Genomic DNA, 133,958 nt, shown 5'->3' with positions numbered 1-133,958 from the left:
GGACGAAAAACCTTGCTATCTATGCCTGAGACCGACTAACTCAGCCACGTTGTGAAAAATACCCATAAAAATTCCTGCAGTCATTAACGAGATTCGAACTCAGGTCTTTTCCACCCAATGAGGGCAGAACGGCAATCCTACGAACTGTGCTACCTACGAGGGTGTCGCCAGAGGGCTATGTCAACCAGAATAGGCCATTATCTGCCTCTAACAGCAAGACGAAACCCTACGATGTCCTGTCATCAACTATCTCTTGATGCTGCTGTGGCCACAGGTGAAAACATTTTCAACTGGACTGTGTTGTAAATGGGTATATAGAAGAAATTCTAGGTGATTCTAATAAAATAATTTGAATCCCCAAACAATCGAAGAGCTTGTCAAAACTGGTGCCATGAATATGTGATTGGAGCCCTGAAAAATGGGATACAGTTGTTCTCTGAGTCCTGTTTTTGCTTACAAATAGATTCTAGACATCTATTCTTCATCTGGAGACAACGAGGATCATCAAAGGGACACGTATGGTGGAAGCACTGTTCTCATGTGCGGTGGAATAATGATCAACTGCTGCACCTCCCTTCATGTTTTTGATGGGGTACTGTAACTGCACAGAGATACCGAGAATTGATCCTTAAACCTTATGAGTGACTTTTAGGGGAGGTTGCCCCAGATTTTCTTTTCATGCACGACACTACCACTGCACATACACCGATGAGACAAAACATTATGACTACCTACCTAATATGTTGGTCCTCCACGTGCAACCAAAACAGCTCATACCCTGTGAGGCATGAACACTATAAAAACAAACGAACTATTATTTTAAGGCCACCCGAATAATGAAATTCACCTGCCATGCTGTGTATCTTACGTCTGTTAATTGCGTGTGTTCTATGCTCGATTTGTCTGTTTTGCTGGAAGAAAAACCCCAGTTTCTGGGGGGGGGGAACCTTGCTATCTACACCTGAAGCGAACTAACTCAGCCACAGAGTGAAAAAAGCCCATTAAAGTTCCTCTCGTCATCGACGGGATTCGAACCCGGGCCTTTTCCACCCGGTGTGGGGAGGACGGTGACGATACCACTGTGCTACCCACACAGACAGGCATTAACACTACAAGATTTCTAAATGTCTTGTGGTATCTAGTACCAACACATAACCAGCAGATCCTTTAACTCCTGTAAGGGCTGTTCGGAGTTGCTGTTCCAACACAAACTACAGATGTACGATGGGATTGATGTCTGCCGAATTTGGAGGCCAGGGCAATACCTGGAAATCTTCCTCATGTTCCACGAGCCAGTCTCGAACAATCCAGGCAGTGTGGTATGGTGCATTAACTGCTGAAAGGCAGCACTGCAGGGGAAGACCATTGCCGTGAAAGGGTGTACCTGGTCAGCAATGGTTTAGGTAGGTGGTAGACAGAGTGCCCAGAACATGGATGACTGGACCAAGGGTATCCCAGCAGAACACCCAAAGCATGACACCACTGTCATCGGTGTTTTCATCCCATGGTGCATACAGGTGCCATCACTTCCCCAGGTAAATGACACAAGCATACCTGGCCATCCACATGGAGCAGTCTGAGCAGCCTGTGGCTACGCAGCCCCATTTTCAGCAGGGTTTGGTGTACTGTGTTGTGATACATTACTCCCATTACCAGCATTCCAATTACTGGCGAGTTACACAGTCACACTTCTGTTGCCGTATAATATCCGGAAGAACCTTCGCTCACCTTGAGCTGTGGTCGTCCAACACCTCCCCTGCAGTTCATGGGTTTTACCTCCTCGGACCACTTTCAGTAGGTACTAAACACGACTGATCATGAGCACCTCACCAGCCGTGCCGTTTCGGATATGCTCTGACCCAGTCATCCGGCCATTACAATTTGGCCTTTGTCAAACTCGCTATGTCCGCTGCCTTTCCCATCTGAACAAGAGTAACACAGACTAACAGGGCTCAGTATCAGGTGTTTTTTATACTATGTCTCAACCCACACCGTAGTTCACTTGCAGTTACTTTGATTTGCATGGCTCGCTGGTTGTAATGTTTTGGCTCATCAGTGTATCTACGGAAGCTCAAATGGCAGAAGAATATCTTTAAACTGAAGAAACCTACTGCCATGACCAGCATGATCACAGAGTTAAACGCGAACATGTGTGGGACATCACATTGTATGCTGACAGCCAACTCACTTGGTGAACTAAGGTCTGCAGTGGTGGATGACTGGGGTTTGTTGCCACAGCATCTTATAGACATTACCTTTTATTATAATCTTACAGACAGTACTGCTACTGAATTTTATTTTATTTTTTTTTAAATACAATATTTGGGTGAAAGCTCTTTGAGCTGATATAATCATTGCTTTCTATACAGGGGTGGAAAAGACGTGAGCTGAAATCCCGACAATGACAGAAGCAACTTTTGGCTTTTTCACGTGGCTTAGTCAGTCGCAGGTGAGGGTAGCATAGTGTTTTCTCCCAGAAACTTGCAGTTTTCGTCTAGCAATCAGCAACTCACCCGCAGAATACATGTAATTTATATACAGCACAATATGGCCTAAGTTGCTGATGCACCTTAAACCCTACAACCAACCAGCCAAATGGAAAGATGGTACTAGTCAGGAAACGTTTTCCAATAGATTGCTGGTTGGTTGTTGTAGGGTTTTAAGAAAATCAGCAACTTAGGCTTTATTGTGCTGTATTTATTACATCCGTAAAATGCATGTTCTGTGGTGGTGATTTGCTAGCATTTCCGGTAATAAAAACCATGATGCGCCAGAGACCGACTAACTCAACTACATTGCTAAAAAGGCCAATAAAAATTCCTCGCATCATTGATGGGATTCGAACTGTCTTTTCCACCTGGTGTGGGGAGATGTTAATTATACCTTGTGCTACCATCAGGGTCCAGTAGACTACAGAAATTCACAGACAGGATGGGAAGTGGATTCCATCAGTTTTCATAGAATACTATCAACATAGAATACTCCATATTTATGGAGTGCGCATAAACTTAGTACAAGGACAATATGTAGGGACCTCCATAGCATGGGATTTTACAGAGCAGCACCAACAAATTAAATTACATAGCATGCAATGTAGTGATGATTGGTGAATAGATAATTGGTCCCAGAAACATTGCTATGAAGTGACAATCATGGTATGTTTTACTGATCCAATGGCCATTCTTACAGATGCCAGGACAATATCTACCAGGGCAGGTTGTCTGAAATATGAAGTTTGGCAGAGGCACTGTCACAGTTAATGGTTCTTGTTTTAGATAGAATAACAAATATCTTTCTGTACACTGATATTCTGGACAATTCTGCTCTTCCTACTCTGGCATTATGGGATGTATATAGCACTGTTTATAGTCCACCTCAACCAGTGACAGTTTGAAAAGATGCATGCAAAATGCTTCATTGGCCTGTCCAGATTCCCAAATGTTAACCATTACTGAACACCTTTGGGATGACTGGAAATATTGCCCAGTCAAAACGCCTATAATCAGTAATTAAATTGGCTGTTGCAATGAAACAGAGAGAGCAAAATTCTGCTTACTTCTCAAAAATTGCTTTGGAGCATACAGACAAGGACAAAATAAGTCTGCATTATTAAATATTGTATCAATAAAAGGTTCTTTGAAACATGTAGGTGTCATATTACTTTTGGGAAGTGTTTATATATATATATGCATGCACAATAAAATCTTTGTGAAGACATTTTTAAATGTCTCCATGGGCAATACACATCACCTCATAGGAGCCATACTGTATATAGTCCACTTCACCTCATACTGTATGTAGCACCGTTTATAGTCCACCTCAACTTTGTGACAAGAAAAAATAGGTCGACGGAGAATATTCCCACGGGATTATTGCTGAAAGTAGTTTTAAGACCTCCATCAAAGAGAATTTCCTATATAAAAAATAGTACAGTAGTTGGATTTCTTATTACATTATAAAGAACTACAATGTTCACATGGTTTAGGTTGAGATGATTCTTGTACTGTTAACCTACCTAACCTTTAAGAACCATTAATATATCTGTGATCATCAGTCTATGCTTCAAAAGGTAGGCAATTGGGTTTGGTTGTTTAAGATTTGTTTGCTGGGTCCTCACGAATAGCAGTTGGTAGAATCGTTGTCCTTTCCACACTGGATGGAATCCGGTCAATGATGCAAGGAATTTTTAAGAGCCTTTTTCACAAAGTGGCTGAGTTAGTCTGTCTCGGGTGAGGGCAGCATGGTTTTTCCAGGAAACTCAGGTTTTTTGTCCAACAAAACAGCAAATCAACCAGATCACAGTTTACAGACGTTACATACAGTGCAAAATGGTCTAAGTTGCTGATGCACCTAAAACCTTACAACTAACCGTTTTCAGACAACAAAGGCTATGATATGATATATGGGTGTATTATCTGTAAATTGTCTTGTGGTTGGTTTGCCTCTTCTAAATGATCAAAAACACATTGCTAGGAGGAAACGAAGGCAACCAACTAGATTACAGTGAGAAAAAAAGCACGAAACTTCCTCTTCCTAAAAGGAAGTATTGTTCAACTTTAGTTTGGGGCAGGAATTGAATCCTTTTAAAAACAGAGTGAGAGGAGTGGGTAGGGGGCAGTACTGTTCTGGCTTGACAGTATGGAGTAGATTTTTATTTGCATCAATAACTTCTTGTTTGGTGTGGAAGCAATGGCTTCATAAATGTTTGTTTTGTTAAAATAAAAAAAATCTGGCAGGGGGAGGAGTCATGAATAAAGGGGGATATGCTGTGGAGGTAATACAATGGTGTTGCACTTACCAATAATGTTGTTACCGCCAAGAATCATTTCCATTTCTTGTTGTATAAGAAATGTGTTTGAAAGCATCGTCATACAACCTCCAATCTTTTGCTGTTCACCCCTGGATGCTTTTGCCATATTGCCTCTCCCAACTGGCACAACATTTGTATATTTTCTTATTCAGGTACACCTTGAGGAATAAATTATTAAAGTAAAATACCATAATGATAAAGAAAAAAAAAAAACTTCTAACACTATCCTCTTTGACCTGTCTTGCCAAAGATTTGATTGTGCAAAATGTGATTTCCAAGTTGATCATGTTTTGTTTGTGGGTCATAAAAAAAAAAAAAAAAAAAACCCATTTTACCCCTGGCAGCAGACTCCAAAAACAATTGTGTTGTACAATCTATTATATTAACATAATACTATTTGAACCTCGTCTTAAAGACATTGTTATTAAATGAACAGGGATGATCAGCAAGGTCTTCATATATATGCATTGGATGTAGAAAACGTTGTGGCAACATGGTAGCTACAGGAAAGAATTTTATTTGCACACCTTCGATAATTATCACGCAAAATGAGACGGTTATCTGAAAACGATTATCAATATAATCCCCTAGGATCTGTATGTGTTCCTCCACATCACCAATACATCAATCATTGTCAGCACCTGACCTTCAAATCGCTCACAAGATGTCATGAGTATCTGCCTCAGAGAAAGTCCTGTCACCTTGGGGAAGGGGCAAGAATTGGATATTTTCTCAGATTTTTTCATCCCATTGTAATTCCTTTCCATTTCAGAGAAAGATGGATACTGGAGTGGTCTCCAATTTCACCAATCCAGAAGATTTCTATCACTTTTGACAATAAGGTAATTACTGGTCATGCTTGTTTGTTATTTGTTATTTGGTTTTAAGGAGCATTAGCAACTAAGGCCATATTGCTCCAGGATATGCGGTGGTCGTTCCCTGACCTTTCTGCATCCTCCGTATTTGGTTGTCACGGGCTCGAAACCCCGGTCTAATCAAGAAGCGTGTGCTATGCACTGCTGCTCCTGCCCACCCGGCTACGAAGGTGCCGACTGGTCATGCAACACAACTGCCAGTCAAAAAAGTACCTTCCAAGTTCATAAAGGTGCCATTCTGTACATCAATATCAAATGAAAAAATCTAAGTACATCCATAGATGTCCTTTAATATGTACATTTCTGGGTCCACGTCAATTGGTGCACAATCCACAGCCACCAAAATGCCAACTGCTTTCTACTTGCAATACTGTATCTGTACAAGGCACTTTGCCTTTATACACAAAGCAATGTTGCCAATACTTTTTCCACTCCCCATTCAAGGTGTCATGTGATGATAAAAATTCATTTATTCAAAATCAATTCTCACGAAAAATCTGAAAAATATTTATTATAATTCATAGTAAAAATACCATAAAAGCCTATAACAAAAAAGTGTTTTGTAGAAAACATGGATGGAAGCTTAGTACAAAACTATCTCGTGAAGATATGATATCCTCCTTTTCAATTTAATAATCATTAAGGGTTGTGAGATATAAAGAAAATTATAAAAATATAACTTAACTGGACATGGAAAAAATAATTTCTGAAAATCTCACCATAAAAGAAGCAGGTGATTAAAAAAATTATATTTTCAAACATATGAACACTTTGTTCCAGCTAAATTTACTTCTCGAAAAAAATTACACATACACTAGAGTTAACATATATTAAAAAACAAAATTCAATGGCACCAATTTAACATTTCAGTAGGGACCTCACCTTACTTTGAAATGTATCAAAAATGTTTAGTAATCTAAATTTACTAATTCTCTCCCAGATAAAACCAATTTTCCATATTTATATCAAAATTAATATTCACACAAGGATGTTAATGGTGACTTTTATATATTTTAATTGACACTTTTACTTATTTCATTTCTACACAGTTTAAATGATTCAGAATACTCAAAATACAAAGTCGAATGAAAGCTGCATACCAAATTCTTCAGGGAACAAATAAATTCCTCAAAAACTAATTGTGGAAACAGGAACAAAAACAGTGGAATGCTAACTGAAGACGAGACGTCTCGGTGTAGAATTCTTAAAATTAGTAAGTATATACAAATACCTATCCACAAAATAGTCCGGAACTGAAAAAGTGGGGGTGGGGGAAATATTTTTGGTTTGGCTAATTTAAAACTACTTTAAGAGCTCTAAATAAATCAATTTTGTGCAACTTACAGCCTACAAATAAAAGTTCCATCATATTTTATTTTACAAGTATCATCCAATTTTCTAGAAAATCAACTAGGTTGCCCAGCAACCAGAACAAAACTACTGAATGGAAAGCTGTTGAGTCAAGGCACTTTAAAAATTATAAAAAAAAAATAAAAAATTAATAGTCACCATACTATTAACTACATATCATTGCAAAATTGTTATTACAAAAGCATATTTTACAGAAATGATTAACTAACTACACAGGAGCCGCATAACGCAGTGGCATCTTTGTCAATTTTATGACACCAATACTCTTGTTGATGAATAAACTGTAGGCCAAAAGAAGGAAACTCAATTCTTTTAATACATTTACACAAAAGCGAATAAAATTTTATCACTGAAAGTTTTGCATTGAATTGTTTTAATTAAAATTAATTAAAATAATGCAATGATTGTACCACATTGCAGGACATGCCACTTACTCTAATGTGGACAATTACAATTATAATTTAATTGCACTCTTTTCGTAGTGTATTCCACCATTTTTTCCTTCTACTATTCAGTTGTAGAATTATAATAATACTGTAAAAATTCATCAAAACAAATTAAAAATCAATTGACTTATCACCTACACTTAATAGGATTTTTTTTAATACAGGTTCCTGTTTTAATGGCATATGGAAGGACTAATTTAGAACTATATACGAGGGGCGATCATTTAATTTGAGGACTGGTGCAAGATTATGTTTACCGCACAAACTTTCCATAACTGCCACTAACTGTTTACCTGTTAAAAACAGTTAATGAAGTGTATGGTAATGAGTGTCTTGGGAGGACACAGCCATATTCCAGTGTGACTAAACTTTCTGGTGCAACGTGGTTTCTCTGTCAAGACAATTCCAGGCCCGATATGGCTAATATTGTGCAGCCAGTGATCACTGCCACATCCCCACATCTTCCTGTTCCATGTCTGAAGAAAGCTCTGAAAGGCTAGCGTTTCATGTCCGACAACAATGCTCACAGAGCCACAATGGAAGAACTTCAGTCTTTCAAAAAATAGCTTGCAAGAAGCATTTAATGCATGGGTACAACTGTGGCAAAAGCGTGTAAAGTTTAAGGAGAGTATTTCAAGAAGGAGAAATCCACAGAAGATTCATATGATGACAATTAAGATAAGATCTTGCACCAGTCCCTGAATTAAATGATCACCCCTCATATATCTATACATACAAAATTCAAATAATTTCAATGGCTGTACTGAAATATAATCCTGTAATCCTTACTTCTGACAAAAGTAAAGGTTGTGGAGGATACATGCATCGAGGCAACTAAGGTCATGAGGTGGTGTATTCTATGCCAATTTGCAGGTTGATAATACCGAGTTTAAAAGAAAGCACCATATAACCCCACATAATGCAGAGTTCTCATCACAGAGAGGAAAAAAGCCAAAAAAAAAAAAAAGTTTTCTTCCCAGATGAGAAATATTTGACAATTTTTGCCAGTGGTGGGAATCAAATCTAAAGTAATACTATGTGAGACAGCAGCTACACTTTAAATCTAATAAGCAGGCACTGCTGTACTTCAACTGTGTGTATCTCTTTCCATTTGAATTACACATTTTAGGAATTAATAAATAATTCTTAAAATCCATTTAAGTTTTATGAGGGATTATAAAAATGGCAAAGGTTGAAAACGAAAAAAAATTTATATAATATAAACTCCTTGCTTCAACTGTTTGACCTTAAGTCCTCTTTGAATGTAACAGATGAATAATACATTGTTACACTGTATTTTTTTATTTCTAAAAATTTATCTACAAGATTAACTCCTAAAAACTTGATAATTTTATAAATATAGAATCATTTCTAACACTAATACTGAATTACAGCATAAATAGATAACAGCACACAAAAATACTGATCGGTGAAAATTCACTCGAATCACCACTTTGACAATGTAGAGGTTCCCAAACACTTTCTTGGGAAATAAATATGCATCCACGTGGTCTACTATATAATGATTGTCATTATTGGCTTGGTTTATCTAAAATATATATATTTCCCCCCCCTAATATTGTAACATCCCTTTAAAATGCTAGTGGAACCTACACTGGAAATTTGCTCTAATGCATCACACGGCTGCACAGCTTTGGACAGCTTGACATGAGGTGGTTTAACACATTCACTGCCACCTTTTTCTTTGGATATAAATATGCATTTGCATGGTCCACTACATAATGGCTTGGTTCACTTTATCTAAAACTGAGAGAACTCATTCAAAGTGCTGTAATTTTGGAAAGTTAAAAAAAATCAACATTTCGACATCCCCGGCATTCTGAATATTAGTACATAATGGTTGAAAATTAAAAGTTTGGAATTCATTGCTAAAAGAGAACACTTATTTCTGTGCTGGGCTGTAAATCAGAATAAATCTTAAAATTTTATAGAGTTTATTCATGTACATAAACTAACATCTAAACAAGCAAAAAACAAAAAAAACTGTGTGGCAAGTCTATAAAAAAAAAGCCAAGCATTACTGCAAAGCATCCAGTCAGTGTGCCAATACTAAGTAGTAGTTAATTTCATGTGCCTTTACGTTTATGGCACTCGCTGGTTGACCGCCAAAGGATGACCATTCACATGCATTACAGCACAGCACTTGGTTGCATTTTGAACTCTGGCAGCACATCATTCCTCTTGCCATTTTATGCTTATATGTATAAAGGCAGTGAATGTGTTAAAAACAATATTAGAAATCATGAGATTAATTGCTGGTGGTAGCACTGAAAAAGCCAATATGACTATAACTTATACGAAGTTTTAAGATTAGTTCAAATTCAAGGCTAATTCAATTCCTTGTTGAGAGATGGTGGTAAAGATATCAACTATTTTTCGGTACATCTACTGGTTTGCAAAAATAATTTATTTTGAGTTATAATCTTGATGTTGTTCATTTTTCTGCAATTATCTTTTAAGTAAATATAAATAAATAAAAATCAACTCTTATTTTCTAATTCCTAAATATTTATTGAAAACAAGTTCTGTGGTGAAATACTGCCAAAAACAATTGCAACTGCTTTTGTAAAAGATAAAAATGAACAGAATTAATAAAAAGTTTATTTTTTGTAAAATGTTCCATATTTTATTTTTTTTAATGCATTTTAAATTGATGACCTCATTAATATAACCATAAAAATAAAAGAGCACTGAGCTGAATTACATAAAAATATAAGCAATAACTATTAAACATAAAATCATTTTTGGAAGTAGGGCAAGGCCACTTGAGTGTTTCAATAATGATCAAAACAGAAATATTCTTTTAATCTAATTTGCTTACTTGGGATGAAAATCGCTTTAGTCTAATGATCACTTAGGAAACTGTTCTAAGCTGCCTATCACCAGTTCAAAGTGAAAATGTTTATGAAATAGGAATAAATATAAATGGAAAAAATCAATGAACACTATATCGATTCGTGCAAATTACCCAAAGTGTGTATGCACATAGCCACAGTGATCCTTTCCAAACAGGTAGTGAGTGATTTTCGTTACCATCCCACCACTGTAACATTGCAAAAGAAGGAAAGAATGATCACAGCGTATTCATGAATAAATAATATTTATGAATATGTGTAGTTCACAAACACTTTGGATTAAAATTAGAAATGGAACAAAAATTTAAAAAAATAAATAAATAAAATAATTATAATTCACGACTCCTTGACAATTAAGACCAGCTAAAGTAAGCACATTAAAGGTATCCTTTCATTTACATTAATACAAAAAAAATAGGTATTATCGGACGGTAAAGCAAGAAAGGCAGTGTTGATAGCTGTCAACTAGGCTCATCATACAATAAAATAAAGTTCCACTTTTGTGTTTCATTATTGCAGAAATAGCGAAGGACTGAGAAAGTCATGTAAATAATTTTTAATTTTCTCAGGAACCTAACAACTTTTTTTTTTGTAAAAATAAAAAAAAGTTGACAATACTTCTAAAAGACTTAATCCATGTAAAAATAGTGATATAAACCAAGATATAATACTTATCAAGGAAAGGAATAAATACAATTATATTTGTGAGTGAATTTGAAATTATTATATATTATTATTATTATATTCATTTGTTTCTTTATGTCACAGTAATAAAAAAACTATATGCACGAATTTTGTTCATCTGTTACTTCAGAGCTTTTTTCTATATATTAATTACACTAATTACACTAATTACGCAAATTAGTTATATTAAACTGATCATTACAAATAGCTTATTTAATAAGCTATTTGCAATCAGCAGTTTAATTTGTTTACGATGACAGAAATCTCTAAGATCCATCTTCTATGTCGTTTAGTACTAAATAAAAATTTCTAAAATAAAATAATGAAGAAATATATATGTAAACTAAATTTCAAGAATTTAAAATGTTTATAATTATTATAGCAAATACTCGAAATGAAAAGTAAATAGCAAGAAAAAATATTACATTCTTGTTTACCTAAGAAACCATTACCAATTATTATATTTGCAAATAAGCTTTTTCTGGATTTTTTTAACAGATGGACAAAAATTTCTCTTAAAATATTTTATCTTTGACCAAACCATCAAAGTACAGCAGGTCCAGACAGACATAATTTTTGGACAGGAATATTAAAAAAAAAAAAAAAAAAGTAAAAATTAATAATTTACAAAATATACTCTAAAAATGTCATTTTTAATACCTCTAAGTCATGGACTGATGGCATACTATTACTGCTGAAATCTTTTCAAAAATCATTATACTCAATAAGAGGGTGCCTCAAAGTTCTAAAACAGGGGTGTCAAATTCACAATATTGTAGGGGAAAAAAATCTTCAAGCTCAGTGATACTGTCAATTAAACGTCCCAAAGCATACCAGAAATTAGAAATATTTAAATTTCCTTTCAATCAATGTCAGTTTATAAAATCCCACTGAGTTATATATATGACTTATATATAGATATAGTGACTGTGTTAAATCCTGGGCAATTTTAATAATAAAAAACTTGTAGTGATATTAAATTTCCATTTCATCTTACATCTTATTTAAATTTCTGTTCAATAAGGCCAAAGTCACTCTGTGCACCAGATTCAGCTTACATTTTGACACCCCTGATCTAAGGTGTCATCTCTAATGATGAACACCTGAAATATCAACAGTACAGATTTATATAAAAACTTCCAAAATTCAACAATATTATAGCTCTAACAGCAGAAATATAAAAGTTACAAGGTATTAAATTAAAAATATCTTACTTTGTAACTAATTCACATATTAATGATTTCGTGAGATTAGCTTTGGCGCTTTTCTGGCATGATTATGTGAAGTTATGTACATATGTAATATATGAAGGCACAACAAAATGTCATGGCACGCACTTCCAATATTTACAAACATCAACCACACGTAATGGCAAGATGTCACTTAAAGCAAGGTGGCAGTTTTTAGATTTTCTCTAATAATAGTGTCCATCACAACTTGAAAGACAACTTGAACATTGCTTGTATCTGTGGCAGTGGTAAAATGGGGGTAGATCACTTTTCCGGGATTTCTGTTTTGTGCCTGGAACTTATGCTGCACAAAGAGAGCACCACTGTCAACATCATAATCAGGACCTAGAAGTAAAGATATAAATAAATTTAATTACTATATACAAAATAAAAAAATGTTAAATCAACTTCTTTCCCTCATGGACAGAGAATTCCCGAAATTAATTAGCCTGGAGACTACATTTTAGTCCTACAATTGTATTTTTATACTATACTTATTAATAATAATAATAATAATAATAATACAAACCCCAAGCCATGCTAGAGACTACTACTCACAAACTATACTGGGACCATGCCATAATAATGGACAACACAATCCCACACAACAGACCAGCCATGACTATCATCGACAGAAGGGAAATGGCTACCTACCTGACTGACATAGGTGTCCAACACCAGTAACCTCCACAAAACTTACAAAGAAAAGGTCAGGAAGTACACAGGATTAAGACAGGAAGTCAACCAAAAGTGGCATAGGGAACAAGTAATGACCAACCTGAACACTGTCAACCAATGGCATGGTGCCAAACAGCCTCCATAAGAACCTAACAGAAAAAAGGCCTTCCAGAGAACTTACATGGAACTCCAGAAAGCTGCAATGCTGACCACCAGTCTGACAGCCAGAGAGTTCTTCAACTACCAGTAATGATAATAATAGCAGTAACCAGATACAACCACCCTCCCCATGCATTTGATACCAGTGCCTGCCAATGGGATGGAAAAATTCCATAAAGGAAAAAAATCATGATAATAATAACAACAGTATTGTTGTTATTTGTTATTAAAATTCAGAAAATGACAATAGAAAAAAAAATAGCTTTTGAAAGTTATTTCAGTGTTAGACCTATGTAGACCTAAACTGCAATGCACTTTTCCCAATGATGCACAGAGAGAAAAAAGTCATTGTCCATTTGGGCATTAGTAATAATAATAGTATTTGCTATATAGTGCAAGGAAGCCACAGGCTTTTGCTGTACTGGCAAAAAAACAAACAAGTAGATAAGAAATTGCAAATTATTTTCTTCCATTGCTGATTTTCATAGCATGTTGGTACATACAACACATGGAAACCTTTCTTGACTTCAATTATTAATCAATATATTACAGTCGAATCTCGTTAATACACAGTTCAAGGGACCTAAATTTTCGCGTTTTGTAATAACAAGGTCACCCCCAAAAGTGTCAAAATTGTACTGTTTTTTTTTTTTTTTTTTTGGGTACATATTGTATATCTAATAATAATAATAAATAATAATAACAAAAATAAATTAATTTAAATTAATAAAATAAAATAAAAACAAAAGCCTAGTCTATAACAATACAATAATAGGAATAACATATTTTTTAAAGATTTTATTTTATTTGTAAGATAAACTAAAAAAAAGCAATTAACGGAAATGAAAATATTGTACAGTATAAATTTTGATATATACAATATTTTAGTATAACAGTAAAAAGAATTACAATCTTAATATAAAAGAAGACATACAAACCAATAACTTTTTAATAAATTAATCTAATTTAAAGAAAGAATCCAATATTTGCACAGTTTTTGTCTATATGCATATTTAACTACATTATCAATTATTATAAATTGATAATGTAGTAATTGATCAATATCAATTATTACAAATCAATACATTTTGGGCATCTTTTTTAGATGGCAGTATGTGTGCTTCTTCACTTCTGCTGGTAACAAAAACATCATTTTGTTTGTTGCTCAGCAGCTCTTCTGGTGGTAGCAGTGGTAGCAATTTCATCATCCATCTTCACAAACTCTTCAAATTCGCCAATAAAATCCATATGCTCCTTCAAATTCCTCCATTCCTCAATGTTGCTATCACATTCATCTGCTGGAACCATGTTTTTCAATGATATTCTCTCCAAAGCCATTCTTTCTGAAGCAGTTGATTATTACACTCGATGCAATACTGTCCCAAGCAATAACAAGATTACAGATAGCATCCAAGACATTCCAATTTGGCTGCAAATTGTTCCCTCCTCCTATGTTGCGGATCAAGTACCTTATCAGACAGGATCTGTATGCTCGGCAGAATGTGCTGTACAATGATCTAGCATCATCAAAATATTCCTTTTTTCTGAAGCCATTCTTCTGTCCACTTTTGATAACCAAGACAAAAATTTTGAGTGTAAGCCAAGCACTTCTATTGGCCTCATAATTACAGGGAAGTTGGTTAACTGCTTTAAAACATCTTGGCTTGAAAAACTTACCAATCACAAGTGGGTGTAGTTTTGTACTGCCATCTGAATTGTAGCATAACAGAATAGTGAGTCCTTTTTACTAAATTTTCTACCATGACAAGACTCTCCTCGAACAGCAAATTATAAAATAAACCTGTCTCATCAAGATTAAAAATATCCTTTGCCTCATATTTTTCAAGAATAGACCATACAGAACACAACTAGTCTGCAGCCTTTTCTTTGTCGACTAATCCAGCCTCACCACAAACATTTCGCAAAACCAAGTTATTCCTGTCTTTAAATTTTTGGAGCCAGCCACTGCTGCATTTGAAGTCACTAATTCCTTGTTGTTGAGCTAGATAATTTGCCCTTTCTTGCAAAATCAGACCTGATATTGGCAAATTAGATGCACGCATTTGTTGGTACCGCTCGAAAAGTTTTGTTTCAAGCTCCTCATGTTTTGCACCACAAATTTGTTTCCTGTTTTTCATCGCTGCGCCAGTGTTATGCACTTCTTCAAGTCTTTTTCAGTATCGTTAATAAAGTAGGTAAAGGGATGTTGTATTCCTTTGCAATGTCCGTTTTGCTTCTTTCCATCCTATTAGTCTCTTGTATAATTTTTAGTTTAAATCTGTCCGTTTACATTTTGTCACCATAAATAACACTGCGAGATAAGATTTAATATAAACAAATTTTAAATTAATTTAAAGACACAAAAAAAGACATCAGCTCAGATAAAATGACACAAAAATTAGATTGCTGTATATGGTAGCAAAAGACTTTGAACTGGGGTAACGATTGTAACTGACCTTATTCCCTTGGAGAGCGAGGGAGTGCATGTAAACAACTTAGAAAAACTTTTTATTCATTTTTTAATTTAACAACTCATCCTTCAGAAAGATGTTTTTCAGAGTGCACTTGATGTTGTAGCTACCATAAACTGCTTTTGTTTACACAAAACTAATTTCTAACAAGTCAGTGCCATCCTTTGGAAAGTAGGGAGCCGGGTGGCCAGAGGCAATATTTGTTTCTCACAGGGTGAAAAAGAACTTTGTAATACATATTAACCGAATTTTGTAATAAACAAATATATTTACATAGAAAAGCCTATCCTTTCACAGGGGAATGGTATGTGCTTCATATAAATGAGTTTGTATTAATGAGATTTTACTGTATATGCACTGCCTTTAGATGTGATAACAGACTCAGTAATATATTTAATTGGTAATCATTCGGCAATCTTCAACTGCCATTTCTTCCACTATTGCTACTATTTCTGAACTAATAGCTATTGGAAAGTGACTTCAATGGCATTCATCTTCTTATGATTCCTCTCTTCCGTGAGTAAAATTTGTATGCTAGTTGACAACGATATCTTGGAAACACATCGGTATACACCACTGTTGCAGAGATGCCTTTTAAATGCATATACCTGAAAAAAATGCGAAGCTTGGATTTCTCCACCTCAGTATTTCTGACAGACATGGCTATGAAAATATCTGGAAGGAAGGGAAGGAAAAAATATTGAAGTATAGTGAAACCATACTGACCTTATTCCCTTGTACAGTGCAATCAGGACTTACAGAATTCAGATACAGATATGAACAGAAGACCAATAACAAAAAAGGTACTTGAACTTTTGCAGATAATAATTTTCAGAAGAAAATATGTACAAAGTCCATTCCAACAAAAATAATAATAATTTTTCTGTTTATACTCTGGGATGACCTCATAAGGTTAGAGGAGTTAACAAGACAGAGAAAATACAAGAACATCACTAGCTGAGCATTTGTTTGGAAGAAAGAGTTAAAATTACAGCTGCTAAGCACCCATGAAAATATCTATAGAAAACACATGCAGCAGGAACTGAATGTTTGTGACAGAGAATGGAGTGAGTTACCATTAATTAATCTTGTTGTCCTCTTTTGAACAGAGTCCAGGAGTTTTTAAGAGAGGTTTTTGGGGTACCACCTATGTGCAAAAATAGCAACATTCCATAGTAGGGCAAATTTGTGTTTTGAATAGAGTCAGTGACTATTTAGAAGAAAAGTGAAGCCAAAAGAAAAGGAGAAACAGTTTTGTCAATGCACAGGAAGAAATATTTGTAATATGCAATTTTGTCTAGTAATAGAAATAGGGCATAAGAACAGCAGACTGTTCTTTATGAGAAATAAAACAGTACTGTGTTTGAGATGGATTGAAGTTAACTGTTATTTGGTTTTTTTTAGGAGCATTAGCAACTAAGGCCATATTGCTCTGGGATATGCAGTGGTCATTCCCTGACCTTCCCACATCCTCCGTATTTGGTGGTGACGGGCTCGAACCCCGGTTTAATCAAGAAGCGTGTGATACGCACTGCTGCTCCTTCCCACCTGGCTACGGAGGCACCTTGAAGTTAACTAAATTTTCTTTTCTCCCACTGGAGAATTACCTTAAGATCAGTATTTAGGGAATTGATGTTATATTTCTGAGTTGTAGCCTGTTGTAGTGCATAGTGGAGTTTACCAAACTGGTAGGTGGAATGTACCATCCTATCAACAGAATCACAAGTCAATAGAAGAAGGCTATAGCATATGAATGTGTAAAACATAGATTGACTAGGCACATACTGTTGATTCTGAGAAACCAAATTAATCTGCTTACCAACTATGGACACACTGAAAGCAGGCTAACCACTGTGAACCTTCGCTGACAGTGGTCAGTTGGTCAACACTGGGAAACTCATGTTTACTAAAAGCATATTACCATTGTAAAAAATGAGTCTTTATGTGTGAATTGGGGAGAAGGTATACAACCTATAAATTAAAGAAGACAAAAATTTGATGAATATTATCACTTATTCAGTGAACTGAAAGATTGTGAAGAGAAAGTTTTTTAATATATTAGAATGGATTGAGAAACTCTTAATGTAACAAAATTAAAACACTATTATACCATACTGGAATTTTTGAGAGAGAGAGAGAGAGAGAGAGAGTACAGATAACCTGGCAACAACACTTTAAGCAAAAATCTGCATTTTCTGGGGTATTATTTTTCTTTTCTGCAAAATGATATATTTATGTGAAACTTAACATAAAAATATACTGCCACTGTTTATTATTTTTATTAAAGAAACAATAAAATGACAAAAACAACGTTTTATACATTGTATGTATTTTTTTTTAAATATGTACATACGTACTTTTTAAATTATAATCTTAGAAATATATATAACACTTATGGAGCTCTACAGATACCTGTATTAAAAAGCAAATCCAGACAGTTTCTTTTTTTTGCTTATTAATCAAAATTTACCTACAAAAAATTATCTAAAAAAATTCAGACATGGAGGTGCAACTTCGATTCACAGAGCTAACTTGTGAAAAGTCATATTCATGCTCCTCCAACAAATCCATGTACTGATTGTACAGTGAAAGTTCCTCCTCAGTGGCTTAAATCTCTAGATTGTAATTAGGAAATACACGTGAAGAAAAGTTGCTCCAGAGGGCAGAAATATAAGAGTTAAATGAGGCAGAAGAAAAAATTAGTTCTGCCTGCATGTTTAGAGTTGAATATTGAATGGATGTTGATTAGTTTGGGCAAGTGCTTAGGCTGGTTCAGGAGAGGGAGGGAGGGGGGAGAGAGAGAGAGATGGAATTACAGATGTCAGCTAAGAGAACAGTGTCACTGGAAGTATCCACAAAAAAGGTATGCAGCACAAAGTGAATGTTTACGAGACTGAGATATCTACGCGCGAACAAAGTTGTGAGACAAGTCATTAATTAATTTGATTGCCCTTTTTGGAATAGAGTCTAGGAGCTTGAGAGAGGTTTTAGGTAAGGCAGATTTGAAATTTGCACAGCATCAGTAGCTATTTGGAAAAAAATGAATGCTGAGAGAAAGAAAACCTTGGATCACATATTCTAGGTAATTCTAATAAAGATGTGTGACCTTTAGAAACTGAGTATCATTGAAGATAAGCATGGGAGCAGTAGACACTTTTTAGAGAGAAATAAGAAAGGACCGAGTTTTAGTAGGATTGCCCTCCCTTAACTAAGTTTTATTTGCTCAATTTAAGAACCTAAATATCAGCATTTAAGGAATTGGTAGTGAATACTCAAAAACTTGGAGCTGTTTATGAAGAGTAAAGTTTCTCAAATCAGAATGTAGTGCACTATCATTGGCAAAACTGTGGAAAGGAAAGAATTTTTAGTTTTAGAATTTTAATTTTTAGAATTTTTAATGTAGGAGAGTAAAACAGTGGAAGAAGGGACTGAACCTTGTAGAACACCAACATTATATGAAAAATTAGAAGAGAGTGCCATCTACCACACCTGCAGTGAGAAGTCAGAAAGAAAACTGGCTGCCAAACACAGAAGACAAACCATGAGATAGAAGTTTGCTCAGAAAACCTTTATGACAAATATGATGAAGGATTGGAAATGCTGAGCAACTTCTTGACCTTCACCAAACTTTTCCGTAAAATTCAAAAAATATGAGTAACATAAGCCTAGTATTACTAATAGATCAAAATTTATGAAACCCATACAGGTGATCACTGATCAGATGGAATGTTTTAAGATCGTGTAAGATAGTCTACTAAAGATGGTGTAAGAGTTGATGAATTTAACTATTACTCTGAAAAGATCAGAGTTACATCCAAAGATAAAAAGGATATTATTCTGCACTATGACAATGCACCTTACCAAGCCCAAAGTATGAGAGTTTACATATGGATAACAAATACTGAACTAACTGCTACATACTCCCCATTCTACAATTTAGCTTCTTAAAATATTATGAAGCTAAAAAAAGTAATTTTCTAGAAAATGAAACATTTTTCTAATGATAGCTATTCAGATATGTACAAAACGTAGATTTATTGTTGGGACTTTGTATGCTGCATCACAGTACCTGTAATTTCAATAATTAACCAGGTATGGGGGGGGGAGCTCACCTAACTATGAAACAAATAAACCAAATTTCTACATCTTATTACTTAAGACTTCAAAACAATCACACAGTCATTAATAAGTGATACAAGCATACATAAATATAGCAAGCCATAAGATAAATTTTAATTTAGATCAGCCAACCATAATCACTAAAAAACAGAAATAATATAAAAACAAAATATACAATTTAAATGAAAAAATGTAAATATTATGACTCACCATCATAATCTGTTAAATAATAGCGAAGGTGGCGACCAGAGTATAAAATTTTTTCTCTAAACAAATCCAGCTTGTTTAAAAAGAGAATCTAAAAAATCAGTAAAAGGGAAAAAAAAAAAAAAAACTGAATAATTCTAATGGTGTGATACTCCACAAAAATATCAATATTTAGTTAACAATGACACAGCTGCCACTTTTGACTTCCAAAATGCCGGCAATTGGTAAATTGCAAGCATGAGGAAAAAAATAGCTTTTATGAAATTTATTTTTTTATTAAATTATATTAAATTTCACTTACAATGTACACAATTTATATTAAACTACAGCCACAGTATGCTTTCAAACAGTTTACCTAGGATGTTTTTGTCTGTAGATTTCTGTTTGAATTGTCTGTTAGACATCAACTGATTCTTTTGCTTCAAAAAATATACTTTTGCATACTTTGCCCTATTCAGAAAAGCGAGTCAATGTTTTGTTTAAAGCAACAGCACTGCTGTTCAGACTTGGCCATCAGAAAATGAAGATCTAAATTTGATTTTTAATTCACCAGTGAATATTCTCTCACGCTTCCTTGTGTACTTATCTGTTCCCTGACTAAGGGCCACTATACATCAGTTCTCTCTTCTTCCATAATAACAGCTGGTAAGTTCTCATAATGGAATTTACAAAACTAATGCTGCAAAATAATTATTTCTTTACCTTCAATGATACCAAGAAGTACTGCAATTCTTCTTTTGTGTGCCAATTCATTTAAATTTGTTAAAAAACTTGTTCTCTGAATGGATGACAAATGGAAATACAAATTTACAAATAGGAAAATACTTAAGTTATTATTAAATAATATTTAACTTAACACTTCCAAAAACTCTGCATTTGCCTCTCATTGGTCTTTTATAATTGTAACTGACAAGGAAAAGGCTGCCTTTACTAATTTACTTATGGGGACAGGTAGTGTTTTGGCTTGTATTTGTACGCTCTATTGGCAACATGAGTTATATGAGTTGAAAACCTGTAATTTATTTTCTTTGAAAATAAATCTTTAATGCCTTCTAAATTGAGAGCGTTATCATCCTTGGGACATAATGTATGTTTTTAATTCACCAGTGAATATTCTCTCACGCTTCCTTGTGTACTTATCTGTTCCCTGACTAAGGGCCACTATACATCAGTTCTCTCTTCTTCCATAATAACAGCTGGTAAGTTCTCATAATGGAATTTACAAAACTAATGCTGCAAAATAATTATTTCTTTACCTTCAATGATACCAAGAAGTTTTCTTTTTTTCTTCTTTTTTTTTATGGCTAACTGAGCAATTATGACAAACTATCCTCAGGTATTTATCAGGGATATATTCAAACGAAAATAAGAATAAATTCACAGAATTTTTTAGAAGTTCCAATTTTTTATAGTTTTATTATTTTTTGTGAAAAGGAAATCACAAAGCTTTTATGGGACCAATTATATATTATGAGATGAAAGGTTAAATCAAGTCAAAAAGATGGCTTCTCCAACAAAAAGTTGGAAAGATGGCACTATGCATTGAACTTTAATATTATTTTGGTTGAAGCATTTTAATATATTCTGTAACTGGGAAATGCAGCCTAAACAGTGGTTAGGATGTACACTAGGGGCCATTGATACCAATAAAAAAATCCCAAACAGCAATGCATCGTAAATGGACTCTCACAACTGGTGCAAATGATTTCACATTTTATACATGCTGAGGGATTCAGCTCATAATTACAGTTAATTTAGTTCTTTAACTGAAGACATTGGAATGAATGTCTATTTATTACTTGGTATAAACAGTGGAAATACTAAAGATAGAATTCTTTATAACTATAATCTTTTTAATCAAGGTTACCTATAGAATTTTTATCCATTTGGAATTTAGATCATAATCTTTTCTTTCACTTCCAATCTACCCAATTAATTGTTGCATTATAGATCATGTAATCTATTTATTACTCCATATAAACTCCTTATCTTCTGGCTTCTATTGTTTTAACACATTGTGTTTATTTATTTTAATTTGAGCCTATGCATAAGTGTACACTTTCTCAAAATAGGGAATGATTTTAGTTCATTAAATTTTGAATTGTCACACAACTTAAACACACACACACACACTGCTACTTTTATTAAAAATTTACTATTTTTTCACAAAACTCGAGACTTCTGTTAACAGCGATGTCAACTGCCCTGTCAACATTAATGTGCCAGCATATAAAATATTCAATGGTAATAATAAAAAATAAATACATAAAAAAATACAAACAAACCATAATCTGTCATAATATCTCTTTCTCTCTCTGCACGTGCTAAAAAAAACAAAAAAAAACTTACCATGGATGTTTCTCGGAAAAATCTATTATTGCATATAGACGAAAACAGATGCAAGCTTTCCTGAAGTCGATTCTATTAAAAAAAAAAAAAAATGCAAAAACCAATTTACAATACAAATAATAATTGTAAAATTAAAATCAAAGTAAAAAAACTACAGTAAACCTTTGATCTTACTGATTAATAAGAGAAAAGAGACATTGTGTCCATTAGTGCTGAACTGCTGTTAAATCAAAAGCTATTTTTTGAGACTATTTGTACCTTACATAATTGAAAATTTAAACAATTACTCTGTATATATAATGAATTAGAAATACAAATAAACTTAAACAACAAAAAACATGCACTTTTTATCTTGATTTTGATTTTATTTGTTGGTACATAGTAAATAATTAGTAGAAGAAAATTTACTGTTACCATACAGTGGTACTCTGTTGCAAGTTGAATTTTTTTTTGTCCATTAAAACTGAGTCTGTTAAAATCAAGATCTGTAAAATAGAGGATTTATTGCACCACAAAAAAATTACTTTAGTTTTCTGGCCATAAATAATTTTATACCCACCTTATTTGATTCCCCCATTGCTAATGACAGCTGATGTAAGAAATTTACCAACACACCACAACTTATTTAATAATACTGTAATACTCAAATTTTGACTGCATTCAATTTAAAGAAAATTGGTATTCAAAATAACATTTAATAATGATATATAAATTTTATTTGAAAACTTCACAAGCTTAAACATGGCGCATATACCTAAACTGGATTTTTTTACACTACTGTAAGCAATCTTACAGAATTGTCACAGGCATTGACAGATCAATAACAATTTTACAACTGGATTATTATTGTGAACAATCTATATATTAATTTATACTCCAGTAATAGATATGTATGAAAGGTATGAAATGTTAAAAATAATCTACCCACTTCCAGAAATGTAAAAGGTTCAATTTTAAGAGCCAATAAGTTTAGCTGGATTGAATGACACCAATAAAACAAAACAAAATAACATGTGAGGTGTAACAATAAAGTTCCTAGACCAGTGTTGTTGCAGTCATGTTCAATGAGTTTGAAAATAAACAGAAGAGGCAGTTTGTAGTTCAAACTTCCTCCAACAAATGGTGATACAGAGATTTTCCAGTAAGCTGACAGGTTGCAAATAATGACAAGTTTCATTGGTGTGTTAACATTCTATGTCACAATTTTGCAATAGTGCAACCAAAAAATTTCAGATTTTGCTTTAAACTAGAAAAATCTGTAACAGAAAGTTATGAAATGTTAAAAACTGTTTATGGTGATGATACATAAAGTCATACCAGTGTGTTTGAATGGTATAAGTGGTTCAGATATGGACATGTGGATGTTCTCAATGACCCAAGTAAAGTAAAAACAAAATAAAAGAAGTGGACATCCAACAACCTGTCAAAATGAGGACAGAGTTACAAAAGTTAAGGAAATTGTAGCAACATATCATCATTTAACCCTCAGAATGATGGCTGATGAGTAGCTATGAATAAGATGATTTGTCAAATTCTGCATGAAGATTTCCATTTCTCCTCCAATTGTGACAGTCAAATTTTTTATAGTACACTTTATTTTATAATACAGGCTGCTGTATGTAAATGATCCATATGATTTTAATCTTTTATTCCTCAGAAAATGTTTAAAGGTGCAATAAGAAATACAAACCATCCTAAAGAGTACAGATATTATGAAAACTTAATAAAATTCAGGAGAAAGGAATAGAGTTATGCCTCTCAAGTACCACTATGGTATTTGATAATACTATGTATAAACAGGTTAATGGTGCAGCCATGGACTCCCCCATCAGCGCAATTATAGCTAATTTAGCTATGGAGGAGCTCGAGGCCAGAATATTTAATGCTAGTGTTCTCCCTATGCGCCCCTGGAAAAGGTATGTGGATGATACGTTTTCAATCATTCGGAAGGGGAGTGAGGATCAAGTGTTGAACAGCTTAAATGGCTTCTCCCCATTCATACAATTTACATCGGAGGTGGAAGAAGGAGGAGTTTTGCCGTTCCTAGATGTGTTGGTCTGTAGAGAAGGTCGACAGCTGAGGACTAGGGTGTTTAGGAAGTCCATGTGTAAAGGGCAGTATACGCATTACAGCTCAGCCCAAACCAACCATCATAGGAACAGTGTGGTAAGAGCTTTAGTTGAAAGAGCAAAATCACATTGCAGTGCCTCCGATGATAGAAAATTAGAGTATGAACGGGTCGCGACGGATCTTGCAAAATGTGGTTACCCCCGGAGGATTATAGAGAAATATGTTAAAGGAAATCAGAGGAGAGGCGAGCCATTTACACCGATAGCCACTGCATACATTCCCTACTACCCGGGTTTGACTGATCATATTGCTAGAATACTAAGAAAGTACCAGACGCGTTGTGTGCAGCTTCCAGGACGGAGGCTGCGCACAATCGTGTCTCAGGTTAAAGACCCCATTAAAAAAGAGAACACTAGTGGGGTCGTATATAGCATTAGATGCCCGGATTGTGGGGAGTGTTATGTAGGGGAAACAAAACGCCGTCTTAAAGATCGTTTGGGGGAACACACTAAGGCAATAAGAAATGCGGAATATGGCAAGTCCGCCGTGGCCGAGCATTTTTGGGAGAAACAACACCAGATCTCCCCGGACGATGCTATCATCACCGATCGGGCGCATAAGTTCTGGGACCGTAAGTGGCTCGAGAGTTTGCGGATTTGTTCTACCATTAACATAAATAGGGATAGAGGCACGCGGATTCATCCCATCTTTGAGACCACTATCCTCAAAAGGGATGAACGATTCCGTGTGGCTTCCACTCGAGCCACTTCCAGTTCCACAACGCGAGAGAACGAAGCACACGAGAATGGAAACACGTGAGGAGTACCGTTAGCCTGCTGATATTTAAAGTTGTACTGCATAGCAAGGTTTACCGCTGAAGAAGAAGGCTGAGCCTTTGAAAGCTACGGTTTTTATCGTTTTAATCAGTATATTTTATGCATTTTATTGATTGTAATGTAGCAGATTTTAATAATTTATATGTAGAGTTTATTATAAAGTTAAATTTGTTGTAGATGCGAGTATTTTGACTTATTATAAATCAGTTATCAAAAGTTTAGTTTCCCTGGTGTTTTAATTCTACGCAAGGTTGGTGAAAAAAGACTCAAAAAAACAGTATGGATATACCCAACCGCAGAGGCCTGTTTGGAGAATTAATAAAATTCGATGTAAGCACCACTATCAGCTTATCAGCTTTATAAATGTCAAACCAACATTCAACCTCCTGGAACACATTTTGGAGAACATCTGGAGACTAGAGCAGAGTGGTCAATTTTTGCATAAACCTCTGCAATTTATCCCATTAGCTCTATTATCAGGAATGAAGGGATGTACACATTGCCTTTAATAAACCTCCAGAAATAAAAATCTATGGGATTTTTTTTTCTTGAAGTTTGATCTGGAGGTGAGAGCTGGTGATTGTGGGCAGATGCTCCTTTCCACATCTATGCCCAATCCATTAGTTAGGAAGTTCATCCAAGTATGGACAACTTCATTGCTGTCTTTGAAGCAATACCAAAAGAGAATATTAATGCATTAACCTTGAAACTGTCCCTTTTATCTTCAATTAATAAATGGAGGACTTTCACTCTCCTATATTCAAATTGTGTTGACTCACTCTTTCTGACAAGTGAAATGTCATGACAACAATGAAGGCAAACTAGTGTTGAAGAACTCTGGAAAAAATAAATAATAAATAATACTTTTTATTTCCTCTTTGGGTGGTTTCAGTGCTACACAGTTTATAACTGACATGTACAAAGATGAAGATACTTTCAAACAACTTGGAAAAAAGTTGTTTCAAGTACACTGAGTTATCTATTAAAGCTGCACTAATTTTTGCAGACTATGCAAATAAATGACTGTTGTAATGTTTTCAATATGTTCTTCTCTTAAACACAGTCTGCTGGTGCTTTCACTTTTACAGATACAAACATTATACACAAAACGCCTGTCCCAACCAAGAATCAGTGGCTATGTAGTAGGTCCCGCACTCACTTATGCCAAAACTGTTTTTGCACTCTCATAACAGATTTCTTTTTATAGAAAGCTAAGATAAAATTCTTTCACCTGGCCCAAATGCCATTTCACAATACTGTGAGTAATGTAGATCTATCCAGCAACAGGAATGTGCAGCAGGGTGCAACCCCAGGTGCCAAATTGAAACATTTTAAGTTGATCTTTCCAATTGGTATATATTTCAAACTGTACTTTACTCTGAGAAATAAAAGACAAAAATTGCAAAGGGAATTCAGACACTTTATAATACACTATTTACACACCACAAAAGTAAAATGAGCAGATATGTTCTATACATCTGAAAATAAATATTGCACTGCAAACCAGACGTGAAAATTGAAAACTATTTTAGGTTATAAAAAAACATTAATTTCTAATATGATGAAAAGTGATGTTATACATGGTATTTTCTACCTGGTTTGAAATGCAGATTACAAGGAAGAGAGTGTACATTTAAAAATTATGGCATCCATGCAGATAATCATAACCAGTGTCGGCCTGATATTTCCACAAGAATCTCACCAGTTGAATTTTAAATGTGTACATAACAGACAAGTCTTGCAGATGACTTCAGCATTAATAACAGTATTAAAATGTCAGAATTATTCAAGAAAATAAAACTTACATAGCATCTACTGTCAAGAATACACAATGCATATTGCCAAGAATATACAGAAACCCCTTGAATTTGCAAAAGTGAACAATATTCATCTATGCGTCAAAATAGATATAAAAGCAACTGCATTCATCCTAGAAGTAAGCAGATCAACAAAACACAGTACATGGGTTGAGCATTGAGCCTAGAAACTTCCAACAGGGAATTTCGTTTGTGATTTTTGCAGTAAAACTGCAACAGTCTAGATCAGTGGTGGGCAACCTTTGCAAACAGCAGGCCAAATAAAATGTTTGAAGTCCACGTGGGCCAAATTTTTTTTTTAGCTTTCCACGACTTTTAGGATTATTAAAATGGTGATACAAATACAATTCGAGTATCAAAAATTGCAATATTTTATTTTTATAAAATCAAATGGGAGATTTGGAACTGTTTATTTTCATCAGTGAATCAATATTTGTCGTAGCAATGCAGTGTTTTCTAAATTTACATCAGAAATTCCATTAATTCAAAAATATATATAATAAATGGCAGGCCGTTTATTACATATTGATGAAGGTATATCAGGCTTAGTCGTATATCGAAGTTTGCAGATGATACAAAGGTTGGCAGAGTTGTTAATGACAGTAATGGCAGTGTGCTACTGCAACAGGATCTAGAAAATTTGGACAGATGGGCTGAGAAGTGGCAACTGAAGTTTAACCTTGACAAATTCAAAGTACTGCATATGGGTGGAAGTAACCCCAGAGAAACGTACCAACTGGGTGGTACTACACTTAAGGTGGTAGAAAATGAAAAAGACCTGGGACTAATTGTGCAGTCAGATATGAAGTTTTCTGAGCAATGCAGACAGGCTGCCAGGGCAGGTCATGGGGTTTTGTCAATGATATATAAGAATTTTGTTAGCAGGGAAAAGGAGGTGATTATCCCTCTGTATAAGGCAATGGTCAGGCCATGCCTTGAGTACTGCGTACAGGTCTGGAAGCCTCATTTTAGGAAGGATGTAGATTTGCTTGAGCGTGTACAGAGAAGGACAAGATTGGTGAGGGGAATGAAGGGATCCTCTTACCAAGAGAGGCTTAAGTTCTGCAAATTGCAGTGGCTGGAGACTAGGCACCTGGAAGGTGATCTGATTGAGGTGTATAAGGCCTTGAATGGGTTGAGCACGCTGAATTCTGATGGGATTCTTCCACTTGTTCAGATTACAAACCTAAGGGAGCATAAATTCAAATTAAGGAAAGACAGATGTAGAATAGATGTGCGGAAATTTGCCTTTAGCCAGCGTGTGGTTAATTGCTGAAACAAACTTCCATCTGTCGTTGTGGAAGTTGATAGGTTAAATAAATTTAAGGAGGAACTGGACAAACATTTAGAGGGATTTGTTTTGTACATTTTTTTTTTTTTTTTTTTTTGGCTGATGCTGCATAAGCTCATAAACTTGCTTTCTTGCCTCACATGCCACTACTACTACTACTATATTTTGAAAACAACCATGGGCCGGAGGTTGCCCACCCCTGCTCTAGTTCAATGCTGGCTGATGTAATCGCCAAATGGACACATCATAATGCTACTGCAGCTAGGCAGACTGCAGAAATTGACAGAGATGGAAGGCAGTCAGAAGAGTGGAAGGTAGACTCATCAAGTCCTCATCAAATATTGCCAACTAAAGGCCAGAGAAACTGATTGATATTAATACAAGGTCAATATGCAGGGAGCTGCAGCACAATCCACCATAATTGGTCTGTGGAATGTTGGAAAGTTGTGTTATGGAGTGACAAATCATGTTACACAGTTTTCCAATCTGATGGCCATGTTTGTGTCAGTCTGGCTGATGCCTATAAAATGTTATTTATCAAGGTGCATCATCCCAACTATGAAGTCTGGTGAAGGTGAAGTTGGGAACTGTCCTTCATGATTTGCACTTGGACCATTGGTTACCATTCGTTGAACAATGAATACCACATAGTAAACTGACATTCTGGATAATTCTGTTTCCTTGTACTGTGAAAGCAGTACAGGTAGATCCCTTTTCTGTTTCAGTGTGGCTGCATCAGTGACTTTACCTGCAACATGGGCATGCAAAAGCATCACTGGCTCTGCTCAGAGTCTAAACCTTAACCTTACTGAATACCTCTGAGATGAATGGGAACATTGGCTTCAGGCTACACCAATAAATAGCTGAATTGACCACATTGAAGGAGGAATGGACCAAAATGCCATCTTCCTGTTATCAAAAATTGGTCTGGAACTTACTGGTGAGTATACAGAGTGTAATTAAGACCAAAGGTGGGCTGACATTTCAATAATATTGTATCAATAAAAGAGTCTTTGAAACATGCAGGTGCCTGTTAATTTTGGCAATACAGCATGGAAAGTTAAAAAAAAAACATAGCAAGGGGGAGGATACAGAGGTGGATGAACAAGGAATTGGCTAGTTTAACAAAGTAAAACATAATAGCATGGGTGATTTATAGAACAATGAAAACCACTGAAGTACATAATAGTTATAAGGTCACCTGAAATAGTACACAGAATTGGTTAGGCTGGCAAAGACTAACTATGAGAATTCACTAGCTAAAAGAACAAATGTAAATATAAAGAAGACAAGAACAAGTCATCTGGCCCCTTACATAACAGTTGTCGAAAAATTACTGACAACCAGCTGACAAGGTGATGAAGTGAAAGGGTATTTGTGTGAATCTTTATGACTGAAAGTCCCTTCACAGTGAGGAGAAACTGTGGTAGTATTTCTGAGTGCTGTAAAATCAGCTATATTGAAATCCATAAGAATTCCATACTGTTGATAAAGGAAGTGAGAGGAATACATTAATCTATTAAAATCAATTATGAGGGCTTCTTTACTCTTAGGGGCGATTCCCTTGAAACAGCAAGGTATCAATCTATCACAACCTGAAAAGGCAGTTCGCAGAAGAAAGTGGGTAACTACACACTGGTCACTCTGACCTTTAATGGGATGGAAAATTATGGAGGTAATAGTTAAGAATACAATATTGGGTTACCTAGATAGTAATGGTTTTCTCAAGGTAACATAGAATGGTTCTGTAACAGGAAAATCTTGTTTAACTAACCTAATAAACTGTTATTACAGTGTCACTCACAAGTCGGATACAAGGAATAACTTTGAAAAGCATTTGACCTGGTTCTACATGAGAGATTACTAAATAAACTGGAATATACTGGGATCATGGGTAAGATCCTTAAATGGATTATGAGATAGCTATATGGCAGGAGGCAAAGCATTGTAATTAACAAGTTACGCTTCAAAATAGGTTAGGGTTTGAAGTGGTGGTCCCTTATGGATAAGTTTCTGTTTCTGATTTTCTTAAATGACAGTAATAAAGGGATAGAGAGTATAATGTAAAATCTTCAGAGATTGAAAGGTTTGGAGACTGGCTAACGACTAGCATCAAGCAGTGCTGTTTCAGAATGACAAACAGACTTCAGGAAGGGTCAGATAAGTAGCAATCTATACTATAATCTGCAAAATAAATGGTTTTACACTTAAGAAATAACTCAAAAATAAATTATACAATAATAAAAAAATAAATAAAAATTGGGAGAAGCTGAGTTGAAAATAAAGAAAGGGATTGCAATACAAGCAGCAAGGAATGTGCATAGTACCCTTTGGTGATTTATCAAAAAATTGCTCATAAAGTTAAGGATGCTATAATTATACTGTACAAGGCAACTGCACTTGGAATACTGACTAAGTATGGAGGCCATATCTACAAGACTTGAAAAGATACAATGGACCACATGCCTGGTGAGACTGGCAAAAGGGCACCTATACAAGGAGAGACTGAATAAGTGGGCTGCAAAGATTGACAACCAGCTGACCTCTGAAGTGCTTTATAATATTATAAAGCACTTCAGAGGGGGATCTAACTGAAGTTTAGAAGTAAAATGAATGAAAGGGAAATTTTCATGGTATTAAATGGTGTTAGAATTAGGAGGCACATATTGAAACTAAGGGGAAAGAATTATACTAAAGTGTAGAAATTAATTTTCTTTTTAGCCTGCAAGATGTAGAACAAATTGCCTCCATGGGTAGTTTGTTGAGGTCAACTGTTTGAAGAAATGCAAAGGCCTGTTGGATCAGTACATGCACACACAGGTAGTTTTTTTTTCTTTAATGGCTGGTGCAGCAAAAGTCAGTCCCTGATATTCTTGCATTGTATAGCTAATACTAAGTACTTCATATATATACACTGGTGTTCAAAGAAAGTGCATCACCCCTTAAAATTGTAATCCTAATAACGTAAGTATATGGCAATATGTCTTACAGATTGCATCAGAGAAGCTTGGCATGCGTAGGTGATGATGCAATATTGCATCAGTTGTTACTTTCAGCTACATAAGCACGCTATGCAAGAGATGCAGTCATTCCTTGACTGTGTCAGAATGGCGAGGTACATGCAGTTGACGCCACGAAGAAAGAGCGCTATTGTTGCTTTACGTGAGGATAGATGTTCTTCCCATGTTCTTCCCGTCGTACTGCTTACAAGTGTCTTGTAATCAGCCGACAGTGAGTAGATTTCTTTCCAAACTCAAGAATACTGGTTCTGCTGATAGGAAAAAAGGCACCGGATGCAAATGAGTCTCTATGCCAAAACAGAACCACGTTTTGAAGCACTCATGGCTTAAAAACCGTAAAGCTTCTTCGTCTGAGCTGAAAAGAGAATGGGAAGAACATACAGGAGTGGTAGCAAGTGCAGTAACAGTCAGAAGACACCTCTTCAAAAATGGACTTGTACCCGTTGTCCTAAGAAGCCCCTCCTCACACAAAAAATGAAAAAGGCCCGATTAATTTAGTGTGAGGAGCATGTCAAATGGATCCCCGAGGTGGAAGTCAGTTATTTTCTCGGATTCAATAAAACCGACATAGAAATTCCACCTGCATGGCTCTGATGGGAGACAAACAATTTGTTGTATATGTGGTGAAAAATACCATCCATACTGTATAGTGTCTAAAGTTAAATTCCCTTCCAGCCAAATGATATGGGGGTGCATTTTGTATCATGGAGTAGGTCACCTGCAGTTCATAAAAGGTTCTGTAAATGCCAATGGATACCTGGATACATTGGAAGGCAAATTGCTGCCAACCATTAGAGACCATTTAAACTTGCCAAGTAACTGCATCTTTCAGGACAACTATGCTCCTTGTCATCGGGCAAAAAGTGTAAGTAGGCATTTCTCTAGTTAGTTTAGCTTCATTTCTGCATTAGAGGTTCGACAGTAATGTGTTTACATTTGTTATAGGTGAAAAAATGGTTGGAAGAATGGTTCATTACAACTCTTAGCTAGCCAGGAAACAGCCTGGCTGGACCTGAATCCTATAGAAAACTGTTGGCATCGTGTGGAATCTGCAGTTGCCAGAAAGAAACCAAAGACCCTTCATGAACTTCAAGAAGCCATAATTCTTGTTTTGAACCATGAACTATTGATTATCTTCAGAAATTGATCTTGTCAATGCCTCAACAGTGTGCTGTTGTCATCAGGGCCAGAGGCAGTTCAACTTAATATTAGTTTGCACCTGGTGAACTTTTCACCAGACTTCTCATACGTGAAAATCACATGTGTGATTTATTATAAATGTCATAAGTCATGATTTATTTGGTTCCTTTTCAATTGCTGGATGAGGATGATAGCATCCAACAGTCAAAAGGCAAAAGAAAGGTATTTCTTGCTTAGTTAGGATAACTAACCAAGAAACAGATTTCTTTGTTAGCATTCTGATTTCTGAACTAAAATAAGAATGAGAATTTATAGGAACTATTCAATCCATCAACTGCAACCAATATATTTATAGCTAAATGTAAGTTTTTCTATGAGCTAGCCTCTGATCCACTTTGCCAGATCTAATATACAATTTGAAATAATTGTTATTTCTTCTTAGATTAAGCCTGAGGAAGACACTGTGTTCATGACTCTGAAAACACTGACATTGAAAATAGTCCAAAAAAGCTGATGTTGAAAACACTCTGAAAATGCTGACATTGAAAACCTGACTCATTAAACACTGTGCCCATTTAAAAGTAATAAATGAAATAAGTAATGGAATTGATAGTACATATAATATGATCCCTTACCACAGATGGGTCTTCTTGGAGCATCATGTCATAGCCACTCAGGGCTACAACAAAGAGCAATGCTCTTACATCATCAAAGCACTGTATCCATTTTCTCCTTTCTGACCTCTGACCTCCAACATCAAACATTCTAGACAAAAAAAAAAAAATAAATAAATAAACTTATGTTCTATTTGAAGGCAACTACAGTATATAACTAGTGCTAAGATAATATAAATGCACAATAAAATATATAACATTAAAATGAAATTATGAGACCATTATACTTAATGTACAAATTACTGAGATAATACAACTTATGCAGCTTCAAAATGTAAAATGTTAAGTTTGCAAAATGGGGGATTTTTACTTTCCAGATACTGACTTGAACTTGTGGGTTGGTCATTCGCACAGCAGCAGGAATTTTGTGGATTTACTGGATTACTATTTTCTACATCTGCATGTCAGAAAGACGACAAAGGAAAGCAGTACTTTTAATCTGATTATCAGCAATGATTATTCATGATTAAGAATCTACAGCTAAAAGAACCACTAGGTGGCAGTGATCACAGTGTACTGATGTGGGATTTACTTAAAGATGTAACTACCATCAAGGGTAAAGTTTTTGCTTTTGTAAAGATGACTACAGTGGTATCAGACAGTTTTTAAATTTTATACAGTGGGGCCAACTGATGATGTTACCATCAGCTAATTCTAAATGGGAAGCATTCGGGGAAGTAATTGTAAAAGCTACTTGGCTTTTTATACCAACTAAGAAATACTGTTCAAGACTTAGTCCTATACAAATGTCAGATGAACTAATGAGACTTGTAGCAGGGAAGAAAATTGCATGGGATGAATATAGATTATCAGGTGATACACAATCCTATGGTTGATAAAAACTAGTCTGCAGTCAAGTCACAAAGGGAGTTGGGCAAGCTAACACAGATCATGAGAGCAAAGGATGCAAAGAAAAATAGCAAGGACTTCTTTATTATGTAAACACCAGAAAGAAGGGGGATGGATCACATTGGTCCACTTGATATCAATGGTTTAACTATTGATATCAAGGCAAACATGAGACAAACTGAATAGGTTTGTCTCAAATTTGCAGTTATATGAAAGTTCTCTAGGGAATAGGATGCCAGAAGTATATCAAATTCTAGGGAGGTAAATGATTTTGTGATAACTGAGAAGAAAATGGAAGGGAAATTGTTGAAGCTAAACATAAAAAAGGCACCTGGGGATGGATGGGATCTATCCAATTATATTAAGGGTAGGCAGCAAAGGAGATAAGCAAACACTTAGTCATAATTATGACAGCAACTTTGGATCGAGGAGCAGTCCCTGTGGACTGGAGATGTGTGAATGTATCCCCAATTCACAAAGTGGGAGAAAAGGTTGACAACAGTAAATACAGACCTGTTAGATTAACTTCTGTTCCAGGGGAAAATAATGGTTGTTTATTTGGTTTTTAGGAGCATTAGCAACTAAGGCCATATTGCTCCGGGATATGCGGTGGTCATTCCCTGACCTTTCCGCATCCTCCGTATTTGGTGGTGACGGGCTCGAATCCCGGTCTAATCAACAAGCGTATGCTACGCACTGCTGCTCCTTCCCACCTGGCTATGGAGGCACCTGGAAAATAATGGAATCACTGGTTAAAGAAGTAATGCAGGGCCATCTACACATGATGCAGTAACCAAGGAGCTGGATGCAAAAAATTATTTTTAATATCATAATTGGATATCAGAAAAGCTTTTGATACTGTTGCATGTAAGACTGCTATACCAATTAGAGCAGCATGGCATTAAGGGCAAGTTACTACTATGGATAAAAGGATGGTTGAGGGAGAAGACACAGAGTAGTTATCAATGGACACTGCTCTTTGTGGACTAATGATATTAATGGAGTCCCCTAGGGTCCAGTGCTACACCCATTGTTGCTTCCTACATTTATTAATGATATTGATGAAGGTATATCAGGCTTAAATGTCTAAATTTGCAGATGATACAAAGGTTGGCAGAGTGGTTAATAACTGTAATAAAGGTATGATACTGCAACAAGATCTAGTAAAATTAGACAGATGGACTGCAAAATGGCAATTAAAGTTTAACATTAACAAATGCAAGGTACTGCATATGAGAAGTAGTAATCCATGATTATTGTACCAACTGCAAGATACTGCACTCAAGATAGTAGAAAATGAAAAATACTTGGAGGTAACTCTGCAGCCAGATATGAAGTTGTCTGAGCAGTGAAGAAAGGCTGCGAGGACAGCTCGTGGGGTTTTTTCAATGATATACATGAGTTTTGCTAGGAAGGATAACAAGGTGATTATCCAATTATATAAGGCAACGGTTAGGCTTCATCCTGAGTACTATGTCTAGGTCTGGAAGCTTCCTTTTAGGATGGATGTATATCTGCTGGAACAGGTGCTGAGAAATGCAATGAGATTGGTGAGAAGGAACAAAAGGGTGCTCTTACCAAGAAGGGCTTCAGATATGCAAATCGCTATGTGGTCAGACTAGACACCTGTAAGGGGATCTGATTGAGGTTTATACTGCAGGTTTTTCACTTCCAATGCAACTTGTACCATAGCTACTAAAAGTTTCATACCTATTAAGAAATATTGTTCAAGGTTGAGACCTAAATGGTTATAGTAGTAGTAGTAGTGGCATGTGATGCAAGAAAGCAAATGTATGAGTTTATGCAGCATCAGTCAAAAAAAAAAAAAAAAAAAAAAAATCACACCATTCCCTCCAAATGCCTGTTCAGTTCCTCCTTAAAGTTATTCAACCTATCAACTTCCACAACAACAGATGGAAGTTTGAACTACTATCAAATGAGCTAATGAGACTTGTGACAGAGAAGAAAAATGCATGGGATGCATATAAATTATCAGGCATATAAATTATAAAGGAACTGGATGCAAAAAATAATTTTGATATACTTGGATTTCAGGAAAGCTTTTGACACTGTTGTGCATGGAAGACTACTGTACAAAGGGTACTAGGAAAGTTTTACAATATGACGCAACAATGAATCACAGGAAGCTGCTTGTTGCTGCATGTTGAGACATGTTCATACGTGCATAGTAGCCGCCGTGCCAAGTCGATGGGCTCAGTTATTCATTAGTAGTGAGAGTGTAAAGTGCTTGCGATGGCATCGTGGTCACGAAATGAGATAAGGACAGTTTTGCGGTATAATTTCGTGCGTGGTTTAACCATAGACCAGTGCTTAGAAGAAATGACTCTTGCACTAGATGATGATTGTCCACATCGTACAACGATATTCAGGTGGTATAGAGAATTCCAAAGGGGAAATTTCACTCTGGAGGATTCTGAGAGGCCGGGAAGGCCACGAACGTCAGTTACGGAGGAAAACGTTACTGCTGTGAGGAAAATGCTTGACGAAAACAGGCGAGTGACCTACCAACAGATAGAGGATACTTTGGGCCTAAATGCACCAGCAATTCGTTCGATTCTGCAAGATCATTTGCACGTGAAGAAACTTTGTTCTCTCTGGGTGCCGCATCAACTGACTGAAGAGCAGATGACACGACGTGTGACTTGGTGCCGGGAGATGTTAAAAAAGTTTGATAAGGGACAATCTTGGTATGTGAACAACATCGTGACAGGTGACGAGACTTGGCTGTACTATTACGATTTGCCGACCAAGGCTCAAAACAAAGTTTGGGTCTTTGATGATGACGACACACCCGTAATTGTCAGAAAATCCCAATCTGTAAAGAAGAAAATGATAGCTGTATTTTTCAAATCGAGTGGAATTGTGGAACATGTCGTTTTGGACACGCAGAAGACAGTCACAGCTAAGTGGTATACTGAACAATGCCTGCCTAAAGTCATTGGATCTATGAAGAACCTGCGGCCAAAGTCAAGAATGGACACCTGGTACCTCCATCACGATAATGCTCCAGCTCACCGCGTCAAAGCCTGCACCGAATATTTGACCACGACAGGACTGAAACTTCTCGAGCACCCTCCCTACAGTCCAGACCTTGCTCCCTGCGACTTTGCACTGTTCCCGCATGTGAAAATGAAGCTAAAAGGGAGGCGGTTTTCCAGTGATGAGGACCTTCTATGGGCTTGGGACAACGAGTGTGCTTTACTCCCTAGTGAAACTTGGCAGAACTGGTTTAAAGATTGGTTTCGGAGGATGGAGAGGTGTATTGAATGTAGAGGAAATTACTTTGAAAAAATTAAATAAACAAAGCTGTATTGCAAAACTTTCCTAGTACCCTTTGTACAAATTGGAGCAGAATGGTATTAAGGGTAAATTGCTACAATGGATAAAAGGATGGTTGAGTGGGAGAAGACAGAGGGTGGTAATCAATGGGTGCTGCTCTTCGTGGACTAATGTTATTAGTGGAGTCCCACAGGGTTCAGTGTTGGGTCCGCCGTTGTTTTGTATATTTATCAATGATATTGATGAACGTATATCAGGCTTAGTGTTGAAGTTTGCAGATGATACAAAGGTTGGCAGGATTGTTAATGACAGTAATGGTAGTGTGCTACTGCAACAGGATCTAGAAAATTTGGGCAGATGGTCTGAGAAGCAGCAAGTGAAGTTTAACCTTGACAAATGCAAAGTACTGCATATGGGTAGAAGTAACCCCAGAGAAATGTACCAACTGTGTGGTACTACACTTAAGGTGGTAGAAAATGAAAAATACCTGGGAGTAATTGTGCAGTCAGATATAAAGTTTTCTGAGCAATGCAGACAGGCTGCCAGGGCAAGTCATGGAGTTTTGTCAATGATATATAGGAATTTTGCTAGCAGGGAAAAGGAGGTGATTGTCCCTCTGTATAAGGCAATGGTCAGGCCAAGCCTTGAGTAATGCGTACAGGTCTGGAGGCCTCATTTTAGGAAGGATGTAGATTTGCTTGAGCATGTACAGAGAAGGGCAACAAGATTGATGAGGGGAATGAAAGGATCCTCTTACCAAGAGAGGCTTAAGTTCTTGTTATGTTTGTTTGTTATTTGGTTTTTAGGAGCATTAGCAACTAAGGCCATATTGCTCCAGGGGATATGCTGTGGTCATTCTCTGACCTTTCTGCATCCTCCGTATTTGGTGGGCACAGGCTTGAACCCCGGTCTAATCAAGAAGTGTGTGCTACACACTGCTGCTCCTGCTCACTTGGCTAGGGAAGCATCCGCTTAATTTCTGAAAATTGCAATGGCTGGAGACTAGGCACCTGCGCAGTGATCTGATTGAGGTGTATAAGGCCTTGAATGGGTTGAGCATGCTGAATTCTGATGGGATTCTTCCACTTGTTCAGATTATGAACCTAAGGGGGCATAAATTCAGATGTAGAATAGATGTGCAGAAATTTGCCTTTAGCCAGCGGGTGGTTAATTGCTGGAACAAACTTCCACCTGTCATTGTGGAAGTTGATAGGTTAAATAAATTTAAGGAGGAACTGGATTTCAGCATTATGAACCTAAGGGGGCATAAATTCAGATGTAGAATAGATGTGCAGAAATTTGCCTTTAGCCAGCGGGTGGTTAATTGCTGGAACAAACTTCCACCTGTCATTGTGGAAGTTGATAGGTTAAATAAATTTAAGGAGGAACTGGACAAACATTTAGAGGGAATGATTGTGTGAATTTTTTTTTTTTTTTTTGGCTGATGCTGCATAAGCTCATACACCGCTTTCTTGCATCACATGCCACTACTACTACTACTATGCCCCAGGGATGATACTCTCTCTCGATTTAGAAAGCAATGACGATTAATAAAGGAAAAAAATCAAAGTTTATTAAAAATTTATTTTCAAAGAATATAAAAGTATAGGATTGCAACTCATCTACTTACACTGCCAATAATTCAGAAATGTGAATCAAAACACTGCCCTCCCATTAATAAATTAGTAAAGGCTGCCTTCCCTGTCAATTGTAATTATAAAAGATATCAAAACAGGTTGATGGAGAACAAACTGATCAGTAGTAAATTACAATATTTGCAGAAAACTTTGCTGTGTTTTATACATAACATAAAAAAAGTGTTTATGTAGTTAAAACAATGTTGTATTGTCAAAGTGATTTTTGTGCTAATACAATCCAATGAAGTGTTACAACTTAAAATATTCAATATATTAATAGCAGAAGCTGTATGAAAATTATGAATTTATTTTGTAAATTGCAGACCTAGTTGGGAACCATTTGCCCTTCTATTGAGAATTGCTAAGACCAAATCAGGTTTCATTATAGCAGTCTGATGTCTCCAAAAAGAATTCACAGATAGCAAGTTACCAAATGAGGTTTCAGAAGCATTAATTTAAACATATTTGGGAAACTAAATTCATTATCCAACATTGCTACTGGATAATGCCATTTCTTCTACAAACTGAGAATGATTAAACTGAGAAAGATCCAAGAATTTTTAATCAAACACAATGGATCATCTAAAAGCATTCACCTTTAAAAGTCTTCCCAAAATGTTTTGATTAGTAATGGGCATGTTGGAACAAGTGTGTAGTTGCAGAAGGAGATTATATTCAAGAATATTAATAATGTAAACATTTATCATTGAATAAAATTAAATTTTTTTTGCAAAATTCAATGAACTTTTTGATCACACTTTGTATATTGATATTATTAATAATAGCTATAGCAGTGAGGAGGGAGGAACTGTCATCAACAATTTAAAGTCACAATATTGTTTATAAATATCGTAAATGGAAACAGTTTAAGCAAAATGTTTAAACATTTATTCTACTAACCTGATAACAAAATCACTGATTTTAAAATGAGTTTCGATTATACCATTGGTTCGAACTCTAGCTCTTAATACATCTGTAGGAGTGGGAATATATTTCTCTGAACAGATACGTTCAATACTTTCAAACAAACTATAAAAAATGCAAAAACATTTAAATATTAAAACTGAAGTACCAAAATAGACCAAAATACTTAGAGGCCTAAGGTTTTTCAAATTAAGTTTTTTTTCCAAGTTAATCAAGAACCTGAATTATTTATTTATGAGACCTGAACACTTTTTTAACTATCACTCAATTCAAAATAGAATCTATTTTATTTGTTAACAGACACTGAAACGATAATCAGCAGATAAAATCTGATTCTAAAATTATGTTCACAGAAAATAAAGACTATTACCACTATGCATAGCAAAGAGCAATTTTTTCGAAATATGACTTGAATATGAACTATTTTTTACAATTATTTATAATGTGATTTTTTAAAAAAAGGATGCACATAGAAACTGATTAACCCAATGTCAAGCATGTGAGGATTAAAGTAATCCTCATAATCCTCAGTGAATTTCAGAACTTCTTCAAACAAAGAAATAACAGTTTCAACTTGCTGAGGGCTTGTTTACCTGCTATCACCATGCAGAAAAGCATGGTTTCAAATATCATAATGACACTTTCTGGTTAGCCCTAGCATTTTTAAGTTTTCCATTATTTCTAATTCCTACAATTGTTCAAATGTTGATCATACAAGAAACTGTGAAAAATACACATGAAAATTGATGAAGTTACTTGCATTATGTAAGATCAATGGAAGCAGTCTTCTATCCCTTATTTATGCCATCATCTGATGCTGGCCAACCAATTTATAAAAAAACTTGAATTTCTAGCATTGTAAACAAGTTAGAGTAGTTTTTTTTTTTTTTCTGATTTATGTTACAGCATGTCCTTGGACAGATATTTTTTTAACAGAGCAAGATCAATTATTGATACACATTTAACTATATTCTGCTATGTCTCTTGAATACTAGTAACCATGGTGGAACATTTATCTCATAATGTAAGATTCTCACATCAGATAAATCACACTGTGAACAAACTTTAAAGGATGACTGGTTTCCTTAAATAATACTTCCTTCAGAATTGTGTTCCTTTCAAAACCTATAAACTATGCTTATTCTTCCTTGTCACAGTATGCCTTATGATTTGATCTCCTATACGCTACTCATATCATTCAAATTGAAATCATTAAAAAAAGTGCATAAGGATGTTACTCAACTTTGATCATTTTACTTGTTTTCATGGGCACTATGAATGTTACCTATCACTATATAATATGCATTCCTAGCTAAACACACACACACTTCCAATTAGTTGCAGAATGCTATACAAAATAATTCACAACAACATGTTAAATGAATTTCTGAATTCAATTTATACAGTTATACATTTCAGCAAATGCACAAGAACAAATAGCTCTTTTAGCTTTCCACCTTTCGTTCAACTCTGATTAAAGATGTTTCAATACTAGCACACAGGTTTCTAATTTGCAATAACAGTGACCCTTTTATAAATTTTTCCACCTTCAACAAGACTACATATGGGAAACAGCATAGTACATAGTACTATGTACTATATAGAAAACATAGTACTACATATGGGAAACAGCAACCCCAGAGCAACGTATCAACTCTGTGGTACTACACTGACAGTGGTAGAGAATGAAAGGGACCTGGGGGTGGTTGTGCAGGCAGATATGAAGTTTTCTGAGCAGTGTAGATGGGCTGCAAGAGTAGCTCATGGTGTATTGTCGATGATATATAGGAATTTTTCTAGCAGGGATAAGGAGGTGATTATTCCATTGTATAAGGCAATGGTCAGACCACACCTAGAGTACTGTATACAGGTCTGGAGGCCTCATTTCAAGAAGGATGTAGAGATGCTGGAACGAGTACAGAGAAGGGCAACAAGATTAGTGAATGGAACAAATGGGTGCTCTTACGAAGAAAGGCTTAAGTTTTGCAAATTACAGTGTCTGGAGACTAGGCACCGGTGAGGTGATCTGATAGAGGTGTATAAAGCCTTGAATGGTTTGAGAATGCTCAATGCTGATGGGATTCTTCCTCTTGCTCAGAATAATCACCTGAGAGGGCATAAATTCAAATTGAGAAAAGGCAGATGTAGGATAGACGTGAGGAAATTTGCCTTTAGCCAGAGGGTGGTTGGTTGGTGGAATAAACTTCCATCCCTTGTCGTGGAAGTTGATAGCCTAAATATGTTTAAGGCTCAGCTGGACAGGTATTTCGAACGAACAGAGGGGGTGAAGTGGAAGTAGTTATTTTTTATTTATTTATTATTTTCTTATTTATTTTTTTTTTTTTTTTGGCTGATGCTGCATAAGCTTGCTTTCTTGCATCAAATGCCTCTACTAATGCTAATGCTAAGACAGTACAGTCACTAATGTAATAATTACCCTCAACAATACTTTATCAATATTGCACATTAACAGAGTCATCCCTTTCCCATTCTTTTTTTTTTTTTTTAGCTTTATTATCTTCATTGCATTCACATCTTGTCTGAGCTGCCTATTAATAACTTGTTGCTAAATTGTCACTCTTCTATGTTTTCGTGTAAGTATGTACATTTTTGGTAGTAAATATCATTTTTCATGCACTCCATACACTGTAAAGGGTTTATCATTGTGTATTGTAAGTTGTTTAATAAAAAAAGGAAACTTTATGTATAAAATGAATAAATAATCGCTAATCCATCTGTTATTGAACACACAAAGTACTTTAAGTAGAAACTATACCGTAAAAATTTGCAAATTTACAAATTATCTACAATCCACCATTAACTATTTTTCATTTTGAGAAAATAAGAAAAGTAACAGCTATAGGTAACTAATCATACAGATTAGATTAAGAAAGCTAATAAACTTTCTTAAAGAGAAGAACCACACACAAAACTGGTTTGTTAGTTCAATGCCACCTGCAGATTGGAAATCATCTGTTCTGTTCTGTGTTATAATTCCCAGTTGCTAACTGCCATCAGCATCATGCATGGACTATGCTGGCTGGATACTCAGAAACCATCACTATGTAAATGGTCAAATGTGATATAAGAGAAGCCACTATGCAAATAGAGGCACATATCAGAATAGTTTGAATCAAAGTGTCATTAAGGTTAGTATGCCAAAGTTGAAGTTTGTTTGCATAATAGAAATAAATTATAACAAATGGAAGTAAATCACATAAATCCAACTTGCTATCTTTGCAAAGCTAAGATAGCTTACTAGCTTAAAAAACAGATATGGTTGCCTCTAATGAAGTTGACTGAATTACTGAGCACCTTCTGTAATCATACAAAATAATTATCTTCATTAAAACACTAAATCTCTGTTTTTTCACTGACACGTGCTCAGTTGTGGTTCTCAGTCATTTCACAATGGCTGCATTATTGAAAATATAAAGGAATTAGAATGGACTCTATATGATGTAATGGTTTAGAAAACCCTCACATTTTCACAACTTTTTAATGACAAGTTATTAATACAAAAAAGAACAAGAACCAAGTCTTTAGATAAATAATTAATATAAAAAATATAGTATCAGTGACATTAACGGCTACTTAGAAAAATTTATTTTTCTAAATATACTGATGTCTCATTACATAATTTTTTTATTTATCTCAACAAAAGAAAGTAAGCAATCACCAGGAAAGCAATTAGTCAGGATTTTTTTGATAACATTATGATCAGCTTAATATGTCAGTAATCAGATTCAATTGATGTGATATATATTAAGATTACTTTAAAATAAATAAGAACACACTTAAAGCTTTTCTTTTTTTGTTTTCCAAATCTTAACTTGGTATAAACGTGTAACAAGCATGCAAAGTTGCTAATCAAATATTTTACATTCAGCATGATATATCCCATTTAATTAAACTATAAAGTTAACATAACAACTTACTATATTGCAGAATCATTCAATTCATATTCATATCCTCTTGCAACAGTCAGTCTTACTCCTTTGTCATTCCATAAATTTTTTAGAGCACTGCTGATAAATGGCAGCATAGCAAAGGTTTCATCGAAACAGCACTGGCATGACAAAACTATTTGTGCATGGTACTAGAAAAATATAAATATATATTAGCTGTTAAAATATTTACATAAAATAAGAAGATTTTACAGGAAACATACAAAGATCACTTAGAACTGATATTGTAAATCATTCTAAATAGCTTAGAAGTGCACATACTCTCACAGAGTGGTAGGCTGAAAAAAACATTATTTACCTTATTACAAAAAATAATAATAAAAATAAAAAAACTAGTGGAGTCCGGTTATTTGGGCCACCGGTTAATCGGGGCAGCTGTTTATTTGGGGTAAATCTTAAAAAACAGAACCCAATCAAGAAAATAGCCAGGGTTTATTTCGCTTAATTGGGACAACATGCCGTTTAATCAGGGATGGAGACCGCAGCTCTGGAGATTACCCTACAGTTGTCTCTGGCCATACCACATGGTTCAGTCGGATTTCTGGAGGTCACAACCATAAAACAATTAGCAGTCACCTGTTTATTGGGCTTTTCTGTTAGGGCAATCTATCATAAACGGATAGTAAACTCGATCTTATTGAATTTGCAATAATACCGACAGCTGGAATTCTGTGGGTTATTATGGTGAAATGTGTTTACACTTCCATGGAATCTTCAATCATATAAAAAAATTAATTTTCAGAATCTTCTCTTCATTCCTATTTTTAAAGCTTCATAACTTGTTACTCAGTTCTCAGTTGTGTGTATCATGTTACTTGCAATTTGTGTGCCATGTTCTTTGTTATTGATTGCTTATCTTTTTACTGTTTTAAATTTTAACCCCCACCCACAAATGTCAGTGAACAGAAATGTCAAATAGTTAGTATGTACGTATTACAGTGCGTATTAATTATTCCGATTATCAAGTATATTCTTCTGATTATCACATACATTCTTCTGATTTTCACGTATCATTTAATTTTTTAATTAGTAAGGTAATAAAGGGTAAATTTGTGCTTAATATATCTTTACTTTTATAGCCAGTAGATAATATTCCTCCTATTTTCGCTAATTAGAATCGCTGTTTAATAGAATTAAAATTCAATTCACACACATGATCACAATGACCGGTGCTTACTACACATCGTACAGTGAAGGGTACTTTACTATGGTAACTCCATCATACCATGATTTGATTGTACAGTGAACCAATTGTAAAGCGGGGATCCATTGTATTTTTAACTTTTTTTACATGAAACTTCAGATAATTGGGGCAGCCGCTTAATCAGGCCAAAATGCACTAGTCCTGATGTGTCCCAAATAATTGGAATTGACTGTATTTACTTTTTATCAAACTTTTATATACAGTACTACACATAGGTAGAGGCCCTGTGGTCAATTAAAAAGTTCATTTCATATATAAGTTTGTCACAACCTAAAACAGAAATATGGATATGGTGAAAGCACCAGAAAAAATTAAGAAATAATACAAATACAATGAACATGAAGAGATGGTCTCTCTCTCTCCTTCTACCAGATCAGGGTTCATCAAAAATAGCAAAGACAAGTTTTAAAAGGTAGAGATAAAGCAAAGTCTGCCTATGAAGACAGTGAAATTAATAATGTAACAAAGAATGGCTGGAAGGAAGTGAATTCAGTCCCCCTCTGGGGCACTGAATTCACTCAAATGAACTTTTATGAATGTGCCACCAACAGATCTACAACAGCACAGAGCTCTAATACCAAACTTAACTGGTTACCAAGCTCAAGAGTCCTTCTAAGAAACCAAGTTCACCACAGGGAACTGCAATCTTGTCTATTGATTCCTGGCACTGAAGCACTCCCAAAATTCCCTTAAAGTTGGTACTTTTCTCCATCTGAGAATGGCCTCCAAGCATACAGTGAATGTGTTCATATGGTAGTACTGCTTGAAATCAGCTATCCCATGCTAGTCAAAGTCTGTAAAATTAATTTCATTTTGGGAGAAAGAAGATGGACTTCATCTTTCCAACTCCACCTTCCACGCTGACGTGTTGAAAATACTTTTAGCTTTCTGTTTTATTCAAATGGAATTAACAGTGATTCTCTTAGCATGCTGATCTGAAATATCACTTATTTTAAAACAATATAATATTTTGTGTATTTATGTTATCCAGGGCTCCATATTACTTAAACCGAGCACTGCTTTCTTGCTGAACTGTGCATAAATCTGTTTTTATGGAAAAATTAAAAAAAAAAAAAAAAAAATTTACATATAATTATATGTAAATAATTTGGGACTACCTCTCCACATCATAAATTGGTGAGTTTCTATTTACTTCAGATGTGCTCAAGTGATAACAAAAAACACCTAATGGAGAAACCAACTGAAGACAAAACAAACATACTGCTTATAAACTAAGTGATCACTGGATTATGACCACTTACCTAATACCACGTTGGGCCACCGTTCACATGGATAACAGCTGCTACTCACTTAGGCATTGACTCCACTAGGTGTCTGAAGGTATCCATATGATCAGCGGCCATGCTGCCTGCAAAGTCATCTGCTGTTGAACCCCATACATCTGAGTGCACAGCATACAATCATTTGTGGTACCATTCTTGCATTACCCATATTGTATTGCAATGCCAGTTCTCGCACAGTGACCTGTGCAAGAACTGCACCTTCACCTTCAAGTGCCACAAACATCCATCTTGTGTAATCCTTTACAGTTCTGTTGGCAGGAAGTGGTTTGACCTATTTGATACCATTTGATACCACAGTGGGGCATGAGCAGCCAACAAAACATGCTATTTCCGATATGGAAGCACCCAAAACACAAGCTCTCACAGTCATGCCCTCTTGAAACTCCGTGATATCTTTACTTTGTTCCATAACTGCTACTTGATCATTTTGACTTGCATAACCAGATGTCAATTAGTACTGCTCTAGTACACACAGCTGTTCAGCTTTTTTTATACTGAAAGCTATGTGGCACAGTCCAATACCAATGGGGTGGTCATAATTCAATGTTCACTGAATGTAGACCATTCTTTAACCTATAAGCAACACTAATCAAAAGAATATATTTAAGCAAAGTTTATATAATTAATGATTATATGAGTAATTTTTTTTTTTTTTTTTTTTTTTTAATTTGATAGTTGTTGGCACATCGGCTTCTGTGGCCATAATGCACCTCCCAAGGTTTCTGCAGTACTTTGATCCAAGCCCGAGGTGGGATTCGAACCCGCGACTTTCGGGTTGCTAGGTAGGCACTTTACCCACCCGACTAGCCCGGTCGGCTATATGAGTAATAACAAAATATTATGGTTATTTCATGAGATGCTATATTAAATATGTTATTGCATATGGAAAAATTGTATGTCAGAGATAAAGTTTTTTTTTTTTTTTTTGTTTTTTCTCTCTCAGTAATCTGCCAATTATAAGAATGCAAACACAGTAAGAGCCTGGCTATCTGGAATCTACGAGGATTAGGAGCACATCCAACTACTCAGTATTCAATATTCCGTTATAATGTAAACACAGCACCTTTATGTTTTTTAGCAACTTTCTGATCTGTTATGGATATCATAAAGAATGGACATGTTACAGATATTATAATATAAATACACTTGCCAAAGTAAATGACATTTTAATTATGGCAACAAGGCAAAAAACATACTTCATAAGCATATCAATGCCTCTGATGGTCATTTTTGATGCAATGTTTTATAACTTTCTAAAAGATTTTCTTCAAGATAATTCTTTTAATATAAATTGCTGCCTTGCTAAACATTACTGTTCTGATTTAATGCATTTTTATATTTAGTCATTTAATTCACAGCTCTTTCCTACTGTGCAGGAAAGAGGCTGTGAATTAAATTACTTTTAGAATGTGTCAGTTGCATGAACTTTGTATGGAAGAATACCAGATAACTGGGCTGTTACTTTAATAAAAAGATAATTTAACATCTTTTTATTCTATTTTTTTCAACTGAAATGAATAAAAATTCATGCTATAATCAGCAGTAAAGATTATTCAATTTATTACTTACTTTGTTTTTGGTATTCTCTAAATTAATACGAAGTATTCCCATTCCAGTTAATACATATTTCATAGAGCTCAGCAAATTATCCAGTACAGTAGGCTAGTTGATTAAAAAAAAAAAAACAATTAGTTACAACTATACTTAAAATTTATCCCTTTTTCTAATTTCCTAATTTAAAAATTAAGCAAAATAAAAAACTATTGAAAACTATTAAACAAAATGAAAAATTATCTAAAATGAAGTATGACTTTCGACAAACATCACTGATAACATTTATCTTTGTAATACTTCCCCATGATAAGAAACTAATGTTAAAATAAACAACATCAGATGTGGCTATTACCATATCACAATGAGGAAACAAAAGTTTCTATCAATTGCATTGTAGATAAGGTTTAAAAGAAATAATAAAGTGAATCTGCAAATAACTGTTTCCTTTTTATGAAATACCCTTGATATCCAAAGTTATTTACAGCATTGCTCCCAACTTTTTATATTATGGCACACCCAATGTGAGGCTTCCACTTCGTTGTAGCACCAATGTTATAGTTTCAGAATATTGTTGAAGAAAAGTCATCTGAGAGCATATTACAGTTGAATTATTTTTATGGTGCCATTATAATTATATCAGAGAATCCAATAAAATTTTAAAAAGGTGAGATTATATATATATATGTTTTTTTGTTGTTTTCTTTTTCATGTTTATGGTATGACTCAAATTAAATGAAATTTTTATAATACACCAAAGGTTTGTCAGGGAAACATCCACAAGTTGGCTGCCTCATGTGTTGAAACCCCACAGGTTCATGGTCATTACAATTACTATCATTCCTCACCATGTGGGAAATGTCTGGGTTAGAATCCCACACAGATGAGAAGACATCTCAATGTTTTTTCCTCTAACCCTTCCATGTTGTGGTTGAGATTACTCAATCATTGGTGACGGTTGCAGTTTTAAATCTCCAGTAATTTCAGGTTTTTCATTCAGCTAAACACAAACACTAACACCAGAATATGTGCAATTTGCAGACACAATGCACTGATGTCTCATACCTTCTTGCTTTGGAACAAAAACAACAGTAATATGTTGACAACCTCTGTCTTATAACATCTGCAGCAGTCCATTTATACTTTAAAATTCTCAACAAGCTATAAATTAAAAGTTAATTACACTCAAATAATTAGGAACACTTAAATTCTCATTTACAGTTTCTTGTGGAATTAATATATTTTTTATTCCAATGAAAAGAAATCTATAGAGTAAATTCCTGTTACAACACTCCCACTTATAGCACTCCTTTCTTCTTCTGGTACCATGATCAATCCCATAAAGTGTCATGCATTTTTTAAAGCCTATAGTACTCCCATTTAAAATGCTTTCCCACTTCCCAATTTAAAGTTCCAAGAAGGCATACATCTGGGTAACCCTCCTTCCTCTTGAGTTTTCGTTTTGGGAAAGGGATGAAAGACTATAAGGTCTAAGAATTATTTATAGTGCAATGTTTTTCATAGAAACTCTTTAAAATTAAAGTTTTGAAAGTAAAAATGTAAGTTGTCTTTCCATTAATTAGTGCATTTGCAATTTTTTTTTTTTTTTTTAATTCAACATTGTTTGTCCACTTTCTTCACTGACTAACCGCAGCAAATGGAAACTGGGCACCTGTGAGGAAACCTGCTTAAAGTGTTTAAGACTTTCAATGGATTGAGTAAAGTAATAAATGTAGATGGCATCTTTACTCTTTCTTGGGTAAAGACTAATGTTAAAATAACATGCAATACACATATGGCAATATAAATTTAAGTTTAAAAAAGATAAATGTAGGATAGATGTGTGAAAATTTGCTTTTAACCAAAGTGTAAGTGAGTGCTGGAACAAACTTCCACCTGGTTGTTTGAATAAGTTTAAGAAAGAATTAAAACATTACTTGGAGGGGAGGGGTAGACGGTCAGGTTTTTTTTTTTTTTTTTTTTGGCAGATACTGTATGTACAAGTGTGCTTCCTTGCATCATTTGCCACTAGTAATACTAAATGCCTCCTCTATCTTCCCCAATCTACAATGCTCAAGTCCCTGACTGTTGAACTCCGTGGGTTAAGGTAAGAACTGAACGTGTTAATAACAGCTCTGAATGAAAGGGGGGGAAACTCAAAAGTTTCTGTGATTAGAACTGAAATATAATAAAGAAAGGTTAGAACTGAAATATAATTTTGTAAATAGTGTTAAAAATATTTTTACTGAATTAAATATTTTAATGACACATACTTTAAAACTCTTCAATTCATCCTCTGTAAACCCATCATTATGAATAATTTTCATCTGTTTTACCAAAGTGCTTTTCCCACTTTCTCCTGCTCCTAAATTTCAAAAAAAAAAAAAAAAAAAAATATATATATATATACACACACACACACACACACACACATTACAGTACTGCAATAAATAAATACATTAAAACTAAATAATACAAGAAAATACTCCATTAGAAATTTTGCATAATAAAACCAGGAGTGAAGAGTACATTTTAATTTTCACTAACTCTGGTAGAAGCAGAAATAAACTGCTATTCATAAGGCGCCTCCGTAGCCAGGTGGGCAGGAGCAGCAGTGCATAGCACATGCTTCTTGATTAGACCCGGGGTTCGAGCCCGTGACCACCAAATACGGAGGATGTGGAAAGGTCAGGGAATGACAACAACATATCCCCGGAGCAATATGGCCTTAGTTGCTAATACTCCTAAAAACCAAATAACAACAACAGCTATTCATAACAAATAAATTACAAAAAGTAATCTATTAATATAATGACATCCATCTACTGGAATAAAACTTTAGGAATGGTATTAAAAATACATTAATTTATTATAATTTATAATTAATTTATAAACTGATAATATGTATAAATGTATATGATATAAGAAATCATATAAGAATGTTCATAAAATTGTGCCTTTTTTAAGGTAATATTACTTCTTTAAATTTAATACTGTTTTTACTAATAATGTTTTATATTCTTAGAAGAAAACAAAAATTCTATAAGAACACACACTGTATTCATATTTAGCTGTATGTAGGATAAGGTCTGCTTTTAAATATCAGCTTAAATATTCTTGTATAAAGCATGGATTGTATCTTAAACATTACTAGGTATATTTAGCCTATGTGATATCAAAATATCACAAATAACCTTTATTTGTGATATTTTATTGTCACTAGCCACAATAAAATTTTAGTTGTGCAGGGTTCATTTCAACTTTTTTTAACAGGGATTTCTTATATTTTTAACTCTTTCAGCAGTGTGTTTGCCATACAGGTGGATCCCTCACAGTGAATTTTGTAGTTGTGAGTCCTGTTGAAACTGCCACTACAAAAATTCAAAACTGCTGATAATTTTTTTTTTTCCTGTACAAATTTACTGCAAAAAAATCATTGTTAATTTTAGTATGTAAAAGATCATTGCCTTTTTTGCTCACAGCAAATTAGGTAGTCATATATATATATATATAGGATGGTCCACCATAAGTAAGGAAATTATTTTGAATAATTAACAATGTAAATATGTATAAGTTATATTTTAAAAATAGTTTATATTCTTATTTTTTATTGTTTCAAAATAATTTGGACACACAAAGTACCATGAGCCTTGCAATGAAGGAGAGGATTGAAATTGTAAAGTGATATGCAAAATATGAAAATTCTGCAGAAGCTGCACACCATTTTAAGAATTTTTTTTTGGAAATAAACCATCCACAATAAAGACCAAAAAAGCAAACTGTGAACAAGTTTGCTGAAGTGGAAAAAGTGCACAATCTATCAAAATCTGGTAAACCTTGCATTATCAAAGAAATCTGACAATTTGGAATTTATAAGAGAAGATACTGAGAGAGATTCAAAAAAATCTCAAAGAAAGTGAAGTTTGGAACTTAAAATACCTAAAAAAAGCTTAAATAGAAAGTTTATTATCCCCTAATGCTACAAAGTTTGAATGAGGATAATCCAGACAGAAGACTGGAATTTGCTGAACTGTTTTGGCCATGAGCATAACAAACCTAGATATCACATAATGTTTTGTAGACTGATTAAGACAGTTACATTAAACAGAACTGTTAATCACTATAACCTTGTTTATTACTCTCTTAATAACCAACCCATTTATTCTTTAAGAAAGATTTAAACACTCCTGGCTTGATATCTAGGCTGGAATTCAGACATGAGTAATCTCAGACATTTTTTCTTTGGGGGAACTGCAACAGGAGAAAGCTACCTTAGACTGCTGAAAGAAAAAATCACTCCATTAATGCAGTCCAAAAAAATTTTTCAACGTCTTATTTATGCAGGATGGACTGCCAGCTCATTATGCAAAAACTGCCCACAAATCTTGGTTGAAAAGTTCCCAGGTCAACGGTTCAGAAAGTGGTATTCCAATGAATAGCCACCAGCCATTACTCCCCAAATTTAATGCCCTGTGATAATTTTTGTGGAAATTCTTAAAGGATAAAATATTTAATAATAAACACAGGTATCTGCTGGAGCTTCAGCAATCAATAGTTAGAGAATTTGAGAATACAGATAGTTCTCGACTTTACAAGTTAATTCGTTCCTAGCGCGTGCTCGTAAAGTGAAAACTTGTTGTTGTTGTTGTTGTTTGTTTTTTATTTAGGAGCATTAGCAACTAAGGCCATATTGCTCCGGGATATGCAGTGGTCATTCCCTGACCTTTCCGCATCCTCCGTATTTGGTGGTGACGGCTCAAACCCCGGTCTAATCAAGAAGCGTGTGCTACGCACTGCTACGCACTGCTACTCCTTCCCACCTGGCTACGGAGTCGCCGCGAAAACTCGTAAAGCGGGAATTTATTTCCCATAGACATAATGTTAAAAACAGGGGTTACGTTATCAACAATGAAGTTAGTTAGCTAATTAGTTTAATTAGCTAATGTTTAAACAATGATTGATTTATCCAAAGAAATAAAAATGTAGCCTGTAAAATCAAGCAAATTATAATAATAGAGAAATTATTTACGACTTACAAATGTTAAAGAATGTTTATTCTTCATCATCATCGACTAAATGCACACTCATTGATCACTCATTATTGGCTTGGCACTCACTGGTTTGTTACACAAGCAGTTGTCTTGTTCAGAAATGCTTCAAGAGGCGTTTGTTTCCAAGATAATCTTCTATTTTCTTTATAATAGATGCACAAGCATTTTTTAATGGAACGCACAAATTGCACAGAGTAATAAGTTTACGAAGCTTAAAAAAAAAAAAAAAAAAAAAAAGAATGAAGAGAAGATCCTGAAAATTTATGTTTTTTATACGAGTGAAGATTTCAGTAAAGGGGAAACACATTTCACCATAATAATGCAAAAAACCACACAATTCCAGCTATCAGTATTTTCGCAAATGCAATAAGATCGACTTTACTACCAGTTTATAACTGCTTGCAGTAACAGAAAAGCCCAATAAACCGGAAAGTGCAAATTGTTTTTATTGTTTTATGGTCGTGACCTCCAGAAATGTGTTTTAGAAAAATATCACAAATGCATTTAAAATTGATTCTTATAACGAAACATACGATAACGATGAAAGTGTAGTGCATTTTAATGATTTGAATTGGTAACTAATACAATTTACAAATCATGCTGATGACCTTTTATATGACTTTAAGGTCACGCTCGTGACCTTAAAAATGACATTTTAGAGAGACAAATAGATTAGTTATACAGCGAAAATTTCAACTTCCGAGATCTTGAAATGAATTACCAAAAAACAATGTGTTATTGGGTTCACATTACGATATTTTCACAATACGATGGTGTCTCTGGAACTGATTAATATTGTATAGCGAGGTAAACTGTATTGTGTAGCTATGCACGTGGTTTTGAATGCAGTATTTATGAATGTTTAACATTCAAATTTTGCAATTAATGTTCATATTTTCGATTTTGTTGATACTTGAGAAAAAAAAACTCGTAAACCCGGGAACTTGTAAAGCGAGAACTGTCTTGCTCTGTAACAAAAAGACTTAATCTTGTAAAGATAAAAATGGCAGCCATATTGAACAATGTTGTAAATTTTGTCTTTTTAAATTTACATATGCCCTTTGTATTGTGCTAGCATTAGTTAAAATATATATTTAGAATAGGGTTGTTACTTACAATTAAACATGTTTCCTTACTTATGGACCACTCTATATGTATGTATGTATGCGCGCGCGCACACACACACACACACACACACACATATATAAATAAAAAGATATACAATCAAGTTTTACTCATATTACAATTTCACTCCAATATCACATTAGGTATTCATTTTAAATTACCACATCTCAGTACCATAAGTTCCACCGTCACACGTCGCACTAGCCATATTTCTGACAGACTTTTTAGCCAACAGATTTTTAAGTTAATTAATTTTTTTAATTTGAGTTTTTTTTTTAGATTTCTTAGTGGATATCTTGGAATAAAGTTATATTAACTATTGGAGAGTTGATAAAAATGGACAAATACTTTGAAGTATTTATCCAGTATAATTATTTTTACACAGCTATTTTTATATCATCAAACTCTCCACTGCCATAAATACTGTTTAACAAAATTAAATCCCTAACTGCAGTATTTAGTACATTTTTTGTGTCATGCATTTGAAAGTAATTAATTGTAATTATGCTGATCTCTTTGTAAAATTTAAAGTTTGTTATTGTTGTTTTTTGTTATTTTGGTTTTTAGGAGCATTAGTAATTAAAGCCATATTGCTCTGGGATATGCGGTGGTCATTCCTTGACCTTTCCGCATCCTCCGTATTTGGTGGTGATGGGCTCAAACCCCAGTCTAATCAAGAAGCGTGTACTACGCACTGCTGCTCCTTCCCACCTGGCTACGGAGGCGCCAAAAGTTAAAGTGGACCACAGATCACACAAATACGGTCACATGGGCCTTATTGGTGGTATCTGCTGAGAATAAGTACTATTAGTCAGTCTTCTCTACTGGGGAAACGTTGCTTATTTGAGGTAGTGCAATAACAGGCAACTTGTTGTGAAGGCATTCACAATATGAGATATAACAAAAACAATGCCATTTTGCCTACTTCGGTGATTTACTACGAGCTAATGATGACTAAACGATGCTTTGCACTAACTTGTTTGTTTATTAATATATTACTTATGGCACAGGAATAAGGTAGCTGGACAGGAATAAGGTAGCTGGAAAATTTCATATTATAAGCTCTTCTTCCATATATTAACACATCTGTAAATAAATATTTTACTTCAGCAAGTGAACTAATTAACTAAAAAACAAGAATAACCTTATTATTTATTAAAGATATACTCATAAATTTATGAAGCCTTGGACAATAATAATAATTAAACTAGGGCCTACTTGCTATTAGACAAAGACATTTACCTAAAAGCAAAATTTTAATGACATTCCTTTCTTGTTTTGCTAGTTCTACCAACTGACGATCAATTTCCTCACTTCTAAGACGTGCACGATGGTCTTCTTCATCTAGACTAAGGCATGCCCCCATACTCCATGCCTTTTACATTAGACATGACAGATGTTCAACTTTCTTTTCTTATGCACCATATTTCTGTAAGAAGCAGTTTTACAAATAAGCATTTACACTACAAATAGTCACATCATCTGAAATCAGTGTTATAAAAATAAAGTACAATAAGATTTATTCGTGATATTTTTTAATGTCACTAGCCACAAAAAAATTTTAGCTGTGCAGGGTTCATTTCAATCTTTTTTTAACAACAAGGATTTCTTATATTTTTAATCCTTTCAGCAGTGAGTTTGCCGAACAAAGGTAGGACCCTCACAGTGAATTTTCTAGTGGTGAGTTCTATTGAAACTGCCACTAAAAAAATTCAAAAGCACTGATAATTCCCATGCAATTTTGAAATTTTGTAAAGATGAAAAATTTGAACATAAATGTTTTAGAATATTAATGTCCTTATCTTGACTTTATCCCAACACTAAAGTAAAATTATTGTCAAAACAATTTGTAAATAAAACCAGTCATTATTATTTTTTTTTTCTGGATCTCAATTCCACAAAAATTCTTTGATTTAAACTTATATATCCTCAAATCAGGTTTTATATATTATAAACTGTGCCTACAATTCTATGAAAACACACATGTACTAGAACAAATTTCAAACCATTTCATACATTAAAGGATCATATTGTCTGAACCAACCTTCAAACATGTAAATCTAGGTACATACCACCAGAGAGCTCACATGTGAAAAATGTACATATCACTAAAAATGTAAATCAAGAAGAGAACTTTACATGAAGGGTATTGAGAGTTGTGGGTGGATATAGTGACTGAAGGGCATAAAGGAATTTTAAAAACAGAGAATCAAAATAACCTCCCACTTGATAACAGATAAAAAGTATACATACATGTTAACAACCTCATTGTATTGGCCCATATGCACTAGGTTTAAAATTAAAAATTTGAACTTAGCTCTTGAGTATAGTTCAGTGGTGCGCAACCCCTAGGGGGATCACCGGATAAATGAAAGGGGTTGCAGAAATTTTTAAATAATTTTTTTTTTTTGTGCATATAGAAGCTATTGTTTTTACTAAACCTGTTGTTAAAATTACTTTTTCATGTAGAAATCTTACTACAGGAACTAAGTCTGAGATACGAATGAACCCTGATGCTTCTGCAATTCGCCTTAATTTGCTCACTGACCATGGACACAAAAAACGGCTGCCTGATGCAGCTTCTCAGTATATATTGATACTTCTCAGTACAACTCAGCAACGAGAAGTACTATTCAATTAATCCCTTTGCTGTAATCCCTTTAGCTCTTAATTCGTGCTTGCTATGTTACAGCACAAATTCTCAAATTGCCTAAAGGCCAGAGGTGCAAATATGCGGTAGCAGTGAATATATATAGCAAGTTTGTTGCACGTGCGCTTTATTCTTTTGTGCTTTCATATCAACTTGGATGTGTTTTTCATTCTTCTGCTACTTTTTCTGTTGCACGTTTCATTATTATTATTGTTGTTGTTTTTAAGAAGAAAAAAATACATATTTTACCACGGACAACTGGGTAATCAGAACAAAAAGGCCGAGGAGTGACGACAATAATATTGGCTACAGGTACTTCAGAAGCTAATAAGGTAAGAAATATTATATCATGTAAAAATTTGGACACTAATGTTATTTCAAGTGTAGTGCAACCACCAATTTCTGATAGAGAGCCATCATATTCCAAATCAAAAGGAACAAAAAAGAATAGAAAATATCAAGAGGAATTTATGAAGTACAGCTTCACCTACAGTGTTGTTGATGATGAGCAACATCCTTTGTGCGTAATATGCTATGAAAAATTGACTAACGAAAGCATGAAACCTGTTAAATTTAAAAAGACACTTGCATAGGAAACATCCAGAGCTAATAAAAAAAACCGAATCTTTTTTCAAAAACCATGCCGACCCCATACAAGGTCAGAAATCTTTCATGAAGAAACATACGGTAGTTCCTTGTAAAGCTTTAAGAGCATCGTTAGAAGTTTCGTATTTAATAGGAAAAAATTTGAAATCACATACTATTGCTGAATCCCTTGTTCTCCCTACTGCAATAAAAATGATTTCAATAATGCATGGAGAAAAGTACATCAACGATTTAAAAACCATTCCTTTGTCCAGAGACAGTCTCGCAGCATATTGCAGTTATTGCGGACAACATAAAATTCAATTTAATAAATCGATTCAGAGAAAGTCCAATTTTTGTAATGCAGTTAGATGAATCCACAGGTATTTCAAACCTTGCTCAACTAATTGTATATGTCAGATACTGCTATGAGGGAGATATTTTGGAGGATTTTCTATTTTGCAAAGCTTTGGAAGGAAGAACGACGGGCGAGAATATTTTTGATGTTATAAATATTTTCTTTCAAACAAATCCGACGTGGAAGAACTGTGTTGCAATTTGTACTGATGGTGTGGCTGCATTAACAGTAGAAAATAATGGTTTAAAGGGCAAAGTAAAGGAAGTTGCTCCAAATACAGTTTTTAATCATTCCATTATACATAGGGAAGCATTAGTAGCGAAGGAAATGCAAACTGATTTGTTGACATTTTGAAAGATGCAGTACGGGTGATCAACTTTATTAAAAGTAGAAGCTTAAATAGCAGACTTTTCACTATACTTTGTAATGAAATGGGATCCGCTTATGAAACGCTTCTTTTATATATGAAAGTGAGGTGGTTGTCCAGTGGTAAAGTGTTGCGATGTCTTTTTGACCTCAAACATGAAGTTTTATTGTTTTTATCAGATACAAATCAGAACCTTGTTTACAAATCAAAAATGGCTTGGAAAACTTAGTTACCTTGTTCATATATTTGAAAAACTTAATGATTTAAATTTAAGTCTTCAAGGACAGGGAACAAATATATTAATACTCAGTGATAAAATAGAAGCTTTCAAAAAGAAGCTTAATCTTCGGAAAACTGAATTTGAGCATAATAACATTGAAATGTTCGCATGTTTTTCTGATTTTGTTAATAACAGTAATATTGACATTTTACAATTTAGAGATATCATTGCCACTCACCTGACAATGCTAATTAAGAATTTTTCCAAACGATTTCATGTTTCTCCAGAAAAAAAAAGTTGTATTGGATTCATGATTCCTTTGCTTTTGATATTTCTACACGCCCCGAAATTACCATTGAGCAGAAGGAAGGTATTATCGACCTGTCGTGTGACAAAGCATTCCATGCTCGTTTCAACGTTACAACTTGTGAAAAATTTTTGCTTTCTCTTCAAGACAAGTATTCAGAATTATCAAAGATGGCGATTCAAACATTGCTACCTTTCGGGTCTACATATTTATGTGAGGTTGGTTTCTCAAAATTAACAGCTATAAAAACAAAACAGCATTCCAGACTTGATCCTGAAGATGACATTAGATTAGCAATTTCAAATATTGAGCCAAATATGGACCAAATATTATCAGTTATTCAGGACCAAATAATATCACTTATCCTTCTCATTAATTGTTTTGTTATTGTTAATTTTTTTATTGTTTTGCTATATTCATTTTTTATTGTTTTGTTTTGCAATTGTTAATTTTTTATTGTTTTGTAATTTTAATTGAAGAATAAGAATTTGATTTGTTGTTTTTACTGTATTCAATTAAACAATTATTTTAATGTGTAAATTAAAAAAAAATGTTTTATTCCTTACTCAAATATAATTGTCTACTCTATAATTTATAAAATACTATTTTTTCTCTAAAAATTTGGTCATCCCACCTCTGTATTTACATGGGGGGGTTGTGTCAATTTTATATTTAATAAAGGGGGTCGCGAGCGAAATAAGATTGCGCACCACTGGTATAGTTTGTAGATAAAATGTATAATAAATTATACTCTTTAGATCACGTATGAAACCATATAGCAAGTCCCCCCCCCCGATTTCATGCCATTTTTCATAAAAAGATAGCCTTAAAATTCTAGTCAGAATTCTTAGCCAGCTAAGAATTTTGATATAAATTAAACATTTGTTTTGATTAAACCTGCTGCCATAATGGAGAAAAATAAAATCAAAAGTCATTAAACCATTGTTCCTGGCTAGTCCAAGCATTTTTCAGCAATGCCATTATGTCAATTATACTACCATTCAGCCAATCTCATAAACTGCCAAAAAGCAGTGAGTAACCTTATTTCAAGTATGTGCCATGTGATACTTGTCTACCAATTGTTACAAAAAGTTTATATTCTATTCTCATGTATCCATAAGATAAAAAATACCCATCACAACTCAAGTTAACCACTTTTTCATTAGTTTGTTTATTTATAGTAATTCCTTAGTAAAGGTGTTTTCTATTCAATTTTCTATAAAGGAATTTTGTAATATAAATAAACACTAACTATGAGCATGATATTTTACTTTTATAATGTTTATGTTACTGTGGAGTAATGCTGACTTGACTAGCAAAGAAGAAAACTGAGAAAAAATATTCATAAACACCATGGACCAGCATATAGTAATACCATCAAATTGAGGAAGGATGGTTGCATAACAGATGTGCAAAAGTTCAGCCAGCAGGCGGTTGATAGCTAAACAAACTTCCATCTGTTGTTGGCAGTTTGAATGAATTCAAGGAGGAACTAGACAAACTACTGAAGGGACTGACTGGGTGAAATGCCGTGTTTTTTTTTTTTTTTTTTTGGCTAGTGCTGTATAAGTTTGCTTTCTTGCATCATTTGCCACTACTAAAGCTATAGTATTCTATCTGATATCATACATAACACACTTTTCCAACTATGTCAGCTCCTCCCCCCCGCTTTCATAGAACTATAAAATGTTATAATCTGTGGCTTTTCCTCCCCATCTGTGGAAGCATCACTTTTAACACCATGATGTACACTATAGGTCAGAATAACATTCTAGCCTGTTTTTGGTAATGTAGAATACTATTGTGACACCTTGGAATGCAAATACACTGGGGTTAGTTGATTTACAGTTCATGACCACAAACTCTACTGGAATCTCTCACCCACATAGGCAAGAAATAGAGCAAAGTAAATAATATCATGTAGCCTCACAGGCCCACTCAACTTATACAAAGTAAACAGCAATAATTGGATAAAAAGGAGCATATACAAGACTACATATTAAGAAGATACAAAAAGTAACCGCTATTAATCTCCAAATGGAGAGCCACCAGGATTAAACATTTTCCAGGGTCTGTCAGGCAATGCAATACTACATTCAGTTTAAAAAAATACTTCAGTTATGAATAACATTCTTTTTCATAAAAGCTTATAGCATTACTGACTAACTAGAAATTGCAATGAGAAATGTCTACTTCTGCCCATAATACTACAATGTTGTGTTTTTCACACATCTTTTTAAAATGTCTGTGTAAAACTTTTAAATACAGTCACTTTGGTTCAAATTTATTTTTGAATAACCACTAGTAATACGAAAATTATATTTTATTTTTAGAGTTCATATAGTAATACTGATTAACAGAGAAAAAGTTTAAATTTGAGAAATATTAAAAAATGGATGGACTTAAAGGTGAATCTTCAGATTCACCCTGAACTCCATGCAATATGCCTAATTAAGCAAAAACTTTATTTCTGGGCAACTATAAGCATTAAACACACAAGAATATGTTGTGCATTGTGCTCTTTTTATTATTATTATGTAGTACTTTAAATTTGATGACTTATACCATAATTGCACAAAATTCTCAGCTAATTCTGCACCATCCTTTCTTTTCACAAACCAAATTCAAAATTGTGCTAAGATTCTGAGACGCTTACATATGATTACATCCATCACAAATGAACTTCTGTATTATGACAGTCACATATAATTTTAATTAAATTTAGTTTAATAAGGTTCAAATTTTAATTAAACAGTTATGCCATATATAATTCAGGAAGAAACAGAATTTGATTACTGAACCTGGCTATGAATAAAATTATTGCCTTGCACCTGTATTAAAAGATGAAAAACTTATAATTGGTACTAACTAGTCTCTCAACATTTATCAGCACACATTCTTCAATGTATTTTGAATATAGTCAAATTTTCAAAAATAGTTTATTATCAAATTAAAGTATTTGTAAAAAAAATGAGTAACTGTTAATAATCAATAAAAGAAAATAAATTCATTTAAAAAAATTAATTACAGCAATACCTTTGGATATAATGCCTGAATTTTACTTTCATCATTATTAGAAACACTTCTATTGGATGCATTACTTTATTACTATTAGTAGAGGTAAATGATGCAAGAAAGAAAGCTTATAAAGCATCAGCCAAAAAAAATAAATAAAATAAACCTCATATCAATCTACCTATTCCCACCAATAATTTGATTAGTTCTTCCTTGAATTTATTCAACCTACTCACTTCCACAATAGCAGATGGAAGTTTGTTCCAACACTCAACCATCCACTGGCTGAAGGCAAGCTTTTGTACATGTATCCTGCAACAATCCTTCCTAAATTTGAATTTATACCCTTCCCTTACATGGGTAGTCTGAACAAGAGGAAGAATGCCATCAGCATTGAGCATGCTCAATTCATCCAAAGCCTTAAACACTTCAATCGATCAAATCATAGGTGCCTAATACCCAGATGCTGCAATTTGAAGACCTCAAGCCAAAATTTATTGGTAGGACCACACTTTTGTACCCTTTGCTAATCTTGTCCTTTTCTGCACCTGTTACAGAAAACATAACGGAAAACCTGTTACGGAAAACTGCTAGCTTGGGGGGAGACAAAGACCAATAGATTGACAGTAGCCACTGGCAGAGGTGAAAGAGATTCTTGCACTGCTTCTATTAGAATGAGCAGAAGCCTGAAAAACAAGATGCATGGTATTTCAGAGACTGCTGGGAGCCATTGCGGTACAAGTAAACACATGGGTTGTGTTAGGGTAGCTAAGAATAGAAACAGGTGCAGGTATACTTGCGTGTACACCAATGCTAGGAGTTTAGTAAATAAATTTGATGAATTTGAGGTATTGCTCAAAACATCAAAGGCAGATATTGTTGGGATATCAGAGACGTGGTGTCACACAGATATAAGGGATGCAGAACTGCAATTTGGGGAGTACAACGTCTACAGAAAGGATAGACAGGATAGGAAGGGGGGAGGGGTTATGCTATTAGTTAAGAAACACATAAAAACCAAGAAAGTGAAGCCAGTCGACATCGCTGGACAGTGCAGTGTTGAGTCAGTTTGGTGTGACATAAGCATTGGGAGATCAAAATTGAGAGTAGGAGTGTGCTATAGGCCTAATGACTCTGATGAGTATAATAAGGAACTGTACAGGGAAATAGAGTGGGCCAGTAAATCAGAGAGTCTTATAATGGGAGATTTTAATTTCCCAGATATTGACTGGAATTTGGGGGCTGGTTACTCACACACTAGCAGGGCTTTTGTGGACTTATTGGATGATTGTTTTCTACATCAGCATGTTCGGGAGGCAACTAGAGGGAGTAATACTCTTGATTTGATTATCAGCAGTGATTCTTCATGCATTAAGAATCTGCAGATAAATGAACCACTAGGTGGCAGTGATCACAGTGTGCTGAAGTGGGATTTACTGAAAGAGGTAACTACCATTAGGAGTAAAGGGAAGGGTTATTGCTTCCGTAAAGGCGACTACGATGGACTGAGACAGTATTTAAATTCTATACAGTGGGACCAACTGATGATGTTACCAACAGCAAATTCAAAATGGGAAGCATTCAAAGAACTTATCTTGGAAGCTACTAGGCTTTACATACCAACTAAGAAATATTGTTCAAGGTTTAGGCCAAAATGGATGTCAGATGAACTAATGAGGCATATGGCAGAGAAGAAAAATGCATGGGATACTTACAAATTAACACATGACACAGAAGCCTATGATAGATACAAGTTGATATGCAACCAGGTTACAAAGGAGGTTAGGCAGGCGAAGGCAGATTACGAGAAATCCTTGGCAAGGGATGCAAAGAAAAACAGCAAAGAGTTCTTTACTTATGTAAACTCTAGAAGGAAGGGGATGAATCAGATTGGTCCACTTGATATTGATGGGTCAACTGTTGATGATCCTGCTCAGGTAGCTAACAAACTAAATGAATATTTTGCATCGACATTCACACATGAGGAGTTATTCAGCAAGGGGAATGCCAGAGGTGTATTCAACTCTAGCAGTAAGCTACAGAATCTTGAAATAACTGGGAGTAAAGTGGAGGAGAAACTGTTGAAGATAAACACAAGAAAGGCACCCGGGGTGGATGGGATCTATCCAGTTATATTAAAGGAGGCAGCAAAGGAGGTAAGCAGACCCTTAGCAATAATTATGAGAGCTTCCTTGGACTCAGGGGAGGTAGCCATAGACTGGAAATGTGCAAATGTGACCCCAATTCACAAAGGAGGATCAAAGGCTGACACAAGTAATTATAGACCTGTGAGCTTAACTTCTGTTCCAGGAAAATTAATGGAGGCACTGGTCAAAGAAGCACTAGAGGATCATTTAGACAAGACTTCAGTTATAGCTCAGACACAGCATGGTTTTGTTAAGGGGAAGTCTTGCCTGACAAACTTGATTGGATACTATGATGCAGTCACAAAAGAACTAGATGCAGGGAATAACTTTGATATTATATACTTGGATCTTAGAAAGGCTTTTGATACTGTTGCACATGGAAGACTGCTACACAAATTGGAGCAGTGTGACATTGGAGGCAAATTGCTGCTATGGATAAAGGGGTGGTTGAGGGGGAGAAGACAGAGAGTGGTAATCAATGGACACTGCTCATCGTGGACTAATGTTATTAGTGGAGTCCCTCAGGGCTCAGTGTTGGGTCCATTATTGTTTTCTGTATTTATAAATGATATTGATGATGGTATATCAAACTTAATGTCCAAGTTTGCAGATGATACAAAGGTTGGCAGGGTTGTCAAGGACACTACTGACACTATGCTGCTGCAACAGGATCTGGAAAGGTTGAGCAGATGGGCTGAGAGGTGGCAAATGAAGTTTAACATTGACAAATGTAAAGTACTACACATGGGAAACAGCAACCCCAGAGCAACGTATCAACTCTGTGGTACTACACTGACAGTGGTAGAGAATGAAAGGGACTTGGGGGTGATTGTGCAGGCAGATATGAAGTTCTCTGAGCAGTGCAGAAGGGCTGCAAGAGTAGCTCATGGAGTATTGTCAATGATATACAGGAATTTTTCCAGCAGGGATAAGGAGGTGATTATTCCATTGTATAAGGCAATGGTCAGGCCACACCTAGAGTACTGTATACAGGTCTGGAGGCCTCATTTCAAGAAGGATGTAGAGCTGCTGGAACGAGTACAGAGAAGGGCAACAAGATTAGTGAATGGAACAAAGGGGTGCTCTTACGAAGAAAGGCTTAAGTTTTGCAAATTACAGTGTCTGGAGACTAGGCACCAGTGAGGTGATCTGATAGAGGTGTATAAAGCCTTGAATGGTTTAAGCATGCTCAATGCTGATGGGATTCTTCCTCTAGCTCAGAAAAATCACCTGAGAGGGCATAAATTCAAATTGAGGAAAGACAGATGTAGGATAGACGTGCGGAAATTTGCCTTTAGCCAGCGGGTGGTTGGTTGGTGGAACAGACTGCCATCCCTTGTGGTGGAGGTTGATAGCCTAAATAAGTTTAAGGCTCAGCTGGACAGGTATTTTGAACGAACAGAGGGGTGAAGTGGAAGTGGGTTTTTTTTTTTTTTTTTTTTTTTGGCTGATGCTGCATAAGCTTGCTTTCTTGCATCAAATGCCTCTACTAATGCTAATGCTAATAAACAATGTTAAACTTCAGCTGCCATTTTTCATCCCATCTGCCTAATTTTTCTAGATCTTGTTTTAGAAGCTTACCCTGATTACTGTCATTATCTACACTGTTAATATCAAAGTTTGCAGATGATACAAAGACTGGCATCATCAATTTCATTAACAAATATAGAAACTAGCAATGGGCACAGTACTGAATGCTGGAAGAATCCACTAATAATATAGGTCCACAAAGAGAGGTGTCTACTAATAACCACTATCTTCTCCCACTCAACTATCCCTTTATCCAGAGCAGTAAACTTGCACTTATTGCCACACTGCTCCAATTTGTACAGCAGTCTTTTATGTGCAACAGCATCAAAAGCTTTCTGAAAATCCAAGCATATGATATCAAAATCATCCAAAATCCATCATCCAGATTTTGCATCCAGTTCATTTGCTACTGCGTCACAGTATCCAATTAGACTGGTCAGACAAGATCATCCCTTAACAAATCCATTGTGTGCCTGCAGTATAATCGCATTCCTGTCTAAATGGTTTGGCATTACTTCTTTAATCAGCGACTCCATTATTTAGCTTGGAAGAAGTTAAGCTAACAAGTCTGTAATTACTCATGTCAACTTTTGATCCCCCATTGTAAATTTTGGATATATCCACACATCTCCAGTCCAGAGGGAACCCTTGAATCCAAAGGTGCTCCCTCTCATATGGCTGTGTTTGCTTACCTCATTTCTTGTTTCCCTTAATAAAATGTCTAGATTCCATTCACCCCAGGCATATTTTTTTAAAGGTTATTTTTGACAATTTCCCTTCCACTTTCCTCACAGTTATCACAAAATAATTTTTCCCTCCATTAGAGTTTGATAAACCTCTGGCATCCCCCTCCCTAAAGAATTCCCTATGTGTGAATTGTAGAAGCAAAATACATATTCAAATTGACAGCAACCTGAGCAGGATCATAAACAATTAAACCATCAACATCAAGCAGATCAATGTGATTCAACCCCTTCCTTCTACTGTTAATATAAGTAAAGAAGTGTTTTCTGTCCTTCTTTGCCAGAAAGCCATTATAATCTTCCTTAGTTTGCCTAACTTCCTCTGTGACTTGATTATAGACTAGTTTATATCTACCATAGGCTTCTGTATCACCTGATAATTTATATGCAAAATATATGATAATTTATTTTTTCTTCTTTGCCATCATTTCATCTGACATTCTATACTTTGAAGAGTATTTCTTAGTTGGAAATACTCTTCCCTTTACCCTTGACAGTAGTTATACCTTTAAATAAGTCCACAACAGTATTCTGATTACTGTCACCCAGTGGGTCGTTCACCTGCAGACTCAATTCCAGAAGAATCACTGCTGATAATCAGATCAAGACTACCATTTCCTTTTGTTGCCTCTCTGATGTGCTGCTGTAGAAAAGTCATCCAATAAATCAGCAAAAGTCTTGCTAGTGTATGAGTGACCAACCCACAAGTTCCATCAATATCTGGGAAGTAAAAATCCTCCATTACAAGACACTGATTTACTGGAATTGCCCACTCTTATTTCTCAGGAAATAAATATGAAAAAAGGTTGTTATAGAAACCAGAAGTTGAAGGGATAAATGTGGAAGAAATAAAATTAGTTCTATGAGTAGAAAGTTGAATAGTATATAGATGCTGATTGATTGTGGTACATGGTTGGCCTGGTTTGGAAGCAAGCAGGGGAATTATAGATGCTAATTGAGAAGAACAGTGCCCAGGAGTAGATCTAAATTCTTGGGGCCCAGGGCTGGCATTTTTAGTGGGGCTCCCTTTTAGGTATTAGTATAATGTGGTCACTATATGAATAATATAAATTAAGAGGAGCTATTAGTTCTTCTCTCACTAATATTCCATTTGTTATTGTTAGTAAAGATAACAATCACAGTGTTGATACATAATATTTTAGGAATATATTTTAGAACACTGTTCAAACGTTGTTAGACTATGAAAAGTGGGGAGCTTGGTTCTACCAGTTCTATCAGAGGAAGTGCAGTATCCACTACCACTAACATTCTAATCATGAAAACGTTGAGATTCGTAGAGGATTTTTGGTTGAAAAGCTGCCTCAAGGTTATAATAACCATTAATGTATGTACTGTAAATAATAAATGAAAAATGTTTTACAAATGAATAATAACACCCTAACACAAAAGAAATACAAGTTAAGTACTTCAGGCACATGGAGTTGAGGGAGCTAAGAGCTTAAAGCCCTATTAGCCATGTCTGAATCTGCTACTGTCTGAGAGTGCCCATGAAAGTATCTATAGAAACAGCATGTAACAAAATATCTATGAGACAAAGAGTGGAGAGACTTTGTAAGAGACAGATTATTAATTAATTAGTCTGCCCTGTTTTGAATAGTCCAGAAGCCTGAGAGGGGTTCTGGAGTAACCATCCCACATGTTGGAACAACATTCCACAGTAGGGTACATTTGACATTTTGAACAGATATTTAGAAGAAAAGTAATAACAAGAGTAGAAAGAAAAAACCCAGTTTTTAGATGCCGACAAAAAATTATTTGTAATGCGATAACACCCTAACACAAAACTATGACATCAGCTGTTAATTAAGCATTTAGGAAAATGCAGGTCAACACAAAATAAATTAGTGAAAAGTGCAGTCAGTGATGATGATGCAATTCAAACACTCAAGCTACAGTACAGTAGTGACCAAAAGATCTCTAGCACCCCATTACAGTGCTCCCCATCCAACTTTATAAGAAAAATATTAATGAAGACATTTAAAATACCTATGCATTCACTAATTTTAACCTTCCTTGTAACACTGTTGACAGCAACTGACTCCTGAGCACTGATGCACAATCTACACTGCTCAACAAAACTGGCAGAACATGTAGAAACCATAGTGTAACTCATGCAGCTTGTGAGAAAGTGGGACAAATTTTGGTGTGGCGGTGTACCATAGAATAACAATGAAATTAGGAGATAGCAAGAAACTTCAGACATGTATAATGGACATTTATAGGGATTGTATAAGAATTACCAAAAAGGTCACATTACAGAAGTCAATACAAGATACTCGAAAATATGGTCATATGACATCGGTACAGCATATGATCCCTCTAAATTAGCCTTTACAGGCTAATTTAGAGGCTTTACAGGCTAAACAGGCTTGACAGTGGTGATCCATGCTCCATATAAGATTCTGTAGCAACAAATCCCATTCTTCCACCAGGCACAGACCTTAGCTCACCAAGTGACTGAGGAGTTGGCTGTCAGCATGCAATGCGATGCTGTCCCACACATGTTCAATCAGATTTAAGTCTGGTGATCGTGCTGGCCATGGCAGTAATTGGATATCTTCAGTTTCGAGATATTCCTCCACCACTTGAGCTCTATGTGCAGTGGCGATGTCATGCATGAAAAGAAAATATGGGCCAATTGCACCCTTAAAAAGTCACACACAGAGCTTGAGGATCTGTTTTCGGTACCGCTGCGCAGTTACGGTACCCCTATCAAAAATGCAAAGGGTACAGACGTTGATCATTATTACGCTCCACTTGAGAACACAGTCTCTACCATAAGTGTCCCTTTCTCCGATGCTGAAGGGATGTTACTGCATTCCTAGTTGTCTCCATATGAAATAACATCTAGATATGTTTGTAGGCTAAAATGGGACTGATCAGAGAACTAAACCACAGAAGCTGTCTGGGCTCCAAATCACATGTTCATGCTACCAGTTTTGACGATCTCTGCAGTGGTTTGAGGTCAATGGGATACAAATCACTGGCATCCTTGCATAGAGTCCACTTGAATTTAGTCTTCTTAAACCAGTCTGGTTTGAAATGTTTTCACTTGTGCCCACAGCAGCCTCAAGAGAGCTGATGACAGGACATCATAGGGTTTCTTTTTCTATTAGAGCCAGATAATGGTCTGTTCTGGTTGAGGCAGCATTTGGGTGACCTTGGCCAGCTCTTCTTGTATTGGTTCCTGTCCCCTGAAACTGCTTCCATAGTGCTGAGATGACAATGCATGGCACATTAAGCCAAAAATGCCACCTCTGCCTGTGACTGCCCAGCTTCAAGTCATTCAATGGCCCACCATCTAAAAGAATCATCTAAATGATGATGATTTGCATACTGTAGATGTGGCTATTCCACTGAGCAAGCCACAAAACAGAAATGAAGTGATGTGATAGCAACCTATATTTTTATAGGCATGAATAATTTGCATAATGTGCAGCTCTGTAAAGTGGTAGATCAATTTCTATTGGATACTCAGATTTTACATGCCAGGATGCCTATTATATCAAATATTTACCTTCCACAACACTGTTCGCAATAAAATATTCATAAAAAACATTTTGTTCTGGTTAATTTTGCTGAGCAGTGTATTATATATTATCAAAATATGATAGATTTTCTCAAGGATCAGTTCTTGGACCATTGTTGTTTCTAATTTTCAAAAATAACATCATCAAAAGGAGAGTGAGCATGGTGCAGTTATATAAAAATCAGGAGAGTCATTAATGATCAGTACTGAGCAATGCTTTTTCAGGATGACTTGAACAGGTTTTTAGAATGGTCAGAAAAGTGGCAGATATGTTTTAATGCAACAAAATGCAAGGTCTTACACTTCTTCACAGGAACACATATATACAGAAATCACAGAATGGATTCATTAACATGTTCATTCCTGCCTGTATTTGAGAGAGCACATCCAATGTGATGTTATTTTCAGAATGTTGAGGAGCATCTCCTTTAATACCTGCTTAAAAATAAACATGGTTCAAAAGTAAAAGTCTGAAATTCATAGCTTAAAGCAAACACTTATTTCTGTGCTAAGCTGTAAATCAAAATAAATCTCAAAATTTTATAAAAAGTTTATTCCATGTCCATAAATTAACCTCAATGCAAGAAAAGAATAAATAAAACTCTGCACTAAGCCCATAAACTAAAACCAAGTGTTGCTGCAAATAGTTGATGTTATTTGGTTTTTAGGAGCATTAGCAACTAAAGCCATATTGCTCCGGGGGATATGCGGTGGTCATTCCCTGACCTTTCCGCATCCTCCGTATTTGGTGGTGAAGGGCTCGAACCCCGGTCTAATCAAGAAGCGTGTGCTACGCACTGCTGCTCCTGCCCACCTGGCTATGGAGGCGCCCTGCAAATAGTGCTGAATTCTATTAGTGTGCCAATATTGAGCAGATGTCAATTTCATGGGACTTTATTTTTGAGTACTTGTTTACTAATTTCCTAAGAATGGCTACATATGTGCTTCACAGAACATTACCTGGGTGCCATTTCACACTTAAGGGGTTAATTTGTGAAAAATTAGTTAATTTTTCACAAATGTGAGGAATTAAAAGGGGTAGAAAGTTATATCATATAAACCAGTGGAAGGGCAGTAACGCCTTGAAAAGAATGACATAATAAGCAAGTGATGAATTACTCAGATTATATTGTAATAATGTTTGGATATCAGTTTGATTGTAAGCAACACCTTTTCACAGAATCCCATGGAGAGAAGGATCAATGTGGAGAAATAACCACTGGGATCATTTTCAATCCCTCAAGTACAATTATCTTTATACTGTATATAAAGGTCAGTTATACCTATTGTTGGACAAAAAAACTAATCGTCAGCTTGCCTATGGCTGATGATTAAAAAACCTGACTAGAAGTGGAACCATAAAGATTCCTCAACAGAGATTGATCAACTCAGCCAGAGTGAAAACAGCCCATAAAGGTTCCTCCCATCTCCAACAGAAAATGCCCCTCATTCACAGTTGACGAGAGGAATCAAATGCATGCCATTTTTTGAGGAAGCCAGCACATTATCTACCACATCACCAATGGATATGTTAAGTTCATTTAACATTTCAAATCCAAAATGCTTTTTTTTTAATTAACCATGCATTTTTTTTTTCTGTTTCTTTTCTACATAATGCAAGGCAGTAATTTTATTTTTAAGCAGGATGCTGGATCCCAATCAACTTTTATATAGATACATACAGCTGTTGGTGTTGGTTTAGTGTTTAATGGCACATTGACAACAAGGCCATAATATGCCAAGTCAAAATTAAAGCTGATACAAAATACATATAGCAATAGACAATGTTCAGAGTTTGATACACTGGGCTACCTCCTAGTATCTGGGACCAGCCCAGATTTTGTATTAGGTTACAACCACTTCTACAAAGGAATGATGTCACAAAAATAAATCTTTTAAAGTTTAAGCAATAAACTCACTCTGCTTATGCTCAACCAAGAATAAGGCAATAGCTCCAGGAACCAATGTACAACTATTAAACATGGGATGTATATTAGCTGACCTACAGATATCCTTTCTACATCCTAACCACATCAGCCACCAGACTGTAACTCAGAATATCTTTCAAAATTAGTGTGAAGATTTGTTACCTATTGTATTTGACTTCAACAAGAAATAATTAATACAATCAGAAGTCTACAGATTTTGGCTTCCAACATTAATTTTTTTTTTATGTGCACTCTTAAAAAACAAATCTATCATCACTGTCATTCTATGATAGTAAATTTTAACATTCAACATGACTTATAATTTCTTAATATGATTCTAAATAATTTAAAATACTCATACATCAACTGAAAAAATACTTGATTATTTTTAGTACCACAATTAACCTTCTTCATACAGTAGTTCTGCCACTTGGATTTACTTCAGAAAGGTCTCTTTAAAATTGTGTCACTTTCCCAAGGAATTTTATTACGTCTTTTTCATTCAGGGCTGCAGTTAAATGGTCTCAGGTAGTAATTTAGGGTTTCCTGAAATTTATTTTGGGTTTTTAATTCCCAAAATATACACGATTTACATACACCTTCCACCACATCTGCTTTTCAGTGGATAGGGCAATTTAAATGTCTCCTAAGCACAAATCTCATCATATATATTAGATATAAAACCAAAAAGTAGATGCAGTACCTCATTATAAACTATGAAATAAATTTGTTAATGCACACTAAATTATAAGACTTCACTTAGATTACATTGTATAAATAAGAGAACCGATACCTAAAATACTACCACTGGCCTCGGAATCTATTTTTAATTCTACGTAACTGTCGTAAATAGATAATCACGAAGGTAAATAAACAAAACGCACTTCATTTAGTATCTCACAATATCAGTGGAACATTTTAAACAAAAAAAAAAAAATTATGTTCTTCGTGGTGGATTAGTATAAGCATTAACAGGAATGGCTTATACAGGGCAGTTTATCTTGACTATTACATCCCATTTTCCCCCCTCCCTTTTCTTTTTTGAAATTTTTTTTTGTTTTTCGTTTAGGTTAAGAAAAAACGAATTTTTATGCGCAAATTTTTAAAATCGTGTAAATGTATTTACTGTGAAGTGAATAAAAAATTTAAAGAGAGAACATTTTGTCATTTGGAGATACATAAAAAGAGAGAAAGTCAATTAAAACCCTACAGGACTAAAAGAAGCCACTGTTTAGCGTCGCCATGAAACACAACACTGGAGGCCGCCATTTTTATAATAGCATGCATTTAAAATCAGAAATTAAAAAATTGAAATTATAACTGCACACAAAATATAAGTAAATACATTTAAACAACAAGGTGTACTGTACCAATTTGTACCATGAGCCCATTGAAGTTGGTGAAAATATTAGCTGACTTATGCGATTCATATTAGGAAAAAAAATGTAAACCAATAAATATGGAAATAATAAAAAAGCAAGATATTTTCATTTATTTACATTGAGAAACCTTAATTCATCACTCATGCCATGTTTGAACTAAACCATGTCCATATTTAATAAATTTAAATAAAATGAAAGACTCACGTGTTAACACCCTCCGCGAACGAAGTTTGTTTACCTGACAAACTACGTCTATGACGTCACGAAAGCACGCTGCCACGTGTCAGCATTTCCGGTCCCTGTTTGCAATCAGTAAATAGATTTAATTATTTGGAATTTATTTAGGAATTATACAAAATGAAATGAATCCGATTAGGGACATTGTATAAATAATACTTAATTAATAAACATATTTATAACCCAATTACAAAGGACTGATTAATAAATAAATTATTTATTTCATTTATAATCTTCAAGGAGTTCTTGGATATCTCTAACCTTGAGTTACTGATGTGGAATTTAATCTTCTGTCTAGTAGCCATCGCAGGAGCGTAGCTCGATATGGCATAGAATATCTGGCAGGTAGGTTGAACCAGTGAAGATACGATACAACAGTTTTAGATCAAGTGTGATTCACCGTCTTTCCAAAGATTAAAGCTTGAAGAACAGAAATTCGGGTAGAAAATTCGATGGTAGAACGTGGGACTACTTCTGGAAAGATAATGGATGAATTTCATTTGCAGAGATTCTTTTTGCTGTATCAAATATGTATAGTGTGGGGTCCATAAAGGAGCAGCGAACTCCAGAACAGGGAGTACAGCTGCTTTGAATAGGAGCACAGAGAATTGAGCAGCTGATGAATTATGACAATTAGGCAACACGATTTATAATTAGCATTAGCAGTGATAAATGTTGCAAGAAAGCAAGTTTATACAGAATCAGCCAAAAAAAAAAAAAAAAGACACCTTTCATTTCACCTATTCATCCTTTCCAATAGTTTGTCTAGTTCTTCCTTGAAGAAAGCAAACCATAACAACAAATTATTATTATTAGTAGTAGTAGTATGGTGCAAGCTCATATCTAGTGAGTATGGGCTTGGCACACCCAGGTCCTATGCTGGATATAATTATTCCCCTCTCTCTCTCTCTCTTGGAAGGTGTCTTTTTTTTTTTTTTTTTTTTTGGCTGATTCTGTATCAGCTTGCTTTCTTGCAACATTTGCCACTGCTAATGCTAATGATAGATTGTGTTGCCTAATTGTCATAATTCTTCAGCAACCGTACTCCCTATTCTGGAGATCGCAGCTCCCATAAGAAACCGGCACTATACATATTTGATACAGCAAATAGAATCTCTGCAAATGAAATTCATTCACCATCTTTCCCGACGTCATCCCATGTTCTACCACCGAATATTCTACCTGAAACTCTGTTCTTACTTCAATCTTTGGAAACTCGGCGAACCGTATTGGAACTAAAACTGTTGCATCATATCTTCACTGGTTCAAACTACCTGCCAGATTTTATGCCATATCGAGCTATATGCTGCTGCCATGGGTCTGGGCGGTAGCAGAGTGGTATTGTCACCGTCCTCCCCACACCGGGTGGAAAAGGCCCGGGTTCGAATCCCGTCGATGACGCAAGGAACTTTAATGGGCTTTTTTTCACTCCGTGGCTAAGTTACTCGGTCTCAGGCGTAGATTGCAAGGTTTCCCCCACCAGAAACAAGACAGCATGGCAGATGAATTTAGTTATTCGGGTAGCCTAAATATAATAGTTTTTTTTTTTTTTTTTTTTTTTTGCTCTTGCCGTGGCTACTAGACAGAAGATTACATTTCACGTCATTAATTCAAGGTTAGAGATATCCAAGGACTCTTTCTTCAAAATAACTATGGCATTTATGAACAATATGGTCCGGATATGGCTGTGAACAAGGAAGAGTTTCACAGAGATAACTGGAGCAGGTGGGATGGTTGACGGATGAGTTCAAGGTTAAAGATACCCTCATCAATTCGTGTGTGTGTGTGATGATGATGTCTCCTGTATTTTTCTTCGTGATACTGGACTTTTGACGTCATGAACACACTATTTTTTTCCCTTGAATTGGACTTTTCCCGTTTGAAATGAAAAGTCATTGTGTTCAGTGTGTTATTCTTCCATTCCGTGTACAATCTTTGTAACTTCATGCATTTTGTATTGCTCTGTTATACACTTTAACTGGCGCATGCCTGTTGTGTAAATTATATATTAATAAAAAATAAATACATTTCTTTTTGATATTGATTATTATACAGTATTTTATTTTTATATTCGCCCTATCATTTTAAGCTCATTTCTAGAGACCTCATCTGAAACAAGGCATTGAGTTTCTTGAAAGGCTCCAAAGACGGGCAACTCGAATGGTGAGGTTGGCAGGACAACCTCATGACTATATGAGCCAAATATATACTATAATGATTCATATATTAGATGCCATTCTTTTACGTTACTAGCACCAAAAAGGATTCTTAATTAATGATATCTAATACTTATTACATTTGTTGCAATGGTATAGTGGCGTGCGATGGTCACTGATTCAAGATATGCTGACCAAACAAGGGGTGAAGGAACTGTAATTGTAAATGTTTATGCAAAATGTAAACGTAAAGCAAATATAAAAAAGTCCAGGGTACTTACCATTTCTGTCGCTGGACAAAATTAAAATATATTATTCAACTTTTTTTTTACCAACGTGAAGCTTTTAGTATGTAGAAATAAGGCTTAATAAGAGTTTATTAATGTATTATACATTCCTCGACAAAATTAACAGAACACATTGATGTGGTGTAACTCATGGCTTGCATTAAAGCGAGACAAAATTTGGTATGGTGATGTACCATAGAATAACGATGAAATGAGACAGCGAGAAACTTTGGAAAGGTATAAGAGACATTTAAATGAGTTGTATAAGAATTACCAAAAAGGTCGCATCACAGAAGTTAATACAATATGCTCAAAAATATAGTCACATGACATTAGTACAGAGTGTGCTCCCCTCCTGCTATACAGACCTGATAGCAGTGAACTATGCTCCATATAAGGGCGCCTAGAAGATTTTGTGGCAGCAAATCCCCCTCCTCCACCACCGTAGAACTTAGCTCACTAAGTGACCGAGGAGTTGGCTGTCGGTGTGGCATGCAATATGATGCCAAGGGCATCCCACAAATGCTCCCTCAGTGGCACCTCCTTAGCCAGGTGGGTAGGAGCAGCAATGCGTAGCACACGCTTCTTGATTAGACCGGGGTTCGAGCCCGTGACCACCAAATACGGAGGATGGGGAAAGTCAGGGAATGACCACCGCATAGCCCCGGAGCAATATGGCTTTAGTTGCTAATGCTCCTAAAAACCAAATAACAACAACAAGCTCCCTCAGTTTTAAGTTTGGTGATTGTGCTGGCCATGGCAGTTGTTAGATTTCTTCAGTTTCAAGACATTTCTCCACCACTTAGGCTCTATGTGTAGTGACACTAACGTGCATGAAAAGAAAATCTGGGCCAATCTGACCAATAAAAAGTCCCACATGGGGTGTGAGGAACAGTTCTCGGCACAGTTACGGCACCCTTATCAAAAACATGAAGAGGGGTTCGGCCATTGATCATTATTCCGCCCCACACGAGAACATCGCCTCCACCGTAAGTGTCCGTTTCTCTCATGCTGGAGGAATGGTACCGCATTCCACGTTGTTTCCAGATGAAATAACGTCTGGAATCTGTTTGCAGGCTAAAATAGGACTGATCAGAGAACAGAACTGTACCTCATTTTTCAAGGCTCAAAGTCGGATGTTCATGGCACCAGTTTTGACTTGATCTGCGGTAGTTTGGGGTTAATGGGATACTATTGGCTTACTTGCATAGAGTCAATTTGAATTGCGACTTCTTAACACAGCCCCATTGGAAATGTTTTAGTAGAAATAATAATAATATTCGGGATATAGTGCAACGAAGCCACAGGCTTTTGCTGCATGGGGAAAAAATCAAGTAGAGAAGAAAATACAAATTATATGCTTCCCTCCTCACACAGGCAACTTCCAGTTGACCTCTGAATTTATTAAAACAGTCAGCCTCAACTACTTGCGAGGGCAACTTGTTCCAGCAATGAATGACTCGCTGGCTGAATGAAAGCTTCCTACAAGCTAATCTAAATCTCAGCTGTTGTAATTTGAATTTATGACCCTTAGTTCTCAATTTTTATATAATAGCGAGAAATCCATCTTCAGTCATTTTACTAATCCTTCTCAGAGCCTTATAACGCTCAATCAGTCACTTCTGAGGTGCCTGGTTGCCAACCTCTGTAGCCCACATGAATGATCGGAGTCTTTCCTCATACTGCCGTCTTTCTTCCCACCTCACCATTCGAGTTGCCCGTCTTTGGACCCATGCAAGAAACTCAATGTCTTTTTTTCAGATGTGATCTCTAGACCTGAACACAGTATTCGAAATGGGGTCTTACAATTGCCTTACTCAACGGGATTAAGACCTCCATATCTCTACAGGATAACGTTCCATAAATCACCTATAGGAAACCATGGGTTTTATTGGTTTTCATCTCAGGTCGCAACAACCTCAAGAGACAGTCAATGACAGGATATCGTAAGGTCCCGTCTTGCGGTTAAAGCCAGATAGCTGTCTGTTCTGGTTGACACAGCCCTCGAGTTACCTTCGCCAGCTGTTCTTGTAATGGTTCTTGTTTCCTGAAACCGCTTCCATAGTGTCGAGACGACACACATGAAGCCAATGTGCCACCTCTGCCTGCGACTGACCAGCTACAAGTCTTTCAGCCGCCCACCATCTCAAGAATCATCCCACGTGCCATCCTGAGTACTGAAGATGTGGCTATCCAACTGAGCAAGCCAAACAACGGGAATGAAGTAATGGGGTCGTAACCATTATTTAATAGACATGAATAATTTGCATAGAGTGCGACTATGTAAGTTGTTATAGGAATTTAGGAGGATTGGAGACTAAGGCCATATTGCTCCGTACATACTGTATGTAAATTTCGTGTGTTCTGAGATAGATTTTCTGTTTTCTGGACGAATAACTTCATTTCCGGGAGAAAAAACTTGCAACCACTTCGCCTGAAACCGACTAACTCAGCCACATTGTGTAAAAGGCCAATAAAAATTCCTCACGTCATCAACGGCACTCGAACTCAGGTCATTTTCACCAGGTGTGGGGTGGACGGCGATTCTACAAACTGTGCTACCCATGAGGGGACACATATTCTATTGGGTTAAGGTTAAGGTCAGGTGAGTTGGGCATCCATGGGATGAATATCTATTGTCATTTTACCGAAACCAGTCAGAAACCTACCTGGCCATGCGGCATAGCGCCCCTTGTTAATAGACGTTGAAGTTGTTTGAATACACTGTCGTTATGAAGGGACGGCAACGATAGAAAAGTAGGAACTTGTAGAAGAAGAAGAAGAAGAAGAAGAAGAACTTTTTATTGCAAACAAAACGCACACGCCGTACACAATGCCCTTCACGGCTACAAGCCAGGGGTTTAGAGTAAAGGCTAATACACTGTTACAAAGGGTAATACAATATTACAGTAAAGGCTAATACAATGTAATAAACAAGGATGAGATAGAAAAAAAAAACAATATTATTACTAATTATACAAGTGTAGGATTAAACATTGGAAAACAAAATGAAAAATTTACATATGAACATATGTACACAACAACATGTTATCATGTTAAATTATTCTCAAGGGAGCAGTCCTTTTACAGTGCTGGAGTCATCTGAGCAGATGCAGAAAGTTGGAACGCTGTAGTGATAGATCCATGGCAGCGATGGACAGGTCCTTGGGAGCAAGTTCTAATGTCCTGTGACGTGGTCCTGAGAAGGAAGTCGATGGAGTAAGTTCTGCCTATATTTTTTATCCAATGCGAACTTGTAGAGGTCGCCATCCAAGGAGTTTATGTACTGCAGCATTTGCACAGGTACGAACCGATCGGATAACTTTAACCGGTTTGGAGTGGCCTGAAGAACAGGATTGGCTCGAAGGCTTGGGACCGGGATCCTCCAACCGCAGTTAGCCCAGACGTTTGGGTCCGAAATAATGCCATCCATCATTTTTACAGCAAAGACGAGTCTTCTCTCATGGATAATGGCAGGAATACGTGTGATGTTTAGAGCTGCCGCCATCTGCGTGGTCCTTGGTGCAAGGGGAAGCCGAAATTTCCACATAGCCCATTTCAATAGCCAAAATTCGCCCGCAAAAATCCGTCTTAGATGTGTTGCGGCAGTTGAGGTCTAGACTTCTGCGCCATAAAGTAAGACCAGATAGACATATGTCTTAATATACTTGCACCCACTGGCCTGGTCATGGACATGCATAGGTTGTTGCTTAAGCATCCACCGGAGTCGACAGGACTTTTTTTGCAGGTGGTCTATTTGTGGTAGAAAGGAGAGCTTCTGGTCAAAAATAACGCCCAGAGCGGTTTGTTGCTGAACAGCAGAAATCGCGGATCCTCTTATATTGGGTTGCACCATTGTTGGGTTCCGTTTGAGCGAGAAAGTCAACTGTTTCGACTTCTCAGGATTGATGTGAAGGCCGAAACCGGAGAGGAAGGCCTCGAGGTTCTGGATTTTATGTACGATTAAGACATTTGTGTAGTCAGCAGTGTCTCCGGGGTTGATAGCAGTGAACAGCTTTATATCATCAGCGAAGGTGATAATATCAGTTCGGCCCGTCAGGAAAGGCAGAAGAACAGCTGAGAACAAGATACCAGAGAGGACCCCACCTTGTGGGATTCCAGCTATAATAGTTTTGGTGTAGCGCCGATTGGCATCGCGAACAAAATAGTCCTATTCTCAAGCATTGTCTGAATGAACCAGAGCACGTCTCCTCCAATAAGGTAATACTCACGTAGTAGCCTTGCCAACGCGTGAACGGATACGGAATCAAATGCTGCCTGGACGTCGATATAAGTAACGGTGATTTCTAAACCGTGCTCAAATGCCTCGAGGATCTTGGTAGTGGTGGTGACTAGATTTGTAGCGGTGGATCTTGACCGGGTGGCATAGTGGATCTGCGGTGGCTGGTGTGGCATTATTTGGGTGGTTAACGTTTACAGAAGAGATTTCTCAAATATCTTTAATAGGCTTGATGCAGAAGAAATAGGACGGAAGTGACTGGGCTAAGCAGAGCGTATTTTTGGCAGCGGTCTTACTAGATAGACGTGCCACATAGGAGGGAAGAATTTTTGATGAAGGATTTTGTTGAATAACGACAGAATGGGATCAACAATAAATATACTCAGGCATTTCAGCATAAACTGAGGAATCCCGTTGGCGTCGGATGCGGTCTTATGTGCTAAACTATTTATTGCATCAATCAGTTGATATTTGGTGAGTTGAACTGAATTTAAGGGGTCTGTTGAAATCGGATTGATTGTGAATTCCATTGGTGTAGTGGATTCTGGCTGAGCCGCGAACCTAGTTACATGGTCGAGCCAACTGCTCAGATTGAGTGAGTCGATGGCGTCCTCTGATTTGCTTCTATGGAAGGGCTTCCCTTTATTTATGGTAGCGTCTGCGCGGTAGCACAGTGGTATCGTCACCGTCCTCCCCACACCGGGTGGAAAAGGCCTGGGTTCGAATCCGTCGATGACGCGAGGAACTTTAATGGGCTTTTTTCACCCTGTGGCTGAGTTAGTTGGTCTCAGGCGCAGATAGCAAGGTTTTTCTCCCCAGTAATTAGGGTTTTTTCGTCCAGCAAAACAGGCAAATCAACCATAGAACATACGCAATTTACAGACACAAATACGGGTTAATGTATTTAATTACGGGCAATCCTAAAATAATAATAATTTAATTTATTTATGGTAGCCTGTAGGTGAAGTTTTATTGCCTCCCTCTTGTTCCTAATAAAAAGCGCCCTAGCTCGGGAGAATGCAGTTATGTCTGAGGGTGAGCCGGAGTTTTTCCACCCCTTGTGCATGTTCTGTTTGACGTTGAAGCTTTCAGAGACTTTTGGACTCCACCAGGTCCTTGAATGCTCTGTAATGGTTAGCTTCTTTGTTGCAGCATAGAGAGAGAGAGATAGTGGCTATCCATCTTGTCATTAGATCATTTCCGAGTTCAGGGTCGCATTCCTCAAGGACATCCCATGGAATTACCTGGGCTGCATAAACACACCTTTCAGGATTGAGGTATTTGGGCATTTCTGTTTGCACAGAGAGATTGATGGGGTTATGATCAGACTGTATGTTGCTTGTCGGGTTTTGATTAGCTACTCAATTTGGTGACGCGAACGCGAGGTTCAATGTGCTTTCACCCCTCGTGGGTGGTGTGCTCACTAGTTTAAGACCTAATATGTCTAGATACTGACTCAGTCTTCTCTTGAGGCTCCCCAGGGTATTTGGGAGATTGAAATCCCCACACACGACAAGATGGTTAATCAGCCAATTGAGGAGTTCATCAACTACTTGTGTGTCTGGAACTGGTGGGATATACACTGCGACAATGTCGAGAGAAACGTTCTGGCTGTCGTTGGTTTTAGGTTTTAGTGTAAATAGAACTGCCTCGAAAGAATCGGACTGGCTCGACACTGAGTGGAGGATAGAAAATACCTGCTCATTGAACAAAATTGCTACTCCTCCTCCCCTGCGGTTTTCTCTAGACGTGCATACCATCTGATATCTTGCAGGTCAAGTAGAAGAAAGTGTTTCTTCACTGGGATCAAGCCATGTTTCTGCGAAGCAAACACGTCCATTGAACTGGACAGCAAGAACTCCTCAACTTCATTCAATTTGTTCCTCATGAATCGCACATTTTGAAATAGGAGTTGGAATGAAGCTGTTCTCCTGACCTTGACGAGGAATGTACACTGTCTAGTCCATCTGTGATGCGTTGCTGGTTTTCGATAGGTTGAAACCATGACAGGGATCGTAAAATTCGGAGATAGAGATAACGGAGATTTTGAGTAGTTTTCAATCACCGTTGAGAGTCCCTTTTCCGTAGGTATGTTAAGGGCGAAATATGGAACTACCTTTTTGGCCAATCCCATGTAGAGCAGTTCGGTTGTTAGTTGGAAATAGAGATACATCGTCTAGTCAGGGTCTGGACTGTTGTGGACACCTCTCAGCGGTATTTGAAGGTATCGCTTCTTTTCTGCTTCGTGTTTCATAAAATGGTCTGATGATGATGCCGAGGGCCATTTGGTACACGTTCCAATCCTTTCAAACTAGCTTCTGTCATAATAGATGCGAAAAGAAGCATAAGATGTGCTACGAGTGTTCAGTTTCTGAATATTTAAATCCAACTGGAGTTCCTCGAACCGTTCTCAGATGATTAATGATGCTAAGAGGACCAAGGCCATGCATTGAAAACAGATTTCACACCATAGCACCACCGCCTCCAGCCTGCTAAACACCAATGGTGCATCTGTTATGGCCGTCGACTGTCATAGCCTACAGGAGCTAATGTTCGGCGCATACTCCACGTGGATATTGGGTTTGCTGTTCTTACATTGCCCTGGTTGTTAGCTGGGCCCCTGTGCGCTGTCGCAGCTATGTTATAAGGCGAGTGGCACGACGTTTATCTCGATATTTACGACAAATAGCTGTACCACATTTGGCTGGTTGTTGAGCCAATCACGGTAGACACGTGACACCACAGAACAGGTAGAACTAACCATGTTCGCGGTTTTCGAGAGAGAGGCACCTACTCATATATATAATCTTTATTGCACACAAAAGTGATATACACAATATATACTACACAGCAGCAATGTGAGGGGTTTTACATTGGCTGGTCAACAATTGGAGAATGGGGCCCACGTCCAGATTCGGGTTCATCCCCCAGCCAACAACAGAATCAGTTTCAAATTTAATTCCAATATATTCATAAAGATATTATATTTTTGACATTATTTACAATATATTAGACATTATTATACTGCCCATATTAATGTGCAGTTTGCCTGGTTGAGGTTAGGCCCTTAAGGATCTATCTTCGTTATTAGCATTAGCATTAGCAGAGGCATTTATTGCAAGAAAGCAAGCTTATGCAGCATCAGCCAAAAAAAAAAAAAAAAAACCCACTTCCACTTCACCCCTCTGTTCGTTCAAAATACCTGTCCAGCTGAGCCTTAAACTTATTTAGGCTATCAACCTCCACCACAAGGGATGGAAGTCTGTTCCACCAACCAACCACCCGCTGGCAAAAGGCAAATTTCCGCACGTCTATCCTACATCTGTCTTTCCTCAATTTGAATTTATGCCCTTTCAGGTGATTTTTCTGAGCTAGAGGAAGAATCCCATCAGCATTGAGCATGCTTAAACCATTCAAGGCTTTATACACCTCTATCAGATCACCTCGCTGGTGCCTAGTCTCCAGACACTGTAATTTGCAAAACTTAAGCCTTTCTTCGTAAGAGCACCCCTTTGTTCCATTCACTAATCTTGTTGCCCTTCTCTGTACTCGTTCCAGCAGCTTTACATCCTTCTTGAAATGAGGCCTCCAGACCTGTATACAGTACTCTAGGTGTGGCCTGACCATCGCCTTATACAATGGAATAATCACCTCCTTATCCCTGCTGAAAAAATTCCTGTATATCATTGACAATACTCCATGAGCTACTCTTGCAGCCCGTCTGCACTGCTCAGAGAACTTCATATCCGCCTGCACAACCACCCCCAAGTCCCTTTCATTCTCTACCACTGTCAGTGTAGTACCACAGAGTTGATACGTTGCTCTGGGGTTGCTGTTTCCCATGTGTAGTACTTTACATTTGTCAATGTTAAACTTCATTTGCCACCTCTCAGCCCATCTGCTCAACCTTTCCAGATCCTGTTGCAGCAGCATAGTGTCAGTAGTGTCCTTGACAACCCTGCCAACCTTTGTATCGTCTGCAAACTTGGACATTAAGCCCGATATACCATCATCAATATCATTTATAAATACAGAAAACAATAATGGACCCAACACTGAGCCCTGAGGGAATCCACTAATAACATCATTCCACGATGAGCAGTGTCCATTGATTACCACTCTCTGTCTTCTCCCCCTCAACCACCCCTTTATCCATAGCAGCAACTTGCCTCCAATGCCACACTGCTCCAATTTGTGTAGCAGTCTTCCATGTGCAACAGTATCAAAAGCCTTTCTAAGATCCAAGTATATAATATCAAAGTTATTCCCTGCATCCAGTTCTTTTGTGACTGCATCATAGTATCCAATCAAGTTGGTCAGGCAAGACTTCCCCTTAACAAAACCATGCTGTGTCTGAGCTATAACTGAAGTCTTGTCTAAATGATCCTGCAGTGCTTCTTTAACCAGTGCCTCCATTAATTTTCCTGGAACAGAAGTTAAGCTCACAGGTCTATAATTACTTGTGTCAGCCTTTGATCCTCCTTTGTGAATTGGGGTCACATTTGCACATTTCCAGTCTATGGGTACCTCCCCTGAGTACAAGGAAGCTCTCATAATTATGGCTAAGGGTTTGCTTACTTCCTTTGCTGCCTCCTTTAATATAACTGGATAGATCCCATCCACCCCGGGTGCCTTTCTTGTGTTTATCTTCAACAACAGTTTCTCCTCCACTTTACTCCCAGTTATTTCCGATCCTTAGCAAACTTCTAGAGGTCACCATCGATTTCTTGGACTGTGGGGAGCATCTGCGTGGAGAGAAAACAGTCACTAAGGGCTAGTCTGTTAGAGTGGGTATAAGCGTGGAAGCTGACTTCAATCCAGGTTGAGGGATTCTCCAGCCATACAGTTCCCAGATGTTTGGCTCCGAGATTATTCCGGTAGTCATTTTGGCAGTGAAGACGAGGCGTCTTTCCCTTACAAGATTTGGCAGTCGGGCAAAGTTTAGTGAGTTCACCATCCTGCACAGTCATTCCATGCTCGGAAAGATCTCGAGGCCGACCAGTTCTTCCTTGTAGACACTGAAAACCTGATCTTGACATGTGCGAACTACAATCTTATATCAGCCATTCCGACTGTGAATCTTCATCAACGTCACAGACTACTCTATTCCTACACAAGGTTGTTAATGCAACTCAGTATACACTCAGCAATCAGCGAATTGGGGCTACCCCATTGAAAAGATAATCATGGAGTTTCAAAACATGATTGTGGGCGCTCGCGTGTCGGATACCTCCATAACAAACCAAACCAAACTATTATATTAGGATCACCCGGTAAATTATTAAATATACCCATATATATTGTCTGTAAATTGCGTGTGTTCTCTGGTCGATTTGCAGGTTTTGCTAGACAAAAAAAAACTCAGTTTTTGGGTGAAAAAACCTTGTTATCTACTCCTGAGACTGACTAACTCAGACATGGGAAAAAAGCCCATGAAAAGTTCCTTGCGTCATCGATGGGATTCGAACCCGGGCCTTTTCTAACCGGTGACGATACAAATATGCTAAATGCGCAGACGGTGCTTTCCTAACAGGAAACAGCACATCTTATCGGTTGCTCACAGGCCACTGTGGTTAAAGTGTACAAAGAATGGTGTCGAACGATTCAAACCACCTCCCGCCGACAGAACTGTAAAGGATTACGCAAGGTGGGTATTCGTAGTAAACGAAGGGCGCAACGCGTTGTATAGGGTCAACGGCAGGTCACTGTGCAACAGTTGACATTGCAACATGAGGAATATAAGAACAATATCCCAAATCGCCGCATACTCAGACGGATGATATTACACAGCCAACGACCCAAGAGATACCGCCTTCTCACTACTGATCATCGTCGACAGCGAATGCAGTGGAGTCAACAACACGCTGGTTGGACAGTGGAGGACTGAAAACGAGTGTGTTGGCTGGATGAGTTCAAATATCTGGTGTAGTACACCGACGAATGCCATCGCAAACTGTGCCGCAAGTAACACGAGTCCATGGACCCATCATACATGGTACCACTGTCCAGGCAGGTGGCGGTTGTTGCTTAATATGAGATATGGTTTGCTGGTAAGAACTAGGACCCTTGGTGCGTATGGACCAACGTTTGACTGGTGAGGTCTACCAGAAGCTTTAAGGAGACCCTGCCATGTTGCAGTTTTCCTAGACAGAAACAGGATCTTCCAAGAGGATAATGCGCAGTGTCATTGGGCCCGCACCATGCACTAGTCGTTCTTGGAACAGAATGAAGATATCACTCATTTTGATTTGCCTCCAAATTCGCATGATCTCAATCCAATTGAACTCCTGTGCGAAGTTTTGGAATGGAAATAAAGTCCATGGACACGCAACAGTCGTCTATTCCGACACTGTGGAAAGCCTTGCAGGAAGCATGGCGGCAAAATAACCTTAAAATTAATTTAAATTACAGAACTTGAGAGGAAATGCAAGATAATTTTAAGATAACTCAAATCCAATGTACTTTGCTTCATTGGATTTGAATATAAAATACTCAAATCCAATGAATATAGCAAACTCACCGAAATCAATAAGAAATCTCTGAAATAATATTCTAAATTTTAAATAGCTAATATTTTTTTTGTATTTAGAGTTTAGTTAGATATCATTAAAATGAATCTGAGCTTTTGATAAAGCAATTTTCATCAATATTGATATACATGTTGCCGACCGGGCTAGCCAGGTGGGTAAAGTTCCTGCCTAACAACCCAAAGGTCGCGGGTTCGAATCCCGCTCGAGCTTGGATTAGAGTAAAATGCAAAAACTTTTTGAGGTGCATTATGGCCACAGAAGCCGATGTGCCAACAACTAACAAAAAAAAAAAAAAAAAATATATATATATATATATATATGTTATTGTTGTTATTGGATTTTAGGAGCATTAGCAAGTAAGGTCATATTGCGTCGTGTATACTGTCTGTAAATTGCGTGTGTTAAGTGGTCGGTTTTTTGTTTGCTGGACGAAAAACCCGAGTTTCCGGGAGAAAAAAAAACATGCTACCCTCGTGTGAGACCGACTAACTCAGCCACGTTGTGAAAAAGGCCCTTAAAAATTCCTCTCGTCATCAATGAGACTTGAACTCAGGTTTTTTCCCCCATCAGGTGTGTGGAGGACGGCGATTCTACCAACTGTGCTACCCACGAGGGCGAGACATGGAGCCACTGAAAGATTCAAGATGAAAAACTTCATTTCGGTGACTATCGTATGTTAAGAAGAGATGAGAACGGACGGAGGGTAAGTAAAGTGCCATATTAGGGCTCCCGGAGAATAAACTCATCTGTTCATATTTTCATAATAACGTGTACCCCACACTGAGTGGAAAAGACCTGGGTTCGAGTCCCGTCGATGACGACAGGAATTTTTATGAGCCTTCTTCACAACTTGGCTGAGTTGGTCGGTTTCAGACAAGGACAGCGTGGTTTTTCTCCCGGAAACTGGGGTGTTTAGCCTGTTAGAACCATTCAATTTGCAAAAACTGTGGGAAGTAGTTGAGTCAACATGGACCAGTGATCCTGTGCACGCTTTCGGCACCTCATTGAGTCCGTGGTACGACGAATCCAGTCTGTTCTGAGGGCTAAAGGGGGTGTCTACTGGCATTTATGTAGATTGACCTAATAAACTGGGTACTCGCTATGAATAGGTTTTGTTTGATTCATTTAAAGTCGACTAGCAACCCTTTTTAAAAGATATTCTGATATCATGTGCCCTCGTGGGTAGCACAGCTGGTAGCCTCCCCCTCCTCACAGACTTGGCGGAAAAGACATAAGTCCCGTTGATGACGTGGGGAATTTTTATGGGCCTTTTTCACAAAGTGGCCGAGTTAGTCGGTCTCAGGCGAGGTTAGCATGGTGTTTCCTTCCAAAAATTCTGATTTTGATTTTTCGTCCAGTAAACAGAAAATCGACCTCAGAACACGTGCCATATGGCCTCAGTCGCTGATGCTCCTAAAACCAACTACAACAACCTCTTTTGTTTTTATTTATGTTTTTAATGGATGGAACGGGACAAAGCGTCTATGGAGAGTTAAATCTGATGTTTCTGAATATTTAATTTATTCTTTTGTTAGAAAGAAAAGTCCATTTGACAACGAGAGATCTGTAAGTACACTACACTGCCAAAAGTAAAGGACACCTGTGTTATGTAGATCTTTTGGGGATCACAGTACGAAGATGTCTAGTCATCAATAACTGTGATGGCTAATTGCCCAATTGCACCATCAGCATTTTAATAAATTAACATTAACATGGGCTAAATGTGTTTTTTCAGTAATTTAATCTTTTTTTTCCCCACAAATATTGCCAGTTCTTTAATTAATTTTGGATACTGTTTGAAGCTGGTGGACAAAACAAATTTTTACTGAACCAATGAAGCTGCCCAGATGAGCTTTTTAGCTTGTTTGGATGAAAATAAAAAGTAGCGAAGTAGCAATCAAGACACGGCATCTGAACTGGAATTAAAAAGACTTCTTCTGAGAAATGAAAGGGGTGTTAATTAAGATTAACCAGAGGAGTGCTACCAGCTGGAAATTAATAACGAAACCAAGCGAAGATGAATAGTTAATCTAATTCTAAACAAAATAAATCCTAAGAAATTGTTTCTCAAAGATGAAAGTTGCCATCAAACAATTCTATTAAATACCTTAGAGGCACGTGCTCCAATCGCGTTTCCAAACATATTAATTAAAGAAAAGGTCTTATTCTTGAGTGCTGTTTTACAGCCACAGATTCTTTATTGCTTCGTGGCAAGAAGAAATTACCGACGTCTGATGGAGTTGTGGTGACAATCTTAAGATTGTTCCAAAGAAGTTTAATAATTATTTTATTACGCGTTCGTAGATGTGGAAAGAAAATATCGATCATTGAGAAGATAAAAAAGAAAGACAGTGACCATAATGGATTGGACTAAGTTCTTTTAAATTTGCAGAACAGATAAATGAAAAATATTACTTTCATTTTTCTTTCAGCCTGTTGGGTTTATTTCGGTGTACAATGTAGTTTGGTAATCTTCTTAATCTTCTTCTTAATGATTACTTTTGAAACAAATCTGGACACTTTAAAATTTCTTTCCACAGGGATCTAAAATTATTGCTAGTGTCAATAGCTTACACTAGATGGCAGCATAAACAGTCAAGGATTGCGGCTGATGGCAACTGGAAATAGAGGTAGAGTCTGCTTTACGTCGGTTGTTCTTGTAGATGGGTTTTAGGAGCATCAGCAACTAAGGCCATGTTGCTCCGTGTATACTGTTTGTAAATTGCGCGTGTTCTGAGATCGATTTTCTGTTTTGCTGGATGAAAAACACGTTTCCGGGAGAAAATGCCATGCTACCCTCGCCTGAGACCGACTAACTCAGCATGTTGTGAAAAAGGCCCATAAAAATTCCTCACGGGTATTTTCCAACCGATGTGGGGAGGCCGGCGATCCTACCAACTCTGCTACACATGAGGTCTCTGCTACCCATGATTGGTCAGTAAATGGACGACGACTTGTTTGGAAGAGCGAGGAGGAACTATAGATGCCAGTTCAAATAAACAGTGCCCATCGAAATATCTATAGAAAAGGAACAGAACATCTAGGAGAGAGAGTGAAGAGATTTTGTAAGAGATGAGTCATTAATTAACCTGACTGCCCTCTTTTGAACAGAGTCCAGAAGACTGAGAGAGGTTTTAGATGCATCACCCCAGATGTGGGAACAATGTTTAATTGTAGGGGGTTTTTGAGATTCATACAGAGCGAGAAGTTGTTTAGAAAAAAAGTAAAGCGGAGAGCAAAAGAGAAACCCAGTTTTTAAGACAGAGAGGAAGCAATATTTGTAACGTGTTTATGCCAAGAGAGAGAGAGATTACAAATCAGGGTAATCCCCAATAGAGATATATAATCTTGTTTGGAAATCTGAGTGTCATCTATGATAAGCATAGGAGCAGAAGAATCCCTTTTGCGAGATATAAGACAGGACTGAGTTTTAGAAGGATTGAAATCAATTAAGTTATCTTGGCCCCACCGGAGAATTACCTGGAGATCTGCATTTAAGGAATTGGTAGTGGATATTCGAGAAGTTGAAGCTGTTTGAGCAGGGCAAGGCATTGTGCTATCATCAGCAAAACTATGGATAGGATTTATGGTCAATGAAAGGGGATCATTAATATACAAGAGGAAAAGAGCGGGAGAAAGAACGGAACCTTGGGGAACTCCAGCATTAGCAGAAAAATTAGAAGACAGAGAGTAATCTACCATTACCCACAGTGAGTGGTCAGAGAGAAAACTGGATACCTAATTACAAAACAGTTTTGTGTTTTGTAATTAGGTATCCAACACGATCAGAAGACTTTGAAATGTCAAGAGTAACTGCTTGAGTTTCACCAAACGTTTCCATTAAATTTGTCCACAGACGAGTATATATCCAGTGGATCGACACTGACGGAATCCATAATGGAGATATGGAGAAAATAAAAGTAGACCTTTTACAAAAATTTCTGGTAGAAATCTGGTGGTGTTGTGCTCCAATACCACAATATTATATTTCATTGATCAAATGAAAGATTTAGAGACAGTTTAGGAGTTGGCGGTTAAAGGATTTTTCCATTATTTTGGAAAGTTCAGTGGTAAGTGCAATGGAGAGATAACTGAATGGAAGGAATTTGTCGCCCTTTATTGAGAACTAGTTTAATATGAGCAAATTTCCAAGCCAAAGGAAAAATACCAATGGAATAAGAAAGTGTAAAAAGGCGACACAGGACAGGAGAAAAGCTCAGGAGCCGGAGTTTTGAGAATAAGATGTAGAGAAATGTCGTTAGGGCATGGAGCTTTCTTGGCATCAACGTTATTCAAAATTATTACGATCACTTTTGACGGAAGACCACAGGAGGCATCAAACGAAGTGTACTGAGAATGGTTGGAGGTAGTTTACCAAGATCAGATCATCAATACAAGAATTAGAAGAAAAGTAGGTGCTAGTAAGTCAGCTTTATCTTTATCTGAGAAGGCAAAAAACCATTATGTTCTAGCAGAACAGGAAGTAGAGATGGGCATAAGTTGTGGCCAAAAGCTTTGGCAAGAGACCAGAATGCTCGACTACCGTTTGGACAAGAAATAAATTTTATACTCTTAGCCTGTTCAAAATCCAATTTTTACTCATTAATAATTACTTTACAATTGTTACGAACTTTGTTGTAGGCAGAACATGAACCTGGAGATTTGGATGCAAGTCAATTGCAATATGCAACATTCGTACCTTGAACAGCCTTGGCATATTTATTGAAAACCAAGGTTTTCCAATGAAACAAAGGACGACATTTTACGCAACTGCTTTTTTGAAGTAAGCAGATCAATGAAATACAGCAAAGGTAGGCTGAAGCATTGAGTTTGCCGATTTCAAACAGAGGGAGGTCATCATATGATGCCACTGGAAGCATCATGGTGCTACTACTACAACAGTAAAATGGTTGGGTACACCGCTGAAACAGAAAGGGAGCAGAGGACACTCAGAAGAGTAGAAAGTAGAATATTGCCATCGAATTCTGTCAACCAGAAGTTTGGGAAGGCAACTGATATTATTACAAGAACCTGTTAGTTCGCCAGTCAGAAGAGGTTATTGGCATATACTATCATACCAAAAGTTGTGGAATAATATAAATTATGAATAAAACAATTTACCCAAAGAAAATAAAAGTAGATCTTTTACAAAAAAATTTCTGGCAGAAATCTGGTGCTATTGTGCTCCAATACCACAATAATATATTTTTTTTAATACCGACATTACCTCTCCCTTTAAAATATTCCTGAGATCCACTAATAAAGAGAGCTGTTTTGACCCTTCCTTAATTCCACATTCTAATTCACCCCAAAGACATTCGAGTGGACTGAGATCGCTAGTTTGTACTGCCCACCCTAAATTACTAGAAAACGCGAATTGTCGTACTGGAAGGTGTAAGGAAGGCATTTATAGAATTGCAAATCTGTGTGTTCAATGCAGGGCACGGATAACTGTCCAAACTCAAGATTGTCAAGCGTTGGCGAGATTGGGTATCCAGCCATCAAAAGGCGCATTGGCTTCTCTCCCCTGCCTCTGAAATCCTGTGAGCCTTTTCCACTTGTAACATTGGCTGAGTACATATCTGAAATGAATTCCAGGCTAACCACCGGTCACCTTTGTATGCTAAGAACATGGATTTCTCTTAACTGGTGTGCGAATTATATTATGAACAAGTTAACCATGTTACTGACTTTTCAGGACCTTATACAAAGTTCCAAACTTTGTTATAATCACTGTTACTATGCTTGTATTCCAGCAAATGAAGATGCTCATTGACTGAAGACTCATCTGCATATTCTTGAGATGTTTGTAATTATGAGAGTACAGGACATACAAATTGGAACCAAAATTAAGCTCTACCGATGCATATTAATGAACGCTGAATACATTCACTTAATTATTACCTATAGATTAGCATGTGTTGTGAGCAATTGCAAATGTAATGAGGTTATATGTCAACTTTCGCATTTTTGTGGGCAACTATTATCTTTCGAGATCCACTAAGTAACACAGAAGATGGTGGCACATGAATAAAACATTAGATATTCTCCAGTACCGCGAGATTAATTTTCCACATAATTAGTTGTGAAATTTTCTCCTTATACATTGGGACAGCCAAAAAGAGAAGCCAACGGTGACCGCTACCAGAGATGGTACTAACTATGGGTAGCGTATTTTGTGATGTCGTATAGGTTCGAACACGTTACTTACAGAAGTTGATGTCCATGGCTGATCAAAGTACTCCACGTAACCTCGAGTATTACAGCTATCAAAACAAAATATGAGGGTTGTTTGAAAAGTTCTTGGCCTTGAGTATGAAAGGGTAATGGTAGGGCGTTAAAAAATTATGCAATTAATGTATAGTACTTCGAGGAACCAAACAATTTTTAATTATAGGTCCTGCATTCAACATGGTTGTGTGAATTAGGAAAGATGGAAAAATCTGCCATCGTGCAATATTCAGAGATTTGTGGGAAAAAATAACTAACACTAAAGGACATTCACGAGGATATGGTTACAACGTTGGGGGAGGATGCTCCTTCCTATTCTATGGTTAAGAAGTGGGCAGCAGAATTTAAACGACGGAAGAAGAGACTGGAAGATTAACCACGCTGTGGAAGACCTGAAATGTCCATCATTCCAGAAGTTGTTGACATACAAACCCTCCATGCGTGATCTGGTGATAAGTGATCGATCGGTGATATTTCGGTACATTGCCAACATCTTGGGCATCTCATCTCAATGTATGTATCACATAATAACAAACTCTTGTGTAGAAAGACTTCAGGGCTTTTGATGGCCTTTCTGTTCTTGGTTGTCTTCCCTTTTCCAAAAATTGAAAGCGGATTTAGCAGATAATCTTTGGGCTTTTTAATTTTGAAATAGGTCCAAATATGAATGTTATTGAAGGAAATAAAAAGTTCCGTTAGTTCTATTTGAATTTGTTATTTTTCTTTTTAATCCCTAAATAGTAACGAACGCGGTACATTCACACCAATAACTAACAGTTGCTAACCCTGTAATGAATCCTTTATTACTTTATTTCGTGCCAGACCTGATTACTAGTCAGGTAGAGAGTTGGACCTTTGCTATCGTATTACCGAAATATAAGAATAGAAATCTAAGAATCGCATCACCAATCAGGATAATTGATTCCTTGGCCAGCTGCCAACTAAATCATATGAAAGCCATTTCAGTTAAGCTTTTGGCCCAGAGAAATGGGGGCAAATGGCAAACAGCTGGAGAAGACAGCAAATGATTCAGAAAACAATAAATGTTAACAGTGTGGTATAGTTTAAAATTACACTGTAGTGCTAAGAAGAACAGGTTTTAAATTATGGCTCGTTTCCAATTAAAATACTGCATATACTTGAGCATTCCGTTTATCCATCTGCAAAAACGTACTGCTGTTGTTGTTATAAGGTTTTAGGAGCATTGGTGACTAAGGCCATATTGCTACGTGTATACTGTGTGTAAAAAATTGCTGTTGTTTTAGGGTCGATTTTCTGTTTTTCGAGTTTCTGGGAGAAAAAACCTTGGTACCTCCCCGGAGACCGACTAACTCGGCCACGTTGTGAAAAAGGTCCATAAAAATTCCACCCGATGTGGGGAGGACGACGATCCTAGTAATTCTGCTACCCACGAGGGCTGTTCAACTGATGACTAAACTATTTGGTTTAAAATGACTTAATCAGCATTCAGTATTTTTCATTAATACCTCCGAAACACCTCGCAAATCCAGGAATTTACCACCGAGAGCATTCCTCTATATCCTTGAAGATTTAAGTACTAATGTTCCAGATGACAAATTGATAAATTATTAATGATTGAAGTGAAATTTCTGACTATCGATATGCTGACAGAGATGAATTTCACATCTAAATCTTACTGCAACGTGGAAATGTTTGGGACCACAGAATTAATATTCTAGTTGGATACTGTCAAGACGGAAGAAGGTGTCAAGTTGTATTAATAGGGGAATTGATCGAAAATTAGGAGTTTAATGTAGGAATAATATGCTCTTCGTAAGTGAAACAGTCTGATTGCAAAGGGAAGGTGGACGTATAATGGATAAGAGAAAATATTTCTCTTATTAATGTGAGGGCATTAATAAATTACGTAAAGCAAAGAGGGAAGATGGGCCATAGATAAATGGTACCCTACTTTATGCATCTTCGAATTTTATCTTTTGGGGGATGAAAAACGATTTCTAAGAGAAGAATAAATGTTTATTCCCATCATGGAAGGTCTCCAGGGTTTCGCAAATAAATTGATATTTATAAAAGTCCAGAGAAAAAAATAACACATAAAATAAAACAAATATCCTATTATTATTGTTGTTGTTACTGTTTCTTCCTGATGGAGGATTTCACCCCGTGACAGGTACTGGTACCAAATTCACAGGGTGGTTGTTATGTCCGGTGTTGTTACTGTTGGTCGAGAAACTCTGACTATCCCAAAAATCTTCAGAATTGCGACTTTTTGGAGTTTCTTGTAGGTGCTGGGAGACCTATTGCTGCTAGGCAATTATGTAGGGTCTTTGACACCATACCTGTGGTTGACACGATGATCGTCACTGTTTCGTACTTTTTAGTATCCTGGAATACTGTGGCACAGAAACATAGAGCTGATTGGAAAGAAGCATCTTTTGATGTAGTGACATCAGGGTGATATACCTTACACCCACTAGCTCCTGCGTAATCGCCCAAATACCTGTGTATGTCTTGGTCTTCATAGTGTCAAAGTGCCACCCCCAAAAGAGAACTCTTCATCCCAAGTAAGGCCAAGATCCGTGTGGGAGGAAACCTTCTTGATTAGGATGCCATCTATTCGGATATCAATGTTGTTTTTCAATCTATTTTTGGTCACCATTAGTTTGGCTGATTTGATCGGATTAAGCTTAAGATCTATTGACTTTAAGTACTTTTGAACCATCTGTATTTGATGATTTGCCCTTTCATATAAACAGGAAGGTACAATATAATGAGTGTATATAAATGGGAGGACTTGATAGTTTTGGGGAATACTGTGGCACATGCAAATAGTCAAACACGAGTCAATGGACCCTTTTAAGGGTCCATTAACATCTTATTGGGCAGGAAACGGCCTGAGAGGATCATTGTCAGACCGTTTGATGCTTGGTGGAAAATCATGCAATCCTCCATGTAACTTCCTAATCTTTCTTCCTCTACCGTTTTTAGTTCAACCCTACCAGGCGTGTACGCTATTTTGGGGTTGCTAGCTGATATTCCTGAAACCAAACTACAACAACAAAAGTGGCAAACAAAACTTGCCAGTTACTGTTTGGCAAGAATCCAAAAGCTGAGTTGTGCTCAGATCAATAACAGAACTGTTAGAAAAAAATCATCAACAGGGACCTGCATGTAATTTTGAAGCAACAACTTCTTATTTTAAGACCACCGTTTCCCATCATCTTTTTTGGCACTTTTTAGTATCCTGGAAACAAAAACTCATTGTAATCAAATAGAAATGAAAAAGTTTAGCAAGAAATTCCCCGAAACTATAACAATTCCAATTGAAAGTAAATATGTATGGCACTGATATGCCATTGTGAAATTTTTTCTAAATTGTTTTTCATTTGATTTTGCTGTTCTGGAATTTTTTCGGGCCAAAGTATTTTGTAAATATTTTCGTACGTTTTATATCTTTCAGTGTTTCTGAAATACAGTATTAAGAATACTTGTTTTGCCACAAAAATATCAAATACAGATATTTGCTCCAACACAAAGTAATGGAAGAGACAGAAAATTGAAGTTGAAAGCAATAAAAGAGGTAGGAATCAATATAGCAGTAGGTAAATAAATTTAGTTGAAATACGTGGGCGGGAAGTCTTCTGGGGGTGAGAGGGAAGTAAGCAATGATAATAGAGTTTCAGTGATGGATAGAATCTCCGAAGGGGTAAAGATGGATGTTTTTCCTCATAGTTTTAAAATATACATGGAATGAGTAGTTGAAGGGCGGAAAAGGCAAATGTACAAAGATGCATCACTAATAAATGATGAAAAGATGTTTTTGTTTATCCATGACCAAGCTGTTGTATTTCAAAACTACTGCGACAGAGAATGGATGGAGTAAACCATAAATTCGAACAGAGGATTTACAATTGGATAGCAGAGATTGCCGTTGTAGCAGGGTTTAGGAGCATCAGAAACTAAGGCCATATTTTCCTCTTTATACTGTCTGTAAATTGGGTGTTCTGAGATCGATTTTCTTTTTTGATGGATGAAAAATCATACTTTCGAAAAGAAAAACCATGCAATTTTTTTTTTTTTTTTCCGAGACCGACTAACTCAGCCACGTTGTGAAAAAGGTCCTAAAAATTCCTCTGGTCATCAACAGGACTCTATTCTACCACCTGTGCTACCCACACGGGGCCCGGCCCGTGATCAGACCATGTATTTGAAGAAACAGCCTAAGGAACTGGGACAACAGAAATATATTTCTATAATATGTCATTTTATGGAGTCATATTCCTTTTGTATGAAAAAAGGAGATAAGAGAAATATTTTGTTAGAAATGTCATATTAAAAAAGAATGCTTTTGTTTCCTTTTTATGGGGGGCTCGGCCACTGTCAGTCGTTAACGCCTGTGCAGTGCTGTGCATGGATTCTGTATAGTGATGTTATCTGTATATACCATTGTACATATACTATACTGGTGTGCAAAACTTAAGGACCAACACTATTTCTAAAGGTTACAACTACAAAATCTTTACCTAAGGTACTCTTTACTGATGGAGTAGATTCAGTCTCAGCAGCGATGCTGGACGTCAGCTAATCTGGCGAGAGGTTGACACACGATATCACCCCGCAAACATCACTGAATGGGATCGAGGTGTTCTCGTCTGGGGAAGCGTTATCTGGGATGGACGTACACAACTCCAGATAGTGGAAGGCGGTACAGTAACCGGTGCACGCTACTGTACTGAGGTAATCCTTCCCCATGTGCGTCTCTTCCGAGCTGCCATTGGCCACCAGTTCGTGTTTATGGATGATAACGCCACACCCCATCGCACTGCAGCTGTTGATATGGTTTTGGAAAAAAAGTGTAAAGTGTGTTTAGGGTCTAACGGCACCAGGGGTTACCCCCATCTCCGTGTAGTCTACATTGTCGCGTGTTACAGAACACTGTAAAGGCCAGAGATTTAAAAGTGTATGGATATTGTTGGATGTAGTGTCGAAAGTGAGGGCATTGTTCGTATGGATTGGCCTGCCCGTTTTCGCCGATCGAAATCCCATCGAACACATATGGGACGCTCTGGGGAGGCGCCTAGCGACACGTCCACACCCACCAGAAAATGTTCACCAGCTGACAGAGGAATGGACGATGTTACCGCAAGAACTTATCAACATTGTTCTAAATATGGACAGGCGGTGTAAAGTCTGCATCGACATTAGGGGCGGCCATATCTCCTACTGAGGACCACCTCTTCCCTTTGTTCCATCTTTTGACTGGTCCTTAAATTTTGCACACCAGTGTTGTAGTAAGAGAGTCTTCTTATTTAGTCTCCAGTCCGATTTGGAAATGCGGATAATTGCTGCAGTGAACTTCTTAATCTTCGAGGAGAGGTGATTAATATGAGAGGAGAAGGTTAACTTGTCATCTAAAATTACACCAAGATGTTTTAATTCAGGTATAAAAGGAATTTCTTACCGTCTATCTTTATATCAGGAGGTCTTCTGTAATCTAACTTGCCCTTAAAAACATCAGTTTTGTTTTTGTGGTAGATATTCGCAGTTTATTTATACTTGACCACTTGATTAGCTCAGAAACAGTTATATTGGCTGATTGTTCTAGTTGAAGACGCGATTGCCCTGGAATTAGAAGAACCAAATCATCGGCGTAGGCGAAGGCAGAGATATTGTCAGGTTTTTGCATGAGCCAGCTGTCCAAAACTATGTTCCAGAAGAGGGGTCCCAGAACTGATCCCTGTGGGAATCCTCTTGAGATGGTCCTTGAGAGAGACTGCTGTTTCGAGATTACTTGGATGAGTCCATTTTAGAAGTAGCTTCTAATAACTTGAAATAGTTGCTGAGAGCACTTGGCTTTGGTACGACAACTGAGAGCGCTCTCCCACCAGAGGGAATCGAAAGCTCCCCCGAAGTCAATGAATATGGCCAGTTCATATTTAGCCCTGGAAGCTGATATATGGTTAACTAAAGAGACCAAGACGTCCTCACATGGTTTTCCTTTCTTGAAGCCAAATTGGGATGGAGACATTAACCTTTTGGCCTTCAATTAAATCTGTTATTCTGGGTACTAATAATCTTTCAAATAGTTTGCCAAAACAGAGATGGGTCTGTATGCTTTGGGATCAGATTTATTTTTGTAAGGCTTGTGAATAATTTTGATCAAAGCTACCTTCCATAGATTAGGAAAAATCCCCTCAGTAAGACATTTGTTGTACATAGAAGTATTTCTGGAAAGATTTCAGCAAATTTGAGAATTACAGCATTTTCCACAAGATCTAAACCTGGACATTTATGGATATTTATTTTGCTTAGGGCCAGCTTTAACCTTGAGCAGCAGATTAGTCCATTCCAACAAAAGAGAGGTGTTGCTAATTCAAAGTGAACTCAATGTACCTCGGAATCTGAACCGTCTGCATGCTGCCAACATTGTAGTAATTTTATTGAAGTATAATATCGGTACATTGCAGTGGCCAACACAGACTCCACCCTTCAACCCAATTGTTGATCTTTGATTGAACTGAATGCAGAATTAGTGCAAGGCCAAAACGCCCTCTTGGTTAGGGGAGCTTATAAAAGCTCTCAACGTCTTTCACTATGTATTGAAGGAGTTATTACGCCCAAAGGTTGAAAACAATGCTTTTTATTTCTTTTAATAAATACTAAGGGGACTTCGCCCCCTGCTCGCTGCGCTCGCTTCTTTTGATAAAATAAAATAAAATACTTACTGAAACTTTCGACGCTGTGTGTATCTCTTCCTCAGCTATGAAAACATAAATACGTTTCGTATGGAAATCAAGAATGGTACCGCGTGGTCATGCTAGATAAACAAAGCGCGTGCACGAGGTTTATCCAGCATGACCACGCTTAAACAGAAGCTTGTTTTACCACAGTAAATAATAGTATGGAAATGTAAGATGCATATGGTATGATCACAAGTTACTTTGTATCAGATAAATACTGTATGATTTTCTAAGGTTTCTTAGTCCATCGGATGATGGGCAAGACAGATCCAAGAACAAGAGCGCAAGAATTTAAAGCGAATTGTGCGTTAGAGTATAAGATCCAGTGTGCAGTAAATGACCGAAAAATTCAATTTATTCAAAGAAAGACCGATTTCCAAACGAAGTATGCGGCAGGAGTTGAAGAATTGGTCAACTCCTCTAACTGGACTGCCTGACGAGTCTCCATTTTGCACGCACCAATGATATGTGCAAAAAAAAGTGTGGTGGTGTGAACCTCATGAAGCCATGCATCCAGACTGTCTTGTGTTCACCAGTGGCTGAAGATAGTCTCATGGTATGGGATATGTTCTTTTGGTATACTCACTGGGTCCGCTCATACCGTTAGAAAGTAGAGTTATCTCCAACGAATATCTTTCTGTCGTAGAGGACCAATTTCACCCTGCAATGTTTCATTTAATTTGGTTTGTTATGGATTCTTTCAAGATGACAACGCAACTATCCACCATGCAAAAATTCTATATAAATGGTTCAAAGAGCATTCCCAAGATTTCCAATCTCTACCCTAGCCGCTTAATTCTCCAGATCTGAATCCAATTGAGAATATTTGACATATGTTGGAATTTCGGCTTTGCAATTCTCTACCGACCACCATACAGCAGCTGACAAATATCCCCATGAAAGAATACTCAAATCTGGAGCTAAAATCCCCTCAGACACCTAGTGGAATCGATGCCACAATACGTAATTTGAGCCAAAAGGTGGTGGACAAAGTTTCTAATTTTTTGCCCATTGGATGTATATTTTCACATGGGAATAGAGCAAGCAATATTATATACTTTGAAAAACTTTATGCAAATAAGAATTCTTCTGGTAATACCTAAAGAAGGGTTTAACTATAAATGCAACTGCATGTATTCATGTTATCTTCACCAAGTAAGGGTCAGTAAATATCCAAAAAGCAGAAATATTGATGGTAATATATAGAATGCGAAAAAGTCTTCATTATTCATCTCGTCTTTCGCTGTCTCTCTTTTGGTCCATCTATCTATAAGTCTCGGAATTTACCAGCACCAAATTTAAATTTTAAATCGCCTATTAAATCGCTTTTTAAATTCCAGCGTGCATTGTAAGATGGAGTCACTGTCCAAGTTAAGCTTCATACAGTTTCATGCAGGAATTTTAACATGAAGCGTCATTTCTATCCCAATTTTAGTCCACGTTTTACTTCAACGCAGACTTGATATCTAATGACGTTTCCTCGACTGGAACCGACATTTAAATTGAACAGATATGCTTATGTATGACTCTGGAGGCAAAAAAATAAGAAGGAGAAGAAAAAAATCATCTGGAGAGTGCACTGGTAGTAAGATATAGAGAGCATTTTAAACAGGAAGTGATGTAAGGGAATTCGTGCAACTAGTTTGGCATGCAATCGATTCGGGCTCTCTCTCGGTTAAGAATCATCAGTCTTCCAGAAGAATGCATAAATAATAAAGGATTCCAATACACATAGTTGGAACATTCGCTAAAAATTCTAGGGAGCGGGACATCAACAAAAAGAAAGGGTTTTTATGTCAATATCATTGAGAAAAAGATTCATCTTGTATGGTGTAAGTAATGGTGGGTGCTCTAGAAGAAGATAAAATGTACTCGAATATAATAAATCTCCTCAAAATAGAGACCAGTTAATATAGTCTTTGAACGAAAGCTAATACCAAATTGGAAGTTTTCAGAAAGGATGTTGCAAAATCAAAAGATAATTCGACCTAAGAAATTTGAGATCCTTTCGCATAGGCAATTAGGAATAGAGGTTGATATACGATACCCGGATTGGTAAAGCAGGCCGTTATAAAACTACACCTTCTGCAGTGACTCTACACTCAACAGAGGTTTCTGGTGCACAATAGCAATACAACCAGTCAATGTTGCTCCCCTACATTACTTGCAACGTTTGTTGGGGAGTAGATCTTCTTTTTTATAAGAAGAAAATGCGAAAAAGAGAAAACGGAACTCGCATTTCTACTTAGGGTTGACTTATGAAAATATAACAATCGTCTTAACAGAACTATGAACAATAACCGACTTTTTACAAAGAGATTTCTTATTGAAGAATATTTTATCTCTAAGAAAGGATGGGTTTTAGGAGTATCGAGATTGATTTTCTGTTTGCTGGATGAAGAATTCGAATTTCCGGGAGGAAAACCATACTACCCTCCCTGAGACCTACTACCTCGGCCACGTTGTGGAAAAGACCATAAAAAATTCCTCCTGTCATCGACAGGATTCGAACCCAGGTCTTTTCTATTCGGTGTGCGGAGGACGGTGATTCCATCAACTGTACTACCCACGAGGACTTTCCCCTTAGATAAAATTCGATCAAATAAAGGCATGGATAAGGAGGTGACTATACCTTTGTACAAGAAAAATGGTTAGACTGCATATAAGTCTGGAATCTCGTTCTAAGAAGGACGTCGATGGGTTGGGACGCGTGCAAAGGAGACCAACAAGATTTGTGAAGGGAACAAAAGAGTTCTTCAAACTGCAGTGTCTGGAATATAAGCACCTGCAAGGAGATGTGATTCGGGTGTTTAATGATTTTAGTGGATTGAGTAAGCTGAACGCTAGTGGCATCCTTCCATTTGCTAAGACAACACACGACGGGGCATAAATTCAAATTGAGGAAGGGTGGTTGAAGGATAGATGTACTAAATTTGCTTTCGACCAGCGGGTAACTGATTGTTGGATCAAACGTCCATCTGGTGCTTTGGAAGTGGGTAATTTAAATACATTTAAAGAACTAGATAATTATTAGGAATATCGAACACGTGATGTGGGAAATGTGCTTTTTTATTTGTTTATTTTATTAATTTTTTGTTTGAATTGATGCTATGCAAGAAGTTTGTTTTCAAATTCAGAGGATTGGAATGCGATCTATAAACGTCTTTGGCTCAGTTCCAAAGAAAGAGGTTGCGTATGCTACGTTTCGATTTCACTCGTGGAACTGTCACATCTAATCCACCAGAGAAATAGTTTTCAAGTTGGCGCTGAACAGATAACCCATAATATGGATGAGTTCCATCTTAATAGTTGCGAATTAATAATGTGGGGGTAGGGTTGGTGTGTTGCATTAGGGTTTTAGGAGCATCGGTGACTATTTTATGTTTGCTGGACGAAAATCTGAATTTGCGGGAGAAAAAACCACGCTCCTGACTTCTGAGACCGACTAACTCAGCCACGTTTTGAAAAATGGCCATAAAAATTCCTCACGTCATCGACAGGATTCGAACTTAGGTAATTTCCATCCGGTGTGGGGAGGACTGCAATTCTACCAACTGTGCTTGCCACAAGGGCATTACATCTGTACAAGAATGTGATCACGGGCTGTACAAAAATGCTTCCATAAGAAAGAAAACTGGTAAATCTTTCAGACTGTACAAGACGAGTCTGAAAAGTTTTAGGACTGATTTTTTAAACGATACTATTAGCGAGGTACATTGGCCACTGTTGCAACTATAAACTAGCAAGTCTGAACTGGTTCTATGACAAGTTTCATCAGTTTGCACATGGATTCAAGGACCGAGCAGAGAGTGTCGATAAAATTTTGCTTTAAAGCAGGAAAAGTGAATCTGAAACAGTTGCAATGGTGAGTGCAGATTATGGACATTATTATCACGATCCAACAGTTTTTACTGGTATGGGTGATTCCATGAAGGGCAGGAAGAAGTTCGTGGTGATGCATGGAGGGGTCACCCGTCCCAGTCTTTTACAGACTCGATCATCCAGAAAGCTCGGCAGATGTTAATGGAAGATCGTTCCCTGACCCTCCGAATGATAGTAGACCAACTTCACATCAGCATGGATACCATGCATTTGACTATTGTTGAAGATTTGAAAAAAAAATAAAGGAAAGCTTGCATTGTGTGTCGACATTTGATTGAGAAGGCAAACAGCAATCCAGGCTTTTTTAAAAAAAATTATAACTGATAATGATGAATCTTGGTGCTTTTCGTACGAACTCGAAACAAAAAAGACAATCAGCTGCATGGGTTGGAGAAAATTGACCGAGTCCGAAGAACTCCGGTTCCAAAAGTCTCCTTGCCAATTAGCAAGGAGTTGTGCACAAATAATTTGTATGGGATGGACAGACAGTGAACTCTGAATTTTACAGAGGGCTAATGAGCAGGCTTTTGAAAAGAATTCGGCGTGTTAGGTAAGACCCGGTCGAATCAGATGAGTGGGTCTTGCTTCACGACTTGTACCTTCACACAATGTGAAGATAGTCAAGCAGTTTCTCGCACAGCAGGAAGTTACAATACTTCACCATTCCCGTATTCACCGAGTATGGGATCTGTTAATTATTTGCTGATCCCCAAAGTGAAATTTCAACTGATGAGGGCACCATTTTGATTGCATTTCAGAGATCTAAACCAGCGTGACAAGGAAGTTAAAGAGTCCTGCAGAGCCAAGCAGAAGCTATACGAGCGTACAAAGAATTGAATTAGGAGGACGTTATTGAATTAGGAGGACTGTACTTTGAAGAATAAATGGTAATATATATTTTTTCCCCTTGAGATTTCGATTTCTTATGAATGTAGTCCTGGCTTCCTGTTGGATGCAATATTGCCAATTGGGTGAATAATACACAAGTCTTTATTATCTTCCCAAAGTTGACAGACGCTAGAAATTCTATGTACACTCAGTGGACAGAAATCATGGGATACCTACCTAATAACGGGAAGGCCCACCGTTCACCCAGATAAGGGCAGTCACACAGCGAGGCATTGAGTCCACTAGTTCACGAAAGCGTTCCACAGGCATTTCCATCCATGATTGCTGTACCGCTGTCCATAATTCCGTCACATTCTTAGATGGAGTATCCGAAGCTAAAACGGACCTTTACACAGCATCCCAAAGATGTTCAACAGGGTTCATGTCCGCTGATTGAGGAGGCCATTCCATGGTAGTAAAATATGTGGAATGCGCTTCGAACCATGATCTTGTAACCACGGCTTTGTGGGGAGACGCATTGTCCTGCTGGAAGAGTCCATTGCCCTGTGAGTGCACGATGACCATGAAGGATGCAGATGGTATGCAACGATGGACACGTAACCTGGATGCGTCTAGACGTACCAGAGGTCCCAACGTGTGCCAGGTGAACACGCCCTAGACCATTACCGACCGTCCACAAGCTTGAACAGTTCCTTGTTGACATGACAGCTGCATAGCTTCGTGCGGTTTCCACCACCCTCCCATCCGCTCGAAATAATTGGAAACGAGACTCATCGGACCAGGAGACCCTTCTCCAATCATCCAGTGCCAATGTTCTTTCGCCCAGTTGAGGCGTAGAGTCCGGTGTCGTGGTGTTAGCAATGGGACTCTCGTGTGGGTCGGCGGCTTCCATAACTTGTTGTGGCTAATGATCGTCTGATGGTCTTGGTGGAGATGTTCCGGTTGGCTGAAACAATGTGAAATGGACGTCGAGGGCCACGTTCATCCACCATCTTTCACAGCACTGTCCACGATGAGATGTTATTCCGGAAATGGCGTATTCCCGATACACGCTTGATAATTTCGAATGGGGATAGTTCAATTTCTGTACCACCTCCTCTATAGTGATCCATGCATCGGGCACCCACTATCATTCCTCTTTCAAAGTTAACTCACGACGTTTATCCATATTGACATTGAATTACCGTCTACGTGAATGCAATGTACCTATATATCTGCCAAGCAGTGGATTCCTCGACTAGCGAGAGGGGTGACAGTGTCGCTTTGCCCAGAAACCAAGTGTCCCATGAATTCTGTCCTTTCAGTGTATATTTTTCCTGGGAATTTTTTATTTTATGCCTCGGGGCCATCATTTCATAAACTATTGCAAGTAGCCCATCAAGGCGGCGCGATCTAGCTAAAAGATGATTGTGGCAAATGAAGAACATGGAGGCCCACAGAAAAAAAAAATGTCTGTCTCACGCAACATTCCAGAAACAGTTATGGACCTGGAGGGACACATAACAACCATCGTAACACTGGATGGACTTCAGTCTCCTACTGACAGCGGTTAGTAACTCTAAAGGAGAAACAGCACGTTCTATAGTAGATAGTGATTGGAAAACTTCTAAAGTGGAAGAAGGAAAGACATAAAAGTTTCCCCCGAAGCGTCTTAATCTTCTGCCATCGTGAAATTACGGCGTACGTATGTCAGCCGGATGACGGAAGATCAAAAGAAATTTTCTTCATTCTTTTAAGATTCTAAAATCAGCTGGTAATACACTGTAGAACCCTCCATTGCTAAGGTAGCATATACAGGAGTCTTCGTTAAAAAGGCATTGTAACTTTGTTTGCAGATGATATATGAATATAAAACTACATTACCTTTCACAAATATTAGAACATTTCCAAGAGGGAATTACTCCAATTTGTGATAGTATCGTTAGTAAATATGAATAATGCACCTATAATCTTTACACAGTCCGTTCGTCCGTCCGCATGCAACTACTCCACTCCTACTAAGCCGACTTCCATGAAATTTTATATTTGGGACTTTTAAAAAGATTTGTTGGAGCCTTTCCAAATCTAGCGGATGGATTTTCAAGAAATTTTATATTTGTGTCTTTTTGTCGAGCCACCTCAAATTTCATTAAAATTTGACCAATAGAAATTGGCAATTATTGTTATTACTTTTGATGTGAAAACATCTTCAGCGGCACCTACTAAATTTTTCGGACTGAAGTAAAACCGACAGGTTACGAAAATGGGAGACGGAAATGGCGTCACTTCCTAGATGACGCTAACTCAGTCACTAACATTGATTAGATAGCAGGTAGCGGGCGTGATCATTAAGCGTTACATCGTTCATACTAAATATTTCCGACTAAAGTAAAACCGATTAGTAATGAAAATGCGAGACGCAAATGACGTCACTTCCTAAATGACGCTAACTCACTCACTAACGTTGATTCGGTAGAGTAATTAGCAGGCGTGAGAGTAAAACGTTACATTCTTTATAACTTCGGTTCTAGTTGTTCGATTTTAAAAATTTAAACGGATTTGATCGAATTGTAAAAAGTATCGGAAATACAATCTCAAGTGTACATTTTCTAAGGGCGTTTTCACATAAAATAAAACATATTTCATGAGCAGGGTACACACGCAGTTTTTTTTTTTTTTTTTTTTATAAATATCACTTACGTTATCTACTGTATATAGAGTATATCGTAGCTAAAGCACTGTTTGTTACCATGTGCTGGTTAAAAGAATGAATGGATAATGTGGCGGATGCGCAGATACGAATTTTTTTCAGTTCGCCCATAAAAGTCGTTGTTTTTTCTCTTTTTAAAATCAGATCGTGAATTATTACTATTCGCTAACGCGCCTTAAATATAACGCATGCGTACATTAACTAATTTGTCTTTGTACTGCCAACTACTTTGACTTCTGATTTACGAGGAGGGCACCCATTTGTTTTTGATTGCCTTGCCACTGAGAGAGCGAATAGATCTAAGTCGCATTCGGAATCAATTTTATTGAGTCCACCGATTTATCTTGTCCATCAAGTAAGCCTCACATGGGAATACCCATGTTTCTTTGTCATTCTACCCATAATTGTTAGCCAACATCGGTAACGGTCAACCTTTCCTGTTACTATGGCAACAGTATAATAACAAAATAACACGATTCCAATATTTTGTGAAATAATCATTATTGCAATTGGCTGCATAGTGGTATAGAAATTCTGTGCTATTGCAATGGTTGTTTTCGCAATTAACACACTTAGGAAGAGTGTTGCTTCTGCTGCGTTCAATGGAGAGGAACATTCTACCATGAAATAGCTAAAAGAATTCACTGTAATCATTAATAACTAGGTAGTTTAAACAGAAAGGAAGTGGAGTCCACGAATATCTTCTGCAACCCAGGACAGATTTCTGGTCCATCTGTGGGTCCGAAACAGATGATCCTTGTCGACAGATCTCAAAACAGCATGGAATGGGGACAGAAGTAAAGGCAAGTACTGTTATGGTACGTAGACGCCTTTTCTCATAGGGATTAGTAGCACGTAGTCCAAGAAAAAACTACTTCTACACAAAACATGAAAGCCTGGCGTCTAAATTGAGCAAAAGAGCATATCGGTTGGCCTGAAGATCAAAATTTGGAATTTTTATCTTCAGGCCAACTGATATGGATGAGGATCAAAAGTCAAGTTGAAATTTGATTCATCAAAATTCAACTTGAATGGTTCAGATGGCCAGCATGAAGCTAGACGAAGAATTTCATCATAATTGTATCATCTCCACAGTGAAACATTCTGCATCTCAAATGATATGGGGCTGTTTTTCCCACAGAGGAGTTAGCAATCTTGAATTTGTGAAGGGTAAATGCTGAAGTGTACAAGGACATTCCTCAGACAAAATTACTTCCCACAACTATTGGGGATGTTGCCAATTGCACTTTTCAAGACAACTCTGCTCCACGTCATTGAGCCAAAACCGTAAGCTTCATTAAATTAGCAAAACTTTTACATTTATGAAACATTGCTCGCTTGAGATAAATATAATTTATTTCGCTGTACTTACTGTCCACAGGTGCAAAAATGGTTGAAGGATAAATCAATCATAAATAACATGCCCTGGAAACAGTCCAGACCAAAATCTAATTGAAACTGGAACAAAATAAGTGTCTCAGTAATGCAAGAGAAACCAAAAACACTTAGAGTGGTGCAGGAGACTTTAATCCGTGTTTGATACCATGATATTTCGCAGAAATACATTCAGAATCTTATCCAATCGATGCCACGACGATGGGCAGCAGTCAACAAAGCAAGGAGTGGGCCAACGAAATATTAGTGTGCATTTTGTTGTGTTTTTGGTTAATAGTTTCATGAGGTAACGCAATTTTTGACCACTACTGTATAATTACAGGGTCTTCGGGACCTGCATAGATGGATGGCTAATTGTGCCAATAATTTATCAGTAGTTTCAGATCGAGGCAACATAAAATGATCCAAAATGATGTGAACTTATCAGGCTTTGGACTTTTTTCCAAATTTCTTGGGGAACGGATTTATCTCCTTGGGTTCTCCCGTCTGCTAACACTTTTTATTTTGATCCATTGCTTCTTAAATACTGTTGTTTGGGAGCATCAGCAACTAAGGACATATTGCTCCGTGTATACTGTTTGTAATTTTCGTGTGTTCTGTGGTCGATTTTCTTTTTGCTGGACGAAAAACTCCAGTTTCTGGGAGAAAAAACCATGCAACCCTCTCCTGAGACCGACTAACTCGGCCACTCTGTGAAAAATGCCCAATAAAAATTTCCCAAGTCATAGACAGGAATCTAACTGAAGTTTTTTCTACCCTGTGTGGGGAAGACGGCGATTCCCAACTGTGCTATCCACGAGAGCTTCTTAATGGCCGCTTAAATACAGTCGATTTAATCTTAAGGCCCTCGTGGGTAGCCCAGTATGATCGCCGTCCTCCCCACAACGAATAGAAAAGAGTTCGAGTCCCTTTGTTGACGTGAAGAATTTTTATGGGCCTTTTTCACAAAGTGGCCGAGTTAGTCGGTCTCAGGCGAGAGTAGCATGGTTTTTCTCCCGAAAATTTGAATTTTTTGACTAGCAAACAGAAAATCGAGTTCAGAACACGCAATTTACAAACAATATACATGGAGCAACATAACCCTTTGTCGCTAATACTCCTAAAACCCAAAAAACAACAACTTTAGTCTTAAATTAATAATGCAAATAATAAATAAAATTCAATACTAAGTTAATTTTATTTTAGTGCTGACTCTTAACACACCCATTCCTAATTTTCTTAATATTACGCAATTGAAGCGTTTGCAATTTTACAATGATTTATATTTGCCAATGCCATATTACGCCGATGTACTTAGAAAGCAAAATGGGACATAAATTACTGGAAATACAAGTAGATTTGCAAGTCATTCTTTGGTACATGTGTCTAAGCCTCAGTGCAGCACGTACGTAAGAAAATAGTTCATTCTCAATTGCTGTTTTATTTACAAGTAACCTGAACAGCATATGTTCATGTAAATGGAACAAAATTTAGGTGATGGTGGTCACACCCATCAAGTTTGTACGTTTACAGACACCGGAGGAGCTAATCAGAACATGGAAAATGTATCCACTACACTGAATTAGGTAAATTTAAAATTCATTAATATTTAACTGTCTTTTAATCCCTCTTTAATGTCTTGAGATAATAAGTAGTGAATTCAATGTTTGTCTTTGTTGAATTGCGAGAATTTTTAATTCTTATGGCAAATTAAAAGTTCTTAGCTTTTATAAGTTTTATTAATTAGATTTAGCGCGAAGTAGCAACGTCTCGATTGAAATAGGAATACAAGGTAATTTAGCAAACAAGGAGGTTGTTGTTGTAGGGTTTTAGGAGCTTCTGCAACTAAGACCATATTGCTCGGTACTGTCTGTGAATTGCGTGTTCTGTGGTCGATTTTCTGTTTCCTGAACGAAAACCCCGATTTTTCGGGAGAAAAAACATGCTAAACTCGTCTGAGACCGACTAACTCTGCCACGTTGTGAAAAAGATCCATAAAAATTCCTCCCGTCATTTTTCTGACAGGAGTGGACATCTGCGTTGTTTTCAAGAAGATCCAGCAAATTTCTTTGCAAGGTTTGTAACCATGGATGAAACGTGGGACCCTCGCTATCAGCCAGAGACTAAGGAGTAGTCCAAACAGTGGAAACACAGCTCTTCTCCCCTTCCAAAGAAACCAAGTTGATTTATTCTGCAGGCAAGGTGATGGCATCGGCATTTTTGGGATGCTGATGGCGATTACCTTCAGAAAGGCCAGACAGCCACAGGGCATATTACGCAGACCCTGTGAGGCGTTTGCGTGAAAACATCAAATACAAATGCCGAGGAAAACTCAACAATGGAGTTTTGTTCCACCAGGAAAATGTACCTACTCACAAATCTGTCATTGCCATACCTACACTGCATGAGTGCAACTTTGAAATCATGGACCATATTCATCGCTGGTATCATCGGATTATTTCCTATATCCTAAGTTGAAGAAAATACCTGGCTGGTATCCATTTTTCCAAAGTGATGTCATTGTTGCAGTGGATGTATTCCTGGAGGTCCAAGATAAAACTCTCTTGGCAGCTGGAAGCAACACATTGCAGCATCGGTGGAAAAGCATATTGGCTCCAAAGGGCACCATGCTGAAAACTAGCATGTTACCAGACTCCTCAAATAAACCCTTCATACTCAGGCCACGAACTTTTCAAACATCCCTCGTACTTTGCTTTGCTCTCAGCATCGATAGTCTACCATTACTTTTCATCCCAGGCATTAAACAAGTATTGCTTATACACATATAAACTAATAAATGCGTTTTAATATTTTTTTTACAAACAATTACATTTGTTATATTTAAAAGGAAAGTTTCTATACGCCCAGTGTGTGGCGCTGTTGTTCCTCTTCCATTCTATCAAACATTTGGCACGCGCCAAGCACGTTTTTATTACGCCCTCTTGTAGCTCTCTTTGTTCATATGTTTGCTAAAGAATCCGATAAATATTCTTTTATCGTATTTCTCTCGAGGGTGCATTTTTTTTTATCGGTTTATTCCTGGATTACTTTCAGCTCTGAATCACTGGCTTTATTTATTTATAAGTAATATTTTATACATTATATGGTATGATCAAAAAGAGCTCTATATCATTTTCAACAGTGCAATAAAGCGCACTTATGTCAAGTTATTCTTCACACAAGTCTTAAGTTCAAGGAGAATTTTACACCTTCTTTTCATCTGGTGGTAATGATAATATTGCTTTATTCACAGGAAGGTTTATAACAACATTTTGGATCAATTTTTCTCCCCAAATTTCTATAATAGGAAATTGGTCGAAAAATAGGCAAATAGGGACTCATTCTTTCCCTTTTTTTTTTTAAATATTTTTTGTTTATTTGTTATCTATTTAAATGTCCATCTTTAAAATAGCTGCCTTTGAATTTACTCAATCTATAATCTGATAAATTAAATATTTATTTATTTTATCATATCTGTAATTTTAAAAATCCCTTCCACCCATCCAGTTACCTTTTGTTTGGTATAAATACAATGATGGCAGATGTCCGAAGTCATGGTCGATGCCCAATGATGTATTCAATTATTTCCAATATTTTTTTTTCTCCAATGAATTTTCTTTTGCTTCAGATGTTCAGTCATGCTAATTTTGGCCTCAAATGCAACACGTCAAGTCGGTTAGCTGCTCCAGATGGTTCCCAGTGGGATGTAAAGAGAGGGGTTTTGAACTTTGACAAAAGAACATGAGCGTGTCAAGCGATTTATATATAGATATATATCTTTTGATCGTAGCGACACCTATTATGTGTGTCGGGAGAATATCGATCATGTGCCCACGACTCTTTTCAGTGGGCACCTACCAATGGAGTGGCAGATGGGAAATTCTGCTTTCGATAACCATTACGTTTTACACAGTCACTTCTTCCAGTCTATCGTTCAATAAAATCCAATAGTAATAGGGTCCGGTGGAGAATAAAATCCAGCATATCAATGGATACAACGACCAGTGTGACGATCACCCATATAGAGTTTTAACGGGGGAAACGATACAACCCGGAGACGAATAAAAAGTCGACTCCAGAGATATCCAATCCATCGCGCATGTGCGAATCATGCATCGCTGTAGCAGCAGCAGACGCTGCGCGGAGAACGGCATGCGCACAGGCTGCGATTATCACACACAGTTTATAGGGATCGAGGTCTCCTCCGAAACATAGTCATCTTCGACTTTCCTCCCGCAAACTCATCTGAGAGTATGAAGTTGGAAATCTGTGTACTCTTTCAAAGGTACGGATATGTGATGGTGTAAGTCGGCACGGACATGATGGTATATGCGTACACGCCGGTGAAGGGTCACTACGAAGAACGACAATGACGTCATCTATGCTTGTCCTCATGTTCATCTGATCACGGAAGAGGCATCTTCAAAGGAAATCAAGTAGGTGGGTTTGGGTCCTGTTTTTTGTAGATTTTTCTCTTGGTTATTGTAGTTATAAAATTAATGTAGTAAAGTTAGTAGATTGAGGGATGGATGAAAGGATGGCTGGTCCTTATTTGTGATACGAGACCAACAATTTTCTTACGTGTAACTAAACTCTCTGGGAATTCCCTAGAGCATCTCTTGGTGAGAAACGATTGATATCTTTAGCGATTACGCCTTAAGTTGCGTATTTTTTACTTTCTGGTGGAATTTTTGGTGTTTTTACCATTTTTGGTATTGGGAGGAGGGCAATGAATGATGAAGCTGTATATTTTAGCTTTAGCAGAATAAATAATTATGATGTAACAGACTTTGTAATTATGCTTCTGGCAATAGGACAGTTGTTCAGTGAAGCCTAAATTCTTGATGATCGTTAAGGTTTTTATATTTTGATTTTTTTTGTGTACATTGGAGGTGTGCATTCTTCGTATTGGAAATTAGTATAAAAATCTGGTTTACAGCCAGGAACTAAGTGTTCCTTAAATTCCATTAAAATGATTCCAAAATCCAGCATATTGAAAATTTATTAGCAGTGTCTTCTGGTAAAAATACTTTCAGAGAGAGATACTCAAGACGAAATGGAAGTTGCATTCTAAAATCTGGATAAAGTCTTGGTAAAAAATTAATACTTGATTACTAGGAGTGAGTTCTTTAACTCAATTTCAGATGGGACATGAAATAGGCATTTGATGACCAAGACCACATTGGTTTCTTTGTTAATTTTCACAAAGCGGGCTTTATTCCTGGGACTTCGTAATGACGAGGCAGTAAGGATACTTGTTGTTGTTGTTATTTGGATTTTAGGAGCATTAGCAATTAAGGCCATATTGATCCGAAAGATACTTCTATAGACAACAGTGGTATTAGAACACTTCTTCGTATGCATCTTCTCACTACTTCTACGTATAAATTACCTTGAGCAATCCTTATATAACCGCATATTTTCAGATGACCACAGTTTCTTTTGTTTTTGCCTAGTTTCGATTGTTCCTTTGATTCATTCATCACATTGCCCCTGTTTCAATCTAGTTTCATTTATTACTTTTAGATAAGCTAGGTGAGTGAGTCACTGAAATGAATTAAGTCCACCTCTTCCCGTTCAGCCCATGACCTCACTTAAAGTGAAATAAAATGTGATTGGTTTCAGCCAATCACTGTTTACCTCTCTCTCTCTCCTCATCTTCTTCGAAACATGCTTTAATTTTGCATAGCCCTCCCCCAACACACACACACACACCACGGACAGCTAATCACGAAACCAATTTCTGGTTAACAATCTGGCATCCCATTGTCCTGTAACATGGACTGTGGTTTTAATACGAAATAAAATTCATTACGCTGTAAAAGTTCCAATGAACTTCTAAAAAGGAAGAATGCCAGCCTCTATGTATTAAGCCCATCTGAGGACAAAGAAAAATAGTTTCTTAATGTCTTCATAAAGTTAATAAAGTCTCTCTGCCTCTAATCAATAACTCTCTTACTTTTAATTCAAACTAAAATAGGGGCCGGTGCAGCTATTTCTTCAGCAGTTTCTCCCCTTTCTTGTCCCCCCAGCGTACATACTTCACTGTGTGCTGTCATTACAGGTAACCATTAGCTCAGTGCCTTTTGAGTCACGCACGTCTTAGAAAAGTCCCTATACTTGATACATTCGAAGATAGAAAGTCCGGATAAAGAAGCATAAAGAAATGAGAAAGCCCACGCTTGATATCTTACAAGATTTGATTCTTATTCTTCCATTTGTCGACAAAAGATATAACAAAAAGTTAAATCCTTAAAGAACTGTTGATGTCTGCGCATTACTAGTGGAAGGATTAAGCCACATAATTACACATTTCTTATTGTCCAGCAGGTGATTCCAATCCATGCAATGACGTCATCTTTGTTCTATTCCAGCATTTGCAGCTTGTTGGGCAAGTTGGATTATTTAAACAAATATGGAAGCGCAAGTCAGTCAATATGAATGTCAAACTTTATTACAAAAATACTATTTGGACCAAACAAAAATATTTTCAAATGTTTTTGAAAGTCACCAGGAGTCGTCCACTAAATTAATATCTGGAAGCTTTATTCTCAAATAAATTAATATCAATTAACTTTATTTCATATAATTATTAAAATTTAACTTTGTTTATTTTAATTTGTAATTAGATCAATGGATTATTACAAAATAATTATCTCAAAACACAAAAATCAGACTAGTCCTTTGATTTAGAACATTATATATTTAAGCAACAACTTTCATAAATCCCTCCTACTTTTTTTTTTATAAAAAAATAAATCATTTTACTTTTAAAAAGTTACAGTCAAAAGAAGGTATTTATGATATCAGAAAGCGAATGGATGACACGTTTTAAGACTCGGATTCTGTTTAAATCGTGTGCATGTGATAAACGCCAAGGCAACTAAGGCCTAATCCAACTAAGACATAATGCAAAATGTCTATGTAAACTGATTTTGTTCTGTAATCTATTGCCAGTTTGCTGGACAATAAAAAATATACGAACTTTCAAGATATAAGACCATGCTGAGCCTGATTACCTCATCCATATTGTGAAAAAGCCCATAAAAACTTCTCGAATCATTGACAGAATTCGAACCTAGACCTTTTACACCCGGTCTGGGACGGACGATAATTATTTGTGATCACTATATGAGGGTGCATAGTCTCCTAAGAGCTGCCGGTAGACCTCATCAGCAAGAGGTTAGTCCATGCGCATCAGGGGTCTTAGTTCTTGCCAGAGAAACATGCCCCATATTAAGCAACCACTGCCGCCTGGGCACCATGGATGATGGGTCCATGGCCTCGTGTTGCCTGCGCCCATTGGCTTGTTGCACCAGGTATTTAGACTCATCCGACCAGCATACTCGTTTCTAGTCCACTAGCGTGTTGTTGGCACTACAGCATTCGCCATCGATGATGATCAGAGGTAAGGAGAGGGTATCTCTTGAGTTGTCTGTTATGGATCCCATACGTCTCAATATGCGGTGCATCTTCATTTGGAACGTTATTCTAGCATTCCCCATATTGTATTGAGATGGCAACTGTTGCACAGTGACTTGCCGTCGATCCCATACAACGAGCTGCACCCTTTGCTCACCACACCTTGCGAAACCTTTTACACTTCTGTCGGCGGAAGCTGGTTTGACCGTTCGATTCCATTCTTTGTACACCTTATCCACAGTGTGCAGGGCGCAACCGACAAGATGTGCCGTTTCCAATATGGAAGCACCCGACGCACAAACTCTCACAATCATTCCCTTTTGAAACTCCATGATATCTTTACTACATTCCATAATTGCTACTTTATCACTATGGCTTGCATGACCAAAGGCAAATTACCACTGTCATAGCGTAGAAAACTGTTTGGCTTTTATACCGCGAGCTAGGCGGTACAGTCCATTACGGATGGGGGTGGTCAAAACTGAGTGATTACAGAGTGTAATCTTGAAATACAAAAAAATAATAATAGTAATAAAGACTTCTATTTACTTGCGAGATAATAACCAAAGTATACAATATAATCTTCACAAAGCATACAATTGACTAGGTTACACGCCATTGACTAGATTACAAATTACTCATTAATAGTCTCAGTGGTATCCTATTAGGAGGGGGAAGGAAGCCGGTTCCCTCTTCTCGACCACTGTTTTGGTGCCATATTTGTGTCTTAAGTTTCATTCATTGCATTTATGCATTTTCAGATATGCATAATATCAATACCTAGTAGTGAAATTCCAAAAATATCCATCATTCTTAAACAGGATACAAAGGGAACTCAAAGGGCAACCATGACCTCCAGGAATTCTTGGATCACAGATTGAATACAAATTTATGTACAAACATAAATTACTGGTAAGCCAATATAGTGTTTCTCTCAAAACTAAACTGATAATCCTTCCATTGTTTAGCGTCTTCGACAACGACAGATGGAAGTTTGTTCCAGCAACCAACCACCAGCTGGCTAAAGGCAAATTTCCACACATCTATTGTACAACTGTCTGTCTTAGATCATCAAAATGCATTTCAACATTACATTTTTTTAACATATCTTCCATATGCACTGAGTGGTCAGTTTATAAGTTACACCAACCTAAGAGCGAGTACGACTGGCTCGAAATAGCCTAGATTTGCAGTTGTGTATACTCAGAAAAGTGTCGAAAGTGTGCCACAGGGATGCGGGTACATGCAGACCCAATTGCGTCCCCGTAATTGTTGTAAATTGGATGATTGAGAATCTGTACTCTGAAGAACTCATTCTACCTCATCCTGAACCGAATTAAGATGTAAATAGGAGAGTCCATCGCAGAAAGGCTTAAGTTCTGCAAATTGCAGAGTCTGGAGACTAGGCACCTGCGAGGAGATCTGACTGAGGTGTATAAGGCCTTGAATTGTTTGAGCAAGATCAATGCTGATGGGATTCTTCCTCTTGCTCAGATTACGCACTTGAAGGGGCAGAAATTCATATTGAGGAAAGACAGTTGTACAATAGATGTGTGGAAATTTGCCTTTAGCCAGCTGGTGGTTGGTTGCTGGAACAAACTTCCAACTGTCGTTGTCGAAGACGCTAAACAATGGTAGGATTATCAATTTAGTTTTGAGAGAAACACTATATTGGCTTACCAGTAATTTATGTTTGTACATAAATTTGCAAAGAAAACCATTTTCCCTATTTTAACAACCATTTAAGCGATTTTCTCGTGTTACTCGAAATGCGTCCCTCACAAAGCGTTTTTTGCTCCTCGGTCACGGCTCTTTTAAAGCGTGACTGCTAGTAGCGCCGGTTCTTATAACGATACATCAAGCGTGACCGCCCTTTGTTGACGGCTCTCCTGGAAATTCGAGTTTCCAGGAGAAAAACCAATCTACCCTCGCGTTGAGACAGACTAATCAGCCACTTTGTGAAAAAGGCCCAGAAAAATTCCCAGCTGGATTCGAGCAAACTTCCATCATATACTCAGACATTATCCATCCGGGTTGGGAGAACAGTGATTATAACCACGGTGTTACCCACACAGACTTCAATCTAGCCCAAAATTATTACGTTGAACATTTATAGAATGTTATGTGACAAAATGGAACTATCTCACTGAATTCCTTTGAGTTTAACTGTGTGCCAGCACTGTGTTAAGGTAGAAAGATGAAAGTGATCTTGATCAAGGCGCCAACTCCCAGGAGCACCAAAATGAACGCAGCCATCTTATATATTAAAAGAAGTCTTTTCATATAGTCAGTGGTAGAGCTGAAATTAATGGAGTATCATTGAGGCTTTTTCGTGTACTTCAGGTAGGGAATTATTTTCTTGAAAAGAAATTTTAAGATGTTTAAAAGTCCTTGATGCAGCCCTGTATATTTGTGTGTTAGAAATGGAACACGAAGAAGAAATGAGAGAAGGAACCAATTTAATTTAGGCTAAAGTCAAGGACCCACAAAGAAATTGTTGCTGTGCATCGCGGAAAAATGTTTTTGGTTGATTGTTCAGGACTTTAAGAAAGGGAGAAGTAACTGGAACTTGCAAGATGAAAAACGGCCTGGTCGCTCTCGAATATTAATCATTACTACTAATGTTACTAAAGCTGAATAAGATTGAGATTTGGAACATGTATTACTTCTCTATGTAGTCACCATCCAAAGCGATGATTTCTCTCATCTTCTGCTGTACTTCCATGTGCCATTTTTGTAGAAAGTTCCACTCGCTCTTGCAGCCATGCTTCTGTCGTAGAAAATAATACCTCTGCATTGCTAAAAAAAAAAAAAAAAAAATGCTTTTCACGCAAAAATGATTTAAACTGAGAAAAGAGGAAGAAATCAGAAGGTGCCAAGTCACGAAAATAAGATGGGTGTGCCAAGATATGAAGTCCTAACTTCCAGGAAAGATCAATGGTTGCGACAGAAATATGGGCTGATGCGTTTTCGTGTAGCAACAGCGCGCCTTTGCTGAACGTTCCGCGTCGCTTTTCCTTAACTGCCACATGTAAATGCTTCAGGGAGTTGCTGTAGTAATGTGCATTGATGGTCGTACCCTTTTCCAGGTAATCTTTGAGAATAATGTCTATCTCATCCCAGGAAACTTACAGCAACATCTTCCCTGAAGATGGTGCACTCTGGCCTTTTTTGGGAGTTGGTGATGATGGATATTTCCATTGTTCTGAAACCGATTTTGCTTCGCGGCCAAAGTGATATATCCACAATTCATCTATAGTCACCAATCGGGGAAAAAACAGGTCAGAATTGTTGTCATGCAAGGTGATCCATTTTGCTAAATTGATCAGTAGGCCTGCCTTTCTTTCTGAAGACATGTGAGCAAGCCAGGAATACATCGTGCTGAGACCTTACTCCATTCAAATCATTGTGAATTTTGTTCTCCACTGATCCATAGCTTATCCCAGATCCAGAAACTATCTGTTTAATTGTTATTCTGTGGTCATTAAGGATCAGCAATTGAATTTTATTCACAAATTCAGCAGTGTGAGATGTGGATGGTCGCCAACGTCTTTCCTCCTCATGGACCCTCCCAGCCGCACTTGAACTGTCTCAACCAATGTCTTACAACGTCATACGATGGAAGGACTTCCCCATATACCGTAGACATCTCTTCATCGATAGTCCCTAGCTGTTTGCTTTTCAAAACCAGGAATTTGATAATGGATCAATATTCAGCTTTCACCATGACACTGTCATACATTCAGCTCAGTTACAACAAACAAGAATTAGAGCAATGAAAGAGAATTTCTAGAATGTATTACTAGATAAGCAAGCAACACAGTCATTAAACAATAACGTTCATGGAATACACAGGTCAGGGGAACTTTTTTTATACCCCCTGGTAATTGCTTTCCCTTATCTCAGAAACTTTTAAAAGCAAAACAATAGAAAATTTACTTTCTTATTTGCCATCGTATATAAAATATTTTCGGAAACTTTTTTGAATATAGTGTACTTCGTTTAACAAAAGCACAGCAACTGATCAATTAATTAAATTTCTGTAAATACAAAGTGAGACCCTTCTTGATGCTACTTAGGCATCAGATTATGAGATTATCTGCTTGTAGTGCGACAGGACCTTGCTCTACTCTCGAAACCATGGCACATCATCTGATCTTAACTAATTACAGCCTACCATATTCTTTCTTCACTCCATTTTGGTCATTGTTCTGTTAAAAGCAATTGTTTAGCTAGAATATCTGGAAAGTGAACAATAAAGATTGAATTTACCAAACTGTCGCCCTCCTTGTTGAGGTTAATTAGCTGAACGGTAGCTTTATTAAAAAAAACAAAGATTAACCATTGTCATGGTTAATCTTTCTTCCTGTGTGTGTATTAATCAAAGATTCTCATTTAATTTTACTATTGACACAAACTGCATCATCTCTGGAGATTAAATTTTGATGGACTGGTTGTAGTAGCAGTTGTTGTAGTAGTATGGTTTTAGGAGCATTAGCTACTAAGATCATATTGATATATGTATACTGATGTTAAAAAAATGAAGATGTTCTGTGGTCGATTTTCGCTGGACGAAAAACCAAAATAAATACGATGGGAGAAAAAACCATGCTTCCCTCTCCTGAGATCGATAACTCAACCACGTCGTGAAAAGGCCCATAAAAATTTCTCCCATCATGGACATGATTCGAACTCAGGTCTTTTCAGCCCGGTGTGGAGAGGAGGGCTATTCTACCAACTGTATTACCCAAGAGGGCTCCACCAAAGACACAAAGCCGCCACAAGGAGAAACCTGGAACTTTTGAGAGGGTGAGAAGGCCTATGATGTGGTTTTTCAGGCTTGTTTTCAGGCGCATGGTGGTTGTTTTGAGCATTTCCTGTAAAAGTAGGCAGATAATTGCTGGAACACAAAAATGGCTGTAACTCAGAAACACGGAAAAACCAGATCTATGTTTATATGAACTTTTTTTACTGTTTTTAGCTACAAAATCCAACCATGAAATGGGTCCCACATGTTATGATAAACCCTGTACATTTCGTAGCAATATATTCCTTATAACATTGACCAGGGATTGCAAGGATTTATACATGTCAGGTGATCAGTAAGCAATAAATCACCTTTCTCTTTGAAGGCAACTTTTAGCTCACGCAGAAATCTTAGATGAAGGGTGGAGACTGCAGTTCACCACAGAGCTCAAGTTTAGGAACCTGGCAGGCTACTCCATTCTCTAGTTATTTTTGATTCCTCCATGGCAACCTCGTGGGAAATAAAGTGATAATAATCAAGGTCCTCACCCCGCTGGATATAAAAAGGATTGGGTTAGAATCCCGTCAATGACAAGAGGAATTTATTCGCTTTTTTCACAACGTGGCTCAGTTAGTCAGTCTCATGTGAGGGATTCGTGGATTTTACTCCCAGAAATTTCGTCCAGCAAACAGAAAAATCGACCAAAGAACCGACCATTACAGACACAATATACTGGCACCTCGTAGCACACAAACACAATTTACATTATCGAAGGAAAAAATCGCTGTTTCAAAAGTTCCAGAACTGGTCTGATTTTTAAGGGTAAAATTTCACGTGAATTCATTAATAAAGTTGCAAACTAGATTCTACATTCCTGTTCGAGGAGAAAGGGGAGGTGGAAGCAAAACATAAATCGCCATTTACGTCATGTATCTTGTAGATAATCGATATGGAAAAACGTACGACCAACCAGCGAACATGGAAGTTTAAATTCGGAGCCGACTCAATAAGCAACGACATCGATAGCGTTTGAATGCAAAATAAGCCTACTTTGCAGGAAACAAAGGTTAATAATTCGTAAGAATCTTGTAATCTTTTTCATGCAATCATTTGTAAAACTTCTGACCAGGATAGGAATTCATGGTACCACAGCGGGAAAGTTAAATCGAGTTACATTACCCCAGCACAAGACGTTCTCATTAATAGAGATTACTTCATAAATAAATCTATTGGCGCCTTTGCCTTCAGTTCTACTCTGGTGTTGTTACTTCCCACTTGCATCCATTATACCTGCCTAGAAGCGACATTGCGCAACCAAGTTGCCAGTGGATGCATCTCATCAATGTTTTCTCGCTTACGACAATGAATATTGAATTTAATCTTCTTTCGCCACCATGGGAAATAGCCATCTGTACACAAGGAGTTCATAATTTCAAGAAGAGTATTTGTAGTCTGTATAGTATTTCGCACAGTATCTTCTCCCATAATAAATTCTGAATATTGCTTCTGAAATCGAATACCCACTGCCGGTCCTTAGTTCTGTTCTCGAGTTATAATGAATTATTAGCAATTCGATCTGTTTCTATATTGTATGTAGAGCATGGAGAATAAAATGAAAAAACCGAAATAATTATTACAGCCAATCAAATGGATTTATTTCCCTTACCAAAGAGAATTTAAAGAATCGTTTCTGCGCCTGGCACTGTCATATCTCACCAGAGAACTTCGTTGCACAGTTAACTGAAGTAACTGAATCCTAGAGTTATATACGTTTCAAGGATAAATTAACTTCTGTGACAGTTTAAATCTAATGTGCTATCATATTCCATCACTGCTAGGAATAGTATTATGGTTTACACCATCATAAATAAATTCATGAGAAAATGTTGTTGTTGTTTTGGGAGCATCAGCGACTAAAGCCATATTGCTCTTCGTATGTCCTATGGTCGATTTTCTGTTTGCTGAACGAAAAACCAGAGTTTCCGGGAGGGAAAACCATGCGGTCCTCGCCTGAGACCGATTAACTCAGCCACGTTGTTAAAAAAAGGCCCATAAAAATTCCTCACGTCATCAATGGCACTCGAACTCAGGTCTTTTCCAACTGGTTGGGAATAATGGCCATTCTACCAACTGTCAAACCCACGAGGGCAGAATAGATTGTCTGTCTGTCTCTCTCTCTCTCTCTCTCTCTCTCTCTCTCTCTCTCTCTCTCTCTCTCTCTCTCTCTTCCGGATAAAAGCAAAAAATGATGAGGTAAGCATGACACTGTTATAGAATATCAAAGATATTAAATTGAAAAAGGCATTCGAAATATTTTAAGAAAAACTTCAGTTATTAAAAAAAGGAGATAATAAAATTTATCTAGTAACATTGAAAGTTAAAGTTAAAATTTTTACCTGAGGATTCAAATACAGAATGATCACTTTAAATGAGAATAACGTCGAGGAAAGGAGTGCTAGAGACATGAAGTTTACAATCTTTATTCTCTGATGTTGCTTAATTTGTCACAAAAAAGCTGAAAATGTTCGCCATCGTGGTCATAATATAACTGAGCACGAAGAAGCATGTTCCAAAACACTGCCTACAAAGTCTTGGGAGTGTTGTTGGATATGTTGCTTTCGATTGTTCCAGCGTTGGTTGATTATTGTTTTAGGCATGGTCTTTGACATAGCCTCACAAAAAGAAGTGTAATGGCGATAAATTTGGCGAGCTTAGTGGCCATAATCCTTTTTTTTTAAATTATGCGATCTCTGAAGAAGAACAGCTCGGCCAAACCATCTCCTCTTCAGGGAGATGTTCCAGGAATTCGTTCTCTATATCAGTATACCACTCAGATCGTGCACCTTTATCGTGCACCTCCATAGAGGAATATTCTCGGAGTTCATATACCCAATCAGATGAAACTAGACCTAACCGAAGAAGAAAGTCCGGTCTGAGGGTGTTCATTCGCTTTTGTCAATAACCATTAGCAGTAACAGCTTAGTCTTCCAGTCTGGAAGCAAAAGTTGTTATATGGCATGAATTTTGTGTGGAACCAGTTTTAATTTCCTCACTTCTGCCTGACAATTGCCCTATTACATTCCCTTTTGTGTGCAAGGTTCCGTAGGCAGCTTTAATTGATTCAAATTGGTTCAATCAAACTGCTAGATTGTTCTGACCAAATAACTCAACATGAAGCAAGTCTGCTTCATAGAGGTGCTGAAAAATCACAACGATAAGCAAAAAGTGAAAAAACAGAATTTCAGAAAAACTCAGACTTTCTGGAGAAAAAAAAAAGGAAACGTGATAAGACTTTTATCTTAAAGTATGACCTAGAAGTAAAAGGCCAGGGTAGCCAATGGAAAAATCCAGGGTCTCCCAGATTCAGGACAATGTGAAGTAGTAGTGTACTCAGAAATTTTTTTGAGCTGGGATGGGGACTCGTATTTTCCACACTGCTATCTTAAACAATAGTAAACACGACAGTAAAATTATCTAATATCAAAATACACAAGCGTTATGTTGATCTATTTTGATATCAAAGGAAGTGTCCATGGCAATTTTTTTGGTCTGCATGTTCGTCCAAAAAGACTGAATCCTGGGCAGGAGAAGTGGACCTTGAATAAAAATGCATTATGATCACCCCATCCGTAATGGACTATGCCGCATAGCTCGAAATATAAAAAACCCAAGAGTTTCCTACGCTAGAGCAATGGTAATTTGCATCTAGTCGTGCAAGTCAAAGTGAAAAGTAGCAGTTATGGGACCTAGTAAAGATATAATGAATTTTCAAAAGTACATGATGGTGGGAGCTCGTGCGTCGGGTGCTTTCATATTGTAAACGGCACGACTTATCGATTGCTCACGGCCCACTGTGGTTAAGGTGTAACAAAGAATGGTGTCGAACGGGTCAAACCGCTGACAGAATTGTAAAGGATTATGCAATGTGGATGTTCCTGGTAAGCAAAGGGCGCAGTGTTGTACGGGCTCAACAGCAGGTCACTGTGCAACAGCTGACATCGCAATACAGTATGGGGAATGCAAGAACAATATCCCACATACCGATGCAACGCATACTCAGACCTATGGGGGTTCCACAGCAGAAGACCCAAGAGACACCCTCTCCTCACCTGATCATCGCGTACGGCGAAATCTGTGGTGTCAACAACACCCTGCTTGGACATTGGAGGACTGGAAAAGAGTGTGCTGGTCGGATGAATCCAAATACCTAGTGCAACACATCGACGAAAGCCATCGTGTGTGGTGCAAGCAACACGAATCCATGGAACCATCGCGCATGGTGAGAATTATCTAGACAGGTGGCGGTGGTTTTGTTAAAAATGTTAAAAATCCATATGCAAGGCAGAACTTTAAAATCATCTTATCCCGTGGTATGCTGAGTTAGATCACCTTTTAAAAGTAGAATTAAAATACCATTGTTAGAATGAGCAGGTAATGGAGAATATATGAAAGAAAAGGTTTGCAAAAAGCGTTCGTTTCATGCTAAACAGCGATGTACTGCTACCAGAGTACACAACGGGGAAATGGGGGGAACCCCTCGGGCCGTCTGGCAACTAGCACTCTATCCTCTACCGATATGCAGTATTTTACATTTATCAATGTTAAACTTCAGTTGCCATTTCTCAGCCCATTTGCCTAACTTTTCGAGATCCTGTTGCAGTAGCATAGTGTCATTAGTGTCATTAACCACCCTGCCAACCTTTGTATAATCTGCAAATTTGGACATTAAGCCTGATATGGCTTCATCAATATCATTGATAAATATATAAAATAAAAATGGGCCAACCGAACACTGGGGGACTCCATTAATAACACTAGTCTACGAAGAGCAGTGTCCATTGATTACCACTCTCTGTCTTCTCCCACTCAACCGCCATTTTATCCACTGCAACAACTTGCCCTTAGTGCCACACTGCCTCAATTTGTACAGCAATTTTTTTATGTGCAACAGTATTAAAGGTTTTCCTGAAATCCAAGTATATGATATCAAAATTATTTTTTTCCTCCAGTTCCTTTGTGACCACATCGTAGTAGCCATTCAAATTGGTCAGACTAAACTCCCCCTTAACAAACCATGCTGTGTCTGAACCATAACTGCAGTTTTGTCCAGATGACCCTGCATTGCTTCTTTAACCAGTGACTCCATTATTTTCCCCGGAACAGAAGTTACACTAACTGGTCTGTAATTACTCGTGTCACGCTTTGATCTCCCTTTGTGACTTGGGGATACATTCGCACATCTCCAATTCACGGGGACTTCCCCCGAATCCAAAGATGCTCTCAGAATAATGGCTAAGGGTTTGTTTACTTCCTTCGCTGCCTCCGTTAATGTAATTGGATAGACTCCATCGATCACAGGTGCCCTTCTTATATTTGACTTCAACAATTTCTCTACCAATTTCCTTTCAGTTATTACAAATCAATTTCTCTTCCAATTTCCTTTCACTTATTACAAATCATTTAGGCTTTATCTCCTTGTTTGAGTTTGATAAACTTCTGGCATCCTCTCCCCAAAAGAATTTCTTATGTCTGAATGTAGATGCAAAGTACTCATTCAGTTTGTCAGCAACCTGAGCAAAATAATCAACGGTCGAACAATCGATATCAAGTGGACCAATTTGATTTATCCCTTTCCTTCGAGTGATTACATAAGTAAAAAAGTCTTTGCTGCTTTCCTTTGCATCCTTCGCCAAAGATTTTTTGTAATCTGACTTCGTTTGCCTAACCTCTTTGGTGACTTGATTACAGACTAGCTTATATCAACCATAAGCTTCTGTGTCGACTGATAAAATACAGTATACTATATATGCATCTCATGCATTTTTCTTCTTTGCCACATGAGTCTCAAAAGTTTATAGCCTTGTGGGTAGCACATGTGGCAGAATCGGTAACCGCCCCACACCGGCTGGAAAAGACCTGAGTTCGAGTCCCGTCGATGACTTGAGGAATTTTTATGGACCCTTTTTCACAACGTGGTTGAGTCAGTCAGTCTCAGGAGAGGATAGCATGGTTTTCTTCCCGAAAAATCGGGTTCTTCGTCCAGTAAAACAGAAAATGGACCAAACAATAGTATATACGGATCAATGGCCTAGTTGCTGATGCTCCTAAAATCCTACTACTACTACTGTTTCCTCAGTTCATCTGACATCCATTTAGGCCTATACCTTGAAGAATATTTTTCAGTTGGCATAAGAAGCCTAGTTGCTTCTATGATTAGTTCTTTTAATATTTCACATTTAGAATTTGCTGATGGTAACATCATCAGTTTGTTCCCCTGTATAGAATTTAAACACTGTAAAACTGGCTAACAACTGTAGGCACCTGTACGAGAGCAAAACTCCTCCCGTCCCTTTATCCCTGATGGTAGTTACATCTTTAAGTAAATCCCACATGAGTACACTGCGATCGCTGCCACCCATTGATTCTTTTATGATGATTTTTTGCTGATAATCAGATCAAGAGTATTATTCCCTTTTGTTGCCTCTCTAATATGCTGCTGTGGAAATCAGACACCAATAAATCTATAACTCTTGCTAATGTGTAAGTGATCAAACCCAAAAGTTCCAGACAATATCCAGAAAGTTAAAAAACCCCATTATAAACGATTTTGACTTACTAGCCCACTCTATTTCTCTGTACAGTTCATCGTTGTACTCGTCGAATCATTAGACCTATAACATACTCCTACTCTCATTTTTGCTTTCCCAGTGCTTACATCACACCAAAATGACTTAACATTGCAATGGCCACCCATATCAACTGGATGCAGTGCCTTAGATTTTGTGTGCTTCTTAACTAAGAGCATAACCCCTCTCCCTTCTATCCACCCTGTACTTTCTGTTTACATCGTACTCCCTATATTCAAATTCTGCATCGCTTATATTTGAATGACACCATGTCCGTTGACCACCAATGTCAATCAAAACAGACTGCTGTCTGGCTCTAACAGCAAGACAGAACCCAACGATGTCCTATCAACAACTGTATCTTGAGGTTGCATGAAGGTGAAAACATTTTCAATCGAACTGTGTTAAGAAGGCATATCTCAAGTGGACTCTACGCAAGGAAACCAGTGGTTTGAGTTCCATTAACCCCACATCACTGCAGAGCTCGTCGAAACGGGACTTGGAGCCCTGACAAACGAGGTACAGTTCTTCTCTCTGATGAGTCCCGTTTTAGCCTAAAAACAGATTATAGACGTTATTTCATCTGGACAACGAGGAATGCAGTACCATCTCTCTAACACCAGAGAAAGGGACAATTACGGTGGAGGCGGTGCTGTCATGTGGGGTAGAATAATGATGAACGGCCGCACCCCCTCTTCATGTTTTGCAAGTGATACCTTAACTGCGCAGAGGTACCAAGAACAGATCGTCGAACCTTATGTGCGACTTCTTTGGAGTGCGGTTGGTTCATATTTTTATTTTCATGAACGATAACGCCACTGCACATAGGGCTCAAGTGGTGGGGGAACATCCTGAAACGGAAGGTATCCAATGATATCTTCCGTTGGCCAGTACGATAACCAGACTTAAATCTAATGGAACATGTGTAGAACGCCCTTGGGGGTCGACTTCCAGGCCGACAGCCAACTCTTGGGTCACTTAGTGAGCTAAGGTCTGCACTGGTGGAAGAATGGGATTTGTTGCCACAGAATCTATACACATCCTTATATCGAGCATGGTTCACCGCTATCAGGCCTGTTTAATCATAGAAGGGGTCACGGCTTACTGGTGTCATATGCCCATATTTTCCAGCATCTTCTGTCGACTTCTGTAATGTGACCTTTTTGGAAATTCTTATACAACCCCTATAAATGTCCCTTATACCTGTCCGAAGTTTCTCGCTGTGTCCTCATTTCATCGTTATTCTACGGTACACCACATTACCAAATTTTGTACCCTTTCATCTCAAGCTGCAAGAGTTGCACCACATTTCCTACGCGTTCTGTTTTGTCAGAAAAGACAGCAGCAAAAATCTACTAATGATGTTAACTGGTGGTCATTCTTGCAAGTAGGGAACAAGTAATTTAAAATAACGGTTGAGCAAAAATAGAGAAAAGCATTCGCATATGGTGTATTTGTAAAATTTCAAATCATCCTGTTGTATTGTGTCAGTATAAAAGTTACTCAACAAAAGTTGCATCCAATCCATTAATGACAGAGAAAGCCCATAGTTCGTCCATCCCCTAACCGAATTAAACTGAAACTTTTTTTCAGACATAAAGCCTTGTGCGTAGATGTCTTATCAAGTTGAAAACCGATCAGAAGGCAAAAATAAATAAGAACTCTTTGGGAAAACGTAAATATCTCTCTGCTGAAGAACGTTGTGCGAAATTTTAAATTAAGGTGATATCTTAAGCTCTTTTCAATGGAAACAATTCGACCAGGAAAGGCGTAGATCAAAGAAAACTTTAAGACACTAAAGGATTACCGAAGTCTTTGCAATTTGCGTCGAAAAATCTTAGCAAAGTTTTACCAGAAAACTAGTTGAACTGCATCGATTATTCCTCGGTGGCATTATGAAAAGGGTATTGTTTATCAAGAATGCGAAGCCGAGCCGTGAATGAAAAAGAAAAATACCATGGCAGCTGCAGCGAATCCCCAGGCTGTAGACCGGATATTCGATGGTCACATGTCTGCTTTTGTTCGTTCATCTGTGTGCAGTTAAATCGATAGATATCTCCTGTACGAATACTCGGCCATTTATGTTCTCTCTCTCTCTCAATGACTGTTTATAGCGAGAGAGAGAATAAAAGTGTTTCTCTGAAACGCCCAATTCATTTTCTGTTTGTATTTTTTTATTTCTTCTTGGTCCAAAAAATGGACCAAGAGGAAATAAATATTGTCCACCTCTTCTCTATCAATGATTACATTCAGGTAGGATGTAATCATTGATAGAGAAGAGGTGGACAATATTCATTATTCGTTCGCTTTATATCCAGCTGTACATTTAGGCTATTCTATCAGTTGGGATGAAATTTTGGTTCAAAGAGAATTCATGATCCATTTCGAATTTATATCTAAGTATAATTCCTTTGAGTTTAAAGAAATGACAGCAGTAAACCCTCTAAGTGTAATACAGAAAATGTAAAGTACTTTGAATACAAACTATTACCAAAAATATCAGGAAGTTCGTGGAATTGCAACACTTTACATAAATGGTAGCTGACGTAATCACCAAATGGAAATACCATGGTGATACTACAACCTGTATATGCTCGGGCAGACCACTGGCATTGAGAGAGAGAGACTAGAAGGCGCTCAGAATGGTATCACGTAGGTCAAGGTCACTTCTCATGGAATACTGTCAACCAGGAGTTCAGGGAGGCCACAGGAGCTGATATTATTGCAAGGATAATATGTAGGGAGCTGCACTGCAAGCAGTTCACCAAGGAGTTTAAACCAACAAACCAAATATCACGGTATTCAGTTGATGGTGGGTAAAATTCATTGACTTGCCCGGTGCAAAACCCATTGTAACTGGTTCTCTGAAACATTGGAAAGCTGCTATTGAGCAACGGAAAACAGTACACTTTTCCGATCTGATGGCCTTGTATGTAGGTGTGTCGAGTGCCCATAGAACGCTGTTTACCAACTGTGTCCTCCCAAATATGAAGTTTCGAGGAAGTGCTGTCACATCTGCGATTGTTTTTCGTGGTTTGGACTTGCACCACACCACTGGTCGTCGTTATGCCGAAAAAGAAGGTTCTTTTGCCCTCATGGGTAGCACAGTTGGTAGAATCGATGTCCTCCACCTCAAATTAAGCCACCACACCGGGTGGCTTAATTCGAGTCCCCTCGATGACATGATGCCCTGTTATGGACCTGTTTTCATAACGTGGCTGAGTTAATCAGTCTCAGGCGAGAACAGCATTGTTTTTTTCTCCCGGAAACTGCTGTTTTCGGTCTGCTGAAATTTCTGTTTTCTTTCATTCAGCAAAGAGAAAATCGACCACCAAACACACAATTTACAGACAGTATAAAAGGAGCAATATGGCCTTAGTGGCTGATGTTCTTAAAACCTTATTACAAGAGCAACAACAAGGCACTTTTCTGGTTCAGCATTACAATGCACTATATCATACTGCAGAGCCTGTATTCACTTGGTCTGAAGACGGGTATGCAAAAACTTCATTAGCCAGTCCAGAGCCCAATCCAGTGGAAAGACGGCTTTTGCTAGACCAACAGGTCAATTTAGCTACTTGGGACTAATAGGTCCCAAGTAGTTGAATTGACCGCTGTATTGAAGGAGAAATGGACCAAAATACCAGTGAACTATGTATTCTTAAAATCTAACTTGGCCACATTGTGAAAAAGGCCCATAAAAATTCCTCACGTCATCGAAGGAACTTGAGCTCAGGTCTTTTCCACCAGGTGTGGGGAGGGAGAAGATCCTACCAACTGTACTACCCACGAGCATTGTGGCAGATGCATATTTATTTCGAAACATTAATTTAACAATCTGCATGATAATGGATTTAAATGGCAAATAAACGGAAACTGCTGCTGTGACAAATGTAGAATCTGTTACCACAGAAGCAGTTGCCATGGACCAACTCAGTCGCAATATGAGAAACGTTTAGATTTTAAACGGTAACTTAATTTAGCGCTGTTTTCAATAGATAAAAATTAACCAACGTGTAAATTTTAAAAGACATCTAACCATCATTTCTAATAAGTTACCCGATAGCGTTCTAAGTAATTACTTTGCAGAAGTTATTTAATAAATAGTTAAGCGATATAATAGCTAGATTAAGAAGGCGGGCAACATACTTTGACAAAATGTCGATCTGTGTAAGTGGCTGTGTGTAAAGAGTAATTAAGCTGCAATAATCGATGGCTGATACGAAGTTTAATTAGGTGGAAAGGCTACATTTGTTGGAGTCGTGTGCAAAAATATCTTGTAGCAGTCGCATTTATTGTTCCATATTTCTAATTACTAGATGGTCAAATGATTAGCGGTGGTCTCTCAATATGAAGGTATTAAATACGCCTCCAAATCGCGTGCAGATATAGCTCCTTTGAGAGACATTTTGGACATCGCTCTTTTCCCCCAATCTTTTAACAAAGCACGAGGAAAATTATAGTGATCAAGTGAAGTCATCAGCTGTCTAGGGATTTAATGACATTCCCTCGTTCAAGAGGAAGACAGATGACTGCACAAGTATCGACGTCAGTTTGGATAACAGGAAGAAACAATTTGTTTGTACTTCTGGAATACAAGATGGTGTAATCTTAATAATACAGGGCGATTCAAAATCGCGCAACCCAACATTAAAGAGCTAATTTCTGTCATTCTGGTTGTTGTAATAGGGTTTTGGGAGCATCAGTGACTAAGGCCATATCGTTCCGTGTATACAATCAGTAAATTGCGTGTGTTCTGAAGTCGATTTTCTGTTTGCTGGACGAAAATCCCGAGTTTCAAAGAGAAAAAAAAAAAACCAAGTAACCCTCTCTGAGACCGACTAACTCTGCCACGTTGTGAAAAATACCCATAGAAATTCCTCCCGCCATGGAAGGGACTCGAAATCACATCGGTGAAAACACTGTGTAGTTCCGCATGCAGAACTATGGTTGTAAGATCCTACACAAACTCATCCATACTGGCTTATTCGTTAAGCCCTCTTGATGTACAGGGTTGTTCAAATTAAAGTATTACGAGTATTATAGTCGTAAGTTATTGGCACAGGACCACTACTCAGCTCTACTGTACTGTATAAAAGCAAAGCAGTCTCTTCAAACTCATACAGTAGATGTTTGCCTGCACTACAGCAGCAATACCAACAACGTTGCAGGAAAAGGCGCTGTTAGTGAAGCTGTACTATCAGAACAGCAACAATCTAGCGTCAGAAGCGCATAAGGCCCACGTGGACCTATTACTGTTTGTGCTGTCCGCGAAATTTGAAGCCACAGGGCATCTTGGTGTTCAACCAGGTAGAGGTTGAAAACGAGTGGACTCCTCTCGTGTTGAAGATGTGGCTATGGCTGTCGTGGATTTATCGAGTCAATCTCCATGTGGTAGCGCAAGTGTGCCAGCTGTTTCTCATGAAGTGGACACGCCATATCCCACTGTAAGGCTAGTAATGCGTCAGGTGTTGCGGTACTATCCTTACAACGTGCGCATGCTACAGCAGCTAAAGCATGGTGATGCAGATATTCGTTTCAAATACGCACTTCAGTTTCTGGCGTGAATGACAGTGGATATCACTTGGCCATGGAATCCTTTGGAGTGATGAAGCCCACTTCTGCTTAAATGGACAAGTGAATACGCACAACTGTCGCATTTGGGCAACAGAAAACCCTCGAGTTATCCAAAAGTTCCCGTTGCATTCTCCAAAAGTTAGTGTGGTGTGAATTTACAGCAACATTCATGATTGGGCCATATTTTTTTGAACAGCCAACACCGGCTGGACCCCGCACCTGTTCGTCACTGGACAGCGATATTATGAAATGTTGACAAATTTCGCAATACCAGAGCTGCAACAACGTGAGTGTCTTCAGGATACCATATTGAGGTACTGAGGTAACATGACCTAACGGAATGAGTGGACCTAGCTGTATCAACAAAACATATCCAATATCGTGATACCACCTCCAGCCACATCAGCGGTGGACACCTAATTTGGATGCATGGCTTCATGAGGTTTACACCACACTTTCACCCTACCACTGATGCACAAAAAAGTGCAAATCGACCCTCAATGTAGATTTGCGAGTGAGGCTTGAGCGGGGGACACTCGCTCTTCTTACCTCCGATTTGGAGGACTTGTTGTTAACAAGAAAGAGTTATGGCAGATTTGCCGAATTTGTTAAATTGGTGTTTTTGCGACAGGCAAGACTCAGATAGTAGAGATCTATCTTCTCGTTGTGGGGACAGTAACTCATGGTGTGGGGTGTAATAGCCAGTCCTCACCACGAGACTAAATGGTCGATGATTTATTTACTTGTTGTTTGAGTTTGTGTTGACCAGTTGGTCTTGTTGTGTTTTGTATTATCCTACTAGACTGGTGTTCAAAGAAAGTGCATCCTCCCCTAAAATTGTAATTGTCGTCCGAATAACGTAAGTATATGGCAATATTTCTTATAGATTGCATCAGATAAGATTGACACGCGTAGGCGATGACGTAATATTGCATCAGCCGTTACTTTCAGCTATATAAGCACGCTCTGCAAGAGTTGCACTCATTCCTTGCTTGTGTCAGGATGGCGAGTTACGTGCAGTTGACACCACAAAGAGAGTGCTATTGTTGCTTTACGTGACGAAGGATGTTCTTCCCGTCATATTGCTTACAGAATGTCTTGTAATCAGTCAACAGTGAGCAGATGTCTTTCCAAACTCAAGAATACTGGTTCTGCTGATAGGAAAAAAGGAACCGGGCGCGAACTTTGGAGTCTCTACGCCAAAGCAGGACCGCGTTTTGAAGCGCTTATGCCTTAAAAACCGTAAAGCTTCTTCGTCTAAGCTGAAAAGAGAATGGGAAGAACACACGGGAACATTCATAGCAAGTGCAGTAATAGTCAGAAGACGCCTCTTCAAAAATGGACTTATAGCCCGTGGTCCTAAGAAGAAGCCCCTCCTCACACAAAAGGTCCGATTAATTTGGTGTAAGAAGCATGTCAAATGTACCCCGGAACAGTGGAAGTTTCTCGAATGAGAAGAAATTCAACCTGCATGGCTCTGATGGGAGACAAACGATTCGCCGTAGACGTGTTGAAGAATACCATCCAGACTGTATGGTGTCTACAGTGAAATTCCCTACCAGCCAAATGATA

General features: G+C 37.3%; 1 protein-coding gene across 3 annotated transcripts; it reads right to left on the bottom strand.

Moving 5' to 3' along the window:
- Window positions 1-12,318: 12,318 nt before the first annotated feature.
- LOC150086513 (guanine nucleotide-binding protein G(o) subunit alpha-like) lies at window positions 12,319-73,057 on the bottom strand. 3 transcript variants are annotated; one of them, XM_090371448.1, is made up of 10 exons: window positions 73,022-73,057; window positions 55,278-55,464; window positions 50,133-50,224; window positions 47,878-47,970; window positions 43,771-43,931; window positions 39,809-39,937; window positions 33,084-33,213; window positions 22,275-22,346; window positions 19,929-20,016; window positions 12,319-12,636 (listed from the first exon to the last, which is right to left on the bottom strand). In XM_090371448.1, exons 2-10 carry the CDS (start codon window positions 55,399-55,401, stop codon window positions 12,446-12,448), a joined length of 1,080 nt encoding a protein of 359 aa, XP_090227574.1. In that variant the 5' UTR covers window positions 55,402-55,464; window positions 73,022-73,057; the 3' UTR covers window positions 12,319-12,445. The 3 variants fall into 3 exon arrangements, with proteins under 3 accessions (XP_090227574.1, XP_090227575.1, XP_090227577.1); XM_090371449.1 differs by lacking the exon at window positions 73,022-73,057 and adding an exon at window positions 72,806-72,851; XM_090371451.1 differs by lacking the exon at window positions 19,929-20,016 and having other exon boundaries at window positions 12,453-12,636.
- Between the last annotated feature and the right edge of the window lie 60,901 nt (window positions 73,058-133,958).

The sequence above is a fragment of the Mastigoproctus giganteus genome, chromosome 4, assembly GCF_048544385.1.
Source record: "Mastigoproctus giganteus isolate SK-2022 chromosome 4, ASM4854438v1, whole genome shotgun sequence".
Classification (NCBI taxonomy): Eukaryota; Metazoa; Arthropoda; class Arachnida; order Uropygi; family Thelyphonidae; genus Mastigoproctus; species Mastigoproctus giganteus.
Note: the sequence above shows the minus strand (reverse complement) of the source record. Positions and strands in the feature narration are given on the sequence as shown.

Coding starts and splice junctions, on each gene's coding strand:
- LOC150086513 (XM_090371448.1), bottom strand. CDS start 55,401: ATGGGGGCATGCCTTAGTCTAGATGAAGAAGACCATCGTGCACGTCTT. Junction 39,938..43,770: donor TTGAATGATTCTGCAATATA/GTAAGTTGTTAT, acceptor CATTTTTTATAG/TTTGTTTGAAAGTATTGAAC. Junction 12,637..19,928: donor TTATTTAACAGATTATGATG/GTGAGTCATAAT, acceptor CTTTACTTCTAG/GTCCTGATTATGATGTTGAC.